Raw genomic sequence first — 144,179 nt, 5'->3', positions numbered from 1 at the left:
CTTGAAGATTCTTTGTTTACAAATATGAAACCCCACAATACTGTTTTCAAAGGGCGTGAACTTTTGTTACAAGGCACTACTATCACTAGAAGGGGACCTTTGGTGGCACAAACCGTTTGTGCTCTACAGATAAACGAAGGGTTAGTGGTTCCAACTCACACAGGTGCGTCCTGAACGAGAGGCCTTGCTTCTGCTTTCATAATGATTACAGCCAAGAATACTCTATGGAGTGCAGCTTTACTCTGTAACACGTGGTATAGCCATGAGTCAGAATCCACTGCTTGGAAATGGCTATTATCATTGGTACCATTTTGCAGAGATTTTATTGCTCACAGCAATGCCCCCAAAATATGGTAGCTTCTGTGGAAAGAGAGAAGGGACGAGGTCTGCAGAGGTGGAGGGTGCTGGTGATGGAGAGGCCTCCAGGGATTCCTGAGACCAGAGCCTTGGGCTCCTATATGAAGATCAGGGCCATGAGAGCTCATATAAATTAACTATTCTCAGAGGTCTCTATCCAAAAGGAAAATGCCCAAGAATCCACAACATCTCAAGCAAAAAACCCAAGCTCTAGGGCCGGGAAGACTCCACTACCATCAGAGAGGCCTTTTCCCTCAGCTTCCGCTGAGCAGACATCTCATTCATCCAGCTAAGGGGCTACCCCAGAGAAGCGATGGGTAAGGTGTGCATATTTCACCCAGGTGCGCACGGTCAAGTGGGTGGCTGTGGCCTGGCAGACCAAAACCTCCTTTGCCCCCGTGGGACAGATGCCCCAAGTCTTTGAGGCCGAGCTCTCTGAGTAGAGCACCGTCGCCGTGCCCCCAGTCTGGCCAACACTGAGTCCCTGGTGAGCACCCTGGGGCCTTGGAAGGAGGGGCCCCAGGCCCGCACCACCGAGCCCAGCGTCTGAGGAGAGGATCATGGGGAAAGCCCCCACGCAGCCACCCCGGAGTGGCTAGTGACCCATGAGCGCAGCTTCCACTGCTTGGCCTGCTGCCTTGTGTTCAAGTCCCAGGAGGCCCTGGTGGCTCACATGGAGCATGGAATGAGCCAGGGCTTCAGCAACCAGGTCCTCTGTGAAGAGCTGCTGGAAAAGGAACTGCCACCCTCACCCCCATGCAAGCCCAGAGGCTGCCACCAGCTGGCCAAGGCCACTTGATGGCCTCCAAGAAGAGGGAGGTGTGGGAGAGGAGTGCCGTCTGCAGGAGCTGGAGGGGCAGCTGGAGAAGCAGAGAGAGCAGCTGAGGAGGTTGAGGCACCAGCTGGTGAGGTTGCAGAGGCAGGAGGCCAGGCTACAGAGGGTGGGGGCACAGCACTGAAGCCAGAGGAGGAAGAGCCTGAAGACCTGCTAGCAACTTGGGACTGGGAGGAGCAGGGCATTTGTGCTGGGAAATGTGGGTCATCTCATCAGCTGCTACCCAAAAGATATGTGGCCCACGGAAGAAAGGCCTGGCAATCTACTTCTGTACTATCACAGTCATTGAAAACTCTGTGCAGTGCAGTTCTACTCTGAAACACCTGGGTTCACCATGCATTGAAATCAACAAGACAGTAGGTTTTTGTTCTGTTAAGGCCTCTGTTCAGGCTCCTTTAACCCACCTGCCTGTAAGAACCTCTCCTCCCAGCCTGTGCCCCAATCCAACTACTCCAAGTGCATGGAGAGCTGCAATCCTAGGGGGACCTGGAAAGAAGGAGCCCCAGAACACCTGACTGCAGACACCAGGTCTGCTCAGAGGTTCCCCTAGCCTAGGAGAGGAGAGGACAGGCCTGATCTGGATGGTGAGGTCTCAGAACTCTGAGAATGAGCACAGCATAAGGAGGGGGGGAGAAATGGGATTTCAGTGGGACTTGGGAGGCTGAGGGGGACTCTGCAAAGACAGCTCCAACGGAAGTGTGCTGGTGAACGAGGTGTCACTGAGTTCTTTGCATAGAAGGAACCAGAGAGAGAGTAGGCTGTGGGGAGACCTGCCTGTAGGTGAGCAGTGGGCATAAGGCCCTACCCAAGGACTCTGGGTCACTTCTCATCATCCTCCAAGCATAGAAAGGAGGAGGTCCTGGTTGGGCAAAGAGGAGGAGGTGGTGAAATAAAGAGCTCACCGCATTCAAGTCTACTGCCCTCACTGGGGGAATTTGGGTTTATTGCTGTGATTTAGTGTTGCCTCTTTGGAGGAAACCCTCATGGCGTATTGGTTAAGTGCCACGGCTGCTAACCAAAGCGTCGGCAGTTCGAATCCACCAGGTGCTCATTGGAAACTCTATGGGGCAGTTCTACTCTGTCCTGTAGGGTCACTATGAGTCGGAATTGACTTGGCCGCAGTGGGTACTGGGCCTCTTTGGACTGGAGTGGGAGATGGTTTAGAAAAACTCTCCTGGGTGTCCCTTTTCTGCATAACAGTAGATCTAGTAGTGTCTGCGTAACTCATGCAAAGGATGAGTTCCTAGGATGTAAGGAAACTTTTTTTTTTCTTTTAAAAAAGCTTTTTCTGTTTGATTTTGCACATATCAATGACACTAGCTTGTTCTTTCTTTTTTTCTGTGGTATAATTTGGCCAATCCTGGGGTCAGAGAACGGGAAGAAAAAGACTGGACTGGAAGTATAGGAACAAAGGCAGATGAGGCCTCTTAACCCTGGGAGAACACAGATGGTTAGAGGTGAGGCCAGCAAGGGACAGATTCAGGCCCAGACTGTATAATGAGCAGAAAAGCCCAAGTCTTAGACACATCATCATGTCCCACGCCCTGGAAGATGCCAGGGGCATGTTGACCCTCCTGGGAGATAAGACCCCAAATGGCACAGGGAAGCCTTCAGGAGCAAGGAAGGGAGGGCAGGGCCTCCAGGATGGGCATCTCCATCCACAGGCTGCCCTGTGTATATTTCTCAGTGACAGTAATGGCTCCTGCGAGGGACGGGGTCAGAGGCAGACAGAAGCGAGAGCTTTGAAAAATTTGAGACAGGGTTAATTCTGCCAGTACCAGAGGATGAAAAACGAAAGCCTGTGGTTCTCAGGGGTACAGACCTGCCAGGGGCCTGATGTATACAGGGTGGGCAGAGGTGTCTGGAGAGGTCCACCTGTCTAAAGACTTATGGTCATAGTCTTCATTATCCTAAAAGCAGCAATTTCCCAGTTAATTTCCTCTACGTTTAAACCAAAGCCAAACCCATTGCCATTGAGTCCTGATAAAAGGCCTGGAGTGCGCAAGGTTAGGTTTTCCAGTAGAGCGATGAGGGGAGGAAGATGGTAGTACCATACCAGACAAGGAGACTCTTCTTTGTGCCTTGTGTTACCTACTCAATTGCACATGATGTTCAGCCCTCATCTTTGCGTATACACGTGTACATGCATTAAGAGTTACTATATTGACCTCGCAGAATTCTTTTTGGTCCTTTCTAGGGATAGAGATCAGAAGAGGTCACTGGCTTCATATACCAAACATGAAATCTGCAGTCTGACTTTTGTACAGTCTGTGTTTGTGTTCTCTATCCAGGGATTAAAATCTCTGATCTGACATTAAAGATTGTTTTTTTTTTCCTACAAGAAAAAGAGGAAGACCCTCAACAAGATGGATTAACACAATGGCTGCAACAATGGGATCAAACGGCAACAATTGTGAGGATGGCGCAGGATGGGGTAGTATTTCCTACTGTTGTACATAAGGTCATTATGAGTCGGAACCAACTTGATGGCACCTAACAGCAACAACAACATAAAAAAATAGTTTTAAAAACATACATGTCATATTTTACAACTTGCAAATATCTTATAATCTTATTATGACATACGTAACAGTACAAATTTGCAAAGAAGTTATAATACAAGCCATCCCTACATGTGTGTGATGCTCCTGCTCCCCCAAGGTGTCCATTGTTCAAAGACACATGTGTGTTCTTCCTTACATTTCTCTTTTCTGGGACACATGTTACAGTCGTACGTATCCATGTAGATCTATTTGCATGTTTGCTGTTACAGAACCTTCAACACAGTCTACCCACATTGCTCCTTGCCCCTTTTTTCACTTGACATTTGATCATGGCTCCCCTGTAAGTCAGTAGATATGGAACTAATGCTGCTTAGTTCTTCTAATTTTTTAACTCATATTTATACATAAAGAATGTAAATAAATGGTAACAATGACAATGTGCAACCTATACACTTTCATATAACTCTACAGAAATGAAAACACATAGCAGCTATGATCTTTAAAAAAAACCCACTGCCAATGAGTCAATTAAGCATAGTGTTTTCAGTATGTTCTAGCTCCCCACCCCTTGTCCCTTCCCATAACTGAATCTAAGATAGTTCATATCAACAATCAGGTAAGTGTTCTATCTTATTATTCTTGCTTAAACTATCATACTCACACATGCAAATAACCACATCTACTCATTTATGGACATATATATATATATACACATATATATATGCTTGTATTCAAATACATTTGGTTATTTGTTATTGTTTTACCCATATGGGCTCACTTTATATATATACTTCTCTCTGTCTTGCTTTTTTTTCTTCAATGATACTTCACAGTGATTTCACTTACTAATCTTCTATAGCTCTGTTTCATTCTAATGACTACCATATATTATTATATGATATGGTTATTATATTATTATTCTAATATTACTGGAATATTTGAATATTATGCATTAAAATTTTATTATAATATCACATCCTTAATGGGCAATAATTTTATTTTTCCTTTTTTGTCTTTAACAATAACCATCCTTTGCATATACTACATGGAGCCCTGGTGGCACAGTGGTTAAGAGCCCAGCTGCTAACCAAAAGGTTGGCAGTTCGAATCCACCAGCTGCTCCCTGAAAACTGTATGAGGCAGTTCTACTGTGTCCTGCAGGGTTACTATGTACTACAAGATTTGTATCTGTGGGGTAGATTCTAATGAGTGAGATTTCCAGTTCAAAGAATGTTTTAAAAAGTATAGAGCCATGTCTATGTCTTTCGCCTAAAAGTCTGTAGTAACGCACCTGTCTTTGTCATCTAGTGCTGCTATAACAAAAGTACCACAAGTGGATAGGTTTAACAAAGAGAATTTATTCTCTCACTGTCTAGTAGGCTACAAGCCCAAATTCAGGGTGGCTATCTGTCTCTGTTAGCTCTGGAGAAAGGTCCTTGTCATCACTCTTTCCTTGGTCTGGGAGCTTCTCAGTGCGGGAATCTCAGGTCAATTGCTTCCCTTTCCTTTTATCTCTTGTAAGGTAAAAGGTGGTGCAGGCCACACGCCGGGGAAACTCCGTTTACACTGGATCATAGTAAGGGTGTTAAAATCCCACCCTAATCCTCTTTAATGTAAAATTACAATCAAAAGTGGAGGACAATTACACAATACTGGGAATCATGGCCCAGACAAATTGATATATACCTTTTGGAGGGGACATAATTCCATCCATGACAGCACCTTTCCAGCCATGTCTGAGGGCATCCTTCTCCCCACAGCCCAGCCAGCCATAAGTGGTGTTGATTTTTAAATTGTGCCAGTTTCACTGGGATTTTGATTGACATTTTCTTAACTATCAGTGTTTTTGAAACTTTGATTATTTTTATTGGGGATTTGGATATTTTCTGAATGGTCGGTAATTGCTCATTACCAACAGTTCTGATGAGGGCCACAATACATAGATGCTGAAAAAGTGGGAGAAAAATGAAGAACAGAGCTCAGATTATTAAAAAGTCCAGACCTACCGGACCAGCTGAGACTATATATATACTTATAATACAAGCCATCCCTGAGATACTCTTTAAACCTTGTACTGAAACTATTCCCTGAGTTCATCTTTTATCGAAATAGCAGACTGGCACACAAAATAAAGGGTATTATCCATCAGTATGGCACTCCATTAAAAAACCATTATGTGCAGCCAAAATGTCAACCATTACTCTAAAGCAAAGATGAGATGATAAGGGGGCAGGGAAACTAGAGTACTGGAAATGGAACAACCGGAACACAATTAAAGACACTGTTGACACGCTGTGAAAGATCTGAATGATTTTTGTAGAAATTGTCAGATGGGAACCTAATTTGCTGCGTAAAGTTTCACCAAAAACATAATAAAATATTATTAAAAAAAATCATTGCTCATTTTCCAAGTGCCAAATTTTTGTGTCTCCTTCATCTAAAGTAGGAATAGTTATTAGTCCTTTGTCATCTATGTTTCAAATTTTTAAATCTTTTGCTTGTTTATCTCTTCTTTTTTTTTTTTTTGCAGGCTATTTTCCTCTCTTCAATAATTGAAATGTTTTATGCTCAATTACATCTACCTTTTCTCTTATAATTTCTGGATTTCCTATATAAGTTAAGAAAATCTTACATGTAACTTCCTAATTTTCTGTTAAGATTGTTGTTGATTTATACATTAAATTTGTAATTCAATGCGGTATTTTCGCACACTTTTCTATAAGGACAATCAGTTGAGTCAGCACCATTTATTATGAATTTTCTATTTTGTTCCACTGGTGTATTTCTCAGTTTCTAGTATAAACCCTGGTGGCGCAGTGGTTAAGAGCTATGGCTGCTAACCAAAAGGTTGGCAGTTCAAGTCCACCAGGCGCTCCTTGGAAACTATGGGGCAGTTCTACCCTGTCCTATAGGGTCACTATGAGTCAGAATCGACTCGACAGCATGGGTTTGGTTTTTTGGTTTAGTATAATGTATTAATTTGTTCTATTATTCAATGAAAGAAGGCTGCACTTACTATCCTTTTTCATATTTCAATTGTCTGTTCTTTGGTATAAGGAGCCCTGGCGGTGCAATGGTTAAGCACTTGGCTGCTAACCGAGAGGTTGGCGGGTCGAACGCACCCAGCAGCTCTACAGGAGAAAGACCTGGGAATCTGCTTCTGGAAAAATTACAGCCCCCTTCCTTCCCCCTCAGAAAAAACCCTAAGTGGCAGTTCTACTCTGTGTTCAGTTCAACAGACAACTATTTTGATATTCCAATGGGAATCACATTATATATATATCTTAGTTTTGAAACACTTGACTTGTTTTACAAGTCTTCACGTTTGGGAGAACAGGCATTTTTTTGCATTCAATCGGGTTTTGTTTTATTTACTTCAGTAGATTATTTTCTTCATATAGGTTCCTTACCGTTTCTATCAAAACATTTCCCTAAGTATCTTATTGTTTTTGACACTATTTGGTACAATCAAATAGCAGAGAAAAAAGAATGGTCTATCCTTCCCATTTTCATTTTTTCGCGTGCTTATTTCTGGACAGAAATATAGAACTGATTTTGGTATATTTGTCCTATATCCTGCCACTTTATCAGCAATTTTATATTCGTCCTCTAGGTTTGCAATTATATCAGCATTAAAAAAGTTTTAAAATCTTTTAATAGTTACCCTCGTTATTTAAAATTTCTGGCTTATTCTTTCACCGTCAAAACTATATTCTGGGATAGAAGTAATTATAGCTATCTTTGTTTAGTTGCAAATTTTATCAAAACGAATGGACTGTTTTGTAGTCTATCCCACATCTGTTAAGTTTTGGGATAATTCGTTGTGCACCAGTAGGTAACAAACACGTTGACCTTGCCGACCATGATTGCATTTAGCTTCGTGGGCAAGTTGGGGAGAGTTTCGTCTTCATCTATTCTTTGATGGATCCTGTCTAAGGCCAAAATTAACTGTTCTTTGCATGTTTCATGAAATCTGCTGAGAGCCAACCAGGCCTGTAATTTTCTTTGCAGGAAGATTTTTAACTCTAATCCCTTTTCGACTCAACGGCAAGTAGCGACAACAACAATCCATTTTGCTTCATGGAATCTTCTGGCAATAATTTATTAGAGAAGTTTCCAATGTGTGCTCTAGGCTGCTGGAAAGCCATCTTTAAAGATTATGTGGATATTCACTCTTTTCAGCCTTATCCAAACCCATTAATCAATCCCAGATTTTCCCCATTTCCACAAAGGTCCTTTCCTGCATCCACTCCTGGTACCAGTTCCCTCCTCTCAGACTTTGTATTTTCTGAAAAGAAATGAACAGTGTGCCACCCAAGCAGTTTCGTGCCCACAGACTCCTGAGTCCAAAATAGGGAGGATACTGTCTTCAAATATTCTTTTATTTTCTATTTTTGTCTGTACTTAATTTCTTTTTCATACCGTATCGTAATTGTTTTAAAGTTGTGTTTTTATGTCTGGGTCTGAAACCCAGCTGGGATTCCCTTTGTGTGTGGTATGTTGTGGTGTCCAGTTGCATGTGGGCATCAAAAGGACACATTTTTCAGGAGGGTGGGGATGGGGAGGGTGCTGACACATTGCGGGGATTGCAACCAATGTCGGGGAAAATTTTTGTATGAATTGCTGAATGGCAAACTAATTTACTATGTAAATTTTCACCTAAAGCACAAAAATGTTATACACACACACACACACACGCACGCACGCACATTGTGAAACTAAAAGGCAGGGAGAGGCAGTTGGGGCGGTTGGGCCAACCACAGTGGGTGCTGCGCGCGGGGAGAGGAGCACTCCAGGGCGTCACGGAGTCCTGCGCCCAGCAGGGCTGGCAGAGGACCTGAGCCTGGGTCCGGTGCCTCTGGCAAAGGGCCAGCTCCCCTCATACCTGCCTGCCAGCCAGGCTCCAGCCCCTGCCCTCATCCCTCTGGGTCTCCCCCACCAGTCTCCTCATTGCTACCACTAAAATTTAGGGGGAGGCCAACGCCACCCAGAGGGTGGCGCAGAACCTGGACTTCAGGAGCTCCACGTGCACCGCCGGGCCCGCAGCACTTCCGCTGCGAATCCGTCAGCTGTCGGGTATCCCTAGGACGCTGGGCACGGGTGAGTGAGTTGCGATCACACATGGGCTTCTAAATCCGTCCATGGGAAACCCCGGGGGGTGCACTTCCAGGAGGAAAAGGCCAGGCCAAAGAGGCCACCCTGTCAGGTGGACCCTCTCTCCAGTCAGGACTCACCGCCTGCACCGCACTGGGAAGAGTCCTCCCAAGGGCTCACCCCTAGATTGAAGGCCACGATCAGACTTTGGGGATCCCCAGGCTCCCAGAGCTGCAGCACCGCACGGGGAGGGTGAAGTGGTGCTTACCGGCCAAGCCCTGGCAGCAGTTCCTCTTGCATGTGACCCCTTTGTCAGCCTGAATTTCTTGCACTGTTTTTCCACCAGCCTGGCATTCTGCAACAGAAGCTACAGGGAGAGTTGCTTCATGAAGCTGCTTTGCACTGAGGTCCTGAGCCTGTGCACTCCCAGGACGAGGTCCCATGATTTTAGTTGGATGGTTTCTTTCCAATGACATGTTTTCCTAGATTTTCTTCTCAGCCCCATCTAGTTCTTTCTTCTTTTCCTCCCACCTCCATTTTGTTGGCTCCTATGACATCTATCAGTTCTTTTGCCCCCACCCTCCCATGACTCTGCCACTGTAGACCCCACCCTGGAAGACCCCCATGGAAGGTGCTAGAGAGTGGTTCATGGGCCCCTAGCTGCTCAGCAATTTGGGGAGGGGGTATCTAGGGATCTACACTTCTAAGAAGCTCTTCAGGTAATTCTGGTCCTGTTGCAATGGAAGGCTTTATTTTAGAGGTCAGCTGTGAGCAGGCCCCTACTGAGAATGGCTGTGGCAGGTTTCCCACACACCCCTCTGCTTTGCTCAGTCTAGGGGGAGACAGAAGAAGATTGCAGAGCTGAGCTGCAAGGATTTCCTGCAGCAAAGCCTGCCCTGGTGTGGGCTGGGGAATTTGTTTCCCCAATTCTCATCACTAGTGGTGAGCAGACCGTTCTCTGCTCAGACTAAAGAAGAGTTAACAAAATGAGCTTGAAACAATAAATGCCTGCTTGGAGCCCTAGTTGCTAAAAAAAAAGGGGGGGGGGAGTGAAACAAGAATCCAAAGGACGTGAAATGAGCCTCCTCTTTTGACACCCTGCCTGGTCCCTAACTTTCTCATCTTCCACCTCCCAAGACTGTACAAACTGAGTTCAGATCCTGGAATAAAGATCCCCAGGAATATTGCTGCTTTCGTCACCCCGTGAGGGTTTCCCGAGTGCTGGCTGGAATAAGGTCTGAGAATCCTCCAGGGGCTGCCCAGGCCTGTGTACTAGACATTCAACACACCGAGATTCAGAACCACTTCAGTTTTCCAACACTCGGGCTTGACCCCAGGGACCTGACCCTGAGGAAGCTGAGATTTTCTGAAGTCAATACTCCTACCCACTCCTCAGGTTCTCCCCATCTGAGCCTCGGGATCAGTCAGGCCTCATGTCCTCTCAGCAGTGTTTCTGCTAAAGGACAACAGAGGGTACTGTAAGGAGCACTGGTGGCACAGTGGTTAAAGTGCTCAGCGGCTAGCCAAAAGTTTGGTGGTTCAAACCTGCCAGCCACTCCACGGTAGAAGAGGTGGCAGTCTGCTTCTGTGAAGATTTACAGCCTTGGAAACCCTGTGGGGCAGTTCTACTGTGTCATATAGGGTCTCTATGAGTTGGAATCGACTTAATTGCAGTAGGTTTGGGTTTTTAAGGGCACTGTGGGTTTGTGCTCTATAACTTGAGCTCCTGCCCCCTCTGAAAGGTGCAAGGAGCTACTGAAAGGACACCATCATAACTGGCAGAAGCCACAGCCCATGGTGCTGAGGGAAAGCTGGGAGGGAGAGAGAGGTGGGTGAGTTAGAAAGGCCCGGTCTGTAGGCAGCCAGGGGCCAGGGTGACCTGAAGCCAGAAAGCTGACTGAAGACAAAAAGCTTCAAACCTGCCCCTCCTGAGTCTGTTTCTTCTTTCAAAACCTTTTCAAAGTCTTTCGCTGCTCTTATTGGCTAGGCCTGAAAGGCCTTTGCTTTAACATGAAGGAGCCTCCAAAGCCTCTTGGGGCAAAGGATGGCCCAGGAGGCCCTGCCCACCACACTCCGTCCTTCCTGCAAGTCCGAGGGCCAGTAGTTTCAGCCTTCCAGCTCCTCCACCGATCTAATGACTTGAAACAGGATTTCACTGAAGCTCAAACATAACATAGACTGGAAATACTCCTGGGTTCTCTTCTCACAGCAGCTCATCGCCTGGTTCCTAGTTTTATTAGAAAAGTTAGATAAGGGACGAGAAGAGGAGATTGTGGAATGCCTGACATCTTAGCGCCAGTTTTTTTTTTTCTTGAGGAGAAAAGAAGGCGGCATTTACTGTGTCCTTTTTTTTTCCTTGAGTCTCACAAAATTCTCACAAAGACCCTCTCAGTTAAGGACTGTTGGGAAGTGCCTTGCTTTTCTTTTAAACTTTGTCCTGAGGTGCTTTGATTATGGAGCACATATGAAGAATTTTCCCCTCAGGGAAGCATTCTAATTCTTACCTAGACTGTAAGCAGAATGAGGACATATTAAGTGCTAAGCTTGGTACATAAGGGAGTGGGGACCCCTCAAAGCAGGCCTGTGGAGAGGTTCATTCACGATTCCCTGGGAGGCACACCCGTTGCTCCAGACATCTTTGAAATGCCTCCCTGGGGAAGGCCTTCGGGGCTGGTTCCTGGCCACGTGGGAATTCAGTCCCGTTTTTCTGTTAACACTGCTCATTTGGGGTCCAGAATGATATTGCCCAATGTCTCATTTCCAAGGCCTCTGCTGTGAGTGTGACTAAGAGACAATATGGGAATTCTTAGAAGAAAATCCTGCAAGAAAGGCACTTCTTAAATTCAGTATTTTTCAAACCAATGAAGTCTTCATTCTTACTGAAAAAGGAGGGAAAAAAATGCCACAAACTCGGGGGGGGGGGCGGGCGGGGATATTTGCAATGAACATAACTACGTAAGGATAGGCATTCAGAATATGTTAAGATCTCTCTCAGTGAATAGAGAAAAAGCAAAAACCCAATGGAGAAGAGTCACTAGAAGGCAGATTATAGCAGAGGCACCTAAAATGGCCTATAAACCTGAGCTCCTCAGAAGTAATCAGGGATCATCACAGAGACCACACAGAATAGTCCTTCCCACACAGGGAGCAGTCCAGGGCCAGGCCCCTGAAGGAATGTGTTATGAAGCTATCACTGAGAAAAGAGGATCAGTCTATACCACCACTGGGGCCCACTCGGCATCCTGCATGCCTTTGACCAGAATACCTAGGTTCTGCTTCTGGTTAAATAAAAAAAACAGGTGACCTTATAGGGTGGGGTTTATTTCCCTTAGCCCAGCTTCTCAAAACGGGTGTCTGCTGCCCAAGAGGAGAAAATCAGAGGGAAAACCCATGCAGTGCGCAGATGGGCAGATGACCTATTTCCCTGGGGCCAGCCCTGAAATCCTATAGCCTATTTCAAGGTGGCACAGCATGGCCATATTGAGAGGGAAATCTCCATGGTTCCCTGAGATGAGCTCACAGCTCTGCCCATGCCCTGGCCCATTCCAGCACCACCTCTGGCCCCCAGAATCTAGGATTTAGATGTGACTAATTAGCTCACCATTTAAAATTCATTGCTCAAAATCCATTTCCTTATTAAGGGTTACCCTGACCACCCTTTTAAAATTGCAACCAGAAAATCTCTTCCCTCCCATTCACACTCACATGCTCCCTAGCCCTGCCCTATTTTATTACTAGCACTTATCACCTTTAACTGTCTTAGTCATCTAGTGCTGCTGTAACAGAAATACCACAAGCTGATGGCTTTAACAAAGGGAAATTTATTTTCTCATACCCTAGTAGGCTAAAAGTCCAAAATCAGAGCACCAGCTCCAGTGGAAGTCTTTCTCTCTCTGTCATCTCTGGAGGAAGGTCCTTGTTACCAATCTATCCCTGGACTAGGAGCTTCTCTGTGCAGGAACCCCAGCACTGCTTTCTTAGTGTTATGAGATCTCCAACTCTCTGCTTACTTCTCTTTCATTTTATCTCTTGAAAATAAAAGGTGGTGTAGGCCATACCCCGGAGAAACTCCCTTTACATTGCATCAGGGATGTGACCTTAGTAAGGGGGTTACAATCCCACCCTAATCCTCTTTAACATAAAATTACAATCACAAAATGAAGGGCAAGCACACAATACTAGGAATTATGGCCTAACCAAGTTGAGACATATTTTGGGAAGACACAGTTTGATCCATGACATTCCACCCTTTGCCCCCCAACCAAATGCATGTCCTTGCTACATGTAAGACGCATTTACTCCATCATATCACAGCAAAAGTCTTAAATCAACTCCTAGTCTAAAATCCAAAAATTCCTCTTCATCTGTGAAATCTAGAATATAAGTTTTCTGTTTTCAAATGCAGTGGCAGGACAAGTGCAAGCTGTATATTTCCATTACAAATGGAGAAACTGGAAGAATAGAAGGGATAACAAGCACCAAGCAAGTTAACAGAGCCCATTACATTAGCCCTAAAGGCTTTGCAAATAATCCTCTGTTTTTGAGACCATTTACACAATGGCCCAGCTCTCTGAACTCTAGGTATTGGCCACACTCTCCGGATTCTGAGCGGAGGCCCCAGGGCCCTGGGCTTCACCTCTGCCTTCCTGACCCACTGGGATGGCAACTCTGCTCCCTTGACTTTAGTCATAGCATTCTCCTGGTCCATCTTAGTGGCGACTCAACCCTTAGAAACACCAGAAGCCATGGCTCCACTTTGAAATCCCAAAGGTCAAGGCTATACCTTTTGAGACTAAGGCAGCTCAACTTCCGGTGTTCCTTGTCTCTTTAAACTCTGCTTTTTGGCTTCTTGGCCCTCTGGCCTTATGACCACATCTGTCCTATTGGGGCAAGTGTTCCAAAGCTCAGTAGCTCCCCAAATAAGTGCCTGGAGGCACCCCACTCTGCTAGGAAGCCTCCAGCACACAGGCACTCAGCTCTCTCACTCCTTGGGTTGACTTCAGCACTGCCTGGCCCTGGTTTCCTGGGTGTGCTGCTCCTGGCTCCCTGCTGCTGCTGGTCCTCTGCTGCTGTTTCTCACCATCTGTACCTTCTCTGGTGTTACCAGTTCTCCTCACTTCCTTCTGAGTCTGTCCATTCACAGTTTCAAAACCACTTCCACATTTTAAGTGTCTGTTAGAGCAGCACCACATTCTCTCAGTATCAAATTCTTTCTTAGTCATCTAGTGGTGCTACAACAGAAATACCACAAGAGGATGGCTTTAACAAAGAGAAATTTATTTTCTCACAGTCTAGTAGTCTGGTGGTCCAAATTCACAGTGTCAGCTCCAGGAGAAGGCTTTCTCTATCAGTTTTGGAGGAAGTCTTTGTCACCTTCACTAATTGTGCCCTATTTTATTACTAGCACTTATCACCTTTAACATAATAAATATTTCCTAGTTTATTACATTTATTATCTATTGTCTCTCCACTGGACTATAAGCTTAGTGAGGACAGGAATTTTTGTGTGCTTTATGCATTGATATATCCCCCAATCATAGATAGAACACTTTCTAGTGTAGTATGTTTTAGGTAGTTCAATATTTGTGGAATGGGTGCATGAATCCAAAGAAAGACAGCTCGAACAGGGAAACTCTCTCCTGTCTCTTCTCCCAATAATGGAGGCACAACTGTCACATCTCTGGTGTCTCCAGGGCTTTCCATGCCTCTCATTTGCACCCAAAGCTGTAGACTGGGATTTCCTAACTACTCTTTATGCTGGAGACATGCACGTGAAACGCTCCATGTCCCCCTCCCACCACTGAGATTCAGGTTGACACCCCTCACCCAGGCCCAACCAACATCCCCTCTTTTTTGCTCTTTTGGGCACTCGCTGCATCTGATCTTCCGATGTCAGCAAGGGTCAGAGAGCCCCATGGAAAGAAAGAAAGGCCCCCCCATGTCAAATCTGTGCCCCAAGACAGACATCAAACCCATCAGAAAATCCCAAGCCCACAGATCTTCTCATCAAATTTGTCTCAGAGGTGTCTCCTATGGAAGAATTCAGAGCTGATCATAGGTCATGGAGCCTCACCAGGTCTAGAAGGAGGGAGTCACAAGTTGGGCCTGCATGTATTGAGGTCAACACTCACACCCGTGCTTATGATAGAAGTAGACTCGGCCACTTTTGACTTCATCAATCCCTATTACTCTCCTTTGTACCTTGGTGGGCTGAGCACAGTAAGGAGCTTCTGGGAAGCCAGCCATGGCTCTGGCTACTGCTCTGATATCCCGGTTGGGTTTGGGAATGAAGGATGGTTGCTCTAGGTACCTTTGATCCCCACCCCTCTCAGAGGTATGGCCAGTTTAATTGAAGTAGATGTTTCCTCTTTATTCCCTGAATCTTCTCGTATCTGAATTCTTCATTTGGATATTCTAGGACCTCTCTCCTCAGACTGGGATCCAGGGACCAGCAGCACTGGTAGCACCTGGAACCTTGATGGAAATGTAGACTCTTGGGCCTCAACCCAGACCTCCTGACTCAGACTCATCATTTTAACACGATCCTTAGGTGATCTGGGTGCACAATGAAGTTTGGGAAGCACCATGACTGACCTGGATCTCAGAGAAATCAAATATAATGCATGTGAGTTCTTGGGCCCATTACAAAATGGATTGTCATCCCTGAGGTCTGGTTTGGCCCCATCTTTCTGTCAGTAAGTGAGATCTCTTTGGTTCCTTCTCAGGAGATAAGCCTTCCCAGCCTTCTAGTTGAGGTCTTAGAGAGAAGTACTTAGTACCAAAGGACATGAAAAATAAACTTGAAAGAAAAATGTGTTCATTTCCAGGAGAAAAACTCAGTGCAAAGTGTTGCATTTATACTTGGTATATTTTCAAACTCAGAGGAATTCACAGTTTAAATAATTCTCTTAAAACATTTTTTGTTAATTGACTGCTGAATTAATGTCTACCACGGGGACATGGAAACAACGCTGATTTGCTCAACCTTGATAATGTGAATTTATCATTTTATTTCAGGAAGAAAATGCACGTTTCTTCATGAACGTGTAATTTAAATAGGGAATCTGCAGAGTTTTATAACTGTTTAATGGTTTAAGCAAGGATAATGAGATAAACTTAACAGATTCTTAGTGTGAATTCCCTTGGATTCACTTGTCGGAAAAGACAGGCAGAGGAGAGTTAAAACATATAGAAACAGTATGCTTCAAAAGCATTGATGATATGTCTTTTCATTTCTGTAGAGTTGTATGTGACTGTTGATAGTGTGTACTGCCCTGGTGGCACAGTGGCTAAAAGCTCGCTTGCTAACCAAAAGATTGGTGGTTCAAATCCACCAGCTGCTCCTTAGAAATCCCATGGGCAGCTCTACTCTGTTCTATAGGGTTGCTATGAGTCGGAATCAACTTGCTGGCAGTGAGTTTGGGTTTTTTGTTTTTTTGGTATGTTCCCATTTATATATGAGTTAAAAGTTAGAAGAACCAAAAAGATAGTGTTACTGCCATGGCTACTGACTTACGGGAACCAAGATAAATTGTCAAGTGAAGAATGGTGCAGAGAAACATGTGGGTAGAGTGTGACCTAATCTCCAGAAAAGCAAACAAACCATAAAGCTACATGTGTACCTGTGACTATGCATATGTGTTCCAGCAAGCAGGAATGTGTGAAGAGGTACACATGTGTCTTTGAACATGGACACCTTGGAGAAGCAGGTAAAATTTACACATGTGGGGATGACTCTTATTATAATTCTTATAAAAATCTGACTTGTTAAATGTGTTATAATAAGAATACAAGAGTTTTCAAAGTAAAAAAAATCATAGAAATATATATATGTATATATTTAAAACAGTTTTATTGGCTGTTATTTTATATAGGCAAAACACTGTCATCAATACTGGATTCAGAGACTTTCACCACTGGGTGAAGAGCAAACTCAGAGATGGAACAAAGGTCTCAGCAAATTTCTTGCTTGTTCTTGGAGCTAATGACCTCTTCTGGTCTCTATACCTGGAAATGGCCAAAAAGAGTTCTGTCAGGATTAATGCAGTCATTGTTCAAACATCTACTGCATGTACATGTCTTCGGGGTAAGGAAGAATGCTGGACACCATGTGCAATTCATTAAGTAACAAGTGGACCATTAGACAGTTCTTTCTCTGATGTCCCACTACCACGTTCCTCCCCTTGTTGCTCTACTGGAAAACCCACGGTATACATTGTAGGCCTTTTTTCAGGACTCAACATAGAGGAAGTTAACTGGAAAGATACATCTTTTAAAGATAAAGAAGATTTTGTCCACAAGGTCTTTAGACATGTGGACCTCCCAGGCAGCCTCTGCATAGGATGGGAATGCAAGACCCCTCTCACTCAGTATCTCTGAGCATTTCAGTCTTTCTGTTTCTTTATCAGGAGACTGCAGAATTTACCCACTTCAGAACCCTTGCTGCCATCAACCCCAACCAGTCCCATATAGGACCCCTCACTTCCACTCTGAGAAATAAAAGTAGGACAGCCTGCAGGTGGAGGTGCCTGACCTGGAGTCCCTGTCTATCCTTCCTTACCCCTGAGGGCTTCCCTGTGCCAACTGGGGTTTCATTTCCCAGGGTGGACATACCTCTGGCACTTCCAGGGCTTCCCAGGCCCTGGAGCTTGATATTGAGGCTGGGACTTGGGCTTTTCTGGGCCTGCAGAGCCTGGGCCTCAAGCTGCCCCTTCCTACCCTCAACCTTTGGTTATCTGTACTCTGGCTGTCTTTACCAGGTTTAGGAGGCCTTGCCTTCTCTTTTGCTCCTTTCATCTCAGTCAGGCTTTTCTCTTCCAGTTCTCTGATCTCAGGGCAGTTCAGGCTAGACCACAGAAAAGAGAAAGATGAAACAAGTGTCATTGATTATGTGTGGAGGCTGCTGGGAAAGGAATTGACTGTCATTGGCTTAGGGCTTTATGCCCACTGCTCACCTGCAGGCAGGTTTTCCCACAGCCTACTGTCTCATTGGCTCCTTCTGTCACAAAGAACGTAGTGATGCCCCCTTCACCGTCACACTTCCCTTAGAGCTGTCATTACAGAGGCTCCCTCTCAGTCTCCCAAGTCCCACTGAAATCCCATTTCACTTTCCCTACTAATGCTGTGCTCATCCTCAAGGCCTCAAGAGCTCACCATCCAGATGAGGCCTGTCCTTTCCTCTCCAAGAGAGCCTCTGAGCAGACCTGGTGTCTATGGTCAGCTGTCCTGAGGTTTCTTCCATCCAGTTCCCCCTCCGGCTGGAGCTCTCCATGCAGTTAAGGGGGTGGAGTGGGGTGGGGAGGAAGGCACATGTGAGGGTTTTACAGGTGTAGTGGGTGAAAGGAGCCTGAAAGGACGTCTTTCCAGAAGGGCCCACATTTTGAGGCCATGCCTGTACCCTCTGTAGCCAGGTCTCCCACATCTGCAGCAGCACCAGTAGATGCTGTAGTCTCTCCAGCCCCTGTCTCTGCTCCTCTAGATGCTCCTGAAGGTGCCCGGCTCTTCTTGCCAGGACTCCAGGATGCTGACCGAGGCTTAGGTATTGTGTAGACTGGAAGCAGAGCCGATGGGCTGTCTTTGAGAACTTGGCCTCAAGACTGGGGGCATCTTGCCTACGGAGGCAGGGGATGTTTTGGTCTGCCGGACCACGGCTACCCCCTTAACTGTACACACTTGGGTGAAGTACACATACTTGACTCATGGCTTCTCTGGAGTAGCTTGATGAGTGAGATATCTGTTCAGAGGAAGCTGAGAAAGAAGACCTCTCTGATTCTTAAGGAGTCTTCCTGGACCTGAAGCTTACGTTTTTTGCTTCCGATATTCTGGCTTGAGTGGCACTTTCCTCTTGGGTTGAGACTTCTGATAATAAAGAGTTAACTTACATGAACCCTCTGGGCACTGAGTTCTCAACTGTGACCCAAGACCCTGGTTTCAGGTGTCCCTGGGAGCCTCTCCATCATCACTGTCCTCCACCTCTGCAGGACCTGTGGTTTCTTCCTTTTTCCCTGGGGACCTTCCATCTTTGGGGAACATCACTGTGGGAGACCAAGTCTCCTCTGGGAAATCTTTTGTGATATTAGCACTTCATAACAGAAGTCTATAGTCTTTCAAAGGACTATAATACACTGATAATTTCTATTGCAAAGAGAGGGTCTCCACATTAATTTTTTTGGCATTTGTTGAATGCCAAATGAAATTGTTCCTTTGGAACTTGAAAATGACCTCATTTGCCTGATCTTTCATAATCACACATGACTTCTCTGAGAGACATTTTCTATGAAAGTGATTTTCATAACAGATTTAGAGTGTAAACAGTGAAACAGGAGAAATTGTCATCACTTTTTAAACTTTTTTCAGCCTTCTTTTAAGGGAAGGGTATTTATAGGAGGAAGCATACTTAGAAAAATTTGTATTTTATATGCATATAAAGCTTCTCCTTGTATCCTTAACCAACCCAGGGTAGAAGGTTAAAATTGCCCTTTTCTGAACAGAAGGCCCTTACCATGCTGCTATGAGAAGCACTCCTTCAGGGTGATGCAGAAACAGATGTCCATTTCTGAGAGTTTTGATGCCACAAACCTCAGGTGGGCAACATACAAGAACCTCACCTGAGTGTGTCTGGGTGTGCTGTAATGTCAGCCTAACGGTCTGTGCACATTTCTGAATATGAAGGAAGGATTGGTGAGTTAACGAAGAAATGAATGGAAGCAGTTTGGGAGGGGAGTGAAAGCTCCAGGGACAGACAGAAGATGGGATGGGGGACTTGTCAAGAGGGTGTCAGAAAACCAGGAAGGAGCAGGAAGCACGGCCAGGGGAGGGCAGCATAGGCTAGGGGGCAGCAGAGATAATGGTAGTGGGGAGAGCAACAAAACTGGCCTGTGATACAGTGGGAAATTAGTAATCCTAGATGAAGCTCAGGTTAAGTCAAGTAGGAATGTAAAAAATTCTATCCTGTAGCTATCTTTGCTGTGAGGGATTTAGGTCCTTGGGGAGAGGTGGGGAGGAGACATAGGAGGAAAAGGCGCATTCCTGGGTCTAGGGAAGGAGTCTGAAAGACCTTCTTCTGCCCTAACAGGCTGGGGCTGCATGGTTCACAATGATGTGGGCCCTGTGCTTCTTCACACCACCCACTCCTAGAACCTCCTGAAAATTTTCTTAGTTCTTCACATAGTATGTTCATTCCATCTCATTAGAAAATATAATAATGCAATACACTTTTCCCTCACCACCCTTTCCTCAGTCCTACATTCTCTGTCCCAGTTGTACACTGGCTTCCTTCCTTTCCATCAGGTTTAAAGGCCAGAACAATTGAGTATTATTTCTGCACTTATTCCAGAAATTTCTCAGAATCCTAAGTTTGATCATTGATTTATTCCTGCATTTCCCATTGACATTACAAACTTTGGTGAATTATCTACTAAATGACAGGAAATGCTTTCTTAGGTCAATCCTCCTTATGACCCTATCTGTTCACCTCAAATCCTTCATCTTCTCCTGTCATAGCTCTGATTTCTGTGGAAATCAGATCCCCTAGTTCCCTAGCTCTCACCCATCTGGGAGATTTTTCCTCTCACCCTTATTTAGAGTCTTAGAGAAAGGCCTCTTCTTTGTTTATCACTGATTCATCCTGTCTGGGTGAAGACATCCAAAAATAATGGTACTCTGAAGGATCTCTATCCCTCCTCCCAGTTACTGATGATATCTGAATCTTTCATGACTTGGAGACTCTGATGTAGTCCTGAATTTCCTGGATTTGCTATCTAAAAACACTCTCCTGCAGGAGACCTCAGATCGGCACCCTCTCCAAAGAGCAGTTGACATCTGAGCGAGCACCAAGACTTCCATAGCCCTTGTGTGACATCATTGTTGACACTGCTCGGTTCTATGGGCCCAGTTTGAAGCAAAGCTGGGCAGCAAGGAAAATATGGCAACTGTTGAAGTAGGGGCTTGGGGGCTGGGAGGAGGGAGATTATATATTAAAAATAAATTAAAACTTCTCTCTGCACTCAAAGAGGTTACCATCCCTTGGGAGGGAGAGAGAGCATACAGGGAATGAAAATAGTGTGATAGGCAGTTGCTTCCACCAAATCCTCTCATTTAACTCAGTTTGAATCGTCTCTCCAGCCCTGGTCATACAACATCCACTCTGCACCCTTTTCAGGTCTCCTTAGCCTCTGAGGCTTCACACAGGCTCTTCACTCTGACTAGGAGATGTTGTCCCCCTTCCCATCTCCCGGCCTACTCTCCCTGGTGAAGTATGTGGTGAAGAGAACTGACCCTGTTGAAACAGGTTAGGCTTATGGCCTCACCAAAAAGCCCTAAGACTCAGGACTTTTATGCAGCCAGAATAGGAGGTTTAGGAGTTGACTTGGGAAAGCCCATGACCTCTGCTTCTTCCAGACTCTATTTTTGTTTTGGATGCCATTTAGAAAAAGATCCTGGAAATGGGGAGATCTATTACGGAAGAAATTAGGAAAGTTGGGGAGGTGACGAGAGAGGTGCTGACTTCTCGGTAGAAAATAGAAATTACAACACGAAGATGCTAGGGGCTCGTTTTGTGTGACTCCCAACTGTATAGGAGGGAGGACTGGTTGGAAAACAGAACAAAAGACGATCTGTGCCTGTTGACAAATGCACCAGTGGCTTCACTCTGTCTCCTCAGAATGTTCTCATCAAGCCATCCCTCACCTTGTACTGAAGCCTCTGGAGAATTCTTGGGGTTTCCTGGATTCTGGGCCTTTGTCATCCCTTAACTATCCAACCATATTCCCAACTTGGTTCAGGCATCACTTCCTAGTTGAGATCTTCCCTGACCCTTTTCCTGGTAAATTTGTCCACTTCTTGCTCTGTACACCTTTGTATTTAAGATACCCTTTACCACCACATAAAACACAATTCCATTTACTTGCCACAGATGATTTTAGGAAGGTCGACACATTCTCCCTCTCTCTGTGTCCATGCCTTCTGTGAGACTCTGGAGCGCCTTTCCTCAGCAGCAGGAGTCTTTCTGCACCCTCAGTTGAGGCTGACCTTACGGTTGCTTTGGCCATTAGGATAGTAGTGAACCGGATACAAGGTGAGAGTTGAAAGGACTTTGCATTCAGACTTGCCCTTTTGTTGCTCTTAAAGCCTGAGAACCCATGGGAACGGACCCAGGCCAGCCTGCTGGATGATGGGAGACCATTGGAGAGAGGATCCAGCAGTTTCACTGAGTTGATTTTAGATGAAATGGCTCCTAGCTGACCTGGAAGCGAATTGTAGACACATGAGGAAGGCCTGCTGCGAGTCACTGTGCCTGGCCCAGATAGGAAGATCCCCAAATTGACAACCAGAATAACTCTGAGCTTAGTAAGTGGTTGTTCTTTTAAGTGCTACATTTTGGGGTCATTTGTTACACAGCAATACACAACTGATACAACGGTTAACTTGGCTCTTTCTCTGATCAGGCAATGAGGGACCTTCTCTGAGTTATCTTATCATCAAGAGTACATGGCATAGGGTCTGACATGTAGTCAGTATACAGTGAATCTTTGTTGACTTAATGGATAAATGAATAATATGAATCATAAGTGTGAATCTGCATAAAATCCTGTGTGAAAAAAAGCATGATATTTCTTTAAATAAACTGAATTCCAGCTCAGAGCAGCCTGCTTACCAAATTGGGGGGTGGGGGGGGACGGGGTGGTGGATTTTCACCTTACTTATTTTTAGATTTCCTCCTCATCCAGATATGCAATAATTCCTGGGGTCTAATGAAGGACCAAGGTTTGGAGACAGGCTTCAAAACACCCATTGCCCCAGCCTACGTGGGTGATTTCTCTAGAAGTATTGGCTCTGCTCCTTCCATTCCTAGCTGGAGCAGGAGAACCTTGGCAGGGCTGCGAACACCATGATGGGGTTTGTGTACCTATGTGCCTGCATTATCCTTTGAGGTGCTGCCGTCTACCCCAGGGCACTGTCAAGAAGCAGGGCCAACCCCTTTCCTATTTCTAGGACTCTGCTATCCGACTCTCACTCCTCCCCTGGGTTTCAATTCACGCAGTGTGATTACTCCAGTGAGCTGAGGCTTTTACAACAGGCTCTTCAGGGTCTCAAAGTTTCAGAGGTTCAACCCTGTGAGTCCAACTACCTCCTTGAAATAAGATAGAGAAGGAAGAAAAATATAGGAAAATTTTATTTTGAATTTAATGTTTCAATAAATTTTCTTGCCATGTGTTTTGAAAGCGTCCTGCCTAAAAATTCCCCCTGTTCTCTTACAATTTGCAAGACAGTGAAAAGGGAATGTTTGATTGTGTCATAATCTGCAGAAGATGTAAAGCACACATGGGGTCCATTCCTCCCGATGCTCACACTAGAGCACCCCACCCACTTGGAAATTTCTGCAAGTATTTCGGAGTCCCTCACACATCCACAATGAACAGCTTTCAAATTCTCCTAAGCAGGAATTATTACTGTCACAGCCTGTGACCCAATAAGCAAGGTTATGCATGGGTCCAGTTGTGCCTTCCCACTAATCTACAGCGCACCATTTCACCTGTCAACCACCACATCAAAGACGTAGTGAAACCCATGTGAAATTGCTCGCCGTACATTGTTGCTGTTGTGTTGTTGTTGTTAGGTGGGTCTAATCAGTTCCAGCTCATACTGACCTTATGGACCACAGATGGAAACACTGCCCAGTCCTGCGCCATCCTCACAGTTGTCACCATGTTGGAGACCACTGTTGCAGTCACTGTGTTAATCCATCTCATTGAGGAACTTCCTCTTTTTTGCTGAGCTTCTACTTTATCAAGCACGATGTCTTTGTCCAGGGACTGGTTCCTCCTGATAACATGTCCAAAGTACGTGAGACAGAGCCTCATCATCCTCGCTTCTAAGGAGCACTGTGGTCATACTTCTTCCAAAACAGATTTGTTTCTACTTCTGGTAGCCCATGGTATATTCAATATTTTTTTGCCAACACCATAATTCGAAGGTGTCAATACTTCTTCGGCCTTCCTTATTTATTGTCCCAGCTTTTGCATGCATGTAAAAAAAAAATGCATATAAGGTGATGGAAAATACCATGGCTTGGGTCAGGCCCACCTTAGACCTCAGAGTGTCATATTTGCTTTTGAACACTTTAAAGAACTCTTTTGCAGCCAATCTGCCCAATACAATAAGACATTTGATTTTTTTGACAGCTGCTTTCCTGGGTGTTGATTGTGGATCCAAGCAAAACGAAATCCTCTACAACTGCAGTCTTTTCTCTGTTTATCATGATGCTGCTTATTGGTTCACTTTTGATGATTTTTGTTTTCTCTATTTTCACCATACTTATTCAATCTGTACGCTGACCAAGTAACCTGAGAAGCCAGACTGTATAGAAGAATTTGGCATCAGGATTAGAGGAAGACTCATTAACAATCTATGATATGCAGATGACAAGACGATGCTTACTGAAAGTGAAGAGGACTTGAAGCACTTAGTGATAAAGATCAAAAACCACAGCCTTCATTATAGACTACACCTCAACATAAAGAGAACAGAAATGCTCACAACCAGGCCGGTAAGAAATGTCATGATAAAAGGAGAAAATATTGAACTTGTCAAGGATTTCATTTTACTTGGAGTGACAATCAAAGCAGCATTCAAGAAATCAAATGACGTGTTACTTTAGGCAAATCTGCTGCAAAAGCTTTCCTTAAAGTGTTAAAAAGCAAAGATGTCACTTTAAGGACCACGGAGTGCCTGATCCAAGCCATGGTGTTTTCAACAGCCTTATATGTGTGTGAAAGCTGGACAAGGAGTAAGGAAGACCAAAGAAGAGTTGGTGCCTTTGAATAATGGTTTTAGTGAAGAATATTTAATGTACCGTGGACTGCCAAAAGGAGAAAAAAATCTGTCTTGGAAGAAGTACAGCAAGAATGTCCTACTGAGCAGTTACATCTCTCTTATAGGGTTGCTGTAAGTTGGAATCAACTCAATAACACTGGGTTTCATTTGGTTTAAGTGGCGTTCAAGGCAAAAATGTTTTATATAAATATCACAAAATACATTTCCTAAATCTAAATTGATAATTTATATTTAGGAAATGTATAAATTTTGTTGCATTTTTGATTTTATAAGAAAATAAAATTTATAACTCTTCAGGGTTATACTTTATCTATATTAATGGGGTGCCAATTATACTTTCTGAGCATTCTTTTTAGTTTATATGATTTTTCAGTTGAGTCTAATAGTGTTTCAGGTTGATTATATCATACGTAAATACCATTCATTTTTGCTAGCTTTTCAAAGGTAAGATATTTTTAGTTCCAGTGTTGATATCAGATCTACGATTTCCAAGAAAAATGTTGAGTATTGGATCCTTAATGTTTGATTCTAACATTGATGGAAAACATTAACAGTGTTTTATTTTCCATTTAAAATATGTATGCATTTTATCATATTACAGATTTTTTTTCTGCCTCTTCTAGACTATTAAAAAAAATTAGTATGTTTGTATTTAGTGTTCTATGGGAATTTGTATTATTTTTTACTCAAAATGTTTCTCCTCCACTGATGTGATGTCAGGGTTTTTCTCTAATCTGGAGTATTCATGGACTTCTCTCTTTCTCTAACATCTTATATACAACACTTTCTGTTGGTTGTATCTTCAGAATAGATTCCATATCTGCCCACTTCTAAATTACTCCCTTGCCAACACCCTGGGCCTGGCTGCCATTACAGCTTGCTCAGACACTGTAAGGGCCTCCTAACTGCTCTCCCAACCTTCAATTTTTCCCTCTAGAGTCTAATCAGACAACAACCAGGTGGAAGTTCTCAAAACATTACTCAGGGGACATGTCTCTCTGATCAAATCTTTTCAAAGATTTTAAATAAATCCAAGTCCTTTAGGCTGCCATGATAATCTTTTGGACATATCTCTCACCTCACTACAGAGCACCCCTCTCTCCCTTGATTTCTGCTGTGCATCCTCCTTGTTTTGTTTCATTGCCTCCAGGCCTTTGGACTGGGGTTGGTTCTCTCTCCTAGTATTTTTTTTTTTTTTTTGCATATTTTCCTGTTGGTTGTCTCTCCCCTTTCATTCAGATCTCTGCTCAGATATCACTCTTAAGAAAGGACTTTGCTGACCAACTAATTTAACCTATAAATTAACATTCTACTTCAATGCCTTGCTCATTTTGTAAGCATTAGCATTACTTTGAATTTTACTGTATCTCTATTTGTATATGCATTTTTTGTGTATTTCTACATTGGAATGTAAGTTTCTGATGGGCAGAGAATTTGTCTGATGGTTTACTTCCATTTCTATGGGACCTGAAACAGCAGTTGACAAACAATATGCACTTACTTAATATTTTTTAATGAATGGATGATTGTACTGGTCCTATTGTAGGACCATCTTAGGAATTTTGTGATTACAAATATATGTTTAAAATACAGTATCTTTTTATTTACTGATGTCACACATTTTCTGGGATTTTATTTATGATATTAAATAATATGCATAAGTGAGACTTGTCCAACTTTATATTTTTGTTCTCTTTGTTATCAAATGTTTCAGTGATAATGCCATAAATATTCATGATATATTGATAACAATTAAGTAGCAACTACAATATACCAAGCAGTGTTCTACACATTTTGTTTATAATAAGTCACTTAACTTTCACAGGGAGTCCCTAGTTGCACAAATTATTAAGCTCTTTGCTGTTAACCAAAATATTTGTGGTTTCAATCTGCCCAGAGGCACCTCAGAAGAAAGACCTAGTGATCTACCTCCAAAAGGCCACAGCAATTGAAAGCCCTACAGAGTACAGTTCTGCTCTGACAGACATGGGTTTGCCATGAGATGAAATTAGTTGGATGGCAACTCGTTAATCCTCACAACGTCAAGACCTATTACTTCTATTGAATCTGTTACTGTTATTACTGCCATTGTACAGATGACAAAGTTGAGGCTCAGAGAGATTAAGTAACTTGTTCTTGGTCATGCAACTAGAATTTGTACGATTATTATTAATCACAGGGTTTTGTTCTATTTTATATTCTCCATTGTCTAAACAGAAGCATAGCAAAAGGGGGGCAGAGGAGGGCACATGCACCAGGGTCCAAGTCCAAGGGTGCAGCAGACAAGGTACAGAATGCTTTTAGGTGCCACAAATATGAAAGCCAGACAAGAGGGGGAGACATTTCTGCTGACTCATCAACATCTATTCGTCTTGAAATTTGGGATAGGGAAAGGCTGAACTTAGAGATTGGCCCTGGAAACTCCTTACCCTCACTATGCCCTGTGTCTGAAATTTATTACAAAGTATAAGAATTGCAAGTTTCTTGCTATTTTGATAAAAGTAACATAAAAATTATATGACAGTGATTTGCTTTGGATTTTAATGGTTCAGTAGCTTTCTAGTTTAGGTATTTTCTATTCAGTATTTTTTTGGTATTTTATTGAGTATATTTTGTTAATGTATATCTTTGAACAGACTTACACGCGTGTATATGAACACACACATGCATGCACACACTCTTACACTCATGAACACACATATCCACTCAAGGATTTCATGGATAAAATTATAATATTGACATGAAGGTAGACCTCAATAATTCTTGAGATATAGAAAGTTAATGGTTAAGAAGACCAAATTCAACCAATACTGTTTATATATTCTATGCAAATCTAATAAAAATCACAACAAAATTTGTAAAGAAAATGACAACCTAATTCTAAAACTTATGTAGGTATGTAAAGGCCCAATAGTAGCTAGAGTAGTACTAAAAAATAAGTAACAGCCCCTACCAGATACCTGACATTTTGTAATAAATGAACAGTGCTGTGTCCTTACCTAAATAAACAGACTTCTCATTTGACTAAATCTAGTTTATGTCATTGTTTAATTTCTATCTCTATGCTTACAACTACCAAATTTATATCTCCAAATAGAATCTCTTCCCTGAAATCCATGGTTGAATATCAACTTCCAAGTTAATCTCTCCATGAGGTTATATATTAAGTATTCAAAATTGACTTATTTGAAGTTTAAAGGTTGATTAGGCTCTCCAAGATATTTTCCTGCCCAATCTTCATCCTATCAATAAATGATGCCTTTATTCAACCAAAGCTTTAGTAGCATCCCTGACTCCACTGTTCTCTCAAAGAATGCATTATTCAGCATTTGCTCATTGTCTTCAGGATTTTGCTACTTTTGCTATTTTCCATACTTGATGGTTCAAGTCATCATACTTACTCACCTGTACTTTTGTAATATCTATCTAAATGGTCTTACTGTGCCCATCTTTGTACCATGTGCTTTATGGTACATGGAATAATCCATTTAAAGTATGTTAGATTTTATTAAGGTTCTATTCAATTTTACAAAAACCTGAGTTGAATGGAAAGCTCTTAAAAAACTCAAGGCCCAACTCCACCTGGCCTCCATTATTGTATGCTCCTCAATTCCTATTACATCACTGGGCTCTTTCATTGTATTACAGCTATATTTTGCTGAGGTTTCTTCTATTTTAGGGCTTTAGCCAGTTCATTTGCTTTGAGCAGTCTGCTTCTAGAAATGATAGAGAGACTTCATCCCTGAACCAGTTACTATCTTGTCCTTTTACCCTCCTTTTTAAATTTTTCTTCAGATAGCAAGGCACCATCTAACTATATATATGTAATTATGTGTATCTATTTCTGTCTATCTACTACTAGAAAAAGAATTGATGCATGCAAACTCCAGCGTTGATGAAGAATGTTGAATATACCATAGACTCCCAATAGAATGAATGTTTACTCATTCAGTCTTAGAAGAAATACAACCAAAATGTACCTTAGAAATTAGGATGGTGTCTTAGTCATCTAATGCTGCTATATCAGAAATACCACAGGAGGATGGCTTTAACAAAGAAAAATTTATTCTCTCACTGTCTAGTAGGCTACAAGTCCAAATTCAGGTCGTCAGCTCCAGTGGAAGGCTTTCTCTCTCTGTCTGCTCTGGAGGAATGTCCTTGTCATCAATCTTCCCTTGGTCTGGGAGCATCTCAGTGCAGGAATCTCAGACCCAAAGGACATGCTCTGCTCCAGCACTCCTTTCTTGGTGGTATGAGGCTCCCATGTCTCTCTTCTCACTTTGCTCTTTTGTATCTCAAAAGAGATTCACTTAAGACACTACCTGATCTTATACATTTCATCAACATAACTTCTGCTAATCCATCTTATTACATCATAGTGATAGGGTGTACAACACTTACGGAAACCACATCAGATCGTAAAATGATAGGCAATCATAGAATCACACAAGGTAATCATGACCTAGGCAAGTTGACAGATATTTTCGGGGGGGGGGACACAATTCAATCCATGACAGACGGTGAGACTTCAAATTGCTTACTTTGAACATGTCATCAGGAAAAACCAATTGCTAGAAAAAGGTACCATGTTTGGTAAAGTAGAGAGCCAACCAAAATGGGGGAAACCCTCGTGAGACGGATTAACCCAATAGCTGCAACAAGGGACTCAAAATACCAAAGATCATGAAGATGTTACAGGACATGGCAATCTTTCATTTTATTATGCATAAAGTCACCGTAACTCGGAACCAACTTGATGGCAGCTAACAACAACTAGAATGCATATACTTTGAATCCTGCTTTGGTATCTGAAAAAAATATTTGTGTCCAGAAAGTATTTCTTGGATGAGTGAATGCAACTTGTGTAGATTAGATTATTAGTCACCAAATATTGACATTATTCCCCTGCTTGCCCCCACACACATAGATCTACACTGTCTCCGTGGGAGGAGTATATTTCCTGACCCACTGACACTAGTCTTGGCCATGGTACTTGGTTAATGGAATGTGGATATGAGTGTGAGTGTGGTGTTTCCCAGCCTAGTCTGTAAGAGACTTCTCCTCTGAAAGCTTGAAGTTCTACCATGAGATGAACATGCCTCAAGTGTCTGCTGCCCCTTCAACTTGTCCAAGGAAATTAAGAGATGCATGGAAACAACCTGAACTCAAAACCTAGCTGATCTGTAGAGTTGCATGAAATACTTTTTATTACATGTCACTAAGATTTTGTGGTTGTCTTTTATGCATCATTATTGTAGTAAAATTCTGACTAATATCCCAACCCAGTGCCTTCGAGTCGATTCCATGACTAATATAGGAACGTGATATGGAAGCCAAATACAGACCTAATGGTATATGAAATATATGATTAATTCACTATACCTAGAAACAAGGGAAAGGGTTATCCTTGGTGCATCCTGAGTAGCGGGGTATTTCTCATCTCTTTCACGTCAGGATTTGCCATATGACTTGCTGGGCAAATGGAATATGAGTGAAGTGAAAGATTCCACATTCAAACAGAAGAATTAAGTGCCATTTACCTGGTTCCATCCATATTCCTATGCATTTGCCATGATAGTGACTAACATAAGAGCTGCTAACCAGAAATGAAATAGGAAAGATGATAATTCAGAGCAGATTTGCACTTGACTCACACCCAAGAGGTATTATAAATGAGAAATATCCCCACATTTTAAGTCAATGAAATTTGTGGATTGTCAATCAACTAGGATAGAGTTCAAGCCCAGTTCTAAGGATATAACCTAACCATTTCACCAATAACAGTAATCCCATTTGTCGTGATTATTTCTGGAGCATGATTTAAACCAGATGTTGTCTAATTAGGTCAATTGTTTATTTATTCTAGAAGGGGTTCACGCACCTGTAATTATTACACAAGTTTGAACTCAGGTTTTTTTTTTTTTTAACCCAGTTAACACAAATTTTAACTGATTTAGTGATAATGCAAAAAAAGTGCTGCTGCTGATGATAATGGTGATGATATACACCCGTCCCAACCCATATGTATTTTATATAATTAATACTGACAGAAGCTTGGGTGAAACTTTGACTTGCTCTACAAGCATGACTAGAAACCAGTGAGATATCACAGGTGTCTCCTATGAACAATAGGCATATTGGTTTTGACAGACCCTAAACCAAAGATGTCCCTATAATAGCTGACTTGAATATCATATTTTTAATACCATTAGGTGACCATTTATATATATATATATTTATTAACTTTTATTGAGCTTCAAGTGAACGTTTACAAGTCAGTCTGTCACATATAAGTTTACATACATCTTACTCCGTACTCCCACTTGCTCTCCCCCTAATGAGTCAGTCCTTCCAGTCTCTCCTTTCGTGACAATTTTGCCAGCTTCCCACTCTCTCTGTCCTCCCATCTCCCCTCCAGACATGAGATGCCAACACAATCTCAAGTGTCCACCTGATATAATTAGCTCACTCTTCATCAGCATCTCTCCCCCCCGCACTGTCCAGTCCCTTTCATGTCTGATGAGTTGTCTTCGGGGATGGTTCCTGTCCTGTGCCAACAGAAGGTCTGGGGACCATTGCCGCCAGGATTCCTCTAGTCTCAGTCAGACCATTAAGTATGGTCTTTTTATGAGAATTTGGGGTCTGCATCCCACTGATCTCCTGCTCCCTCAGGGGTTCTCTGTTGTGCTCCCTGTCAGGGAAGTCATCGATTGTGGCCAGGCACCAACTAGTTCTTCTGGTCTCAGGATGATGTAGGTCTCTAGTTCATGTGGCCCTTTCTGTCTCTTGGGCTCTTAGTTGTTGTGTGACCTTGGTGTTCTTCATTCTCCTTTGCTCCAGGTGGGTTGAGACCAATTGCTGCATCTTAGAGGGCCGCTTGTTAGCATTTAAGACCCCAGACGCCACATTTCAAAGTGGGATGCAGAATGTTTTCATAATAGAATTATTTTGCCAATTGACTTAGAAGTCCCCTTAAACCATGGTCCCCAAAACCCCGCCCTTGCTCCGCTGACCTTTGAAGCATTCATTTTATCCTGGAAACTTCTCTGCTTTTGGTCCAGTCCAATTGAGCTGACCTTCCATGTATTGAGTGTTGTCATTCCCTTCACCTAAAGCAGTTCTTACCTACTAATTAATCAGTAAAAAACCCTCTCCCTCCCTCCCTCCCTCCCCCCCGTGAAATATTTCATAGCTTGGAGGAATCTGGAGGGCATTACGTTGAGTGAAATTAGTCAGTTGCAAAAGGACAAATATTGTATGAGACCACTATTATAAGAACTCAAGAAATAGTTTAAACAGAGAAGAAAATATTCTTTGATGGTTATGAGGGTGGGGAGAAAGGGAGGGAGAAGGATATTCGCAAATTTAAATAGTAGACAAGAACTATTTTAGGTGAAGGGAAAGACAATATACAATAAAGGAGAGGTCAGCATAACTGGACTAAACCAAAAGCAGTTTCCTGAATAAACCAAATGCTCCAAAGGCCAGAGTAGCAGGGGCAGCAGTGGGGGGACCATGTTTTCAGGGGACATCTAGGTCAATTGGCATAATAAAATCTATTAAGAAAACATTCTGCATCCCACTTTGGTGAGTGGCATCTGCAGTCTTAAAAACACTATCAAGCGGCCATCTAAGATGCATCATTTGGTCTCAACCCACCTGGAGCAAAGGAGAACGAAGAACACCAAGGATACAAGGTAATTATGAGTCCAAAAGACAGAAATGGCCACGTAAATCCAAGACTACATCAGCCTGAGACCGGAAGAACTAGATGGTGCCCGTCTACAACCAAAGACTGCCCCGACAGGGAACGAAACAGAGCATCCCTGATGGAGCATGAGAGCAGTGAGATGCAGACCTCAAACTTCCGTAAAAAAATCAGACTTAATGATCTGACTGACACTAGAGGAACCCTGGAGGTCATGGTCCCCAGACCTTCTGTTGGCCCAAGACTGGAATCATTCCCAAAGCCAACTCTTCAGACAGGGATTGGACTGGATTATAGGATAGAAAAAATAGTGGTGAGGAGTGACCTTCTGGTCTCAAGTGGACACATGAGACTATGTGGGCAGCTCCCGTTTGGAGGGGAGATGAGAAGGCAAGAGGGGGACAGAAAGTGGCTGAATGGACACGGGGAATACAGGGTTGAGAGAAGGAGTGTGCTGTCTCATTGGTGGGAGAGGAACTAGGAGTACATAGCAAGCTGTATACAAGTTTTTGTATGAGAGACTGACTTGATTTGTAAAGTTTCACTTAAAGCACACACACAAAAGATGGAAAGAATACACAGAGTCACAGTACCAAAAGAAATGGTCGACTCTCAGTCGTTTCATGAGGTGGCATATGATCAAGAACTGGTAGTAGTGAAGCAAGAAGTCCAAGCTACACTGAAGGCACTGGCGAAAAACAAGGCTCCAGGAACTGACAGAATACCCACTGAGTTGGTTCAACAAACAGATGCAGCACTGCAGATGCTCACTCCACCATGCAAAGAAATTTGGAAGCTAGCTACCTGGCCAACAGACTGCAAGAGATGCACGTTTGTGTCCATTCCAAAGAAAAGCAATCCAACAGAATGTGGAAGTTATCAAATGTAAATCATAGTATTAGTAAATATGGTAAACAAACAAACAAAGAAACTCTATCTATTCTACAGTGAATATGACATTCTATCCCCAGGAGATCTAGTGAGTTTATGATGTTGTTGTTAGGTGCTGTTGGGTCAGTTCCAACTCATAGCGACCCTGTGTACAACAGAACGGAACAGTGCCCAGCCCTGGGCCTTTCTCATTGCTATGTCTGAGCCCACTGTTGCGGCCACCGTCTCAATCTGTCTCATTGAGGATCTTTGTCTTTTTCACTGACCCTCTACTTTACCAAGCATGATGTCTTTTTCCAGGGACTGATTCCTCCTGATAATATGTCCAGAGTACGTGAGACCAAGTCTTGCCACCCACCTTTCTAAGGAGCATTCTGGCTGTACTTCTTCCAAGACAGGTGTGTTCATTCTTCTAGCAGTCCATGGTATATTCATTATTCTTCACCAACAACATAATTCAAGTTTCAGTTCTTTTGTCTTCCTTATTCATTGCCCAGCTTTAGCTGCATATGAGGCGACTGAAAATATCATGGCTTGGTTCAGGCACACCTTAGTCCTCAAAGTGACATCTTCGATTTTTAACACTTTAAAGAGGTCTTTTGTAGCAGATTTGCCCAATAAAATATGTCGTTTGATTTCTTGACGGCTGCTTCCATGGGTGTTGATTGTGGATCCAAGTAAAATGAAATCCTTGATGACTTCAGTATTTTCTCTGTTTATTGTTCCAGTTGTGAGGATTTTTGTTTTCTTTATGTTGAAGTGTAATCCATACTGAAGGCTGAAGTCTTTGATCCTCATCAGTAAGTGCTTCAAGTCCTTTTCACTTTCAGTAAGCAAGGTTGTGTCATCTGCATGTCTAGGCTGTTAATGAGTCTTCCTCTAATCCTGATGCCCCTTCTTCTTCATATAATACAGCTTCTTGGACTGTATGGATTATACTTTTTTTAAAGACACTCAGTTTTTGGTAATTTACTGTGGCAGCCCTAGAAAATGAATACAGAGCCCTTCACCAAGAACAAGTCAAGTTAGCACCAAAAATGCTCCTGTAAGGGTAGCCGCGTAGCATGAGACATGGCAGTTTTAAAAAGTATGAAGTAAAACTCTCAGCTTTGACAGACAAAGAGCTCCTCTAAGACTAAGTTCATTGCTGTTGAGTCGATTCTATCTCATAGCGACCCTAAAGGACAGAGTAGAATTGACCCATAGGGCTTCCAAGGAGTGGCTGGTAGATTCGAACTGCTTGAATAAGTATTGTGAAAAAATACAACCCTGACACACAACTTTTCTGAGCTTAGTATTAAAACAAAACAAAACAAAACAAAGTCGCTATCGAGTGGATTCTCACTCACAGGAACCGTACAGGACAGAATAGAGCTTCCCCACAGGGTTTCCAAGGAGCGACTGGTAGATTCAAACTGCAGACCTTTTGGTAGCACCCAAATGCATAATCATCGCACCACCAGTGGCTTTCAAATCAGCTATAGGCTGATGATCTCCAAATTCTTAGAACCCAGAAAAGTACTCTACCTCAGAGTGGTATCCACAGCTGGGAACTGTTCTCCACACTTGGATGACCTCAGACATGCAAATCTAACATGTCCAGAAAAAATCTTTTGGTCATTTTCTCAAGTTTGTTCCTCCATGGTTTTCCACATGGTAGAGAATGGCTCTGGTGACCATGCGCTCATGGTAGCCTGAATTCTAGAAGTCACCTTTGATTCTCCATCCCCCTCATCCCATACGTCTGATCCACCAGCAATTCTTGGCAGCTCAAGCTCCAAAGTACACCTCAAGCCTGCCCACTGTTCCCACCTGCACTACCACCATCACTCCTCACCCTGACCACTGCAGAAGCATCCTGACCGGTCCTCTGTATTTGCTGTCTTCAAGTTCTCCTGGGCTACAGTTAATTCCTGGGACACATTCTTTCTCAAGACCATTGAACAATAGAAGGAGAAGGGCATTTAGTTGTATGCTACCTCCTCCGCTTGAGCTGCATACCCCTCAGAAATCACTTTTCACTGTCCACTCTATAATGTCTCTATTCCAATTTCCTGTCTTTGGCCGCACTGCTTTGATAGCGTGCATGCATGTGTGCTTCAGGGGTCATGTAGACAGCTGCTTGGAGGAATTTTTCTTAGTACAATCATGGTTGTGTGCCATCAAGAGATTCTGACTCATATCAACCCTGTACGACAACTTAGAACTGCCTCACAAGGTTTCCTAGGTTGCAGTCTTTATGGCACAGCCCTGGTGGCCCCGTGGTTAAGAGCTCGGCTGCTAACCAAAGGGTGGACAGTTCGAATCTACCAGTTGGTTCTTTGCAGAAAGACATGGCAGTCTGCTTCTGTAAAGACTTATAGTCTTAGAAACCCTGTGGGGCAGTTCTGCTCTGCCCTATAGGGTCACTATGAGTCAGAATTGATTCAACAGCAACTGGTTTGGATTTTGTTTGGTTAGAATCTTTATGGGAGCCCATCTCCAGATCTTTTCAACCCCTGAGCTGGTGGGTTCCAACGGCCCACCTTTCAGTTAGCCAAGCACTTAACCGTTGCACCTCCAATACTTAACTCTGCACGCGAGAGGGCCCTCTCCTGACGTCTCCCGTCTCCTCACCCCGCACACTTTGGCGTTGTCCTTGCTTCTAGACCCCGCCCTCCTCTCTGGAGGCCCAACCCCCCCACGCCCGCCCCACACCCAGGCCGCTGGGGGGGGCCGGCAGCCATGTTCCTCGCCGTCCAGCCAGTTACTCCCGGAAGCGCTGGGACGGGTGGTGAGGGGTCCGGGCCGGATGGCGCGCCTTAGAGAGGATGCTGTTCGTGCTGCTTTCCGTGCCGTGTTTTCTGAAAGGTATGAAACTCCGGCAGCTGGACGGAGGGGCCCGCTCCCAGACTGAACAAGCCTGGCCCCTCGAAGGTGTGGAGGGAAGGCGCCAGGAGGGCGGGTCCCAGTCCCAGCATCCCGTGGCCTCCAGAGGTTGGAGAGTCCGGACGTTGGTTTAGCAGCTTGCATCGCCCCCTCCAGCGTACCCCGTCCCAAGTGATCCCCAGGAGCGGACGCGGCGTGGGGCCGGGTGGACGCAGCCACTCTAGGGGCTGCGAGAGGGAGCCTCTGGCCCGGGAGACGCAGCTGGTCTGCGAAATTTGCATCCCCATGGATTTGCGGGGGGGGGGGTTCCAGCCGCGGGATCCAGCTGCGGAGTGCCCTCGGGCCTGGGGGCTTGAAGGGCTTGGGGAGAAAGTCCGTGTCCAGGGCTGCACCAAGGTCCCTACTCTGCCCGGGGCAGGTTTGCGGGCCAAGCTGGGGGATGGGCGCCTGCCCCCCCCGCCCCCCACCTGCTCCCTGTGCCAGGGGGGAAACCAAGGCCCAGAGTTCGCCCGGGCGGGTGAGACTCCAGACTGAGGGCGGGGCACTCGCCCCCATTCCTCCTCCCACCCCCACCAGACTCCGTAGGGTGCCAGGGACGGGGAGAGAGGGATCCCCCGCCCAAGGCCATGCTGCCCCTTACTGTTTTGGGCGCTGTGCCTGGGAGGCTGAGGCACCCCGCGCCCTCGCCCGCGCCCAGCTGGTCTACTCTCGGGGCTGGGGCGTCGGCGCGGCCCCACCGGGAAAGGAAGGGGTCCTGGGAATCTGTGGAGCAGCGCGGGGATCCTACTCCTTGTGGATGCAGCGATTCAGTGTGTGTTAACAGTGTGGATGCCGGGTCCCGCTCCCCCTCTGGGTGGCGGGGTGGGGGTAGCAGGAAGGGGTCCTGAGCAACCAGGTCATTTGTTAACTTAAACATTTGTGCAGCGCTGTGTACCGGTCGCTGTGGACGCGGTCTCTGGTGCTGAGGGGATTTGAGGGTTCCTCACACTGGCGGGATTTGGAGCCTCTACCCTAGTGGCAGTGGGTTCGTGGGTTACCCTGGTGGTGTAGTGGTTAAGTGCTAAGGCTGCTAGCCAAAAGGTTGGCAGTTTGAATCCACCAGGCGCTCCTTGGAAACTCTGTGGGGCAGTTCTACTCTGTCCTATAGGGTCGCTATGAGTCAGAATTGACTCGAGGGCAACGGGTGTGTTTTTTTTTTTTTTAGGTTGGAGGAGATTAGGTGTCTCTCGGGCTGACACTTGAAGGTCTGGAGCTGGCCTTTTATGAGGGTTTATAAGGGTTTTAAGCGCTCCGGCCATGGGCGCCAACCCGATCTTCCAGCCCCTGCGGACGGGCGACCTCCCCCGCCCCGGGGGGATTGGCTGCTCTGGGACCCTGAGCCCAGAGGGCGGTGAGAAGCTGACAAACGTGAGTGATGTCGTGCAGGCTCCAGTCGGCGGGGCAGCCCTGCTCACATGATCTCAATATGGGCAGTGGGCTTCGTGCCTGGGGTGTGGTTTCCGATTGTTCACTCGTGTCCCCCCACCCCGTGCAGGGCGACAACTCTCCTCTGGGCGGGGACCTAGTAGAGGCCTGCAGGGCATCAGGGTATGGAGGGGCAGAGCTTGGGCGGGGAGGGCGCGGCCCTGCAGGTTCCTCTACGTGACCACGGCAGGGGGGTGCGGGTCGTGAAGGCTGGGCCTGGTAGAGGACCCACTAGGTCGCGCAGAAGGAGTGGGTTAGGATAGTAACAGCATTAATGGGAGTATTGAGAGAGCGCCCTGGGGCGTTGGGTCCCTTGGGAAGAAAAGCTTCTGCTATCGCCACTGGAGCAGTACCCAGGTCAGTCCCGGCTTAGGTCCAGGAGGTTCCCATGCTCAGAGGGTCTGGTGGGCAGAACGGAACCGGCGGTGCGCGCGCCCTCTCGCGGCCTTGCACCGAATCGCTGAAGTTCAGTGTCAGGCGATTCTAAGCCATGGTTTTGGAACTGAATAGTGAAGCAGAGCAAATGATGCAGTGCCTTGATGGGACCGGTGGAGACAACAAGAAGCAAAGCACAGCTGAAACTTCAAAATTCCACTGAGTGTTAGTAGGATTTGGAGGAAGAAAATAGACGGAGAGTCGAGAGGCCCAGAGATGCAGAAGGGTTAGAGGATTAGGGTTAGGGGTTAGGGTTTGGTGTTAGGGGTTCAGGTTGGGGGGTTAGAGGTTTGGGAGTTAGGTTTAGGGGTATAGGTTTTAGGTGGTTGGGGGTTGGGGTTACTAGGCTAGGGCACAAGAGGTTTAGGGTTATGGTTAGGGTTAGGGTGAGGCTGAGGTTGATTTCCCAGTCTTGTGTACTGTCTCTTCCTTCACCAGAGTTACCACATATCTGTCGTTTGGTTGGAAACCCTGATGGCGTAGTGGTTAAGAGCCACCGGTGCTAACCAAAGGCCTGCAGTTCAAATCCACCAGGCGCTCCTTGGAAACTCTATAGGGCAGTTCTAATCTGTCCTGTATGGTCGCTATGAGCTGGAATCGACTCGACGGCAGTGGGTTTGGTTTTTTTGGTTATTGTTTAGTTAGCTTTTCTCTACCCGCTCTTCGTCTCCCTGGTGAACATCAAGGATTGTTCCTGTGCGTAAATGTTTTCATGAGTTTTTATGATAGTGGTCTCTTACTGTATATGTCGTTTTGTGACTGACTTAGTATGATGCGCTCCAGATTCATCCATGGCGTGAGATGTTTCGGAGATTCATCATTGGTCTTTATTGTCGTGTAGTGTTCCACTGTGTGTATGTACCATAGTTTGTTTATCCGTTCCTCTGTGGATGAGCACTTAGGTTGTTTCCATCTTTTTGCTACTGTGAATAATGTTGCAGTGAACACGGGTGTGCATATGTCTATTCCTGTGACTGCTCATGGAAACCCTGGTGGCTAGTGGTTAAGTGCTACTGCTGCTAACAAAAAGGGTTAGGGTTTGGGGTTAGGGATGTTAGGGTTAGGGTTGTTAGAGTTAGGGTCGTTAGGGTTTGGGGTTAGGGGTTGGGGTTTGGGGGTTAGAGTTTAGGGCTGGGTTTTTTGGTTAGGGTTTTTGGGATGGGGTAGGTGTTAGGTTTAGGGTTTGAGGTTAGAGTTCGGAGTTACAGGTTAGGTGTTAGGGGTTGCAGTTTGGGGTTTAGGGTTTTGGGGGTTTAGGGTTTTGGGGTTTAGTCATTAGGGTTTGGGTTAGGTTTTAGGGGTTTAGGTTTAGGCTTGGGGTTGGGTTTGTTTGGGATTTGTGGTTTGGGGTTAGAGGGTTGGGGTTAGAGGGTGGGTGTTAGAGGGTTGGGGTTTAGAGTTTGGGGGTTAGAGATTGAGGGAGTCAGGGTGAGGGGTTAGAGGGTGAGGGGGTTAGAGGTTGAGAAGATTATAGAGTGAGGGAGTGAGAAGGTGAGGATGTGAGGGGGTGAAGGTTAGGGTTTAGGGTTAGAGGGTTTAGGCTTAGGGTTCAGAGGCTTAGGGTTGGGGGTTAGGGTTTCGGGGTTCAGAGGTTGGGGTTGGTGTTGTGGTTAGGGTTAGAGGTATAGTTTAGAGGTTTAGGGTTACGGGTTAGGGCTAGGGTTTAGGGGTTCAGGTTTAGGGGTTTGGGATGGGTTTGGGGTAAGGTTTTGGGGTTTAGGGTTAGAGGGTTAGGTTTAGGGCTTAGGGCTTAGAGTTTAGGGTTTTAGGACTTAGGGTTTAGGGTTTAAGGCTTAGAGTGAGGGTTAGGGCTGGGGGCTGGGGTTAGGGTTTAGGTTTTAGGGTTTAGAGTTAGGGTATTAGGGTTAGAGGGTTAGATGACTTAGGCTTTAAGTTAGGGTTTAGGGGTTAGTGGTTGGGGTTAAGGGTGTTAGTGTTTAGGGTTTTGGCATTTAGGATGTTAGGGTTAAATGTGTTAGGGCTAAGGGTGTTAGGGTTTTAAGTGTTATGGTTTAGGGTTTAGGGTTGTGTTAGGGTTAGGCTTAGGCTCATTCTTAGGTTTAGGGCTAGGGATTTGAGGTTTAGTGTTTGGGGTTGGGTTTGAGGGTTGGAGGTTGAGTTAGAGGGTTAGGGTTTCAGGTTAGCCTTAGAGGGTTAGGGTTTGAGGGTTAGGGCTAGAGTAGTTAGGGTTAGGGTCGTTAAGGTTAGGGTGGTTAGGGTTTAGGGTTAGGTGTTAGGGTTTAGGGCTTACGGTTAGGTTTTGGGTTTGGGCTTTGGGGCTTGAGGTTTGGGTTTAGGGTTTGGGGCTTCGAGTATAGGGTTTAGTGTGTATGGTTTTTGTGTGTAGTGTTTTGGGGTGTAGGTGTTTAGATTGTAGGGTTTAGGGTATATGGTTACAGTTTGGGTTAGGGTTAGAGTTTAGGGCCTTGGTGGTTAGGACCTAAGGGCTTAGGGTCTTAGGGGCTTTGGGGCTCAGGGCTTAGGGGCTAGAGTTAGAGGGCTAAGGCCATAGGGCCAGAGGGCCAGAGGGCCAGGGTTATGGTTTGATTCCTGGATGGCAATTTTTTTCCTTCAATATTTTGTATAAGTCATCCCATTGCCTTCTTGCCAGCATGATTTCTGCTGAGTAGTCCAAGTTTATTATTATTTACTTTCCTTTGTTGGTGACTTCTTTTATCCCTAGCCTCTCTTAAAATTCTCTTTATATTTGATTTTGGCAAGTTTGATTATTATATGTCTTGGTCACTTTCTTTTGAGATCTACCGTATGTGGAATTCGATGAGCATCTTTCATGATATCAGGGAAGTTTTTTGCCAACAAATCTTCAACAGTTCCCTCTGTATTTTCTGTTAGCCCTCCCTGTTCTGGTACTCCAATCACTCATACTTATTTCTCTTGATAAAGTCCCACATGATTCTTTGGATTTCTTCATTTTTTAAATTCTTTTATCTGGTTTCTTTTCAAATATATTGGTCCCAAGTGTTTTATCTTCAATCTCAGTAATTCTGCCTTCCAGTTCTTCAATTGTGCTCTTCTTACTTTCAGTTGAGTTTTCTAACTCTGTAATTTTATTGTTTATCTTCTGAATTTCTGATTGCAGTCTCTCTATGGTTTCTTGCTGCCTATTAAATTTTTATTATGTTCTTGAGTAACCTTTTTAATTTCTTCAGCTGCTTTATCTGTGTGTTCCATGGCTTGTTCTGCATTTTGCCTCATTTCCTTCCTGATGTCTTTGAGAGTTCTGTATATTAATCTTTTGTATTCTGCATCTGGTAATTCCAGGATTGCACCTTCATCCAGAAGATTCCTTGAGTCTTTGTTCTGAGAGCTTGTTGAAGCAATCATGGGTCAGCTTCTTTTTTTTTTATTTTAATAATTTTTGTTGTGTTTTACGTGAGAGTTTACAAATCAAGCCAGTCTCTCACATGAAAACTTATACACAACTTCTTACATATTCCCAATTACTTTCCCCCCAATGGGAGAGCCCACTCCCTCCTTCCACTCTTTCTTTTCGTGACCATTTTGCCAGTTTCTAAGCCCCTCTACCCACCCATCTCGCTTCCAGGCAGGAGATGCCAAGATTGTCTCAAGTGTCCACCCAAACCAAGTAGCTCACGCCTCACCAGCATCCCTCTCCAACCCATTGTCTAGTCCAATCCATGTCTGATGAACTGGCTTTGGGGATGGTTCCCATAGTGGGTAAACGGAAGGTGTGGGGGCCATGATCACTAGAGTCCTTCCAGTCTCAGTCAGACCATTAAGTCTGGTCTTTTTATGAGAATTTGGGGTCTGCATCCCACTGTTCTCCTGCTCCCTCAAGGGATCTCTGTTATGTTCCCTGTCAGGGCAGTCATTGGTTGTGGCCCAGCACTATCTAGCTCTTCTGGTCTCAGGATGATGTAGTCTGTAGTTCATGTAGTCCTTTCTGTCTCTTGGGCTCGTTATTATCTTATGTTCTTGGTGTTCTGCATTCTCCCTTGATCCGGGTGGGTTGAGAATCATCGATGCATCTGAGATGGCCGCTTGTTAGCATTTAAGACCCCAGACGCCACATTTCAAAGTGGGATGCAGAATGTTTTCTTAATAGATTTTATTATGCCAGTTGACTTAGATGTCCCCTGAAAACATGGTTCCCAAACATCTGCCCCTGCTTTGCTGACCTTTGAAGCGTTCAGTTCATTCAGGAAACTGCTTTGGTTTAGTCCAGTTGTGCTGACCTCCACTGTGTTGAGTGTTGTCCTTCCATTCACCCATAGTAGCTCTTGTCTATCTCTTGTTGTCCTTCCATTCACCCATAGTAGCTCTTGTCTATCTCTTTAGTAAATACCCCTCTCCTACCCTCCCTCACGCCCCCCCTCATAACAACAAAGGAATATGTTCTTCTCAGTTTAAACTATTTCTCAAGATCTTATAATAGTGGTCTTATACACTATTTGACCTTTTGCAACTAATTTCACTCAGCATAATGCCTTCCAGGTTTCTCCATGTTATGAAGTATTTCACAGATTCGTCACTGTTCTTTATCGAAGTGTAGTATTCCATTGTGTGAATATACTATAATTTATCCATTCATCCATTGATGGGCACCTTGGTTGCTTCCATCTTTTTGCTATTGTAAACAGTGCTGCAATAAACATAGATGTGCATATATCTATTTGTGTAAAGGCTCTTATTTCTCTAGGATATATTCTGAGGAGTGGGATTGCTGGGTTGTATGGTAGTTCTATTTCTAGCTTTTTAAGGAAGCGCCAAATTGATTTCCAAAGTGGTTGTATACCATTTTACATTCCCACCAGCAGTGTATAAGTGTTCCAGTCTCTCCACAGCCTCTCCAACATTTATTATTTTGTGTGTTTTGGATTAATGCCAGCCTCGTTGGAGTGAGATGGAATCTCATTGTAGTTTTGATTTGCGTTTCTCTAATGGCTAATGATCGAGAGCATTTCCTCATATATCTGTTAGCCGCCTGAATGTCTTCTTTAGTGAAGTGCCTGTTCATATCCTTTGCCCATTTTTTAATTGGGTTGTTTGTCTTTTTGTGGTTGAGTTTTAGCAGAGTCGTGTAGATTTTAGAGATCAGGTGCCAGGGGGAGATGTCTTAGCTGAAAACTTATTCCCAGTCTGTAGGTGGTCTTTATACTCTTTTGGTGAAGTCTTTAGATGAGCATAGGTGTTTGATTTTTAGGAGCTCCCAGTTATCTGGTTTCTCTTCGTCATTTTTAGTAATGTTTTGTATTCTGTTTATGCCATGTATTAGGTCTCCTAATGTTGTCCCTATTTTTTCTTCCATGATCTTTATCGTTTTAGATTTTATGTTTAGGTCTTTGATCCATCTGGAGTTAGTTTTTGTGCATGGTGTGTGGTATGGGTCCTGGTATGGGTCCTGTTCCATTTTTTGCAGATGGATATACAGTTACGCCAGCACCTTTTGTTAAAAAGACTGTCTTTTCCCCAATTAACTGACACTGGGCCTTTGTCAAATATCAGCTGCTCATATGTGGATGGATTTATATCTGGATTCTCAATATTGTTCCATTGGTCTACGTGTCTGTTGTTGTACCAGTATCAGGCTGTTTTGACTACTGTGGCGGTATAATTGGTTCTAATATCAGGCAGAGTGAGTCCTCCCACTTTGTTCTTTTTTAGTAATGCTTTACTTATCCGCGACTTCTTTCCCTTCCATATGAAGTTGGTGATTTGTTTCTCCATCTGTTTAAAAAATGTCATTGGAATTTGGATCGGAAGTGCATTGTATCTATAGATGGCTTTTGATAGAATGGACAATTTTACAATGTTGTCTTCCTATCCACGAGCAAGATATGTTTTTCCAATTACGTAGGTCCCTTTTGGTTTTTTTGCAGTAGTACCTTGTAGTTTTCTTGGTATAGCTCTTTTACATTTTTGGTAAGGTTTATTCCTAAGTATTTTATCTTCTTGGGGGCTGCTGTGAATGGTATTCATTTGATGATTTCCTCTTCAATGTTCTCTTTGTTGATATAGAGGAATCCAACTGATTTTGTGTGTTTGTATTGTAATCTGAAACTTTGCTGAACCCTTCTATTAGTTTTCTTGAGGATTCCTCAGGGTTTTCTGTGTATAAGATAATGTCTTTGGAAATAGAGATAATTTTATTTCTTCCTTACCAATCTGGATGCCCTTTATTTCTTTGTCTAGCCCAGTTGCTCTGGCTAGGACCTCTAGCACAATGCTGAATAAGAGCAGTGATAAAGGGGATCCTTGTCTGTTTCCCGTTCTCAAGGGAAATGCTTTCAGGCTCTCTCCATTTAGGATGATGCTGGGTATTGGCTTTGTATCAATACCCTTTATTATGTTGAGGAATTTTCCTTCTATTCCTATTTTGCTGAGAGTTTTTATCATGAGTGGGTGTTGGACTTTGTCCAATGCCTTTTCTGCATCAATTGATAAAATTACGTGGTTCTTGTCTTTTTTTTATGTGGTGGATTACATCAATTGTTTTTCTAATATTGAACCAACCTTGCATACCTGGTATAAATCCTACTTGGTTATGGTGGATTATTTTTTTGATATGTTGTTGAATTCTACTGGCTCGAATTTTGTTGAGGATTTTTGCATCTATGTTCATGAGGGATATAGGTCTGTAATTTTCTTTTTTTGTGTTGTCTTTAGCTGGTTTTGGTATCAGGGTTATGCTGGCTTCATAGAAGGAGTTAGGTAGTATTCTGTCCTTTTCTATGCTTTGAAATACCTTCAGTAGTAGTGGTAAGTCTTCCCTGAAAGTTTGGTAGAACTTTGCAGTGAAGCCGTCAGGTCCAGAGCTTTTTTTTGTTGGGAGTGTTTTGATTACCTTTTCAATCTCTTTTTTTGTTATCGGTCTATTTAGTTGTTCTACTTCAGTGTGTGTTAGTTTAGGTAGGCAGTGTGTTTCTAGGAATTCATCCATTTTTTCTAGGTTTTCAAATTTGCTAGAGTACAATTTTTTGTAGTAATTTGATATGATTGTTTTAATTTCAGTTGGATCTGTTGTGATATGGCCCGTCCCATTTCTTATTCGGGTTATTGGTTTCTTTTCCTGTATTTCTTTAGTCAGTCTGGCCAGTGGTTTATCAAATTTGTTAATTTTTTCCAAGAAGCAGTTTTTGGCCTTGTTAACTCTTTCAATTGTTTTTCTATTCTCTAATTCATTTAATTTTGCTGTAGTTTTTATTTTTTGCTTTCTTCTGGTGCCTGACAGTTTCTTTTGTTGCTCTCTTTGTGTTTGTTCAAGTTGTAGGGACGGTTCTTTCATTTTGGCTCTTCTTTAATATGTGTGCCTTTATTGATATAAATTGACCTCTGAGCACTGCTTTCACCATGTCCCAAAGGTTTTCATAGGAAGTGTTTTCAGTCTTGTTGAATTCTGTGAATTTCTTTATTCCCTCCTTAAGGTCTTCCATAACCCAGTCTTTTTTGAGCAGGGTATTGTGCAGTTCCAAGCATTTGATTTCTTTTCCCTGGTTTTTCTGTTATTGATTTTTACTTTTATGGTCTTTCATTCAGAGAAGATGTTTTGTAATATTTCAATGTTTTGGGTTCTGCAAAGGCTTGTTTTATGACCTAATATGTGATCTATCCTAGAGAATGTTTCATGTGCACTAGAAAAGAAATTATAGTTTGCAGCTGTTGGGTGGAGTGTTGTGTATAAGTCTATGAAGTGAAGTTGTTTAATTGTAGCAATTAGATCTTCCGTGTCTCTATTGAGCTTCTAACTGCATTTCCTACCCTTCACCGAGAGTGTTGTGTTGAAGTCTCCTACTATAATTGTGGAGGTGTCTATCTCACTTTTTAATTCTGTTAACGTTTGTTTTATTAATGTTGTGGCCCTGTCATTGGGTGCATAAATATTTAATATGGTTGTATCTTCCTGGTAAATTGTCCCTTTAATCATTATGTAGTGTCCTTCTTTATCCTTTGTGGTGGATTTAACTTTAAAGTCTATTTTGTAGGAAATTAATATTGCCTCTCCTGCTCTTTCTTGATTGTTGTTTGCTTGATATATTTTTATCCATCCTTTCAGTTGTAGTTTATTTGTGTCTCTAAGTCTAAGGTGTGTCTCTTTTATGCAGCATACAGACTGATCGTGTTTTTTTATCCAGTCTGCAACTTTCTGTCTCTTTATTGGTGAATTTAGTCCATTTACATTAAGTGTAATTTTAGATAAGTATGAGTTTTTTTTTTTTATGAGTTTAGTGCTGTCATTTTGATGCCTGTTTTTGACAATTTCATTTTTCCATTTACTTTTTTGCGCTGAGTTTTTCTTTGTAGAATGTGTGTTCCTCCTTTTTATAGTAGTTGAATTTATTTTGCTGAGTCGTTATGTTTATCTTGGTTTTTATTTTGAAGTATGGAATTGTTAGACCTCATTGTGGTTACCTTAATATTTACCCCAGTTTGACTAAGTAAAAACCTAACTTGTTTCACCCTATATCACCTTGGTTTCCTCTACATATGTAAGATCTATGTCTCCTGTATTTAGTCCCTCTTTTTTGTCTGTTGTAATCTTTTACATAATGACATCAATGATTCCCTGTTTTGAGTAATTTTTTTTTAATTAATCTTATTTTGTTTTTGTGATTTCCCTATCTGAGTTGATATCAGGATGTTTTGTTCTGTGACCTTGTGTTGGTATCTGATATTATTGATTTTCTGACCAAAGAATTTCCTTTAGTAATTCTTGCAGTTTTGGTTCGTTTTTTGCAAATTCTCTAAGCTTGTGTTTATCTGTAAATATCTTAATTTCACCTTCATGTTTTAGAGTTTTGCCGGATGTATGATTCTTGGCTGAGAGTTTTTCCTCTTTGAGTGCTCTATATACGTCATCCCATTGCCTTCTTGGCTGCATGGTTTCTGCCGAGTAGTGCAAACTTATTGATTCTCCTTTGTAGGTAACTTTTCGTTTATGCCTGGGTGCTTTTAAAATTTTCTCTTTATCTTTGGTTTTGGCAGGTTTGAGGATATGTCTTGGTGATTTTCTTTTGGGATCTATCTTGTATGAGGTTCGATGAACATCTTGGGTAGATACCTTTTCATCTTTCACGATGCCAGGGAATTTTTCTGCCATCAGATCTTCCACTATTCTCTGTGTATTTTCGGTTATCCCTCCCTCTTCCGGAACTCCAATCACACGCAAGTTATTCTTGATAGAGTCCCCCATGATTCTTAGGGTTTCTTCATAGTTTTAAATTCTATTTGATTTTTCTTCAACTATATTTGTGTCAATTGCCTTATCCTCCAGCTCCCCCACTCTGCATTCCAGTTCCTCGAGTCTGCTCCTCTGACTTCCTATTGAGTTGTCTGATTCTGTGACTTTATTGTTAATATTTTGGATTTCTGAATGCTATCTCTCTATGGATTCTTACAGCTTATTAATTTTTTTCACTATGTTCTTGAATAATCTTTTGGATTTCTTCAACTGCTTTATCCGTGTATACCTTGGCTTTTTCTGTAGATTGCCTTATTTCATTTGTGAGGTCATTCCTGATGTCTTGAGGCATTCTGTATACAATTTTTTTATATTCTACATTTGGCAATTCTAGGAATGTATCTACATCCGGGAATGATTTTGATTCTTTGATTTGGGGGTTTGTAGAAGCAATCATGGTCTGCTTCTTCATGTGATTTGATGTTGACTGCTGTCTCTGAGCCATCTATAAGCTATTGTAATATTTTCTTTTATATTTGCTCACTGAGTCTTATCTTCTTGTTTTGTTTTGTTACAATACACCCAGATGGGCTACTAGATTGTGGTATCGTGATTGCTGTAGCTTTTGAATCACTTACGTCCTGTTACCAGCTTGCCTGAGCTGTTCCCAGGTATGTAAGTGTATGAGTCCATTCACTATTCTTGAATAGAATCAGCTCAGGTGTCCTGATAGCTGGTCACCTAGTGTGTGGTGTAGGCTCTCACCTATTATCTTAGAGGAGTAGTGGTGATGGTTGTATGCACCAGTTTCTATTAGTGGCAGGGGGTCACATTTCGAGGAGGGCAGGATGCTGACAGCCTTCCTTCAAGTGTCAGTGAGGTAGGTGTGGCTCTATTCTCTAGAGTGCTCTGGTGGGTGAGCTCTGCAGCTGTATCTTAGGCACCCAATGCTAGGGTAGACATCACTATTCTCAGATCCCTCTAGCAGGTGGCTAGGTGGTGTGGGTGGAGTCTCAGCCCTCTTTTCACTGGTGTGGACCAGTGAGGTCTCTGTTTAATAGGTAGAGAGGTATCTGACCTCCAAAACTTGCCTTTCCACTGCTGAGCTAAAACAATTATGGTCAGATGTCTATCAGAATTGCCTTTGCATTATAATAGCCACCTAGTTACCTGTAGGGTGAAAGCCAAAGACTATGGGTCTCTTAATGCCTGGATGGAGCTGATTCTGTATTGTTAATTGCAGTTTAGGGAAGTCAGGGAAGGATTTTTTCTTTGATTGCTAAATGGTGCTTTTCTCAGGCCAGGAGAACGGGTTAGAAAAGAAAGAAGAAAAAAAATCGAGCAGTGCACTTCACTCTCTGGCACAGGGAATTCCAGTCTTAATGAAGCTGGCTGGGGCAATGAGGGGTGGAATCAGATATATAGAAGAGAGTAGCCTGGCAAAATATACAAAGTTACTTATGTTGTTTGGTGAGGACTGTTTTTTCTGAGATTCCAGAGCATTGTGTAGCTTGCGTGTGCTGGCTGTATCCCTGCTGAGACTGTCCCAGAGGGTTAGGGTTGCGTCCATGCTCACACCATCTCAGGAAGCTGCAATCAGCTCCCCCACACTTAGTCCAACGCCCAGCACCAAGGTTTCCTTTCTGGGGTGCTGCACTCCAGGCTCCAAAACCAGTCGCTGCTTCCCCGTGGTTTTTCATTTCCCTGCCAGCCACGTCTGTGTGGAGCCTGCGTGTGCTGCCTGGGTCCCCTCCGAGGTTGGTCCTGAGGGTTAGGCCTACATCCGTGCTTCCCTGTCTCAGTAAGCCACAATCAGCCCCACCACTCTGGCACCAGGAAACTGCGAGGGCTCAAGGCTGTGGCGTGGGACACTGGCTCCGGAAGCGGTCGCTGCTGCAGTGTGGCTTTTCACTCCCCTGTCACTCAGGTCAACTCCTTAGTTCTGTGTTTGATGGTCAGGGTTTGTAGATTGTCCTTTATGTAATCAGTTCACTTGTTTTTTCGAGTCTTTGTTTCAAGAGGGATAAGCGGAAGCTTCTACCTAGTCAGCCATCTTGGTCCTGCCCCCGTGTCTGCCTCTTTATGTGATTTGATATTGACTGTTGTCTCTGAGCCATCTATAAGTTATTGTATTGGTTTATTTTATGCTTGCTTTTTGTATCCTAGCTTCTTGCTTTGTTTAGTTTTGGTATACCCAGATAAGCTGCTTGAGTGCACTAGGTTGATTATTTTCACCTTTGAAGCTCTAATGTACTATCACCAGATGGCTAGCACTGTTACCAGGTATATGAGCCTAGGAGTTCATTTACTTTTCTTGTATGGATTCAACTCAGGTGCCCAGGTAGTTGGTCATAAAGTGTAAGGTACAGGCTCTGTCCTACAGTCTTAGAGGGGCAGGGGTTATTGGTGTAGGCAGAAGTATCTGGCTGCAGTAGGGGGTCAGGCTCTGATCAAGGCAGGGGTCTGACAGCTGTCCTCTGAGTGTCTGTGAGGAAAGCACATCCCTGTTCTGTAGAGCACACGGGTGGGTTCTGCAGAAGGGCGATGGGTACCCAATGCTTTTGGTTGTAAGTTCTGGGCGGTACTACTTATCCTTGGAGCTCTGTCACAGGTGGCCAGGTATTGTGGGTGGAGCCAGCAGTCCTTAGGCCCCTGATGTGGGTAGGTGAAGACGCCGTTTAATAGGCAAAGCAGTGTCAAACATCAAACACCCATCTTTCCACTGTCCAGCTGAAACCATTGCAGTCTGGCAACAAGGGCCTATTCTCCTGAAATGGGCCCACACAGGTCCATGCTGGGGTGAAAGGTATTCAAAGCCCATGGACCGTTTGTGCCTGAACAAGAGCTACTTCTGTCCTGAGCTCCCCAGCTTAATTGAGCTGGCAGATTACCTTTCCCCCAGTTGTGAACTTATACCTTCTTCAAGGACGGAAGAATGGCTCAGAGTGGTACCGGGGCCTATCTCAGGCCCAGGGAAATTGACAGCCACTGAAGCCAGCTTGGGGGTTGGGGGCGTGGTAAAATAAACACAAGTAATTAGCTTTTGCTGCGAGTGCCATTCTTCTCTTGTTCTGGAGGTGTGAGTAGTCTGTGCAACTTGCTGTCTTTCCCTGAGTGAAGCGCCTCTGGAACGCTACTGCCAGCCCCACTGCACTCGCTCCAGGGAACGGTGCCTGAGGGTTCCTGGCTATTCAGGTCCAGTAACTCCTCTCCACTTCTGAATAGTCTCTCCCTCCCCCTGCCGTTGAGTCCGTTTTCTAACTTTGCCTTTGATGTTCAGGGCTCCTAGCTTGTCATAAATATAATTGCTTCACTTGTTTTTTCGGGTCTTTTTTCTAAGAGGGATCACTGGCAGCGTCTCACTACTCTGCCATCTTGGCCTCGCCTCTCTAATATAATCAACAATTTTTTTAAAAAAGAAAGAAAAGAGTGAAACCTGTAGAAACAACAAATAACAGAATGAGATCCACAGAAAAACTAGATATTGGAGCTATCAGACAAAGACACTGAAATAACTCTATTATGTTCAAAGAAATAAAGGCAAGACTTAGAAATTTGGCAAAAAACTAGAAACTACAAAACAGATCAACTTAGAAAGTCAACTGAAAACTATAGCTGAAGTTAAAATCTTAATGTATGTATATAACAGCAGATTACAAATGCTGAAGAGAGATTTAGTGGAAGACATGTTGGAAGAAAATAGAGGCATAGACAAAAGGAAAAATATATATAATATAAAAACAAATAAGATACAGAGAATACAATGAAAATATCCAGCATAAGATACTTTAAGAAGGAAGAAAAAGAATGAGGCAGAAAAACTGAGATTATGGCTGAGAAGTTTCCTCAAATGATTAAAGATATCAAGTTACAGATTCTAGAAGACTTACAAAAACCAAACCAAAAAAAAAAAAAAAAAAAGGAACCAAGCCACTGCCGTCGAGTTGATTCCGACTCAAAGCGACCCTATAGGACAGAGTAGAACTGCCCCGTAGAGTTTCCAAGGAGCGCCTGGTGGATTCGAACTGCTGACCTTTTGCTTAGCAGCCATAACGCTTAATCACTACGCCACCAGGGTTTCCTTATAAGACCCATGTAGGGTAAATACAAAGAAATTCATAGTAGGACTGCTGAAGCTAAAGACAAAAAACCCCACAAAAAGCAAATAATTGAACACTACTAAAGAATGGAAGAGATTATCTTTAAAGGACAAACAAAAAAACTGACCGATGACTTCTCTACAGAAATAGTAAAAACCCTAAGACAATGAGATGATATATTTAAATTACAGAGAGAAAATCCATGGCAACCCAGAACTCTATGCTGAGGAAAAACATCCTTCATGAATGAGCAAAGACCTTTGTTTTCAGACAAACAAAACCTAGATAAGTTAACATCAGCATGCCCACATTAAAGAAAATTCCAAAGGTATTCTTCAAGCAGAAAGAAAATAAGGTGAAAGGCTTAAGATGCAAGAAGGAATGAAAGTTAATGAAATGGGTAAAAATAGAGGATTACTGACTGCATAACATAATAAGAATAGACTTTATTGGGTCTAAAATATGTAAGAAATTAAAATGTATGAGAACGACAGCATTTTGACTTTTATGGCTTTATGGTCAGGAAACATGCTGTGTAATATTTTGATGTCTTGGATTCTGTTAATGCTTGCTTTGTGGCCTAATACGTGGTCTATTCTCAAGAATGCTCCATGAGCGTTAGAAAAGAAAGTTTCCTTGACTACCGTTGGGTGAAGTGTTGTGTTTAAGTCTATGAGACCAAGTTGGCTGATTGTGGTATTTAGATCTTCCGTGTCTTTATTGAGCTTGTTTATGGATATCCTGTCTGTCATCAGAAGTGGTATGTTGAAGTCTTCGACTATTATTGTGGAGCTATTTCTCTTTTCAATGCTGTTTGAGTTTGTTTTATGTGTTTTGGAGCACTGTCATTGGGTATGTAAGTATTTATTATGATTTTGTCTTCCTGGTATATTGACCCTTTAATCATTATATAGTGTATTTCCTTTTCCTTTGTGGCGGATTTTACTTTAAAGCCTGTTTTATCAGAGATTAATATTGCCACTCTTATTTTTTATTGTTGTCTGCTTGATATATATATATATATTTTCATTCTTTGAGATTTAGTTTGTTTATGTCTTTGAGTCTATGGTGTGTCTCTTGCAGTCTGCATACAGACGGATCATGGTTTTTAATCCATTCTGCTACTCTCTGTCTCCTTATTGGTGCAATTAAACCATTTACATTTATCGTAATTATTCATAGTTATGAGTTTAGTGCTGTCATTTTCGTCTTTTTTCTGTATGTCTTTTTGACATTTTCCTTATTCCACTTAATTTTCTCTGTTGAGTCGTTGTTCTTTGTGCATTTTCTTTCCATCCTCTTCATTTTTGTTGCCTTTGTATTTACTGCTAATTAATTTTTTCTGTGCTGAATCGTTTTTCTTTTTAGTCTTTCATCTTTTTCCTTGTTGTTGCTTTTGTATTTGCCGAAAATTTATGTTTTCCTTGTTTTTTTTTTTTTATTTTAATGTGTAGGATTGTTAGTTTCCTTTGGGTTACCTTAACATTTACCTCTGTTTTTCTAAATTTAAACCAATCTTTTATTTCTTTATATCGTCTTGACTTCCTCTCCATATGAAAGATCTATGACTACATTATTTAGTCCCTCTTTTTTGTCTTAATGTTGTCATCTTTTACAGATCGATGTCTCTGTTTCTACATTTTCAGTGTTTTAGCTTTGATTTATTTGTGACATCTCTACGTGGGTTGCTATCTGGTTGTTCTGTCCCGTGTTCTAGTCTTGGGTTGTTAGCTGATGTCATTGATTTTCTAACTGGAGAACTCCCTTTATTATTTCTTGTCATATTGGTTAGGTTTTTAAAAATTCCCTAAACTTCTGCTTATCTGGAAGTGTCCTAATTTCACCGTCATATTTGAGACACAGTTTTGCTGGATATATAGTTCTTGGCAGGCAATTTTTTTTTTTTTTTTTCCTTCAGGGCTTTGTATATGTGCTTCTTGCCTGCATGGTTTCTGCTGAGTAGTCCGAGCTTAGTCTTACTGACGCTTCTTTATAGGTGACTTTTTGTTTATCCCTAGCTACTCTTAAAATTCTCTCTTTATATTTGGTTTTGACAAGCAAGATTATAATATGTCCTGGTGACTTTATCTTGGCATCTACCTTGCGTGGGGTTCAGTAAGCATCTTGGGTAGATATCTTCTTATCTTTCACAAGATCAGTGAAGATTTTAGCCAGGAAGTCTTCAACAATTCTCACTGTGTTTTCTGTTATCCTCCACCCCCCACCCCGATTCTGGTGTTCCAATCACTCTTGATAGAGTCCCTCATAATTCTTAGCGTTTCTTCAATTTTAAAAAATTACTTTATCTGATTTTTCCTCAAATAAGTTGGCGTCAAGAGCTTTATCTTCAGTCTCACTAATTCTGACTTCCAGTGCCTCAATTCTGCTCCTCTCATTTTCTATTGGGTTGTCTAATTCTGAAATTTTATTGTTACTCTTTTGGATTTGCTTGCTGTCTTTCTATGGATTTTTGCAGCCTGTTACATTTGTCATTATAGTCTTGTGTAACTTTCTTAAGTTCCTCTATTGTTTTATCTGTGTGTTCCTTGGCTTGTTCTTCGTTTTGCCTGATATCCTCCTGGATCTCTTGAAGGGCTTGGTCTATTAATCTTTTAAATTCTACCTCCAGTAATTCCTGGAATTTTTCTTCATTTGGAAGATTTCTTGATTTGTTGTTTTGGGAGCTTCCTGAATCCATCATGGTCTGCCTCTTTATGTTATTTGATATCTACACTTGTCTCTGAGCCATCAATAAGTTATTATATTCATTTATTTCATGTTTGCTTACTGAGTCGGAACCTACTTGATGGCACTGGGTTTGGTTTTTTTTTTGTTGTTGTTGTTGTATTGTGTCCTAGCTTCTTGTTTTATTTTAATATGCCCAAATAGGCTGCTTGGTTGAGCTAGTTTGATTATTGGCACTCTTGAAGCTCTTACATCCTGTCACCAGGTGATCAGAGCTGTTAATAGGTATGTGAGCCTAGGAGCCCTTTTACTTTTCTTGTATGGATTCAGCTCAGTTGTCCATGTAGTCGGTCACCAAGTGTGTGGTTTAGGCTCTCACCTACAGTCCTGCATAGACAGGGTTGATTGGTGTAGGTACAGGTGTCTGGCTACTGTGGGGGGAATGACTGCCCCTGAGTGTCTGGGAGGAAAGCATGTCCCTGTTCCCTAGAGCACATAGGTGGGTGGGTTTTGCAGCCAGACCATGGGCACCCAATGCTGTTGGTTGTAAGTACTGGGATTCACCACTTATTCTTGGACTCCTGAATTGGGTGGCTAGGTGACGTGGGTGGAGCCACCAACCCTCAGGTCACTGATGAGGGTAGGTGAGGACCCTGTTTAATTGGCAGAACGTTGTAAAATATCACGAACCTGCCACTCCACTTTATAGCTGATACAGTTGAAAATAAAATTGTAGTGTGCTAATGAGGGCCTACGCTGTTGAAATGGGCCCACACAGGTCTATGCAAGGGTGAAAGGCATTCAGAGTCCTTGGACCCCTTATGTCTGTGCCTTCCCTGAGTTCCTAGCTTAGGGAAGCTGGCAGATTATTTTTTGTTGTTTGTTCCTGCTCCAGGGCATGTGATAGTTCCTACTTCTGGCCCAGAGGACCCAGAAATAGCCGAAGCTGGTCTAAGACTAAAAACAGAGAGGGAGGAAGCAGGTAAATGGGAGAGATGTTCTTCCCAAAGGGGATGATTTTTGATTTGTGTGGCATTTTAAATGCATGTACTTATCTTTTGCCAACTTGGCACTGCTTTTCACTGGTTCTGGAGGCTTGTGTAGACTTTCTACCACTCGGTCTCTTCTGATGTGAAAAACATGTCCCGAGCGTCACTGCTTGCGTCACCGCACATGCCATCCGATCCAGCCTGCAGGGTGCTGGTTTCTGCCGGGTCAGATCTGTCAACCTCTCACTGCTTCTGAACCACATCCCCCTCCCCCTGCCACTAAGTCCAATTCTGTGACTTCACCTTTGATGTTCAGGGCTCCTAGATTGTCATATATAATCGATTTACTTCTCTGGGTCTTTGTTATAAGAGGGGCTACACAAAGCATCTGACTATTCTGCCATCTTGGCCCCACCCCTACAAGAGACATTTTTCATCACATTCCTGAATCTGACACTATCACAGAAACTTATCTCTGAGAAAATGAAATAGGGATGAGGCAGTAGGCAGAACAAACCTGCTGGGTTGGAGTCCATTCTGATGCATAATGACCCTATAGGTCAGAGTAGAACTGCCTCATAGGGTTTTCAAGGAGCGGGTGTTGCATTTGAACTACTGGGCCAGAGTATATTTGGAGCACTGGTGGTGCAGTGGTTAAGAACTCAGCTGCTAACCAAAAGCTTGGCAGTTCGAATACATTAGCTTCTCCATGGAAACCCTATGGGGGCAATTCTACTCTGTCCTATAGCGTTGCTATGTGCTGAAATCAATTCACCAGCAATGGGTTTGGTTTTTTGGTTTACACGCCTACATAAGTAAAATTTGTCTTGAATCTCTAAACTTAATTCTAATGTGAGAATGAAATTGTAGCACTTCTCCATGAAGGTTTATCTTAAGTCATCAGGATAAAAACGAAACCCACTGCTGTCGAGTCGATTCTGACTCATCCTGCCCCTATAGGACAGAGTAGAACTGCCCGATAGAGTTTCCAAGGGGCACCTGGTGGATTTGAACTGCCGTCCTCTTGGTTAGCAGTCGTAGCACTTACCCACTGTGCCACCAGGGTTTCCTCGTCAGGATAAGCCTGTGCTGGTTTATTGGGTACCTTCAGGAATTCTTCATCAGTTATATTCACATTAAGAAGGAAAAAAATATCAGAAGGAACTTCATACATCTTCACCCTTCATTTCATGCAAGATTCAAGTGTGTCAGTGAGGATGGTTGTGTGAAATTGATCCCTGGCACTCAATACTTCTGGAGCATTTCTGTCATTTACTTGTTTCTTTTAATGCTTCTGCAACAAGGAACTGCTTGATAATCAGTATTTGGCAGTATTTGTTTTATTGTGTTTTCAAAATATTCTCTTATGTAAATATCTTGTTAATAGCTGGTAGAGATCTATGCATGTCTATAAATTTATTTCTGAATCTTGGAGAATTGACTCATCAAATGAAAATGATGCTATATATTATTATACATAACAAACATAAATATATGGGCTGTGTTTACATTTTGTTGGTGACGTTTTAAGCTTCTGTTCTGGTATCTCCTTTTTGTGACTGGTCTTCAGCAATATTCTCTATGGAACCTAGAATCTGAGCGTGTGATTCCAGGATTGCATTCGTTGCTATAGCATGTGCTTCCCAGTGGGTATTAGAAAGACATTTTAATGCTGATCATGGCCTATGAACAGCTCATCGGTGAATAGAGATGGCAAAAAATTTGTAAAATATCTGAATAGAAGAAAAAAATCATTTTTTGGACAAAAATCCATTGTGATACATCCTACAAAATTAAGTGAATATGCAGCACCTTGGTATGAAAATGGCATATTCATTACATTCCAGAATTTTCTGTTGCATGCCTTTATAATGCAGTGACATTTCTCAGCATTGTCATAGGATTGGTCTCTGCACTTAGAAAAATCAATTTTGCAAGCTTCATCTAATTAGTGAAACACTTGGTTTGCAATGTCTTTGAGGGCTAATGCGATGTGTTCTCCTGACTCGCTTGGTGCATGTTATGCCTTCTTTCCCTCAAGCTTCTTCAGTTTGTAATGGAAATGTCTAGCTTGTTCCTTTTATGCCATTGTACCTTTGGAAGCAGATAACTTGTGTCCTAGATTTCACAGATGAAGAGGGGTTTTTGAATTTTGGACTTGGACTTGATTTAAGACTTTTTCAATGCTATGATGGGATGAGGAAACCCTGGTGGCGTAGTGGTTAAGTGCTACAGCTGCTAACTGAAAGGTTGGCAGTTCGAATCTGCCAGGCGCTCCTTGGAAACTCTATGGGGAAGTTCTACTCTGTCCTATAGGGTCGCTATGAGTCAGAATCGACTGGACGGCAGTGGGTTTGGTTTTGGTTTGTGATGGGATGAATATGTTTTCCATTTGCAAGAATGTGATTTTGGTGGGGCCAAAGGGTAGAATGTCATGGATTGAATTATGTCCCCCCAAAATGTGTGTATCAACTTGGATAGGCCATGTGAGGTTGTCCTCCATTTTGTGATGGTAATTTTATGTTGAGAGGATTAGGGTGGGATTTTAACACCTCCCTGATTTGAGATACAGGGAGTTTCCCTAGGGCGTGGCCTGCACCACCTTTTATCTCCCAGGAGATGAAAGGATAGAGAGTTGGGGACCTCATACTACCAAGAGTAGAGCATGTCCTTTGGACCCGGGGTCCCTGCGCCTGAGAAGCTCCTTGACCATGGGAAGATGGAGGACAAGGACCTTCTTCCAGAATCAACAGAGAGAGAAAACCTTCCCCTGGAGCTGATGTCTTGAATTTGGACTTGTAACCTACTAGACTGTGAGAAAATAAATTTCTCTTTGTTAAAGCCATCCACTTATGGTATCTGTTGTGGCAGCACTAGGTGACTAAGGCAGCGATGATTTTAGCTTCTGTTTTGGAGTTTCCTTTCTGTATCTGGTCTTCAGCAATATTCTGTGTGGCGCCTAGAATTGTACTTGTTGCTATAGCATGTGCTTCCCAATGTGTATTAGACATTTTAATGCTAAATCATTGCCTGAATGTGTTTTAAGAACAGCTCATCAGTGAGTAGAGGTGGCAAAAAATTTGTAATGTAACTGAATATTAGAAAAAACATCAATTGCTTTTGGACAAAAAAAATCTATTGTGATACATCCTACAAAATTAAGTGAATGTGCAGCACCTTGGTATGAAAAGGGCATATTAATTTCATTCCAGAATTTTCTGTTGTATGCCTTTGTAATGCAGTGACGTAATGGCAGCATTGTCATAGGATTGGTCTCTGCACTTAGAAAAATCAATTTTGCAAACTTCACATAATTAGTGAAACACTTGCTTTGCAATGTCTTTACCAGTATGATTTTTTAGATTTTTTAAGCTAGCAAATGTGATAAATCACCACACAGGTTTTCTATCTGTTGGAGATACGGATCTTTAAACAATCCTTAGCTGGCCTGTATGAGAAGGCTCAGAAGTGGAATCCACAGACAAAATCAAATATCGAGCTATACTTATTTCACTGACAGTAGTTGATTGAACTTCATCACTTATCAAGATTATAAATTTTTTACACATTATTTTAGAATTATGGGATGGATTGCCCTTTCCTGTGTTACCGTGTTTTGAGATGTGACTTGCTAAAAATAGATCAAATGAGCAGCAAGTTGAAGCCAACTTTAAAATTTTCCATTTCGTGGGGACCCAAAGACTTCATTTCTTTTTCACAAAGATAGTCCACTTTCAGTGATTGTTATGACAACAACGACACATTACAAAATGGCTTTTCAATACTGATGTTCATTAATTTGTGATTCCAGTTCATAAATTAAGCCAGAACAATGTGTTTGGTTTAAATATGATAACATAATCTCTGTGAATTGAACTATTTTCATGTTTACCGATCCTATTCAATTTGCACCAATTGCTAAATTCATCTGTAACAATTCGAGAATTAAATGAGGATGACGGGTTTGTTTGTTTGGTTAGTAGGTTTGCAAACAAAGCAGTACACAGAGCTGACTGATGGAGATTGCAGTAGCCACTCCCTCTTATAATTTTCATCATTAACTTTGCACTCTAGAAAAAATTCTGGCTGCAGAACTTTGTTTACCGTCCAGGAATTTTCAACACGAATTTACAAGTGGACAACTGTGATGTTGACAATCACTTGGGCCTCTTTTGATCCAGTAATTTACTTCATTAGAAGAAAATTATTCCACAAGGCAGGATCTGCATTTCTGTTATTTATGGGGTCTGCAGATGTGACAATTTAATATTCTTAGTTTCACTTTCTAGATCATTACTAATTTCTTTTTTTTTTTTACTACAGCAAGAAATTGATGCAGAATTTGGAACAAATTCTGTTATATTTGTATTGCCATCGTTAATTTCAGCACTAGTGGTACTAGTAGGATGATTCCCACCCATTAAGCACGTACCTTTAATGGAAGAAGTCTCTGCTGATTTATTACATTCTAAAAACGAATTTTGGAATAGTCTTTAGGGATTCACAGATCATTTTCTTTTTATCTTCTGCAGGCTTCCATTTTTGCACTGCACTTAGTTATTGCCGTTTCATTTTGCCTGGATTGAAAATTATGTCACTTTTTAAATTTGATTCTGCCATAACAATAAATTTGAATAATAGAAAATAAATTTATAAAACCAGAAGTTTATAAAATGAAATTTACTTTAGAATTTAGACATTAACACAAAAAAATTTATATTTGAAAATTAAATAACTCATTGCTGTGGATTAAATTTTAACTAACAGTGACCCTATTGGACAGAATAGAACTGCACAGTAGGGTTTCTAAGGAGAGGCTGGTTGAAACCTTTTAGTTTCAGCCAGGCTTTTAACCACTCTTCCACCAGGGCTACATTTGAAAATTAGTAAGTAAAAACGTTAATTTGGACCATGAGATTTTGTTCTTCAGGTCTTAGATAGTCCAAAGAAATAGTACATGATATCCTTCTCCATGGACTAATTCCTTCTGAAAACAGGTCCAAAGTATGTAGGATGTAGTCTAGCCATTTTGCTTCTAGGCTAGGGTACATTCTGGTTATACTTCTTTCAGGATAGATTTTTTCGTTCTTTTGGCAGTTCATGGTATATTCAGAATTCTTCACCAACACAATTAAAAGGCATCAATTCTTCTAGAGTCTTCCTTATTCATCGGCCAGCTTTCCCACACATACGAGGCCACTGAAAACACCTTGGCTTGGATCAGTTGCATCTTAGTTTTCAAGGTGATGTCTTTGCTTTTCAACACTTTGGAGGTCTTTTGCACCGATTTGCCTGATGGCAGTGCATCTTTTGATTTCTTAACTGCTGTTTCCATGGGTGTCGATTGTGGATCCAAATAAAATGAAATCCTTGACAACTTCTATCTTTTCTCCGTTAATCATGATGCTGCTCATTGATCCAGTTGTGAGGATTTTTGTTTTCTTTATGTTGAAGTGCAATCTCTACTGAAGGCCGCGGTCTTTGATCTTCATCAGTAAGTGCTTCAAGTCCTCTTATCTTTTAGCAAGCAGGGTTGTGTCATCTGCAAAATGCAGGTTGTTAATGAGTCTTCCTCCAATCCTGATGTCGTGTTCTTTGTATAGTCCAGCTTCTCAGATTATTTGCAGATTAAATAAGTATTGTGAAAGGATACAACCCTGACACACACCTTTCCTGACTTTAAACCACGCAGTATCACCTTTTTCTGTTTGAACGTCTACCTCTTGATCAGATTCCTCATCAGCATAATGAAGTGTTCTGGGATTCCCACTCTTCGCAATGTTATCCATAATTTGTTATGATCCAAGCAGTCAAAGGCCTTTGCATAGTCAATAAAACACAGGTTTAAACATCTTTCTGGTATTCTCTGCTTTCAGCCAGAATCGATATGACATCAGCTGTGATATCCCTTCTTCCATGTCCTCTTCTGAATCCTGCTTAAATTTCTGGCAGTTCCCTGTCAATGTACTGCTGCAGCTGCTTTTGAATGATTTTTAGCAGAATATTACTTGCATGTGATATTAATGATATTGTTTGACAATTTCCACATTTGGTTGGATCACCTTTCTTAGCAATAGGTGTAAATATGGATCCTTTCCAGTTCATAGGCCAGGTAGCTGTATTCCAAATTTCTTGGGATTAGACAAGTGAGTGATTCCAGTGGTGCATCCATTTGGTGAAACATCTCAGTTGGTATTCCGTCAATTCTTGGAGGCTTTTTTTTCTCACCAATTCCTTCAGTGCAGCATGGACTTCTTCCTTCAGTACCATCGGTTTCTGATCATATGCTACTTCCTGAAATGGTTGAAGGTCGACCAATCCTTTTTGGCATAGTGACTGTGGGTATTACTTTCATCTTCTTTTGATGCTTCCTGCGTCGTTTAATATTATACTCGTAGAAACCTTCAGTATTGCAACTCAAGGGTTGAATTTTTTCTTCAGTTCTTTCAGCTTGAGAAATGCTGAGTGTTCTTCCGTTTTGGTTATCCATCTCCAGATCTTTACACATGTCATTATAATACTTTTTCTTCTCAAGCCACCCTTTGAAATCTTCTGTTCAGCTCTATTACTTCGTCATTTCTTCCTTTCACTTTAGCTACCCGACATTCAAGAGCAAGGTTCAGAGTCTCTTCCGACATCCGTTTGGTCTTTTCTTTCTTTCCTGTCTTTTAAAGGACCTCTTGCTTTCTTCATGTGTGATGTCCTTGATGTCATTCCCCAACTCACGTGGTCGTCAGTCGTTAGTGTGTAACATGTAAAATGTATTCTTGAGGTGGTCTCTAAATACAGGTGAGATATACTGAAGGTTGTACTTTGGCCCTTTTTGACTTATTCTAATTTTCTTCAGTTTCAACTTGAACTCCCATATGAGCAATTGACAGTCTGTTTCACAATCGATCCCTGGCCTTGTTCTGACTGATGATATGAGTTTTCCCATCTTCTCTTTCCACAGATGTAGTCAGTTTGATTCCTGTGTATTCCATCTGGTAAAGTCCACGTGTATAGCTGCCGTTTATGTTGGTGAAAAAAAAATAGTTGGATGAGTCACTGGTCTTGCAAAATTCTTTCATGAGATTTCTGGCATCATTTCTATCAGCAATGCTGTATTTTCCAACTACTTTTCCTTCTTTGTTTCCAACTTTAACATTCTAATGACCAGTAATTATCAATGCATCTTGATTGCATGTTTGATCAATCTCAGGCTGCAGAAGTTGTTTAAAATCTTCAATTTCTTTGTCTTTGGCATTGGTGGTTGGTGCATAAATTTGAATAGTCATATAAACTGGTCTTCCTTGTAAGTGTATGGATATTAGCCTATCAGTGACAACATTGTACTTCAGGCTAGATCTTGAAATGTTCTCTTTGATGATTAATGTAACGTCATTCTTTTGACTCTGGTGGAATATCCGTGTTTGTAAGACTGCTCAGAGACTGTTTCACCAGAGAGTTTTCTGGTACTGCGATATCTACCACTAATCTCTGTGATCCCTGTGAATTGGCAAAATAAGAATAGTGCTATAGATTTCTTCCAAATACAGAAAACATAATTATGAAAATGTTCTTGCTATTGATTATGTTCTTTATCAATCCGTTCTGATGGGATTTTTGATACTTCACTCGAAAAATGAGTCCAAGGTACTGTGATGTGATTGTTTACTTCGTGTGGCCTTTCTAGCCATGGTCTTATAACATCTACCCTGGTACTTGGGCAGGACTGTGTGATAGGGTAATTGTGGCTCACCAAGGGGATTGTTTAGTTTTCCCTTCAAAGAGAACCAGTTCCAGAGCAAAGAGGAGGATTCAACTCCCATCAAGGAAGAACAGCCAGGAGCTGAGCATATATTATGGACTTGAGATCCCTGCACTGAGAAGCTCCTAGAAGCAGAGACTGAGATAGAGAGAGGAAGCTGTAACCCTGAAGACGGTAAGATGCCATGGCAGGAGAGACCAAGCAACAGGGACCCGGCTATAGGAGATGATGGCCCAGGGAGAAGGAAAGCTGAGTGCCTTTGGAGAGAGGCCCAAGGCCAGGCAGAGGCACACCTATGAGCACAGGAGGGGAGAGGCTGTCCCAATAGAAGAACTGTATTCTGAGTGTCTTTGAGCCTGAGTTATAACTGTTACTTCCCTAATAAACCCCATAATCATGAATATGGACTGTGAGCTCTGTGTGGCCGTTGCAATGAATTATTGAACCCAGCAGAGAAGTAGGGAGTGCTGTGTGAGGGACAGTTGGTGTCAGAGTTAGTGAAGATGGTGGAGAGAGGATAGTTTTTTCACCAATGCCTTCAATGCAGCTTTGATTTCTTCCTTTTATACCATCAGTTCTTGATCTTATGCTACCTCTTGAAATGGTTGAAAATTATCCAGTTCTACTGCAGTACTATATTAATATCAGACAAATTATACTTCAGAAAAAGGAGTATTATTGGGAATAGGTAGGGACATAACATAATAAAGGTTCACTTCTCCAAAAAGATACAACCATCCTAAATGTGTACATATTTAACAACAGGGCTCCAAAATACAAAAACTAATAAATCTGAAAGGGGACATGGACAAATACGCATTTGTAATTGGTATCAGTACTTTTCTATCAATAATTAATAGAGCCCTGCTAGTCGAAGTCCAAAGCATCTGTATGAACCACTCATGGATGTCTATGTGTCTGTGTATGTATATAGTATAAAGACAAGTAATACAGAAATAAACATAGAGTCCTTGGGAGGTGCAAACGGTTAATGCATTCAGCTGCTAACCAAAATGTTGGAGGTTTGAGTCCACCCAGAGGCACTTCGGAAGAAAGGCTTGGCGGTCTACTTTTGAAAAATTAGCTGTTGAACTGACACACTTGAGTGTCACTACTACTCTGACACACATGGGGGGAGGGGTCACCATGAGTCAGATCAGCTTGATAGCAATTGAATGATTTTTTTATTCATTCTGCCAGTGTTTGTCTTTTAATTGGTATCTTAGGCTGGGTTCTCTAGAGAAGCAAAACCAGTGAGATATATATATGTATGTATTTATATATAAATAGATTTATATCAAGGAAATGGCTCCCAAGGCTATAGAGGCTGGTAAGTCTCAAGTCCATGGGTCAGGCTGGTGGCTTCTCCTGACTCACATAGATGCAGGGACTGCAGAACTCAAGATCTGCAGGTCATACAACAGGTCTGTGGCTCACAGGCTGCAAAGGCTGACAAATCTCAAGATCGGCAGGTAAGCTGGCAGGCCGTGCCTCACAGACTGCGGAGGCTGATGAATCCCAAAATTGGAAGGTAAGCTGAGAGTTCGAGTCCCAAAAATTTGAGATCAGATGACGAGGAGCCAGCTGCAGGATTCAGAGTGAGCAAAAGCTCAAGAGCCTTGCCAGAAAGTCCACCTATATTGGATGCAGTCCACACCCCTGAGGAAACTCCTTTACATCTGATTGGCTACTCACAGCAGATCCCATCATGGAGGTAATCACATTATATCACATCTCATCATGGAAGTGATTGCATCGTTTTACGACTGCTAAACTACATCATAACTGCCAAAGCACTGAGAATCATGGTCCGACAAAGTTGACACACAACTTTAATGATCCCAATTGTGAATTTAATCTATTTATATTTAAAGCGATTAATGATAAGGAAGGACTTATATCTTCTACTTTGTAATAGTAGGTAATATACGTACTTTGTTTCTCATTTTCTTCACTACTGTCCACTTTTGTGTTTGACTGATTTTTTTTTCAAGTGTACAATTTTGATCCTCTCCTTGTTTCCTTTCCTTATATTTTTTAACTTCTTAGTGGTGAGCATGAGGATTACAATTAATATCTTATATTTATAACAATCTTCTTTTAATTAATACAAATTTAGCTTCAACAGTATAGAAAATTCTGCTTTTATTCAGCTCAGTTACCTCCCCTACTTACGTTGCTGGTACAAAAATTGCATCTTTATACATTGTGTGTCCATTAAGAGAGATGTGTAAGTATTTTTATGCATTCGTGCTTTAAATCATATATGAAAAAAAGAGAGGCGTGATATAAAAATATTACTGACTTTGTTTTATCTAAGTAGTTACCTTTACGGAGTCTTTGTTTCTTTTTATGGCTTCCAGTTACTGTCTAGTGTCCTTCCATGCCAGCCAGAATGATTCCCTGTAGCGTTTCTCATAAGGCAGTTCTGCTGCTAACACACTCCCTCAGGTTTTGTGTATCTGGGCATGTCTTAATTTCCCCTTCATTTTTGAAAGATAGTTTTGCTAGATATTGACATCTTGGTTCATAGTTTTGTTTCTGTATTTTTTTTCCAGTATCTTAAATACATCATCCCACTATTTTCTCATCTCAATGGTGTCTGATGAAAAATCAACAGTTAAACTTGTTGAGACTCTCTTCTTGTACATTAGGGTCACTTATCTCTTGCTATTTTCAAGTTTCTGTCTTCGTCTCTTGACATTTTGATTATGTCTCTCTGTGGATATCTATGTATTTATTGTCCTTTGAGTTTATTGAGCTTCTTGGATATCTAGATGACATTTGGGAACCTTCCAGTCATTACGTTTTCAAATATTCTTTCTGTCCTTTCATCTTTCTTTCCTTTCTGGGACTCCTTAATGAGTATATTGGTATGCTTGATGTTGTCCCGCAGGTCCCTTAGGCTCTGTTCATTTTCTTCATTCTTTTTCCTTTATGCTCCTCAGTTAGAACAATTTCAGTTGTGCTTTTTCAAGTTTACATTTTCCTGCTTTCTTGCTCAAATCTGCTGTTGAGCTCCTCTAATGAAAATTTTATTTCAGCTATTCTACTTTTCAGCTCTATAATTTCTATTTGGTTCTTTTGTATAATATTTCTTTATTATTTTCTACTTGTTCATGCATTCTTTTGGTTTCCTTTTTTTTTGTCTATGGTTTCTTTAGCTCTTTGAGGAAATTTAAGACAATTGGTTTAAAATCTTTGTCTAGTAATCCCAATATCTGTGTTTCCTTAGGGATGCTTTCTGTTCATTCTCTTCTTTCTTTCTTCTTAACAAATGAACCATCCTTTTCTTTTTCCTTTTATGACTTAAAATAGTGTGTTGAAAACTGGATATCTTAAATATTATAATGTAACTCTGGAAATCAGAGTCCCTCCAGTCATTAGGGTTTGCTTTTTTTTTTTTTTAATTGTTGAGGACCAGTCATCCATTTGCTTAGTGATGTTTCCAAACTATTTCTGCAAAGATTGTATGTCTTCTCATGTGTGGACACTGAAGTTCTGTTCTGTTATGTCAGCAGTCAGTTCATGACCTGACAGTGATTTCTTTAAATGCTTGTAGCCAAAAAGAAAAAGGAACATTATCCCAGTCTTTGCAGATTGGCTCTGAACTGGGGTGTTCTTTCAGTGCTAAGCAAAAGCGCCTAAAACTCTGCCTTAGCCTTCACTTCCTGCCCCCGTGGAGCCCAAAGATCAGCCAGAGGTGCAAGCCTAAAGCTTTGTCAGGATCTTTATGAGCATGTCTTCATCCTTAGGCAAGAATATTGCACTCCAGATTCCTCAGTATATGTGGTAGCCCTTCAAAGCCCTTAAACCACCAACCATTGTCCTCTCAGCCCCCTTTTTTCCAAGCTTTTGGATGTCTCTGCTGTTTTCTCTGTCCTTCATCCTTTGACCCTGGAGGTAGGACCAATTCTTATACCTTCGTACTGCTCAGTTTCCATTACATCATACATTTTTTCTTATGTGCTGATGAGTCAATTCTGACTCATAGTGACTATAGGATGGAATAGAACTTCTCCAAAGGGTTTCTAAGGCTGTAATCTTTATGGAAGGAAATTGTCATATCTTTCTCCTGTGGAGTAGTTGGTGGATCAAATCAAAAGGTTTAACAGCTGAGTGCTTAACCACTGCACTACTGGGGCTCCTTTTGACATCATGCATCATAATAGATTTTTAACACACCCCTCAGAAACATAGAAGTCCATAAATTGTCAAGGGTACAGAAGATTTAACATGCATAAAAATACCAAATTGATATATGTGTATGTGTGTGTATTATCTAACCACTAAAGAATATACATTCATCTCATGCACATACATAGTGTTTATAAAAATTGACTGTATACTGTGTTATAAAGCAAGTCTCAACAAATTTCAAGAGTCTGCAATAATATAGAGGATACTGTGTAAGTACAGCATAATTAAAAAAAAACATATTAGAAAAAGAAAATACAAAATCTCCATGTGCTTGGATATTTTAAAATACTAGGCATTAAAAAAGACATCATAATGAAAATTAGAATATATTTTGAAGTGAACAATTATGAACATAGTGCATATAAAAATTGGTGCAGTACAGACAATATAATATAGGAAACTTATAGCCTTAAAAATATAATTGGAAAGAACAAATTTTGAAAAATAAGTGAGTTAAACATCCATTCAAAATGTTGGGAAAAAAACAGAAACAAACATTCATAGGAATTTTTGTTTCTATTAATGATTGGATACATGCAACAGACGATCAACAAAGACTAAAGTTGATTCTTAGAAAATGCTGGTAAAATTGACAAACTTTAGGCAAGATTGATCAAGTGAAAAAGAATGAAGGTATAAATAACGAATATCAGGAATTAGAAAGAAAATGACTACAGATCTTGCAGAACTTAAAGATAATGTGAGAATGTTATGAACCATATTAGCTAATAAATTTGCAAATTTAGGTAAAGTAGGCAAACGTATCATACCATGTAAGTTAATAACAACGATTCAAGAAGAAACAGGAAGCAAAAGTAATTCCACAATTGTTAATAGAATTGAATTAGAGCTCAAACTATTCTCAAAAAGAAAACTTCATGTCAGATGGCTTTTCCTGCAAATTCTGCCAAATATTCAAGAAATACTTCACAAATTCTTCAATATGAAATGAAATATATGCCCAAACTCATTTTATAAAGCTTGTAGAATGAATATTGATACCAAAACCTGACAAGAGCAGCACAAGATGGGAAAATTACAGGCCAATGTCACTGATGAACATAGATGCAAAATATAAAAAGAAATAGGCAAAACAAATCCAGCAATACTCTAAAGAAGAATATAGTATGACCAAGTTGGGTCTATCCCAAGAATTCAAGGTTAGTTTAACATTCAAAAATGAATCAGTATAATTTGCCATATGTACAGGAAAAATAAATGTGGTTATATTAATAGGTGTAATAAAATAAGTATTTGATAACCTCCAGCATCCACTCATGTTTTTTAAAAGAACATCTAGCATGCCATGAGACCAGAAGAACCAGAAGGTTCCCGGCTACTGTCACTGAACATTTTGATCAAAGAGTCCACAGCAAAGCCCTGATCAAAAGGGGGAAAATGCAGAACAGAATTTCAAATTCTCATGAACCCTAGACTTTTTGGAGCCATTGAGGGTGAATGAACTCCTGAAACTATTGCCGTGAGATAATCTTTAAACATTACACCAAAAGCATTCCCTTGAATCATCTTAAAACTGAAGTATAAAAAAGAAAACACCATACTGTTGCTGTTGAGTTGATTCTGACTCAGAGACCCTATAGGACAGAATAGCACTGCCCCATAGAGTTTCCAAGGTGCAGGTGGTGGATTCAAACTGCTCTTCTTTTGCCTGGCTACCGTATCACTTAACCACTGTGCCACGAGGGCTCCAGAACATTAGCTACTTAACTAATAAAAATGGTCTACCTTGAGCATATGCTCTTTTAAGAACTGTCTATATGGCATCAGATTGACAACAGCTACTGAAAAGATTAGATAGGAACCTTAAGGAGCAGTGGGTTTATGCTAATGACAGAGGAACTACTCAGAAAAGGAGGGTGAGAATGGTTGCACAACTTGAATGTAACCGATGTCATTAAATTGTACAGGTAGAAACTGTTAAGTTGGTGTATGTTTTGCTGCATATATTCTCAACCACAAAAAACACATTTACAGGTAATAATTAACAAAAAATGTCAAGGACAGCTAAATATTTTGAAAATAAGACAGAGTTGCATGTGAGGGAATGAGTGGGGTGAGCTGTTTTAGATTAATAGTTAGTAAAGGCTTATGGGATCAGGATATTTGAGGAGATAACTGACCTATATCAAAGGAGAGAATAGCTGTATGAAGTTCTGGAGGGAGGATATTGCCAATAAAGGAAAGAGTTGTTTCTGAGGCCCTTAAATAACCAAGTGTTCTGGCATGTTTTGAGGAAGCTCAGGAAATAAGTCATGGCTAGTGTGGAGTGAACCGAGGGAAGACTGTTAGGAAATGAGGTTAGTATGGTGGGCAAGCCCCGCATCATGAAAGACCATGGGAAGGATTTGGGAATTTTTCCTAATTGCCATGAGAAGCCACTGAGGTGATGCTGTTATGTAGACTGTAAGAGGGAAGATCGGTGGCACGGAGTCCAGTTTTAACCAAGAGATGATGGTGGCTGTAAGGTGGAGGTAGTGAGAAGTGGATAGAGTCAGGATTTATGTTAAGGTAGTGCCAAGAGTCCAGAATATGTGTCAATGGATTGGATGCAAGATTTGAATAAAGGAGAGAAATCAAGGATGATTTCTAGGTTTTTGTCCTGAACAACCCAGAGGATAGTGAGAACATTTGCTGAGATAAGGAAGACTGGGAGGTAGATAAGACACTTGGACGAAGAATTTTATTTGAACCACATAAAGTTTGAGATGCCTAGTAGACATTCAAGGGAAGATGTGAGGTCAGCCATTGGTGAAGGAACAACAGGGCAGAGTATGTAAATGAGGGTATCCTAGGGCTCAGGTGGAATTGACTGCCATGAATTGGCTCAGATAACCTAGATAGTTAGAAGTAATGAATGATGTTACTTAAACAGGGCATGGAAATCAATGAAAAAGGTTTGGGAGTGGCAGGGAGGCTAAGGTAGAGAAGTTTCTCTCTTCCTAAACCTGATTGGCTGGATTTGAAGACATCATAAGTTCGTGTATGAGAAATATCCAGCAAATTACCAGTTGATTTAATAAATTGATAACAAAGTCCACCTTTCAGCCAAAGATTGAAAAACAAACAAACCAATTGCCATCCAGTGAATTCTGACTCTTAGCAACCCTCTAGGACGGAGTAGAACTACCCCATACGGTTTCTAAGGAGCAGCTGTTGGATTCAAACAGCAGACCTTTTGGTTAGCAGCTGAGCTCTTAACCACTGCACCACCAGGCTCAAACCAAGAATAACACAGATGAGGAACTTACTCCTTAGTTCAATCAAGTATGTAGATATTCAAATTTGTGATTTTGGAGATTCCCCCTCTTTTTTTTCAAAGTGGGGGGCATTGAGATGGAGGATTTTCCTATGACCACCATCCTAAGGGATTTAATTAACCCATAGTTGAGACATTGTAAACATCTCAAGAAATTATTACCTTTGAGAAACTTGAGGGTGAGTAGGCATATCACCTGGCTCCTCTTAAACTCCTTTTAAAAACCTGACTTGAAGACTCACCTGCCTTTTTGAATAAGTGCCAGCTTGAATAGGCAGGGTTCAGGGAATTGCCAACCAAAGGTATGGTTTCTCCAGAGGCCTCCAAGGGGTGTAAAAGAAGAGTGGAGCCAGACCCCGCGCTTGGGACACACCCTTGGTAGGAAATATTTGAGTGTGTGTGTGGTGAGGGGAGCACTCGGTGTGGGAGAGTGGGGTGGGTGGGTAATAGGGAAATGCCTGTTTTTTTTTTTTTCTGGTTTTAAGAAACAGTTTTTTACTTTTTTTTTTTTTTTAATTACAACGAACAGTTCAGTGGAGACATGTTCCTTATCTGCAGGGACTAGTGGAATTGCTGATAGCTGAGAATGTAGCCTGCTCCCCAAGTGCGAGTTGGCATTTTGGAGAGAAAACTTGATATTTGGAGCACTGACTGGCACTGCGTTTTCTAAATAATTAAGGGTGGTGGGGTGGTGGTGCGAGAAAGAGGATGGTCTATGAACACTGACCCTGGAAAATTAACTCCCGAGTGTGTGGGTTGTGGATAACAGGAAAAGAACATCACCCGCAAATGACAGCAGTGCCTTTATTTATTTATTTATGCTTCTTTTTAGTTCTGAGTTGTTTTTAAGCCACAAATTAATGGGGCCACCATGAGTTTTCAGAGAATGAGTTTTACAAAAATCTAAGTGTTTTAAATATTGCAAGGATTTACTTATATATGCTGTATATGAGAAAAGTCCTTCCAGTTATAGGGAGGAGAAAGAAAGTATATTCAGGAATTAAATTTTCACAGTTCTCTGAATTCTTATATTTCTCTTGTTGTCCATTTTTCTTTTTTTGTCCTTCATCCACCCCTTCCACCTTGACCCACTGTCTTCATCATCTAGTGCTGCCGTAACAGAAATACCATGAGTGGATGGCTTTAACCAAGAGAAATGTAATACCTCACATTAAAGTAGGCTAATAGTCCAAATTCAAGGCATCAGCTCTAGGGGAAAGCTTTCTCTCTCTTTCGGCTCTGGAAGAAGGTCCTTGTCCTTAGCCTTCCCATGGTCAAGGAGCTTCTCAGGTGCAGGGACCCTGGGTCCAGAGGACATGCTCTGCTCCTGGTGCTGCTTTCTTGATAGTCTGAGGCCCCCAACTCTCCGCTTGCTTCCCTTTCCTTTTACCTCTTGCGAGATAAAAGGTGGTGCAGGTCACACCACAGGGAAAGGTGACCTGAGTGAGGGTGGTGTTACAATCCCACCCTAATCCTCTTACAGTAAAATTACAATCACAAAATGAAGGACAACTAGGCAATAGTGGGAATCATGGCCTAACCAAGTTGAAACACACGTTTTTTAGGGTCATAATTTAATCCAAACCAAATCAAACTTGTCACCATCAAGTTGATTCCAACCCATAGAGACCCTAGTTGATATTAACTCATAGAGACCCTATAGCATAGAGTAGAACTACCTCATAGAGTTTCCAAGGTCTAGTTGGTGGATTCGAACTGCTGACCTTTTGGTTAGCAGCTGAGCTCTTAACCACTATGCCACCAGGCCTCCTCTTGATCCACAGTCCACCCTAATTCACCACTGTGTTAGAAAAAGGTTTTGCTATTCTGAAATAAGAACTTTTTACTATACTTTTGTGTTCGTGGTTGCTTTTGGTATGTCTTTAAGCACTGAACAGTTACCTCATACCCATTAAAAACCCATTGCCACTGAGTCTATTCCAACTCATAGCGGCCCAATAGGGCAGAGCAGAACTGTGCCATAGACTTTCCAAGGAGTGCCTGGTGGATTTGAACTGATGACCTTTTGGTTAGCAGCCATAGCTCTTAAACAGTACACCACCAGTGTGGGAGGGGTTTAATTGATAACATGATGTCTGGGCTCCAAGGGAGATGGAATGGATGTGCAGGAGAAGGGCATGCAGAGTCAGCCTGTATAGTCCCCTGAACTCTGTTCAAGATCATAACACACCTCAGTAATCACTTGAATCTAAACATACAACTTTAACAGTTGATATAAATGACTTTACACATGAATTTTGGAACGCAACTATTTCTCAATGGAAGTTTCTTCAACTAAGCTGTTTGTATTCCCTTAATAATTGTGAAAGCTAACATTTATTGTGTTCATTCTGTGTGTAAGGCCTTTTTCTAAGTGCCTTGTGTGTTTTATTTAACCTGCGTAACAACCTTTTGAATAAGACCCATTTTAGAAATGGGAAACTGAGGCAGTGAGAGGTAAAGTAACGTGCCCAGATCAACCAGCTGATAGATTGAGTTAGGATTTAAACCCAGGCAGTTTGTTTCAGAATTTGCTTATGTAATCACTGTACATGACAGCAGTGAGCCCTAGTGGCTGTGTGGCTAAAGAACTTGGCTGCTAACTGAAAGGTCAGTGGTTCGAACCCAACCGCCTCTCTGCAGGAGTCAGATGTGGCAGTCTGCTTCAGTGAAGACTTACAGCCTTGGAAACCCTATGTGGCAGTTTTACTCTGTCCTTTGGGGTCACTATGAGTTAGAATCGACTTGATGACAGTGGGTTTTGGCACATAATACTAATGTGCAGTGTATTCTGTATGCCGTGTATATGTTCAGAAACTAATTTTCCGAACATTTATGCCATATATAGATTACCAATCCAGTTGCCGTTGAGGAGATTTTCACTCCTGAGGACCCCGTGAGTTTTCAGAGTAGGACTGCCCTCCATACGGTTTTCAACAGCTGTGACCATTTGGAGGTAGATTGCCAGGCCTTTCTTCCAAGGCAACTCTGAGTGGATTTAAACTGCCAACCTTTCAGTTAGTAGCTGAGCACTTAACTCTTTGTGCTACCTCATACATATATATACTAGGAGGTTTTCCTCCTTATTTGTACTTTAACGTTTTTTAGACTGTTATGAATACATGTTCCTGGCAGTTAACTACATGCTAAAGAACAGAATAGGCACATGTAACCCTCTCTCACCTTCTCCCTCCCCTCTTTCACAGAGATGAAATGAAAAGGAATTAATGAGGACAGATTATTGGATTAGGGCCCATACTCAGGGCTCTAACAGCATGGGGAGTTTCTCCTGTCACTTCAGTTCTTGTTCAGGAATTGGCACCTGCTTTTTGTGAATCACAAAAACCAGTGCTTTATATCAAGCCATTTAGATTTGGGCTATGGAGCAGTGACTTAAAAAAATTAAATTTTATTTTCAGAGATTTTTTCTATTAATTGTTTACATTTATTTTAATTGTATATTCTGAAACCGCTACAAAAAGGCATGAAATAATTGTTTAAATTTTAATTCGTATGGGTCTAAATGTATGTTAAACTACCTATCGTCGCCGTCACAGTCGTTGTTATGTTTGAGCCGATTGTTGTGGCCACTTGTTACCAAGTATGACTTTCTTCTCCAGGGACCGATCTTTCCTGACAACGTGTCCAAAATATGTGAGATGAAGCCTCGTCATTCTTGCTTCTAAGGAATATTCTGGCTGTACTTCTTTCAAGACAGATTTGTTCATTCTTTTGGCGGTCCGTGGTATATTCAATATTCTTTGCAAATACCGTAATTCAGTGCCTTCAATTTTTCTTTAGTCTTCCTTATTCATTGCCCACCTTTCATGTGCGTATGAGGCAACTGAAAGCACCATGGCTTGAGTCAGGTGCACATTAGTTTTCAAGGTGACATCTGTGCGTTTGAACACTTTAAGAGGCCTCTGGCAGCAGATTTGCCCAATGCAATGTGTCGTTTGATTTCTTGACTGCTGCTTCCATGGGTGTTTATTGTGGATCCAAGTAAAATGAAGCCCTTAGTGATGTCAACATTTTCTCCATTGTCATGATGTTGCTTATTGGTCCTGTTGTTAGGCTGTTGGTCTGTAGTCTTTGATTTTCTTCAGTAAATGCTTTAAGGCCTCTTCACTTTCAACAAGCGAGATTGTATCATCTGCATATCTCAGGTTATTAATGAGTCTTCCTCCAATCCTGACGCCTTATTCTTCTTCAGACAGTCCAGCTTCTCGGATTATTTGCTCAGCATACAGGTCGAATAGGTATGGTGAAAGGATACAATGGAGACGCATACCTTTCTTGACTTTAAACCATGCAGTATTCCTTGTTCTATTTAGATGACTGCCTCTTTTTCTATGTACAGGTTTCTCATGAGAACAATTAAGTGTCCTGGAAATCTCATTCTTTCCCATGTTATCCATAATTTGTTATGAGCTGGAGTAGGTCTCAGAAATAATGTGCCATTTCTTCCAGTTGGTTGTGCACGGCTGCCTACTTCCCTAGGTGGTAGCAGGTAAGGCCTGTCTCAGAAACACTCCCCTCCTCACTAAGCATGATTCTTCACACTGCTCCATCTTCTTTCCCGTGTGTGTCTCCTGCCCTCCTCAGTGGCCGGGGAAAATGATAGTAGTCCACTATGAGATTTATTCTTTTATTATACTTTATTTTATCATTTGTTTTTATAACATAGTTCCGTTAAAATCAAGGGTAATAAAAATGTTTGTGTGATGGAAGTGGATAATCCCACCCATTGTGTCCATCTAAAGTTTCATGAGAAAACTGTGCCCACAACAGAGGGCTCCCACTCCTCTGGCTCACTGTATTTTCTCCTTGTTTATTTGCTCTTCCCTCTTTCCTGATGCATGCATGGGACCACTGAGCTTCAGGACTCCACAATTCTCCTTTTCATACCAGTGTTACTGTAATCTTGGGTTCATGGGCTGCCTTGCCACAGATTTACTCATTCTGTTTCTGTTAATTATTTCATTACTTAAAAATCTCTCATGAATTTTTCCAGAAGTACATTCTATTCCTCAAAAACTTGGAAGCAATGGGAAAGTATGCAATAAATAACAAGAAAACATACGTAATGCATAGAATAAATTATTAACGTTCCGATATGTCTGTTATCTTACTTACATTGGCATGTATGTGTATTAGAGTCTCTGGTTGATGCAAATGGTTAATATCTTGAGCTGCTGACAGAAAGTTGGAGTTCAGGTCCACCCAGAATTGCTGTGAAAGAGAGGTCTGGCAGCCTACTTCCGAAAACCCAAACACTGAAACCCCTATGGAGTACAGTTCTACTCTGGCACACTGGTGTCATCATGAATCAGAACTGACTCAGTGGCAACTGGTTTTATGTGTGTATTAGCACACACATTTATGTATATTAACACAGATATTATATCCTGATATTTTCGTTCATCATTAGTCTTTTCTCATGATAAATTTTTTTTGTTTTTTTTTAATGAGGGCATTAAATTACTTTATAATATTCTGTGTGCATGTAGTATATGTTTTTTAACGATTTGACTATAGTTGCAATAATAAATGTGCATGTTTCTAGTAATCTTCAACCTATACTTACATCTTTTTAACATACATCTCTGCCATTAAATCTCTTTGTTTAATTATTGTTTAACACTCTTTACGCCTAAGAGATGGTCTCAGAAGCAGCCCTGATCAGTTTTTCTCCCTCTTACTCATGAAGCCCCTTAATGTATCCCAAGGTATCAACTACGAAGGATTTTACGTACTTATCGTTTGTTTATTTTTCTTTCAGTCAGTATATTCCATGGGCCAGAAATAGTCTATGTTATGCAGATACAGTGGTGAAAGGTACACACTGTCCCTGTCCTCATGAAGGGGACAACCCAGTGCAGGTGGGAGGAGCACTGGGGAAATGCAGCTGAGAGCAAGGACAGACAACCCTCCAGGAACCACACTGGACTTCAGAGAGGCTTGTTGGCTGCTGTTCACCTGGCAGGCTTCTAGATACCCGAGTACCCTTGGGCTTGGTGCCTGCTCCTCTCTCTATTGACACCCTCCCTCTAGGATGCCTCAGTGAGTTCACTGCTGTCTATTTGTAGCTAAGGACCTGAGGTTTATACCTCCATCCATTCAAACTCCTCCTGGGTCCAGACTCATATATTGAAATGTCAGCCTAACTCTCTGTATTGACCTCTTTATGCATTATAATGATACATTCCTCATATGGCCATCATGAAAAGCAAACATGAAAGGAAAAGCACAGGAGTGCCTGGCACCAGTGTAGGTACTCAATGAACATTAGCTGTTGGTATTATCCTTGACATCCCCGTGTGGGGTGAAGTTTTATTACCTGACATCTCCATGTGAATATCTAACACCTACACCATGTTATCTAGGCTATGAAACAATTCTTTGTTCCAGCCACTATTCTTTTCTTATCCATGAATTTCTCAAGGCTTCGGTGATGGGATTGTGTGTTTTTCCACACAATGGATGTGATTAGGAATGGTTGGCCAGGTCCTACACAATAAATTGCTCCAGCGTTCCTTTGGGTGACCATTGAGACAAGTTTCAGCCAACGAATGTAGCAAAGAATTGGAACCACTCTGAGCTGTTCATGCGAGTACTCTCAATCCAGAATATCTGGTAAATCGACTGTTAGGGATTGAATTGTGTCCCTCCAAAATGTATGTGGAAATCCTAACCCCTGTACCTGTAAATCTGACCTTGTTAGGAAAGAGGGGGCCTGCTTTTATTATGTGAATGAGGTCATACCAATGTAGGGTGGGTCCTAAGCCTAACTCTTCTTAGTTATAAAAGGAGCAGAATACACACAGACACAAACAGGTGAAAAGGAAGACAGACAAAGAAGACAGATGCTTCTAGAAGGCCAGGAACACAAATGATTGCTGGCATCTACTAGAAGCTGAGGTAGACAAGGAAGGACCTCCCACTACAGCCATGCCCTGAATTCGAACGACTACCTGCTAAACTGTGAGAAAATAAATTTCTGTTCTTTAAAGCCATCCAGTTGTGTTATTTTTTGTTATGGAGGGACTAGGTAACTAACACACATACCCGTTCTTATAAGTTCAGCCCAGTGCAGAATAATTTTCTTCCCTCCTTGGTCTAGACCACCCGAACCTGCTCTTTCCCTATCAGTGTCCTTTGCTTTCACCTAAGAGCTATGACAGAGTCAGCTCGATGGTGATGCATTGAAATTTCAATTTATTTTTTATTTATGATTACTATTAATTCCAGTATTTTCTACAGTTTTCAATGGAGACAGTCCTATAATCTATGAATAGCAGTTATACTTTTTCTCTTTTTGTACTAGCTTACACTTCCAGTGTTCAATGTTTAATAAAAGTAATGATAGAAGCACCCTTATTTTATTGTTTATTAATTTTAAAGAGAATGTCCCACACGTCACCATGAACTATCATGCTAGTTGTAGTTTTCCATGTTCGGGAACTCCTTTTCTGTTCCATATTTGCTCCTAGTCCTTATCTCTCCGTGTGATTGGATTTTATCAACCTGCTTTGCCCCCATCTCTTGAGGTGAGCATATGTCTTCTCTTCTTTCACCTATGCATGTGGTGAATGAAATTACTAAATCTTTAACGTTCACTCAAATTTGTATGCCTACAATAAAACGCCTTGATCATGGCATGTTACGTGGTTTATCCTTTGTTGGATTTCCTTTGCTGGCATCTTACATAGGGTTTTGCATCTCAGTTACTGAGTGTGCTTGTCCTCTAACTCTTCTTCTACCATCCTTCTCTAATTTGTTATCATTTTTAAACTAGCCTTAAGGATCAAGTTAGGGGAGTATCTCATGGTTTTCTAATCTCTGTTGACTATGTACAAGATTAAAATGACTGTTTCTTGCATGTTTGCTGGAACCTGACTGGAAACGATCTAGGTCTGCCGTTTTCTTTGTAGGGAGATCTTGAACTACTGACCCATTTTATTTAGTGGTTAAAGGCATCTTCTGGTGCTAATTTACTCAGAAAAAATTCTGATGCATGTTCTAGGTTGCTCGAATCTCATCTTCAAATATTGATTATCAGGGCTTGTAGCCTCATGGAAGGCAATTCATCAATCCCAGATTTCCCCAAAGTCAGGCTCTGCAACTCTTCCCGGTACCAAATTCCCTCATTTAAGACTTATTTGCAAAGAGACAACAGTATGCTATCTGCGCAGTTGTTTATCCACAACCTTCTTGAGTCCATAATGTGAGGATATAGTCTTCTAATACTTTTTTTGTAATTGTTCTCTTTCTTATTTTTTTTTTTCCTTTTTTCACTGCCAATACCCCTGCCCCCCGCCAGTCTAGTAGTTTTAAAGTTGTGCGTTTCAGGTTCAAGTCTGTAATCCAACTGAGCTTCTGTGTGTGCTGCATGTGTGCATCAAAAGAACACGCTTCTAGAAGCAGAAAGCAGGCAGTGCGACTGTTGGGTGGTTGGCGGGGGAGGGGGAGGGGAGCTGCTGCTCAGAGAGGGCGCCCGAGGGAGGCAGGAGATGCCGGGCTGCCGGCCGCAAGCCTGCAGGCTCCAAGGAGGCGGAACCCGCGTGCGCCATGAGCCTTTTGAGACAGGCCCAAGCCCACCCAGCCGGGTGCTAACCTCGCATCCGCCAGGCTTGCAGGTTCCACCAGGACTAGGGGAAGCCTAAGGCCAAGGAGGGCAAGGTCTAGGGTCTGGACCTGAGAACTGGTTCTGCCACTTGTGATCGCAGCGCTTATGCTGGAAAGGAGGGCAGGAAGCATATCGCAACGTGTGTCCGGACGATGACCCAGAAGGGGGGAGTTGTGGTCACCCACGGACTCTGGGTCTGCATATGGAGGCCCCCAGGGTGCAATTCCAGGAGCAGAAGGCAAAGCCACAGAGGCCAAAGTGCACCTCGCCGATGCTTCCCAGGGGCATTTCCCCAAATATGGGGAGCAGTCCCTCCTCTGGGCTAGGGACTTTGTTTCCTCCATTGTCATCACTGACTGTGAGCAGACTCTAGTCTATGCAGACTAATGAGGAGTTATCAAAATGAGCTCCAAACTCCGGATTTGAGTTAAGGATCATAAATTAACACAGAGAAATACGACTTTAGCAATAAGTGACTGTTTGAAGCCCAAGTTGCCTTAAAACACGGAATTTCAGTCTTTCAGCTCCTCTGCTAATCTAGTGACTAAGAACAGGATCTCACTGGAGCTCAAAGATGTGGGGCACTGGGAATACTCTGGGTCTGTCTGCTCACGGCTGATTGCCTGATCCCAGTTTTATTATACAGCTTAAATACAGACCAGAAGAGGAGTTTGGGGCTTGACACCTGACATCTTAACACCAGTTCCTGTTTCTTGAGGAAGGAAGAGGTAAAATAAATCAGCATTTACTGTGTCCTTCTCCATCCCCGGAAGTCTTCATGAAGACCCTCTCAGGTAAGGATTGACAGGGAGTGGCTTGGTTTACTATTCGACTTTGTCCTTCAGTCACTTTGTTTATGTCCTGCATGTAAACTATTATGCATTGACAGAAGCATTCTAATTCTTATGCAGAATGACTAGACCTGCTGCAGAATGACTATATTGTGCCTCCCTTGGGCACCCCTGTCTGCGCAGCACCCCCCACCCCCAACTGCCCAACCGCCTCTCTCCTGGCATTCTGCTTCTAGAAGCATGTTCTTTTGATGCAGAGATGCAGCACACACAGAATCCCAGCTGGATTACAGACTTGAACCTGAAGACCTTATGCAGAATGACTATTTATGAACCCCTAAGCTTAGTACTAAAGCAGGTACTTACTCCTCAGAGAAGGCCCTGGGGGAGGTTGACACCTGCATTCCCCAGCGCTCCTGCTGCTCTAGAAGTGCCTGAAATGCCTCTCTGGGAAAGGCCTTCAGATTAGGCTCATGGCCCACGTGGGAATTCAGGCCTATTTTTCTGTTAGAACATCTCATTTCGCTCTGAAAATTTTATTATCCAGTTTATTCACCAGACATGAGTACAGACATCTCATATTTTCAAAATAATCCCATTCTCTAATACTAATTTGCCACCAAGAGTATATTCCAAAGTGTTTCCAATAGGCTAGCAAGTCTTTCCAAAGAGGGGAGTCCTGCACCATGTTGTGCAGTGACAGCAGGGTTGGCATAATATGTTTACCCAGATACCTACCACTTTTTAAAAATTTTTTATTGTGCTTTATTTGAAACTTTACAGAGCAAATTACTTTCTTGTTCAGCCATTTATACACAATTGTTTTGTGACATTGGTGGCAATATTCATGATGTGTCAATATTCTCTTCTATGCTCCGGTTCCCCGTTTCCATCCGCCATGATTCCTGTTCCGTCCTGCCCTCTTTTCTGTGCTTTTGGGCAGGTTTTGTACTTTTGGTCTCATACACACAATTGAACTAAGAAACACTTTCTTCACGTGTGTTATTGTTTGTTTTATAGACCTGTCTAATCTTTGGCTGATCGGCAAACTTCAGAAGGTACTTTCGACTTTGTTGCTTTCCATAACTCCTGAAATTCCAAGTCTACCACCTGAAGAACTTCCTTAGTGTTTCATTTAGAACAAGTCTGGTGGCGATGAATTCTCTTAAGCGTCCTTCACCTGAGAATGTCAATATTTTTCCTTTACTCATGAAAGAAGTAACAGCCTATAGAACACTGGGTTAATGTTTCTTTTCTTTCAGTGTTGAAAAAATGTTGTTTTCACAGCCTTTTGGCCTCCATGGCTACAGATGATGAATACAGAGTCATTCCAATTGTTTCTCCTGTGTGAGATGAGTTGTTTTCTCTCTAGCTTCTTTGAAGATATTTTCTTGGTCCTTGTTATTCCACAATTGACAGTGAGGCATTTGGGCGTAAAATTATGTGAGTTTAACTTGCTGGAGTTTGCATAGCTTCTTGAATCTGTAAGTTTATGTCTTTCAACAAATTGGGAAAGTGTTCAGCCAGTATTTCTTCAGATACTTTTTTCTACACCACATATTTTCTCTACACCTTATGGAATTCCAATAAATAAATGTTAGATATTTTTGGATTTTTTTGAGGCTCTGTTCATTTTCTTTTCAATATTTGTCCTCTGTTTTCAGATTGGATATTTTCAACTGAACTATTTTCATCTCATTGATCCTTTTGTCTGTCAACAGCATTCCGCTGATCAAGTGAATTTTTTATCTCTATTTTTCCTGTCTAAAATTTTCATTTGTGAATGGTTTCTATGTATTTTTCTATTTTTCTAAGGTGTGCCTGTTACTTCTTTGAGCGTGGTTAAAGTAGCTTTTTAAAGTTTTTGTCTATGATTCCAAGACTATGTCTTACTTCAATCTTACAGAAAATGTTGATGTTGTTTGTTTTAGCAATCACTTGACCCAGTTATGTTCAGGCTGCAGGTTCTTTCCCAACTTCTGGATGCTGTGGCTCAGATGTCAGTTCAGATTTTGAAGACTTTGCAATGATATTTGGATGTAATCTATGGGAGTGTCACTCAGTCTGGGACCTTGTTGGTGTTCTAACCCATAATGCAGTTCTCAAAGGATTGATCTACTTCTTGGGGTCAGAGCAAAGCATATGCAACTATGGGAGTGGAGGGGGGTATGAAAAACAACTTTATGGTATCCCTCTCTTGAGCCGCCTGGTCTCTGTCTCTCTGAGGCTCTCTGATGTCTGAGCAGCTACCTTCCTGGTCCACTGGCAAGAATGTTGGGGCTTTAATCTCTTCATTCTGCCGTGCAATTAAGTGACTGGGTCTGCCTATGAGGCCAAATAACGGTAAGATGGAGAAAATGTAACAGAGATTCCTCTATATTATTTGGTCCTTATATACTTAGGTCAGAGAGAAGGCACACTGTTTCTGGTGATACTTCCAAACAGGTATGGAGAAAAAGGCATTAACAGGTCGATAGCTGCATACTAGGTGTTACGGATTAAACTCTGTCTTCCCAAAATGTATATATCAGCTTGAATAGGCCATGCTTCCCAGTATTGTGCGATTATCCACCATTTTGTCAGCTGGTGTGATTTTCCAATGTATTGTAAATCCTACCTCTATGATGTTAATGAGCAAAGATTTGAAGCAGTTATGTTAAGGAGGCAGGGCTCAATCTACAAGATTAAGTTGTGTTTTAAGTCAGTCTCTTTTGAGATATAAAAGAGAAAAGAGCAGAGAGACAGGGGGACCTCAGTACCACCAAGAAAGAAGTGTCAGGAGCAGTGCATACTTTGGACCTAGGGTCCCTGTGCTGAGAACCTTCTTGTCCAGGGGAAGATTGGTGACAACGACCTTCCCCTAGGAGTGACAGAGAGAAAAAGTCTTCCCCTGGAATTGGCACCCTGAATTTGGACTTATAGAGCCTCCTGGACTGTGAGGGAATAATTTTCTTTGTTAAAGTCATCCATTTGTGGTATTTCTGTTACAGGAGCACTAGATATCTAAGACACTAGGTACCAGGAGATGTCCATTTCCCAGCTCTTTCACTCCCAGGGCCACTATGACTAAGTAGCCATTGCCATAAATCCATGTGAGCAGACTATTCTGATTACTGCTTTGACTCTACTGTCTGTTATGGTAACCACACACACCTTGTCTTTGTTGATTGAGTGCCACCACTTGGCTGCTACCACCACGGGGTCCAGTCAACTGCATTGTAGTTAGGTGTCTTAATTCAGTTAGGGCAGTTCTCACTGTGGACTCTTACTTACATAAAATAGCAACCACAGAAGTCTTCAATAATGCTGGGGCTTGCTTCCCAAATTTGTACCTCACCGCTATGGTACAAAGAGAGCCCTCTGGGCACTCCGTGTGTGGATCTGTGGGTCCAGCCTAATAAATCCATTCTAACCTGCCAGTTTCCCTCAGCCTTTGGTTACCTTCTCCTACAGTATACAATGGCAGATCTGCCATTTCCACTTGATTTATTGTAGGCCACCACTTAATCCATGCTTCAGTAAACCAACCAAATAAACTATGAGATCCTTTTCTAACCTCTGAAGCTGAAACACTGAATGAAGAATCTATGCTTCCTGGGTCTATATCAATAAACTCAGACTAATCCACCTTTATGTCGCTTGCACCATTATCCCACACCCATAATAGCCATTCCCACACATATTCACCAGGTTTCTGTATGTATGTATGTATGTATTAGAAAAATCAAGCAGTTCTTTTGGAGTTTAGCATACTTTCTCCTGGGTCACACTTCATAGTTGACCTTTTGGGGCTTGTTGGGACTGAAGTCTAGGTATAGGTCTAGAAGCAAAAATGGGCAGTGGCAGTGGGATGTTCAGCCGTGTCTTATAAGACATCTGCCTAAGGTGATGCCCCAGGCAATGCCCCAGATACCACCCCAGGAGATAATTCAAACAAGACACTTCAGGCACAGCTGAGGGTAATCTCATTAGATGGAGGTGGAAGGGATAATTGTTTTACTGGGAAGGGTGCCTTAGCAGGCAAAGTTAGAGAATCTCTTCAGATGGGAGTAAGAGGTCTGGTTCTGTTAGGAAGAGTGATTCAACAGAAATTGGAGGTTCATTGTCCCCCACTTCCTGACTGTCTGCCCATATGTCCTCATCCCGAGTTTCAGGATCCCATTTCTTCCCAATCAGTACCCTCACTCTAACTTCAGACACCATTTGAGGCTGGATATTCAATTGGCGCTTTAATTCAGTCACTCTTATGATAAGAATCTGAGTTTATTTTTGGCAGCATTAGCCTTGTTACTATAAGAAATATGGTTTTCTTTCTGGGCACAAGTGGCAGCTTTCAGATCTTGTATGTGGTGCTTCAGCTTTGAGCCCATTTCTTTCATTCACCAGTGTGACTAGCAAAAGCAGGACTAACCAAGCAGCTTCCTTATTATTCTTATTCTGACAAAATTATAGAAAAGTATCAAATATGTAATCAGGCAGAGCCTTGTCTCTCACAAATATTTGATCCAGTGGTAGTAGTATTTTGCGTATTTCTATTGTCACCTCCCACCATGGATTAGCAATAGCCTGTTTACTACTGGAGACAGTCATCAGTGCCTTTAAGACTAGCCAGACTTGAGAATCAATTCAGAAAACTCATCCTTAAGATTTGGTTCCTCTAGAACCACAGTAGGTACCAAATGTCTTAGCCTGGGATCTCTAGAGATGCAAAACTAGTGAAGAGAATATATATATATATATATGGAAACCCTAGTCGCATAATGGTTAATAGCTATAGCTGCTAACCAAAAGGTTAGCAGTTCGAATCCACCAGGCGCTCCTTGGGAACTCTGTGGGGCAGTTCTACTTTGTCCTGTAGGGTCACTATGAGTTGGAAACGACTCGATGGCAATGGGTATATATATATACACACACACACATACACACATACATATATATATGCATACATATGTTAGTTGTGGATGTTAGATGCCATCGATCCTGTGTAAAACAGAATGAAACACCGCCTGATCCTGAACCATCCTCACAATCATTGCTATGTTTGAGCCCATTCTTGCAGCCAGTGTGTCAGTTCATGTTGTTGAGCGCCTTCCTCTTTTTTTCTGACCCTCAGCTTTTCCAAGCATGATGAGCCTCTCCTGGGACAGGTCCCTCCTGAAAATATGTCCAAGGCACGTGAAACGAAGTCTCGCCATCCTTGCTTCTAAGGTGCATTCTTGGTGTACTTCTTCCAAGATGGTTTTGTTTATTCTTCTGGCAGTCCATGGTACATTCAGTATTCTTTGCCAACACCATATTTTAAATGAATCAGTTCTTCGGTTTTCCGTATTCATTGTCTAACTTGCTCAAGCATGTGAGGTGATAGAAAATATCATGGCTTTGCTCAGGCACACCGTAGTCCTCAAAGTGACATCTTTCTTTCTCAACACTTTAAGGAGGTCTTTTGCAACAGATTTGCCCAATGCAATACATTGTTTGAATTCTTGACTGCTGCTTCTGTGGGCATTGATTATGGATTCAAGTTAAATGAAATGCTTGATGACTTCAGTATTTTCTCTGTTTATCATGGTGTTGCTTACTGGTCCAGTTGTGAGAATTTTTGTTTTCTTTATGTTGAGGTGTAATCCATACTGAAGGCTGTAGTGGTTGCTCTTCATCAGTAACTGCTTCAAGTCCTCTTTACTTTCAGCAAGCAAGGTCGTATCAGCTGCATATCATAGGTTGTTAGTGAATCTTTCTCCAAAACTGATGCCATGTTCTTGTTCTTCGAAACCAGCTTCTCAGAATGTTTGCTCAGCATACAGATTGAGTAAGTATGGTGAAAGGATACCACCATGACACATAACTTTCTGATTTTAAACCACACAGTATCCCCTTGCCCTACTCAAATGACTGCCTCTTGGTCTACGTAGATATTCCGCATGAATACAGTTAAGTGTTCTGGAATTCCCATTCTTTGCTAAGCTATCCATAATTTGTCATGAGCCACACAGTTGAGTGTCCTTGTATAGGAAACAAAAACAGGTAAACATCTTACTGATATACTCTACTTTCAGCCAAGATCCATCAGACATCAGAAATGATATCCCACATTCCATGTCTTCCTCTGAATCCAGCTTGAATTTTTGGTAGTTGCCTGTCTGTGTACTGCTGCAACTGTTTTTAAATTATATTCAGCAAAATTTTTCTTGCGTGGGATGTTAATGACATTACATTGCTCGATAATTTCCACATTGCGTTGGACCACCTCTCTTTGAAATGGGTACACATATAGATCTCTTTCAGTCATTTGGTCAGGTAGCTGTCTTCCAAATATATTGGAATAGTCAAGTGAGTGCCTCCAGCACTGCGTCCCTGTGTTGAAACATCTCATTTGGTACTCCATCAGTTCCTGGAGCCGTGTTTTTTGCCAATGCCTTCAGTGCAGCTTGGAGTTCTTCCTTCAGTACCATCAGCTCTTGATCCAATGCTACCTCCTGAAATGGTTGAATGTCGACCAATTCTTTTTGGTGTATTGAGTCTGTGTATTCCTTCCGTCTTCTTTTGATGTTTCCTGTGTTGTTCGATATTTTGCCCATAGAATCCTTCCTTCAGTATTGCACCTAGAGGCTTGAATATTTCCTTCAGTTCTTTCAGCTTGAGAAATGCCAGGTGTTTTCTTCCCTTTTGGTTTTCTAACTCCAGATCTGTTCACATTATTATTATCATACTTTGTCTTCTCCAGCTTCCCTTTCAGGTATTCTGTTGAGCTCTTTTACTTTATTTTTCCTTCCATTCTCTTTAGGTACTGTACATTCAAGAGCAAGATTCAGAGTCTCTTGTGACATCCTCTTTGGTCTTTGCTTTCTTTCCTGTCTTTCTAATGACTTTTTGTTTTTTTCATATATGATGTCCTTGTTATCATCCCACAACTAATCTGGTCTTCGATCATTAGTGTGCAGTGCATCAAATCTATTCTTGAGATGGTCTCTAAATTCAGGTTTGATATACTCAAGGGCATACTTTGACTCATGGACTTGTTTTAATTTTCTTCAGCTTCTACTTGAACGTGAATATGAGCAACTGATCATCTGTTCTGCAGTCAGCCCCTGGCCTGATTCTGACTCATGGTATTGACCTTCTCCATCATCACCTTCCACAAATTTGATTCCTATCTATTCTGCCTGGAATGGTTCACGAGTATAGTCACCATTTATGTTCCTGACGAAAGGTATGTGCAATGAATAAGTCATTGGTCTTGCCAAATTCTATCAGGTAAGCTTCATTGTCATTTCTATCATCAATACCTTATTTTCCAACTGCTGATTTGTCTGCTTTGTTTTCAACTTCGCATTCTAATTACGTAATTATCAGTACATCTTGATTGATGAATGCATCACGTTTGATCAGTTTCAAACTGCGGAACTTGGTAAAAACCTTCAACTTCTTCATCTTTCACATTCATAATGTGTGTGTAAATTTGAATAATAGTCTTATTAACTGGTCTTCCTGGTAGGCCTGTGAATATTATCCTATTGTTCGTAGTGTTCTACTTCAGAAAAGATCTTGAAATGTTCTTTTTATCGATGAATATGATGCCGTTCTCTTCAGTATCTCAATCCTGGCATAGTAGAACATATCATTGTCTAGTTTAAAAGGTCCAAAACCAAGTTATTTCAGCTCACTAATGCCTTGGATTACTGACCTTTATGCATTCCATTTCATTTTTGATGACTTCCAATTTCCCTAGATTCATACTTCCTTCATTCCACGTTCTGATTATTAAAGGATATTTGCATCAGTTTCTTCTCATTATGAGTTGTGCCCCATCAGGAAACGTCATTAAAGTGGGATCTACTTTGAGGAGGTAGCTCTTCCCCACTTGTATTTTGAGTGCCTTCCAACCTAAGGGGTTATCCTCTGTCATTCCATCAGACAGTGTTCCAGTACTATTTGTAAGATTTCACTGGCCAGTTGTTTTTAGAAATAGGTCACTAGGTCCTTTTTCCTAGTCTGTCTAAATCCAGAGCTCCACTCAAACCAGTCTACCATCAGTGAACCTGGTGGTATTTGAAATACCGGTGGCATAGCTTCTAACATCACAGCAACATGCAAGCCACCACACTACAACAAACTGACAGAAGAGTGGTGGGAGTTAAAAATGAGAAGAACCAAAAAGAGTGCTTCTTCCATGTCTGCTGATTTAGAGGATCCATGAAAAATTGTCAAGTGAAGAGTGATTCAGAGAAAAACATGGGTAGAATGTGACCTAATTTCCATAAAAACAAACAAATGAATGTACTTACACGTGTCCCGGCAAAAAGAAGTGTGTAAAAGGGTACATATGTATCTTTGGACACTGGACACTTTGGGGGAGCAGGTACAATATACTTATGTGGGGATGGCTCTTATTATCACTTCTGTATACAAATCTCTGTTGTTAAATGTGTTATAAGAATGTAAAACCTTTTAAAGTTTAATAACATCATACGTGTGTGTGTGTATTTGAAACATTTTTTTTTTACTATTTTATATATGTGTTTTTTAGTTATCTAGTGTGGCTATAGCAGAGATAGCACAAGTGGACGGCTTTAACAAACAGAAACTTATTCTCTCACAGTTTAAGAAGCAAGAAGTTTGAAGTCAGGGCGCCAGCTCTAAGAGAAAGCTTTCTCTCTTTGTGGCTCTGGGGGAAAGTCCTTGTCATCCATCTTCCCCTGGCCTAGGAAATTCTCAGCGCCTGGACGCTGGGTCAAAAGGACATGCTCCACTCCAGGCACTTCTTCCTTGGTGGTATGAGGTCCCTCTCATTTCTGCTCACTTTTCTCTTTGTATCTCAAAAGAGACTGACTCAAGACTCACCCTAATCCTGCAGATTGTGTCCTCCCTCATTAACCTAACTGCCTCTAATCCTGCCTCATTAACATCACAGAGGTTAGAATTTACAACACATAAGTAATCACATCAGATCACAAAATGCAGGACAACCACACAATACTGGGAATCATGGCCTGGCCAGGTTGACACACATTTTGGGGGACACTATTCAATCCATAACAATAGAGAAAACACTGTCTTCAATGCCAGATTCAGAGACTTTTATCCATCTATGAAGGGCAAACACAGAAATTGAACAAAATTCAGACCAGCGAATTATTGCTTGCTCTTGTAACTAATGACTTCTTCTGGTCTCTATGCCTCGAAATGGCCAAAAAGAATTCTGAGGATTAATTCAGTTATTGCTAAAACATCTACTGAATTTGCATGTCTACAGGTAAGGAAGAATGCTTGACACCGTGTGTGATTCATTAAGTAACACAGGGACCCTTAGACTATTGTTCTCCTTCTCTGATATGCCACTATCACCTTCTCCCCTTGTTGCTCTCCTGAAAAACCCACACTTGTATATTCTAGGCTTTTTTTCAGGATTCAATTTGCAGGAAGTTAAAGATATATCTTTGAAAGATAAAGAAGACTTTGGCCACGTTGTCTTTAGACAGTCGAACTTCCCAGCCAACCTCTGTGCAGGATGGGAATTCACAATCCCTCCTACTCAGTACCTCTGAGCAGGACGGGATTTCTGTTTCATTATCAGGCGACTGTGGAATTCACCCCTCTTCAGAAAACTTACTTTCCTTTGCCTCAAACTGTCCCTCTCAGGATCTGTCACGGTCACTGTGAGAAATTCACATGGGCAGCCTGTATGGAAGTGCCCATCCTAGAGGCCCTGCCCTCCCTTCCTTGCTCCACAGGGCTTCCTCTGACACTTGGGGTCGCATCTCCCAGGGAGTACACACCTCTGGCACTTCCAGGGATTCCCAGGCCCTGGGATACTGTGGATGGGACTTGGAACTCAATCTGTTTCTTCCCATCCTCACCTTTGGTTATCTGTGTTCTGTCTTCACCAGATTTAGGAGGCCTTGTCTTCTCTTTGCTCGTTTCATCTCAGTCAGGCTTTTCTATTCCAACTCTCTGATCTCAGAACAGATCAGGTTAGACCACAGAAAAGAGAAAGACCAAGCAAACATCACTGATCTGTGCAGAAGCTGCTGAGAAGGGATTCGATTCTCATTGGTTTAGGGTTTTATGCCCACTGCTCACCGGCAGGCAGGTTCCCCCCAGAGTCTGGCTTCTGTCTGGTACCTTGTACTACAAAGAACTCAGTGACCAGACCACCTTCACAATCACACCTCCCTTAGAGCTATCTTTGCAGAGGCTCTTTGTCAGACTTCCATATCCCACTGAAATCCTATTTCTCTTTCCTTACAAACATTATGCTCATTCTCAGGGCCCTGAGACCTCATCTGCAGATGAGTCTTGTCCTCTTCTCTCCTTGGCGGGGGAAGCTTTTGAGTGGACCTCATGTCTTCGGACAGCTATCCTGGGGCTTCTTCCACCCTGGTGCCGTAGGGCTGCATCTCTCTTTGTACTAGAAGGGGTGTGGAAGGGGCACAAGGCTAAAAGAGGATGGATTTTCCAGGTGAGGTGGGTTTAAGAAGCTTGAATGAACTTCTTCCCTGAAGAGTGCATATTTTGCAGTCCAGACATCCTGCTTCTCTCAGTCTAAGGGTCCTAGCACGTCTTCAGGTGCTTTCTCCTTTGACCCTGAGGCCATGCCTGCACCCTCTGCAGCCAGGTCTCCCACATGTGTAGCAGCACCAGTAGGTGTGGTAGCCTGTTCAGCCCCTGTCTCCTCCTCCAGATGCTCCTGGAGGTGCCTGGCTCTTCTTGCCAGGACTCCAGGATGCTGACCAGGGACTCAGTGTTGGTTAAAGGATGTCGGCCAGTGACCACGTGTCCTCATTTCCTTTGAAGGCTTAGGCTAGTTGCCTGGGCAGAAGACAGCCAAGGTCAGTCTGAGCCTAGACACCTAGTGACCGACCTGTGACACTGCAGCGAGTGATAGATGTTAATTTCCATACTCAGGTATCCGCAGGTGGTGGATTCAGAGTGGTCGGAGGAGAAGTGTAACTAGAGATAACACACTCATGAGGGCACGGGCCAAAGGTCAGGGAAAATAGCTGAGGTCGTGGAGCTCTAGCGGAGCCAGTCTAGGGCACAGGCCTCCCTCCTGTATGTGGCAAAGAGGCGATCCATGTGCCGCCTTCTGCAGACTCTGGACTGCTGGGGCCCTGGTTGTCCAGAATTCGGCCTTGTCTTTGGAGAAGTGACGCGCATGCAGTGTGCCACCGGGGGCTGTGGCCCAGCAGAAGCAAAATCTTGACAATGGGGGCTTCAGTTGACTTTGCCTGTGCTCTCCTTTGGCTGAGTGACATCGTGTGTTTCCTAGCAGGTGAAGGCATTCGTGGAGAGAGGCGATTTCCATGCGTGCAGCAAAGTGTGTGCTGAGATGATGAGTCGCTGGAGACCGGGGTGGACTCTTCAGACCCAGGATAGGCCTCTGGCAGGTATGTGTCAATGTTTTCTGCCCATGGCACTCACCCGGGTATTTGCATAGAATGTCGTCAGCGGAATTAGTAGTCTCCGGAGAGGCTGCCACATGTCAACAAGCTTCACCTGGCCAGAGTACACCCGTGATGTAGCTCCCCAATCAGTCACCTTCCCCCTTTGCTCTTTCGTCTCTAGGCACTCTATCAGGCACTCCAAGCTGTGAAGTGACTCAGGGAGAGAAGGAAGAGATTTCAGAGAATGAACACATACAGAGAGAGAGGCAAGAGATGCTGAGTGAGGATGTCTTGCGTACTGATATCCTGAGGAAAGTGGGAAAATTGGACCCTGGCCTGCTCTGCCAATGCCGTGAAGCAGTCCGCACCAGGGGCTCCCTTGTGCCTGCGTAGCCTTTCCCAGGGTGTGCTCAAATCCTGTGGCCACTAGGTGTCCTAGGTCACAATGGAGGACCCTGTGTCATCTGCCTGGTGGACTGGATCTCTGCCATTGGCTGAGTCTTGTCACCAGGCCCATCATAAGCTCTGCCCACTCTTCCGGTGGGGAGACTCTCTCCATGGTGATGGCAAAGAAACCTTAGTCCCGCCCACCTGGCCTTGACTTCACCTACCTGGCCTGCTGACCCTCACTCAGACCTCTGTGTCGATCAAAATGAATGTTCACCAGTTGCCCGGTGTCAGCATCTGGTATAAAGGATTCGGGACCTTGCCTGAGGCAGAAGGCAGCCTAGGTCTGCGGGTACCTGGAAGTCTAGTGACTTGTGACGCTGCTACCAGTGAGAAATGGTGACTCCCATACTCACATATCCCCTGGTGGCAGAATGATAGTGATGGGTGGAGAAACATGGTTCCGGAGCACACGTTCAGTCGGGCACCGGCCAAATGCCACGGCCAGGAGTGGACGTTGTGGAGCTGCATGGCGAGCCAGTGAAGGGCCCAAGGATTTCTCCAATGAGGCAAAATGCAGATCAAGCCAAGGAACATAAAGATAAAGCAGCTGAAGAAATTAAAAAGGTTACTCAAGAACATAGTTAAAAATTTAATAAGCTGCAAGAAACCATAGAGAGACTGCAATCAGAGATTCAGAAGATTAACAATAAAATTACAGAGTTAGAAAACTCAATAGAAAGTAAGAAGAGCACAACTGAGGAATTGGAAGGCAGAATTACTGAGATTGAAGGTGAAACTCTTGGGACTAATATATTTGAAGAGAAAGCAGATAAAAGAAATTTAAATGAAGAAATCCAAAGAATCATATGGGACTTTATCAAGAGAAATAACTATGAGTGATTTCAGTACCAGAACAGGGAGGGCTAACAGAAAATACAAAGGGAACTGTTGAAGATTTGTTGGCAGAAAACTTCCATGATATCATGAAAGATGCTCATCGAATTCCACATAAGGTAGATCTCAAAAGAAAGTGACCGAGACACATAATAATCAAACTTGCCAAAATCAAATATAAAGAGAATTTTAAGAGAGGCTAGGGATAAAGGAAGTCACCAACAAAGGAGAGTAAATAATAAAAAACTTGGACTACTCAGCAGAAATCATGCAGGCAAGAAGGCAAAGGGATGACTTACACAAAATATTGAAGGAAAAAAATTGCCAGCCAGGAATCAAACCATAACCCTGGCCCTCTGGCCTTCGGGCCCTCTGGCCTTAGCCCTCTAACTCTAGCCCCTAAGCCCTGAGCCCCAAAGCCCCTAAGACCCTAAGCCCTTAGGTCCTAACCCCCAAGGCCCTAAACCCTAACCCTAACCCAAACCCTAACCCCTATAGCCTAAACTCTACAACCTAAACACCTACACCCCAAAACACTACACATCAAAACCCTACACACTAAACCCTATACTCTAAGCCTCAAACCCTAAACCCAAACCTCAAATTCCAAACCCTAAACCTAACCGTAAACCCTAAACCCTAACACCTAACCCTAACCCCTAACCACCCTAACCCTAATGACCCTAACCCTAACCCTCGAACCCTAACCCTCTAACGCTAACATGAAACCCTAATCCGAAACCCTAACCCTCTAACTCTAACCTCTAACCCTCTAACCCTAGCCCTAATCCTAACCCCAACCTCCAAACCTAACCCCAAACCCTAAACCTCAAATCCCTAGCCCTAAACCTAAGAATGAGCCTAAGCCTAACCCTATCACTTAACTCTAAACCCTAAACCATAACACTTAAAACCCTAACACGCAAAACCCTAACACCCTTAGCCCTAACACATTTAACCCTAACACCCTAAACGCCACAACCCTAAACACTAACACCCTTAACCCCAACCCCTAACCCCTAAACCCTAAACTTAAACACTAAACCGTCTAACCCTCTAACCCTAATACCCTAAACCCTAACCCCAGCCCCCAGCCTTAACGCTCACTCTAAGCCTTAAACCTTAAGCCCTAAACCCTAGGCTCTAAGCCCTAAGCCCTAAACTCTAAATCCTAAAACCCTAAACTCTAAGCCCTAAGCCTAACCCTCTAATCCTAAACCCTAAAACCTTACCCCAAACCCATCCCAAACCCCTAAACCTGAACCCCTAAGCCCTAGCCCTAACCCCTAACCCTAATCCTCTAACCCTAACTCTCTAACCCTAACCACAACACCAACCCCAACCTCTGAACCCTGAAACCCTAACCCCCTAACCCCAAGCTTCTGAACCCTAAGCCTAAACCCTCTAACCCTAAACCCTAACCTTCACCCCCTCACACCCTCACCTTCTCACTCCCTCACTCTATAATCTTCTCAACTTCTAACCCCCTCACCTTCTAACCCCTCACCCTCTAACTCCCTCAATCTCTAACCCCCAACCCTCTAGACCCCAACCCTCTAACACCGACCCTCTAACCCCAAACCACATATCCCAAACAAACCCAACACCAACCCCAATCCTAAACCTAAACCCTAACCCCTAAAACCTAACCCAAACCCTAACGACTAAACCCCAAAACCCTAAACCCCAAACTGCAACCCCTAACACCTAACCTGTAACTCCAAACTCTAACCTCAAACCCTAAACCTAACCCTAACACCTAACCCCAACCAAAAAACCCTAACCCTAAACTCTAACCCCAAACCCTAACGACCCTAACTCTAACAAACCTAACCCTAACATCCCTAACCCCAAGCCCTAACCCTTTTTGTTAGCAGCTGTAGCACTTAACCACTAGCCACCAGGGTTTCCATGAGCAGTCACAGGAATAGACATATGCACACCCGTGTTCACTGCAACATTATTCACAGTAGCAAAAAGATGGAAACAACCTAAGTGCTCGTCCACAGAGGAATGGATAAACAAACTACGGTACGTACACACAGTGGAACACTACACGACAATAAAGACCAATGATGAATCTCCGAAACATCTCACACCATGGATGAATCTGGGGCGCATCACACTAAGCCAATCACAAAACGACATATACAGTAAGAGACCACTATCATAAAAACTCCTGAAAACATTTATGCACAGAAACAATCCTTGATGTTCACCAGGGAGACGAAGAGCGGGTAGAGAAAAGCCAACTAAACAATAACCAAAAAAACCAAACCCACTGCTGTCGAGTCAATTCCAGCTCATAGTGACCCTACAGGACAGATTAGAACTGCCCCATAGAGTTTCCAAGGAGTGCCTGGTGGATTCGAACTGCAGACCTTTGGTTAGCACCGGTGGCTCTTAACCACTACGCCATCAGGGTTTCCAACCAAACAACAGATCGGTGGTAACTCTGGCAAAGGAAAGACGGTACACAAGACTGGGGAATCAACCTCAGCCTCACTCTAACCCTAACCCTAAACCAATTGTGCCCGAGCCTAGTAACCCCAGCCCTAACCCCAACCCCCAACCACCTAAAACCTATACCCCTAAACCTAACTCCCAAACCTCTAACCCCCCAACCTGAACCCCTAACACCAAACCCTAACCCCTAACCCTAATCCTCTAACCCTTCTGCATCTCTGGGCCTCTCGACTCTCCGTCTATTTTCTTCCTCCAAATCCTACTAACACTCAGTGGAATTTTGAAGTTTCAGCTGTGCTTTGCTTCTTGTTGTCTCCACCGGTCCCATCAAGGCACTGCATCATTTGCTCTGCTTCACTATTCAGTTCCAAAACCATGGCTTAGAATCGCCTGACACTGAACTTCAGCGATTCGGTGCAAGGCCGCGAGAGGGCGCGCGCACCGCCGGTTCTGTTCTGCCCACCAGACCCTCTGAGCATGGGAACCTCCTGGACCTAAGCCGGGACTGACCTGGGTACTGCTCCAGTGGCGATAGCAGAAGCTTTTCTTCCCGAGGGACCCAAGGCCCCAGGGCGCTCTCTCAATACTCCCATTAATGCTATGATTATCCTAACCCACTCCTTCTGCGCGCCCTAGTGGGTCCTCTACCAGGCCCAGCCTTCATGACCCGCACCCCCCCGCCGTGGTCACGTAGAGGAACCTGCAGGGCTGCATCCTCCCCGCCCAAGCTCTGCCCCTCCATACCCTGATGCCCTGCAGGCCTCTACTAGGTCCCCGCCCAGGGGAGAGTTGTCGCCCCGCACGGGTGGGGGGACACGAGGGAACATTCGGAAACCACCCCCAGGCACGAAGCCGATTGCCCGATTGCCGGTATTGAGACCATGTGAGCAGGGCTGCCCCGCCAACTGGAGCCTGCAGGACATCACTCACGTTTGTCAGCTTCTCACCGCCCTCTGGGCTTGGGGTCCCAGAGCAGCCAATCCCCCGGGGGGGGGGCGGTCCGTCCGCAGGTGCTGGAAGATCGGGTTGGTGCCCATGGCCGGAGCACTTAAAACCCTTAGAAACCCTCATAAACCGTCAGCTCCAGACCTTCAAATGTCAGCCTGAGAGACACCTAATCTCCAACCTAAAAAAAAAAACAAAACACACCCGTTGCCATCCAGTCAATTCTGACTCATAGTGACCCTATAGGACAGAGTAGAACTGCCCCACAGTTTCCAAGGAGCACCTGGTGGATTCAAACTGCCAACCTTTTGACTAGCAGCCTTAGCACGTAACCACTATGCCACCAGGGTAACCCACTAAACCTACTGCCACCAGGGTAGAGGCTCCAAATCCCGCCAGTGTGAGGAACCCTCAAATCCCCTCAGCACCAGAGACCGCGTCCACAGCGACCGGTACACAGCGCTGCACAAACGTTTAAGTTAACAAATGACCTGGTTGCTCAGGACCCCTTCCTGCTACCCCCACCCCCGCCACCCAGAGGGGGAGCGGGACCCGGCATCCACACTGTTAACACACACTGAATCACTGCTTCCACAAGGAGTAGGGTCCCCGCGCTGCTCCACAGATTCCCAGGACCCCTTCCTTTCCCGGTGGGGCCGCGCCGACGCCCCAGCCCCGAGAGTAGACCGGCCGGGCGCGGGCGCGGGGTGCCTCAGCCTCCCAGGCACAGCGCCCAAGACAGTAAGGGGCAGCAGGGCCTTGGGCGGGGGATCCCTCTGTCCCCTGTCCGTGGCACCCTACGGAGTCTGGTGGGGGTGGGAGGAGGAATGGGGGCGAGTGCCCCGCCCTCAGTCTGGAATCTCACCCGCCCGGGCGAACTCTGGGCCTTGGTTCCCCCCCTGGCACAGGGAGCAGGTGGGGGGCGGGGTGGGCAGGCCCCCATCCTCCAGCTTGACCCGCAAACCCGCCCCGGGCAGAGTAGGGACCTGGGTGCAGCCCTGGACACGGCCTTTCTCCCCAAGCCCTTCAAGCCCCCAGGCCCGAGGGCACTCCGCAGCTGGATCCCGCGGCTGGACCCCCCCCCCGCAAATCCACAGGGATGCAAATTCGCAGACCAGCTGAGTCTCCCGGGCCAGAGGCTCCCTCTCGCAGCCCCTAGAGTGGCTGCATCTGCCCGGCCCCCGCGCAGCGTCCGCCCCTGGGGATCACTCGGGACGGAGTACGCTGGAGGGGGCAACGCAAGCTGCTAACCCAACGTCCGGACTCTCCAACCTCTGGAGGCCACGGGATGCTGGGACTGGGACCCGCACTCCTGGCGCCTTCCCTCCACACCTTCGAGGGGCCAGGCTTGTTCAGTCTGGGAGCAGGTCCCTCCAGCCAGGTGTCGGAGTTTCATACCTTTCAGAGAACACGGCAGGGAAAGCAGCACGAACAGCATCCTCTCTAAGGCGCGCCATCCGGCCCGGGCCCCTCACCACTCGTCCCAGGGCTTCCGGGAGTAACTGGCTGGACGGCGAGGAACATGGCTGCCGGCCCCGCCCAGCGGCCCGGGTGGGGGGCGGGCGTGGGGGGGTTGGGCCTCCAGAGGGGAGGGCGGGGTCTAGAAGCAAGGACAACGCCAAAGTGTGCGGGGTGAGGAGACGGGAGACGTCAGGAGAGGGCCCTCTCGCGTGCAGAGTTAAGTATTGGAGGTGCAACGGTTAAGTGCTTGGCTAACTGAAAGGTGGGCCGTTGGAACCCACCAGCTCAGGGATTGAAAAGATCTGGAGATGGGCTCCCATAAAGATTCTAACCAAACAAAATCCAAACCAGTTGCTGTTGAATCAATTCTGACTCATAGTGACCCTATAGGGCAGAGCAGAACTGCCCCACAGGGTTTCTAAGACTATAAGTCTTTACAGAAGCAGACTGCCATGTCTTTCTGCAAAGAACCAACTGGTAAATTCGAACTGTCCACCCTTTGGTTAGCGGCCAAGCTCTTAACCACGGGGCCACCAGGGCTGTGCCATAAAGACTGCAACCTAGGAAACCTTGTGAGGCAGTTCTAAGTTGTCATACAGGGTTGATATGAGTCAGAATCTCTTGATGGCACACAACCATGATTGTACTAAGAAAAATTCCTCCAAGCAGCTGTCTACATGACCCCTGAAGCACGCATGCATGCACGCTATCAAAGCAGTGCGGCCAAAGACAGGAAATTGGAATAGAGACATTATAGAGTGGACAGTGAAAAGTGATTTCTGAGGGGTATGCAGCTCAAGCGGAGGAGGTAGCATACAACTAAATGCCCTTCTCCTTCTATTGTTCAATGGTCTTGAGAAAGAATGTGTCCCAGGAATTAACTGTAGCCCAGGAGAACTTGAAGACAGCAAACACAGAGGACCGGTCAGGATGCTTCTGCAGTGGTCAGGGTGAGGAGTGATGGTGGAAGTGCAGGTGGGAACAGTGGGCAGGCTTGAGGTGTACTTTGGAGCTTGAGCTGCCAAGAATTGCTGGTGGATCAGATGTATGGGATGAGGGGAACGGAGAATCAAAGGTGACTTCTAGAATTCAGGCTACCATGAGCACATGGTCACCAGAGCCATTCTCTACCATGTGGAAAATCATGGAGGAACAAACTTGAGAAAATGACCAAAAGATTTTTTCTGGACATGTTAGATTTGCATGTCTGAGGTCATCCAAGTGTGGAGAACAGTTTCCAGCTGTGGATACCACTCAGAGGTAGAGTACTTTTCTGGGTTCTAAGGATTTGGAGATCAGCCTATAGCTGATTTGAAAGCCACTGGTGGTGCGATGATAATGCATTTGGGTGCTACCAAAAGGTCTGCAGTTTGAATCTACCAGTCGCTCCTTGGAAACCCTGTGGGGAAGCTCTACTCTGTCCTATAGGGTCCCTATGAGTCAGAATCCACTTGATAGCGACTTTGTTTTGTTTTGTTTTAATACTAAGCTCAGAAAAGTTGTGTGTCAGGGTTGTATTTTTTCACAATACTTATTCAAGCAGTTCGAATCTACCAGCCACTCCTTGGAAACCCTATGGGTCAATTCTACTCTGTCCTTTAGGGTCACTATGAGATAGAATCGACTCAACAGCAATGAACTTAGTCTTAGAGGAGCTCTTTGTCTGTCAAAGCTGAGAGTTTTACTTCATACTTTTTAAAACTGCCATGTCTCATGTTACGTGGCAACCCTTACAGGAGCATTTTTGGTGCTAACTTGACTTGTTCTTGGTGAAGGGCTCTGTATTCATTTTCTAGGGCTGCCATAGTAAATTACCAAAAACTCAGTGTCTTTAAAAAAACATATAATCCAAACAGTCCAAGAAGCTGTATTATATGAAGAAGAAGGGGCATCAGGATAGGACGAAGACTCATTAACAGCCTAGACATGCAGATGACACAACCTTGCTTACTGAAAGTGAAGACGACTTGAAGCACTTACTGATGAGGATCAAAGACTTCAGCCTTCAGTATGGATTACACTTCAACATAAAGAAAACAAAAATCCTCACAACTGGAACAATAAAAAAATCACAGTAAACAGACAAAATACTGAAGTCATCAAGGATTTCATTTTACTTGGATCCACAATCAACACCCATGGAAGCAGCCGTCAAGAAATCAAACGACATATTTTATTGGGCAAATCTGCTACAAAAGACCTCTTTAAAGTGTTAAAAATCGAAGATGTCACTTTGAGGACTAAGGTGTGCCTGAACCAAGCCATGATATTTTCAGTCGCCTCATGTGCAGCTAAAGCTGGGCAATGAATAAGGAAGGCAAAAGAACTGAAACTTGAATTATGTTGTTGGTGAAGAATAATGAATATACCATGGACTGCCAGAAGAATGAACACACCTGTCTTGGAAGAAGTACAGCCAGAATGCTCCTTAGAAAGGTGGGTGGCAAGACTTGGTCTCACGTACTCTGGACATATTATCAGGAGGAATCAGTCCCTGGAAAAAGACATCATGCTTGGTAAAGTAGAGGGTCAGTGAAAAAGACAAAGATCCTCAATGAGACAGATTGAGACGGTGGCCGCAACAGTGGGCTCAAACATTGCAATGAGAAAGGCCCAGGGCTGGGCACTGTTTCGTTCTGTTGTACACAGGGTCGCTATGAGTTGGAACTGACCCAACAGCACCTAACAACAACATCATAAACTCACTAGATCTCCTGGGGATAGAATGTCATATTCACTGTAGAAAAATAGAGTTTCTTTGTTTGTTTGTTTACCATATTTACTAATACTATCACTTATATTTGTTAACTTCCACAGTCTGTTGGATCGCTTTTCTTTGGAATGGATACAAACGTGCATCTCTTGCAGTCTGTTGGCCAGGTAGCTAGCTTCCAAATTTCTTTGCATGGTGGAGTGGGCATGAACAGTGCTGCATCTGTTTGTTGAAACAACTCAGTGGGTATTCTCTCAGCTCCTGGAGCCTTGTTTTTCGCCAGTGCCTTCAGTGTAGCTTGGACTTCTTGCTTCACTACTACCAGTTCTTCATCATGTGCCACCTCATGAAACGACTGAAAGTTAACCATTTCTTTTGGTACTGTGACTCTGTGTATTCTTTCCATCTTTTGTGTGTGTGCTTTAAGTGAAACTTTACAAATCAAGTCAGTCTCTCATACAAAAATTTGTATACAGCTTGCTATGTACTCCTAGTTCCTCTCCCACCAATGAGACAGCACACTCCTTCTCTCAACCCTGTATTCCCCGTGTCCATTCAGCCACTTTCTGTCCCACTCTGCCTTCTCATCTCCCCTCCAAACGGGAGCTGCCCACATAGTCTCATGTGTCCACTTGAGACCAGAAGGTCACTCCTCACCGCTACCATTTTCTATCGTATAATCCAGTCCAATCCCTGTCTGAAGAGTTGGCTTTGGGAATGGTTCCAGTCTTGGGCCAACAGAAGGTCTGGGGACCGTGACCTCCAGGGTTCCTCTAGTCTCAGTCAGATCATTAAGTCTGATTTTTTTATGGGACTTTGAGGTCTGCATCTCACTGCTCTCGTGCTCCGTCAGGGATGCTCTGTTTCGTTCCCTGTCGGGGCAGTCTTCAGTTGTAGACAGACACCATCTAGTTCTTCCGGTCTCAGGCTGATGTAGTCTTGGATTTACGTGGCCATTTCTGTCTTTTGGACTCATAATTACCTTGTATCTTTGGTGTTCTTCATTCTCCTTTTCTCCAGGTGGGTTGAGACCAATTGATGCATCTTAGATGGCCGCTTGATAGTGTTTTTAAGACTGCAGATGCCATTCACCAAAGTGGGATGCAGAATGTTTTCTTAATAGATTTTATTATGTCGATTGACCTAGATGTCCCCTGAAAACATGGTCCCCCAACTGCTGCCCCTGCTACTCTGGCCTTTGGAGCTTTTGGTTTATTCAGGAAACTGCTTTTGGTTTAGTCCAGTTATGCTGACCTCTCCTTTATTGTATGTTGTCTTTCCCTTCACCTAAAATAGTTCTTGTCTACTATCTAATTTGCGAATATCCTTCTGCCTCCCTTTCTCCCCACCCTCATAACCATCAAAGAATATTTTCTTCTCTGTTTAAACTATTTCTTGAGTTCTTATAATAGAGGTCTCATACAATATTTGTCCTTTTGCAACTGACTAATTTCACTCAGCATAATGCCCTCCAGATTCCTCCAAGCTATGAAATATTTCACGGATTCATCATTGTTCTTGATCTATGTGAAGTATTCCATCGTGTGAATGTACCAAAATTTATTTATCCATTCATCTGTTGATGGGCACCTTGGTTACTTCCATCTTTCTGCTATTGTAAACAGTGCTGCAATGAACATGGTTGTGCATATATCTGTTCATATAAAGGCTCTTATTTCTCTAAGATATATTCCAAGGAGTGGGATTGCCATATTCTATGGTAGTTCTATTGCTAGCTTTTTAAGGAAGTGCCAGATTGATTTCCAAAGTGGCTGCACCATTTTAAATTCCCACCAGCAGTGAATAAGTGTTCCAGTCTCTCTACAACCTCTCCAACATTTATTATTTTGTGATTTGGGATTAATGGCAGCCTTGTTGGAGTGAGATGGTATCTCATTGTAGTTTTGATTTACATTTCTCTAACGGCTACTGATTATGAGCATTTCCTCATGTATCTGTTACCTGCCTGAATGTCTTCTTCGTTGAAGCACCTGTTCCTATCCTTTGCCCATTTTTAAAATGGATTATTTGTCTTTTTGCTATTGAGTTTTTGCAATATCATGTAGATTTTAGAGATCAGATGCTGATCGGAAATGTTATAGCTCAAAACTGTTTCCCAGTCTGTCGGTAATCAGTTTACTCTTCTGGTGAAGACTTTGGATGAGCATAAGTGTTTGATTTTTAGGAGTTATCCAATTTCTCTTTGGGTACTTGTACATTGTTAGTAATGTTTTTGTCACAATCCCACCCTAATCCTCTTTAACATAAAATTACAATCACAAAATGGAGGACAACTACAGAGCACTGGGAATCATGGCCTAACCAACTTGATACACACATTTTGGGGGGGACATAATACAATCCATGACATGCACCTTTTAGTATATTTTGGGGACTGGCCCTTTTAGTCAGAAATAGGTTGAATAAAAGTGCTTACTTACCAGCAGTTTCCCAACAGTGTTGGTGACGGATCCCCAGTTGGATACACACAATCACACTGACTGCATTTGCGGTGCCTCAGCAAGTCCCACTTGCCTTCATAACACTGATCTCTAGAACAAAACACAGCTCTGTAAGCAAGTCAATTGAAAATAAAGGCATTGGCTATTGAACATCACTAAAGACATAAGTGCATATTGGTTCTGTGCTGGTTGCCAGAATCTAATTCTCTTGATTAATTCATATTTTTTGTAGATATTTTTCTTGCTTCATATACCCAGAGTTCTGTGTACATATAATGAACATTCTACACGTAGTTTTCTCACAAATATTACCCAATATCATTCATTTTTTTGACCATTCACTCAATGTTCAAGAATAAATTGAAGTATAGGAAATATTCTTACGGTTATTTAACTCTAAGGATGAAGAAATTGCATAGTGGGTCTTGGCTCCCTTTAGAAATTCTCTACCTGATGCAGTTCCACACAGCAACACGGACCTTCATCTCAGCACAGGAAGAAAGACAGCTTTGTCTCAATATTTGCCACTGCTCTTCACCTTCTACTAAGGTAAAAACTCTTCAGCCTGCCAAGAGCATTGTTCAAGAATTGGCTCCAAATCTCTCCTTGAAAATTACAGTGAAAAATCTTATAAAAATGTTAAGTTTTATTATTAGGCAAACCACTATTTCATCAAATCATCGTCTCTATATAAATTTTTCACCACTATGTTTTTTTTTTATGTGGCTTAAGACAACAATCAGGTGTGTAATAATGTGTATAACACTACATTTCAAATTATAAAGTGATGTTCCAATGGTTTAAAGAGTTGGAGGGACTATTGTGGCTAGGGAATACTGAATCAAAAAATATTTTGACATGAAAGTTTCAACAACAAATATGTTCCATAACTATAGGTGTACTTGTAGGTAAATGTTTAATGTAATAATTCGGACGGTTAAAAAAGACAAAAACAAATAAAAACACATTAAACAGCAGAATAAGTCAATAGATATCTATTGTCATGACAGATACAAACAGAAAACAAAGAATAAAAAATAAGTGCAGCAGAGGTTACCAGCGTTATGTAAAAGAGAGGAGCATCTTGACACCGAAATAAAATAGCTAGATGCTTCAAAATGTGCATCCAGCAGCTTTTCCCTTTAGCAGGTGTTGCAATTTCTGATTTATTGGAATTAAACTAGCTGTCCATGTCATTCAAGTATTATTTTAATGCAATAAATCATTTTACAAGTCCCATGCTGTAGAAAAAATGCTTAAATCATTACATAAACATAGCTTTGCTCACAACTCTTCCCATTCTGAATGCATTACTTTCCCTTTACCACTTCCTAAATAGCTTTGAAAATCTTCACAGTGCTGTAAACCCAAGTTCTAGTCCCACCACCATTTTATGTGATACTGATCACTGTGTGTCCCTGTGAAGTCTTTTTTTTTTTTTTTAACATCCTATATATATTTTTTTTTTATAGCACTATGGTCACTATTGTCGACTCAACATGTTTACTGCCTTATTGCGCTCTTTACCTGTTGTTGAAGCCTTGTTATTTACTTTTAAATGTCTTTCTTATTTCTCTACCTTAACAGTTAAAAGAGTGTTTCATTTTATTTGCTGTTGTTGTTTTCTTTTATTATATTCTTGTCCACTCAGAGTTCAGGCATGATTAAAAAGTAATTACATTTTTGTGGAGACAGAATGGGATTTAGAATCAAGTTTTAATTACCTGGGTTTTACTTCCTTCGTTGACTAGCTGTATATCGGCAATACTTACTGACTATAAAACTTAATTTCAACATTTGTAAAACACGTTACAATCTATCTATGCTTTTTTTAGATATATACATTTCTTTTTAATTTCAAAATATAAATTCACCAAAAATGATGTTAACATTTAGATTTTTCTTGTGTTAAAAAAAACTAAACCAAACCTGTTGTCATCAAGTTGATTCCAACTCATACCGACTCTGTAGGACAGAGGAGAGCTGCCCCATAAGGGCTTCCAAGGAGTGGCTGGTGGATTTGAGCTGTCGGCCTTTTGGTTAGCAGCCAGGTTGGAATCCGCTACATCACCAGGATTCCTTTCTTGTAATAAGTCAGATAAATTGATAAGCTTATATTCCAGCTATGTATTTAGTGCATGAAATATGTCAAAGAGAATTATGTAATGTTTAAAATTTTAAATGTAAATTGATCAAAAATTATAATAAATTCCAAATAAGTAAGATAAAGTGATTAGCTCCAGTTCTCAGTAGGGGTTTAAATGCCTTTGAGACCAGTTGGTGCTCCTGTTTTCACCCATTCTCAATGGCACAAACTCAGCATCAGTCTCTGAATAGTGATTATGATACTAACATAGTAGACAGTCAGGAGTGGTTGGGCTACTATTTTCACATGTTTTGCTGGCTAATAGATTTAAATTATCTTTACTGTCTAATATTTCTTATCTTTTACTTTTGGAGAACGAAGTCAATTGTTCATGTTGTATTACGTATGGTACAGCCCAGAGTGTTTGTAGTGTTCAATACTTTAAATTTCTCACCACTTTCATCATTACTTTTTTGTATAGGAAACTCAGGAATCAAATAGGTATTTTATACTGTCCAGCAATGCTTACCTTGTAAGTATAAAGTGGGAGCCATTATAATGTTAAGGGAAATATCATTGATACAATGTTGGCTTTTTAATTACGCAGATTTGTATTTGTAATCCCACTCTGCCCTTAATTGGCTGATGACTTTAAGTATGCTTCTTTACTTTCCGTAGCCTTGATTTCCTCACCCACAAAATGGGATGATGACCCTCATCTGGAAAGAATATACATATATATATATACATACGTATGAAACTTACTTCTGACAATGGATGAAACAAAGCCAATACTAACAAATATTGCTATTTCTTCTACCTACCTTCTTTACTCACTCCAAGCTTCTAGACAGTTTGCTCAGATACGTTTCCTTCCTTCCCTTCTTCTTTCTTTCTATGCTACCTCTTTTTGTTTCCCTTTCAGTTTCATTGTGAATTCACAAACACTAGGTTGAATTTCAGTGTTTATATGCTGTTGGGGGTATGCATCTAAGTAAGCAATTTACCTTCCTGAAATTAAAATATAGATAATTCCTGCACTGCCTGCCTCACATGGCATGCGAAAGTTATTTAAAATAGTAAGAAAATATAAATATGTTACTTATTATCTATTGAATCCATACATCAGGCTAGATAATTTAACTGTCATGTTGAAGTGATAAATTTATAAATATAGATATTAATATTTTGTTATTAATGTAAGAAGAGTAAGTTAGAAACCTAATATGAAGAGCAGGTGAGGATTTCAAAAGGATTGGTTCTCAGAAGGGTAGGACTAGAACAGTAATAATCAAACAAAATGTAAAATATGTTCATAGCAGGAACATACAGAAGATTGCTTCTACAATGGTGTTTAAAATAGAATAATGTATATTTGATTAGACAATCATTTATGGGAATAAAAAGATTAAGAAAATTTATCCTTACCTGCAAAATCTTAGAACCAAAAAACCAAACCAAACCCAGTGCCGTCGAGGTGATTCCTACTCATGGCGACCCTATAGGACAGAGTAGAACTGCCCCATAGAGTTTCCGAGGAGCGCCTGGCAGATTCAAACTGCTGACCCTTTGGTTAGCAGCTGTAGCACTTAACCACTATGTCACCAGAGTTTCCACAAAATCTTAGAAGCAACAACATATTCATCATATTTCATCCAGAACATTCCTGATGTCCTGCAGTCAAGCATTTGAACTCATTTGTGCAGAAACATTCGTTTTTATAGCTACTTACCTTCCTGGTGGTTACATCATTGGCTCCTAAAGACCAGAAAAAGAACCAAATGCAATTTGGCTGTCTTGACTGGGTCCCAAAGAAGACTCTTAAAGTTAAACAAATGAACAGAAATATCTTAAACAAGCAATATCTTCTAGGTGCAACTGCTTGTGTGTGGCACGAGGAAAATAAACACTAATCAAGGTAACTTAATTCTCAGTGAAATGAAACCTTATATGGAAACATGGGAATTTTACTCTTCCTTGATAATTACATCATCTAGAATCATCTCATGTGAGATTTTTATCATAAAGGAAGGGTTCATGGAAAGGAGATGCCTGACTGGAGCCAGCTGTGGATTATTCTTAATTGCCTCTCCACTCTCACATTCCCAAAAGGAAGGAGGATATCAGGGCTTAATATGACTCAAGTAAAGCATGAGAAAACGGAATATGTTTACAAATGTCAACACAACTATTTGTAAAATAATTCGATATTTATTAAATCTTTTTGTGAGAAATGAAGTGGCTCTAATCAGACTTAAATAAATGGGTTGACTAATTTTTTTTGTGTTAATATTTGAATGTACCATGCAACTAGGTTGATGGAAGTTGTATATAAAAGTTATCCAAATCACTCAGTAGGATGATTTCGAAGAATCTGAAAAAAGTTAGGAAAATAAATTTGAAATACTGTGGCACTATGAGTCAACCAGAATTACAGAGCGTTCAGTAAATTGGAGTAAAAAAGAACTGAAGGTATCATTTTCAAATTGATTGTTGTTGTTAGGTGCCATCAAGTCTGTTCTGACTCATAGCCAACCTATGTATCACAGAACAAAACACTGCCTGGTCCTGTGCCATTCTTAAAATCGTTACTATCCTGGAGCCCATTGTAGCACCCACTGTGTCAATCTCTCTCTTTGAGGGTCTTCCTTTTTTTCCGCTGATCCTGTACTTTACCAAGCATGATGTCCTTCTCCAGGAGCTGATCTTTCCTGACAACATGTACAAAGTATGTAAGACACAGTCTCGCCATCCTTGCTTCTAAGGAGCATTCTGGTTGTACTTCTTCCAAGACAGATTTGTTCCTTCTCTTGGCAGTGCATTCAATATTCTTTGCCAACGCCACAATTCAAAGGCGTCAATTCTTGTTTGGTCTTCCTTATTCATTGTCCAGTTTTCACATGCATATTAGGCGATTGAAAACACAATGCCTTGGGTCAGGCACACCTTAGTCTTCAAGGTGACATATTTGCTTTTCAACACTTTAAAGAAGTCCTTTGCAGCAGATTTGCCCAATGCAATGCGTCTTTTGATTTCTTTCTTTTTTTTTTTTAATTTTTGTTGTGCTTTAAGCGAAAGTTTACAAATCAAGTCAGTCTCTCACACAAAAACTTATATACACCTTGTTACATACTCCCAATTGCTCTTCCCCTAATGAGACAACCTACTCCCTCCCTCCACTCTCTCTTTTCATGTCCATTCCTCCAGCTTCTAACCCTCTCTACCCTCTCCTCTTCCCTCCAGACAGGAGATGCCAACACAGTCTCAAGTGTCCACCTGATCCAAGAAGCTCACTCCTCACCAGCATCCCTCTCCAACCTATTGTCCAGTCCAATCCCTGTCTGAAGAGTTGGTTCCTGTCCTGGGCCAAGAGAAGGTCTGGGGGCCATGACCACCAGGGTCCTTCTAGTCTCAGTCAGACCATTAAGTCTGGTCTTTTTACGAGAATTTGGAGTCTGCATCCCACTGCTCTCCTGCTCCCTCAGGGGTTCTCTGTGTTCCCTGTCAGAGCAGTCATCAGTTGTAGCTGGGCACCATCTAGTTCTTCTGGTCTCAGGCTGATGTAGTCTCTGGTTTATGTGGCCCTTTCTGTCTCTTGGGCTCTTAATGACCTTGTGTCCTTGGTGTTCTACATTCTCCTTTGATCCAGGTGGACTGAGACCAGTTGATGCATCTTAGATGGCCGCTTGCTAGGGCCGAAGACTCCAGATGCCAATCTCCAAAGTGGGATGCAGAATGTTTTCTTAATAGATTTTATTATGCCAATTGACTTAGATGTCCCTTGAAACCATGGTCCCCAAACCCCTGCCCCAGCTACTCTGGCTTTCGAAGCGTTCAGTTTATTCAGGAAACTTCTTTGCTTTTGGTTTAGTCCAGTTGTGCTGACCTCCCCTGTATTGTGTGTTGTCTTTCCCATCACCTAAAGTAGTTCTTATCTACTACCTAAAGTAGTTCTTATCTACTACCTAATTAGTGAATATCGCTCTCCTTCCCTCCCTCCCTCCCTCCTTCCCTCCCTCCCATCTCTCTTAACCATCAAAGAATATTTTCTTCTCTGTTTAAACTATTTCTCAGTTCTTATAGTAGTGGTCTTATACAATACTTATTCTGTTGTAACTAATTTCACTCAACATAATGCCTTCCAGGTTCCTCCATGTTATGAAATGTTTCACAGATTCATCACTGTTCTTTATCAATGCGCAGTATTCTGTCATGTGAATATACCATAGTTTATTTATTCACTCATTCATTGATGGGCACCTTGGTTGCTTCCATCTTTTTGCTATTCTAAACAGTGCTGCAATGAACATAAGGGTGCGTATATCTGTTCCTGTAAAAGTTCTTATTTCTCTAGGATATATTCCAAGGAGTGGGATTGCTGGATCTTATGGTAGTTCTATTTGTAGCTTTTTAAGGAAGCGCCAAATTGATTTCAAAAGTGGTTGTACCACTTTACATTCCCACCAACCGTGTGTAAGTGTTCCAATCTCTCCACAACTTCCCCAGCATTTCTTGTTTTGTGTTTTTTGGATTAATGCCAGCCTTGTTGGAGTGAGATGAAATGTCATTGTAGTTTTGATCTGCATTTCTCTAATGGCTAACGACCATGAATATTTCCTCATGTATCTGTTAGCTACCTGAATGTCTTCTTTAGTGAGGTGTCTGTTCATATCTTTTGACAATTTTTTAATTGTGTTATTTGTCTTTTTGTAGTTGAATTTTTGCAGTATCATGTAGATTCTAGGGATCAGGCACTGATTGGAAATGTCATACCTAAAAACTTTTCCTCAGTCTAGGTAATCTTTTAACTCTTTTGGTGAAGTCTTTGGATGAGCATAGGTGTTTGATTTTTAGGAGCGCCCAGTTACCTGGTTTTTCTTCTGCATTATTAATAATGTTTCATATACTCTTTATGCCATGTATTAGGGCTCCGAACAGTGTCCCTATTTTTTCTTCCATGATCTTTATCATTTTAGATTTTATATTTAGGTCTTTGATCCATTTTGAGTTTGTTTTTGTGCATGGGGTGAGGTATGGGTCTTGTTTGATTTTTTTGCAGATGGATATCCAGTTATGCCAGCATCATTTGTTTAAAAAACTGTCTTTTCCCTATTTAACTGTTTTGGTGCCTTAGTCATATATCAACTGCTCATATGTGGATGGATTTATGTCTGGATTCTCAAATCTGTTCCAGTGGTCTATGAATCTGTTGTTGTAGGAGTACCAGGCTGTTTTGACTACTGTGGCAGTATAATATGTTCTAAAATCAGGTAGAGTGAGGCCTCCCACTTTATTCTTCTTTTCCAGTAATGCTTTACTTATCATTAAAAAATGTCATTGGACTCATTAGACATGGATTGGACTGGACAATGGATTGGAGCGAGAGATGATGAGGAGTGAGCTACTTATATCAGGTGGACACCTGAGACTATGTTGGCATCTCCTGTTTGGAGGGAAGATGGGACGGTTAGAAGCTTACAAAATGGTCACCAAAAAAGAGACTGGAAGGAGGGAGCGGGCTGTCTCATTGTGTAGTAAGGCGTATATTATAAGTTTATATGTGAGAGACTGACTTGATTTGTAAGCTTTCACTTAAAGCACAATACAAATTATTTTTAAAAAGTTGGAATTTGGCTCGGAATTGCATTAAATCTATAGATTGCCTTTGGTAGAATAGACATTTTTATAATGTTAAGTCTTCCTATCCATGAGCCACGTATGTTTTTCCACATAGGTAGGTCTCTTTTGGTTTCTTGCAGTAGTGTCTTCTAGTTTTCTATGTTTAGGTATTTTACATCTCTGGTAAGATGTATTCCTAAGTATTTTATCTTCTTCGGGGCTATTGTAAATGGTATTGATTTGGTGATTTCCTCTTCGATGTTCTTTTTGTTGGTGTAGAGGAATCCAACTGATTTTTGTATGTTTGTCTTGTATCCTGATACTCTGCTGAACTCTTCTATTAGTTTCAGTAGTTTTCTGGAGGATTCCTTAGGGTTTTCTGTGTATAAGATCATGTCATCTGCAAATAGAGATACTTTTACTTTTTCCTTGCCAATCTGGATGCCCTTTATGTCTTTATCTAGCCTAATTGCTATGGATAGGACCTCCAGCACAGTGTTCAATAAGAGTGGTGATAAAGGGCATCCTTGTCTGGTTCCCTATCTCAAGGGGAATACTTTCAGGCTCTCTCCATTTAGGATGATGTTGGCTATCGGTTTTGTATCAATGCCCTTTATTATGTTGAGGAATTTTCCTTGTATTCCTATTTTGCTGAGAGTTTTTGTCATGAATGGTGTTGAACTTTGTCAAATGCCTTTTCTGCATCAATTGATGAAATCATGTGATTCTTGTCTTTTGTTTTATTTATATGATGGATTACATTAATGGTTTTTCTAATGTTGAAACATTCCTGTATACGTGGTATGAATCCCACTTGGTCATGGTGAATTATTTTTTTTTGATATGTTGTTGAACTCTATTGGCTAGAGTTTTGTTGAGGATTTTGGCATCTAAGTTCATGAGGGATATAGGTCTGTAATTTTGTGTGTGTGTGATGTCTTTATGTGGTTTTGGTATCAGGGATATGGTGGCTTCATAGAATGAGTTTGGGAGTATTCTGTCCTTTTCTGTTCTCTGCTCTCTGAAATACCTGTAGTAGTAGTGGTGTTATCCCTTCTCTGAAAGTTTGGTAGAACTCTTCAGTGAAACTGTCCGGGCCAGAGCTTTTTTGGGGGGGGCAGTTTTTTGATTACCCTTTTCGCTTTGTCTTTTGTTATGGCTCTATTTAGTTGTACTACCTCTGTTTGTGTTAGTTTAAGTAGGTAATGTGTTTCTAGGAATTCATCCATTTCTTCTAGGTTTTCAAATTGTTAGAGTACAATTTTTCAGAGTAATCTGATATGATTCTTTTAATTTCAGTTGGGTGTGTTGTAATATCGCCCATCTCATTTCTTATTCGGGTTATTTGCTTCCTCTCCTGTTTTTCTTTTGTCAGTTTGGCCAGTAGTTTATCAATTTTGTTGATTTTTTTCAAAAAAACTAGCTTTTGGTCTTATTAATTCTTTCAATTGTTTTTCTGTTTTCTATTTCATTTAGTTCTGCTCTAATTTTTATTATTTGTTTTCTTCTAGTGTCTGTGAGTTTTTTTTTGTTGCTCTGTTTCTATTTCTTCAAGTTGTAGAGATAATTCTTTCATTTTGGCCATTTTTTCTTTTTGTATGTGTGCATTTATTGATATAAATTGGCCTCTGAGCACCGCTTTTGCTGTGTCCCAAAGGTTCTGTTAGGAAGTGTTTTCATCTTATTGGATTCTATGAATTTCTTTATTCCATCCTTATTTTTTTTTTTTTAATGTCTTCTATAATCCAATCTTTTTTGAGCAGGGTATTGTTTAGTTAGTGTTTGATTTCTTTTTCCTGCTTTTCCTGTTATTGATTTCCACTTTTATGGCCTTCTGGTCAGAGAAAATGCTTTGTAATATTTCAGTGTTTTGGATTCTGCTAAGGCTTGCTTTATGACCTAATATGTGGTCTATTCTATAGAATGTTCCATGTGCACTAGAAAAGAAAGTTTAGTTGGTTGCTGTTGGGTGGAGTGTTCTGTATATGTCTATGAGGTCATGTTAGTTGATTGTGGCATTTAGATCTTCCGTGTCTTTACTGAGCTTCTTTCTGGATATCCTGTTCTTCAGCGAAAGTGGTGTGTTGAAGTATCCCAGTATTATTGTGGAGCTATCTATCTCACTATTCAATGCTGATAGAGTTTGTTTTATGTATCTTGCAGCCCTGTCATTGGGTGTGTAAATATTTAATATGGTTATAGCTTCTTGGTGTATTGTTCCTTTAATCATTATATAGTGTCCTTCCTTATCTTTTCTGATGGATTTAACTTTAAAGCCTATTTTGTCAGAAATTAATATTGCTACTCCTGCTCTTTTTTGCTTATTGTTTGCTTGATATATTTTTTCCATCCTTTGAGTTTTAGTTTGTGTCTCTAAGTCTAAGGTGTGTCTCTTGTAGGCAGCATATAGACAGATCGTGTTTCTTTATCCAGTCTGAGACTCTCTGACTCTTTATTGGTGCATTTAGTCCATTTACATTCAGAGTAATTATGGATAGGTGTGAATTTAGTGCTATCATTTTGATGTCTTTTTTTGTGTATTGACAGTTTCTTTTTTCCACTTGATTTTATGTGCTGAGTAGATTTTCTTTATATATTGTCCTTTCCTCATATCTGTTGTTGTTGATTTTGTTTCTGCTGAGTCTCTATTTTTTTTTTTTTAATGAGTAGGGTAGCTTGTCTCCTTTGTGGTTACCTTATTATTTACCCTTAATTTTCTAAATTTAAATGTAACTTTTATTTCTTTGTATTGCCGTATTTTCCACTCCATATGGAAGGTGTATGATAACATTTCTTACTCCCTCTTTATTATTCTAATGTTGTCTTCTTTTCTATGATAACATTGCTGTTACCCTGTTTTGAGGGTTTTTTTTTTTTTTTTAAATAATCTTGCTTTGTTTTTTTGGGTTTCCCTATCTGGGTTGACTTCTGGTTGCTCTGCCCAGTGTTCTAGTCTTGGGTTGATACCTGATATTATCGATTTTCTAGCCAAAGAACTCCCTTTAGTGTTTCTTGTAGTTTTGCGTTGGTTTTTATGAATTCTCTAAACTTCTGTTTACCTGGAAATGTCTTAATTTCACCTTTATATTTGAGAGACATTTTTGCTGGATATATGATTCTTGGCTGGCAATTTTTTCCTTCAACTTTTTATATGTCATCCCATTGCCTTCTTGCCTGTGTGGTTTCTGCCTAGTAGTCCAAGCTTATTCTTATTGGCTCTCCTTTCTAGGTGACTTTTCCTTTATCCCTAGCTGCTCTTAAAATTCTTTCTTTATCTTTGGTTTTGGCAAGTTCAAGTATAATCTGTCTTGGAGACTTTCTTTTGACATCTGCCTCATGTTCAGTTAGACGAGTATCTTGGATAGATATCTTCTCCTCTTTCATGATATCAGGGAAGTTTTCTGCTAAAAAATCTTCAACAATTTTCTCTGTATTTTGTGTTATCCCTCCCTGTTCTGATACTCCAATCATTCGTAGGTTATTTCCCTTGATACAGTCTGCCATGATTCTTAAGCTTTCTTCATTTTTTAAAAATTCTTTTGTCTGATTTTTCTTCAAACATATGACTGCCAAGTGCTTTATCTTCAAGTTCAGAAATTCTGCCTTCCATTTGCTCAAATCTGCTTCTCTGGCTTTCTATTGAGTTGTCTATTTCTTTATTTTTATTGTTAATTTTCTGAATTTCTGATTGCTGTCTGTCTATGGATTTTTCCAGCTTATGAAATTTTTCATTATGTTCCTGAATAATCTTTTTAATTTTTTCAATTGCTTCATCTGTATGTTCCTTGGCTTGTTCTGCACATTGCCTTATTTCCTTCTTGATGTCTTGAAAGGTTCTGCATATTAATGTTTTGTTTTCTGCCTCTGGTAATTCCAGAAATGCACTTTCATCTAGAAGATCCCTTGATTCTTTGTTTTGAGAGTTTGTTGAGGTAATTATGGTCTGTTTCTTTATGTGACTTGAAATTGACTGTTTTTTTTGAGCCATCTATAAGTTATTGCATTAGTTTATTTTATGTTTGCTTACTGTGTCATAGCTTCTTGCTTTGTTTTGTTTTGATATGCCCAGATGGTTGCTTGAGTGAGCTAACTTGATTATTTTCACTTTTGGAGCTCAGATGTCCTCTCACCAGATGGTTAGAGCTGTTATCAGGTAGATCAGTCTAGGAGTGCATTCGGTTTTCTTGTGTGAATTCAGCTCAGGTGTCTAGGTAGCTGATCATCAAGTGTGTGGTACAGGCTGTGTCCCACACCCTTAGAGGGGCAGGGGTGATTGGTGCAGGTACCTGTATCTGGTTGTAGCAGATGGTCATACTCTGAACAAGGCAGGGGGCTGAGAATCATCCCCCAAGTGTCTCTGAGGAAAGTGTGCCCCTATTCCCTAGAGTGTACAGTTGGGTGGGTTCTTCAGACGGACCATGGGCACCCAATATTTTTGGTTGTAAGGACTGAGAAGTACCAGTTATCCTCAGACCCCTTTTGCGGGTGGCTGGGTGACCTGAGTGGAGCCATCTGTCTTTAGGCCCCTGATATGGGTAGGTGAGGACCCTGTTTAATAGGCAAAGCAATGTCAAACATCAAACACCCACCTCTCCACCACACAGCTGAAAGAGTTGGTGTTTGCCAACAGGGGCCTATTCTCCTGAAATAGGCCCAGACAGGTCCATGCAGAGGGGAAAGGTTGTCAAAGTCCACAGACCGTTTATGTCTGATCAGGAGCTGCTTCTGTCCTGAGCTTCCCCAGTTAATGGAGCTGGTAAATTATGTTTTTCCCCAATTGCAAATTTATTCCTTCTCAAAGCCCGTGAGGATAGGTCTAGGCTCTCAACAGGACCTATCTCAGGCCCAGGGAAGTCAGCCACTGAAGCCATCTTGGGAGTAGGGGGGGCGGGGGGGCAGAGTGGGGGGTGCAGTGAAATATATGCAGGTAATTAGCTTTTGCTGAGAGCGCCATTCTTCTCTGGTTCCAGAGGTCTGAGTAGGCTGTATGGCTGGCTGCTTCTCCCTGAGGAAACTGTGGCCGAACACTAGTACCAACCCGCCACTGCAGCTCCTGGGAATGGGGCCTAAGGGCTCCCCATGATTCAGGTCTGGTAACTCCTCTCCACTTCTGAACCATCTCTTCCTCCCCCTGCCCCTCAGTTCTTTTTCTAAGCTTGCCTTTGATACTCAGGGCTCCTAGCTTGTCATAAATATACTTGTTTCACTTGTTTTTTTCAGGTGTTTGTTGTAAAGAGAGTTTGCTGGAAGCGCCTGTCTATTCTGCCACCTTGGCTCTGCCTCTGGAAATAGCATCTTTTGATTTCTTGATTGCTGCTGCTATGGTATTGATTATGGATCCAAGTAAAATGAAATCCTTGACAACTTCAATGTTTTCTCTGTTTATCGTGGTTTGGCTTATTGGTCCAGTTGTGAGGATTTTTGTTTTTTTGTGTTGAAGTGTAATCCATAATGAAGGCTGTAGTCTTTGATTTTCCTCAGTAAATGCTTCAAATCCTCTTCACTTTCAGCAAGCAAGGTTGTGTCATCTGCATAATGCAGGCTGTAATGAGTCTTCCTCCAATTCTGATACCTCATTCTTCTTCATACAGTCCAGTTCCTCAGATTATTTGCTCAGCATAGAGATTGAATAGGTATGGTGAAAGGACACAACCCTGACATTCATCTTTCTTCCCGGTAAACTACTCAGTCTCCCCATGTTCTGTCTGAACAATTGCCTCTTGATCCATGTACAGATTCCTGATAACACAATTATGTGTTCTGGAATTCCCATTCTTCACAATGTTATCCATAATTTGTTATGATCCACACATAGTCGAATGCCTTTGCATAGCCAGTAAAACACAAGTAAACATCCTTCTGGTATTCTCTGCTTTCAGCCAGGATCCATCTGACATCAGCAATGATATCCCTGGTTCCACTCCCTCTTCTGAATCTGGCTTGAATTTTTTGCAGTTCTCTGTTGTTATACTGATATTCAAATCTATTAATGTCCCGTTTATCTTACCATTAATAAGGACCAGTTATAAAAATATATAAATGGTCACCTAATGGTATTAAAAATATGATATTCAAGTCAGCTATTATAGGGACATCTTTGGTTTAGGGTCTGTCAAAACCAATATGCCTATTGTTCATAGGAGACACCTGTGATATCTCACTGGTTTCTAGTCATGCTTGTAGAGCAAGTCAAAATTTCACCCAAGCTTCTGTCAGTATTAATTATATAAAATACATATGGGTTGGGATGGGTGTATATCATCGCCATTATCATCAGCAGCAGCACTTTTTTTGCATTATCACTAAATCAGTTAAAATTTGTGTTAACTGGGTTAAAAAAAAAAAAAACCTGGGTTCAAACTTGTATAATAATTACAGGTGCATGAACCCCTTCTAGAATAAATAAACAGTTGACCTAATTAGACAACATCTGGTTTAATTCATGCTCCAGAAATAATCACGACAAATGGGATTACTGTTATTGGTGAAATGGTTGGGTTATATCCTTGGAACCGGGCTTGAACTCTATCCTAGTTGATTGACAATCCACAAGTTTCATTGACTTAAAATGTGGGGATATTTCTCATTTATAATACCTCTTGGGTGTGAGTCAAGTGCAAATCTGCTCTGTATTATCATCTTTCCTATTTCATTTCTGGTTAGCAGCTCTTATGTTAGTCACTATCATGGCAAATGCATAGGAATATGGATGGAACCAGGTAAATGGCACTTAATTCTTCTGTTTGAAAGTGGAATCTTTCACTTCATTCATATTCCATTTGCCCAGCAAGTCATATGGCAAATCCTGATGTGGAAGAGATGAGAAATACCCCGCTACTCAGGATGCACCAAGGATAATCCTCTCCCTTGTTTCTAGGTATAGTGAATTAATCATATACTTCATATACCATTAGGTCTGTATTTGGCTTCCATATCATGTTCCTATATTAGTCATGGAATCGACTCGAAGGCACTGGGTTGGGATATTAGTCAGAATTTTACTACAATAATGATGCATAAAAGACAACCACAAAATCTTAGTGACATGTAATAAAAAGTATTTCATGCAACTCTACAAATCAGCTAGGTTTTGAGTTCAGGTTGTTTCCATGCATCTCTTAATTTCCTTGGACAAGTTGAAGGGGCGGCAGACACTTGAGGCAAGTTCATCTCATGGTAGAACTTCAAGCTTTCAGAGGAGAAGTCTCTTACAGACTAGGCTGGGAAACACCACACTCACACTCATATCCACATTCCATTAACCAAGTAACATGGCCAAGACTAGTGTCAATGGGTCAGGAAATATACTCCTCCCATGGAGACAGTGTAGGTCTGTGGGGAGGGGGTCAAGCAGGGGAATAATGTCAATATTTGGTGACTAATAATCTAATCTACACAAGTTGCATTCACTCATCCAAGAAATACTTTCTGGACACAAATATTTTTTTCAGATACCAAAGCAGGATTCAAAGTATATGCATTCTAGTTGTTGTTAGCTGCCATCAAGTTGGTTCCGAGTTACGGTGACTTTATGCATAATAAAATGAAAGATTGCCATGTCCTGTAACATCTTCATGATCTTTGGTATTTTGAGTCCATTGTTGCAGCTATTGAGTTATTCCGTCTCACTGAGGGTTTCCCCCATTTTGGTTGGCTCTCTACTTTACCAAACATGGTACCTTTTTCTAGCAATTGGTTTTTCCTGATGACACGTCCAAAGTAAGCAATTTGAAGTCTCACCGTCTGTCATGGATTGAATTGTGTCCCCCCCCAAAATATCTGTCAACTTGCTTAGGTCATGATTCCCTTGTCCGATTCTATGATTGCCTATCATTTTACGATCTGATGTGGTTTCGCTAAGTGTTGTACACCCTATCACTATGATGTAATAAAATGTATTAGCAGAAGTTATGTTGATGAAATCTATAAGATCAGGTAGTGTCTTAAGTGGATCTCTTTTGAGATACAAAAGAGAGAAGTGAGAAGAGAGACATGGAGGCCTCATACCACCAAGAAAGGAGTGCTGGAGCAGAGCATGTCCTTTGGGTCTGAGATTCCTGCACTGAGATGCTCCCAGACCAAGGGAAGATTGATGACAAGGGCATTCCTCCAGGGCAGACAGAGAGAGAAAGCCTTCCCCTGGAGCCGACGACCTGAATTTGGACTTGTAGCCTACTAGACAGTGACAGAATAAATTTTTCGTTGTTAAAGCCATCCTCCTGTGGTATTTTTGATATAGCAGCATTAGATGACTAAAACACCGTCCTAATTTCTAAGGTATATTTTGGTTGTATTTCTTCTAAGACTGCATGAGTAAACATTCATTCTATTGGGAGTCTATGGTATATTCAATATTCTTCATCAACGCTGGAGTTTGCATGCATCAATTCTTTTTCTAGTAGTAGACAGAAATAGATACACATAATTACATATATAGTTAGATGGTGCCTTGCTCTCTGAAGAAAAATTTAAAAAGTAGGGTAAAGGACAAGATAGTAACTGGTTCAGGGATGAAGTCTCTCTATCATTTCTAGAAGCAGACTGCTCAAAGCAAATGAACTGGCTAAAGCCCTGAAATAAGAGATGAGTTAGTATCCAAAGAAGAAACCTCAGCAAAATATAGCTGTAATACAATGAAAGAGCCCAGTGATGTAATAGGAATTGAGGAGCACACAACAATGGAGGCCAGGTGGAGTTGGGCCTTGAGTTTAATTTTAAAAGCTTTCCATTCAACTCAGGTTTTTGTAAAATTGAATAGAACCGTAATAAAATCTAACATACTTTAAATGGATTATTCCATGTGCTTTATGGTACAAAGATGGGCACAGTAAGACAATTTAGATAGATATTACAAAAGTACAGGTGAGTAAGTATGATGACTTGAACCATCAAGTATGGAAAATAGCAAAAGTAGCAAAATCCTGAAGACAATGAGCAAATGCTGAACAATGCATTCTTTGAGAGAACAGTGGAGTCAGGGATGCTACTAAAGCTTTGGTTGAATAAAGGCATCATTTATTGATAGGATGAAGATTGAGCAGAAAAATATCTTGGAGAGCCTAATCAACCTTTAAACTTCAAGTACGTCAACTTTGAATACTTAACATATATCCTCATGGAGAGATTAACTTGGAAGTTGATATTCAACCATAGATTTCAGGGAAGAGATTCTATTTGGAGATATAAATTTGGTAGTTGTAAACATAGAGATAGAAATTAAACAATGACATAAACGATTTAGTCAAATGAGAAGTCTGTTTATTTAAATAAGGACACAGCACTGTTCATTTATTACAAAATGTCAGGTATCTGGTAGGGGCTGTTACTTATTTTTTAGTACTACTCTAGCTACTATTGGGCCTTTACATACCTACGTAAGTTTTAGAATTAGTTTGTCATTTTCTTTACAAATTTTGTTGTGATTTTTATTAGATTTGCATAGAATATATAAACAGTATTGATGGAATTTAGTCTTCTTAACCATTAACTTTCTATATCTCAAGAATTATTGAGATTTACCTTCATGTCAATATTATAATTTTATCCGTGAAATCCTTGAGTGGATATGTGTGTTCATGAGTGTAGGAGTGTGTGCATGCATGTGTGTGTTCATATACACCCGTGTAAGTCTGTTCACAGATATACATCAACAAAATATAATCAATAAAATACCAAAAAAACACTGAATAGAAAATACCTAAACTAGAAAGCTACTGAGCCATTAAAATCCAAAGCAAATCACTGTCATGTAATTTTTATGTTACTTTTATCAAAATAGCAAGAAACTTGCAATTCTCATACTTTGTAATATATTGCAGACACAGGGCATAGTGAGGGTAAGGAGTTTCCAGGGGCAATCTCTATGTTCAGCCTTTCCCTATCCCAAATTTCAAGATGAATAGATGTTGATGAGTCAGCAGAAATGTCTTCCCCCTCTTGTCTGGCTTTCATATTTGTGGTGCCTAAAAGTATTCTGTACCTTGTCTGCTGCACCCTTGGACTTGGACCCTGGTGCATGTGCCCTCCTCTGCCCCCCTTTTGCGATGCTTCTGTTTAGACAATGGAGAATATAAAATAGAACAAAACCGTGTGATTAATAATAATCATATGAATTCTAGTTGCATGACCAAGAACAAGTTACTTAACCTCTCTGAGCCTCAACTTTGTCATCTGTACAATGGCAGTAACAACAGTAACAGATTCAATAGAAGTAATAGCTTTTGATGTTGTGAGGATTAACTAGTTGCCATCCAACTGATTTCATCTCATGGCAAACCCATACTCTGTAGGGCTTTCAATTGCTGTGACCTTTTGGAGGTAGATCACTAGGTCTTTCTTCTGAGGTGCATCTGGGCAGACTGAAGCCACAAATATTTTGGTTAACAGCAAAAAAAAAAAAAAAAAAAAATTTTTTTTTTTTTTTTAGTGCAACTAGGGACTCCCTGTGAAAGTTAAGTGACTTATTATAAACAAAATGTGTAGAACACTGCTTGGTATATTGTAGTTGCTACTTAATTGTTATCAGAAATTGTTATCAATATATCATGAATATTTATGGCATTATCACTGAAACATTTGATAAAAAGAACAAAAATATAAAGTTGGACAAGCCTCACTTATGCATATTATTTAATACCATAAATCAAATCCCAGAAAATGAATGCTGTCAGTAGATAAAAAAGAAACTGCATTTTAAACGTATATTTGTAATTACAAAATTCCTAAGATGGCCCTACAATAGGACCAGTACAATAATCCATTCATTAAAAAATATTAAGTAAGTGCATATTGTTTGTCAACTGCTGTTTCAGGTCCCATAGAAACAGAAGTAAACCATCAGACAAATCTCTGCCCATCAGAAACTTACATTCCAATGTAGAAATACACAAAAAATGCGTATACAAATAGAGATACAGTAAAATTCAAAGTAATGCTAATGCTTACAAAATGAGCAAGGCATTGAAGTAGAATGTTAATTTATAGGTTAAATTAGTTGGTCAGCAAAGTCCTTTCTTAAGAGTGATATCTGAGCAGAGATCTGAAAGAAAGGGGAGAGACAACCAACAGGAAAATATGCAAAAAAAAAAAAAAAACGCCAAAATGCTAGGAGAGAGAACCAACCCCAGTCCAAAGGCCTGGAGGCAATGAAACAAAACAAGGAGGATGCACAGCAGAAATCAAGGGAGAGAGGGGTGCTCTGTAGTGAGGTGAGAGATATGTCCAAAAGACTATCATGGCAGCCTAAAGGACTTGGATTTATTTAAAATCTTTGGAAAGATTTGATCAGAGAGACATGTCACCTAATTAATGTTTTAAGAACTTCCCCCTGGTTGTTGTCTGATTAGACTCTAGAGGGAAAAATTGAAGGTTGGGAGAGCAGTTAGGAGGCCCTTGCAGTGTCTGAGCAAGCTGTAGTGGCAGCCAGGCCCTGGGTGTTGGCAAGGGAGTAATTTAGAAGTGGGCAGATATGGAATCTATTCTGAAGATACAACCAACAGAAAGTGTTGTATATAAGATGTTAGAGAAAGAGAGAAGTCAATGATGACTCCAAATTAGAGAAAAATCCTGACATCACATAAGTGGGGGATAAACATTTTTGGTAAAAAATAATACAAATTCCCATAGAACACTAAATACAAACATACTAATTTTTTTTGATAGTCTAGAAGAGGCAGAAAAAAATCTGTAATATGATAAAATGCATACATATTTTAAATGGAAAATAAAACACTGTTAATGTTTTCCTTCAATGTTAGAATCAAACATTAAGGATCAAATACTCAACATTTTTCTTGGAAATCGTAGACCTGGATATCATGGCAAACAACACTGGAACCAAAAATATCTTACCTTTGAAAAGCTAGCAAAAACGAACGGTAATTACGTATGATATAATCAACCTGAAACACTATTAGACTCAACTGAAAAATCATATGAACTAAAAAGAATGCTCAGAAAGTATAATTGGCACCCCATTAATATAGATAAAGTATAACCCTGAAGAGTTACAAATTTTATTTTCTCATAAATAAAAAATGCAACAAAATTTATACATTTCCTAAATATAAATTATCAATTTAGATTTAGGAAATGTATTTTGTGATATTTATATAAAACATTTTTGCCTTGAACTCCACTTAAACTAAATGAAACCCATTGTTATTGAGTTGATTCCAACTTACAGCAACCCTATAAGAGAGATGTAACTGCTCAGTAGGATATTCTTGCTGTACTTCTTCCAAGACAGATTTTTTTTCTCCTTTTGGCAGTCCACGGTACATTAAATATTCTTCACTAAAACCATTATTCAAAGGCACCAACTCTTCTCTGGTCTTCCTTACTCCTTGTCCAGCTTTCACACAGGTGTAAGGCAGTTGAAAACACCATAGCTTGGATCAGGCACTCTGTAGTCCTTAAAGTGACGTCTTTGCTTTTTAACACTTTAAGGAAAGCTTTTGCAGCAGATTTGCCTAAAGTAACACGTCATTTGATTTCTTGAATGCTGCTTTGATTGTCACTCCAAGTAAAATGAAATCCTTGACAAGTTCAATATTTTCTCCTTTTATCTTGACGTTTCTTACTGGTCTGGTTGTGAGGATTTCTGTTTTCTTTATGTTGAGGTGTAATCTATAATGAAGGCTGTGGTTTTTGATCTTTATCACTAAGTGCTTCAAGTCCTCTTCACTTTCAGTAAGCATGGTCTTGTCATCTGCATATCACAGGTTGTTAATGAGTCTTCCTCTAATCCTGATGTCAAGTTCTTCTATACAGTCTGGCTTCTCAGGTTACTTGGTCAGCGTACAGATTGAATAAGTATGGTGAAAAGATACAAACCTGATGCACATCTTTCTTAACTTTAAACCATGAAGTATCCCCTTGTTCTGTTGGAACGATTGCCTCTTGATCTATGTCCAAGTTTCTCATGAGCAAAATTCAGTGCTCTAAATTCCCATTCTTTGCTATGTTATCCATAATTGGTTACGATCCACACAGTTGAATGTCTTTGCATAGTCAATAAAACACAGGTAAACATCTTTCTGGTATTCTCTGCTTTCAGCCAGGATCCATCTGACATCAGCAATGATATCCCTCATTCCATATCCTCTCCTGAATTCGTCTTGAACTTCTGGCAGTTCCCTGTTAATACACTGCTACAGCCACTTTTGAATGATCTTTAGCAAAATTTTGCTTGTATGTGATATTAATGATATTGTTCAAGAATTTCTGCATTTGATTGGACCTCCTTTCTTGGGTATAGGCGTATATATTGGCTCTCTTCCAGTTGGTTGGCCAGGTAGCTCTCTTCCAAATTTCTTGGCATAGACAAGTGAGCACTTCCAGTGCTGCATTTGTTTGTTCAAACATCTCAATTGGTATTCTGTCAGTTCCTGGACCCTTGTTTTTTGCCATTCCTTTCAGCATAGCATGGACTTCTTCCTGCAGTACCATTGGATCTTGATCATATGCTACATCCTGAAATGTTGAACATTGACCAATTAGTTTTGGTATAATGACTCTGTGTATTCCTTCCATCTTTCTCTCGATGTTTCCTGAGTTGTTCAATATTTTGCCCATAGAATCCTTCAATATTGCGACTTGCAGCTTGAATTTTTCTTCAGTTCTTTTGACTTGAGAAATACTGAGAGTTTTCTTCCCTTTTGATTTTCTACCTCCAGATCTTTGCACAGTTCATTATAATATTTTATTTTGTCTTTCAAGCTGCCCTTTGAATCTTCTGTTCAGCTCTTCTACTTCTTAATTTCTTCTATTCCCATTAGCTACCGGATATTTTAGAGCAAGTTTTGAAGTCTCTTTTGACATCCGTTTTGGTCTTTTCTTTCTTTCCTGTCTTTATGATACATATAAACCAAAACCTATTGTCATTGAGTCTATTTTGACAGAGTAGAACTGCCCCATAGGGTTTCCAAAGAGCACCTGGTGGATTCAAACTGCCGACCTTCTGACTGGCAGTCATAGCTCTTAACCACTATGCCACCAGGGTTTCCTATAGCACTCCTCAAATCAACATAAAAGTATAAAAATGAGCAAAATATATGTCAGGAGAGTCCAGTAGAAGATAAGAAGGCACTAATATATTCATGGAAATTTATCTAATTTCACTAAAAAAAAATTTAAATTAAAATGGCAGTTGGAATTCATCATTTTTCCAAATGGTTTAGCAGATATTGGAAGATTTAAAAATAGTAATGGTCCAAGGGAAAGCAGGTGCCCTCAACCATTGTTGCAAATATGGATTGTGAAACTTTGTGATGATATATTTGCAGTTTTCAATATTTATATTTATGCTAGAAATAATCCAAGTTAGGAATTCATAAAATGCACATAGACAATTTTACATACTTTTCTTCATTACATTTTATAAGAGGATTTTTTGAATCAAAAAAAAAAAAAAAAGGAAAGAATTCCCATGACTGTGAATTTCCATCAGTCAGGCATGAGAACATAATGTCTACTTTGAAAGCATGAGGAAAACTTATATTCTAACCTAGAAAAATATCTATCAAATATAGCTAGACAAGAATGCATCAGATGCAGGCAGGGCCACGACAGTGGAGTAGTCAGATGCTTCTGATAGTCCTTCTTACAACAAAGACCTGAAAAAACAAGTAAACTGATTATATATATGACAAGCTAGGAGCCCTGAACATCAAAGGCAAAGTTAAGAAATTGGACTTAGCAACAGAGGGAGGGAGATATGGTTCAGAAGCAGCAAGAAGTTGCCGGACCTAACTCAGTGTGAACCAGCGCCCCTCATCCCTGATCTGCTGGTGTGACTGCAGAGGGGCTGGCAGTAGCTTTCTGTACACGGTTTCCCCAGCCACAGAGAGCCAGTGGCACAGAGTCTACTCACGCCTCCAGAATCAGAGAAGAACAGCGCTCTCTGCATAAGTGCTAGCATTTAATTCACTGCACAGATCATATACCTCCCCTTTCAAAGGAACTCTCCCCCATTTATCTGATCCCTCACCCCTCTGTCCCAGGCCCCCGAGCTGGCTTCAGTGACATTCGATTTCCCTGGGCCTGAGATAGGTCCTGGCACGCAACCAGAGCCATTGGAGAAGGAACAAATTAACAAAGAGGGAAAAAATAATCTGATGGCTCCTCTAAGCTGGAAACTCAGGGCAGAAGCAGCTCCTGTCCAGGCACTAGTGGTCCATAGACTTTGAATGGCTTTCACCCCTGCATAGAACTGTGTGGCCCATTTCAGGAGCTGGGTTCTTCTTACACTGCATGGGCGTGTGGCCTAAGGTCTGACTTTAACGGTTTCAGCTGTGCAGTGGCGAGGTGGGTTCTTGATGCTTGACACTGCTCTATTAAGCAGGGTCCTCAACTACCCACATCAGGGGCCTGAGGACTGGTGGCTCCACCTATGCCACCTAGCCACCCATATCAGGGATACAAGGATAAGTGGTGTCTCCCAGTCCTTACAGTTAAAAGTATCGGGTGTCAATGGTATGGCTGCAGAGCCCACCCGCTTGTGCACTCTAGAGAACAGGGACGTGTCTTCCTCACAAACGCTCAGGGAAAGGTTGTCAGCCCCCTACCTTGCTCAGAGTGTGACCACCTGATGCAACAAGAGACTTGTGCATACACCAATCGCCACTGCTCCTCAAAGACAGTAGGTGAGAGCCTACACCACACACTTGGTGACCAACTACCTGGAAATATGAGCTGAATCCTTACAAGAAAACTGAATGGACTTCTAGGCTCATATATCTGATAACAGCTCTAGCCATCTGGTGACAGGACATTAGAGCATCAAAGGCTCCATTAATCAAGCCAACTAATTTGAGCAGCCTATTAAGTATTTCAAAACAAAACAGAGCAAGAAGCTAGGACACAGTATGCAAACATACAGAGACAACAGTCAATATCAAATCACATAAAGAAGCAGACGATGATCATGTCAGCAAGCTTCCAAAGCAAAGAATTGAGGAATCTTCCAGATGAAGATATATTCCTAGAATTACCAGAGATAGAATACAAAATATTAATATACAGAACTCTTCAAGATATCAGGAAAGAAAAAAAATAAAAAAGAGATCAGGCAAAATGCAGAACAAGGCAAGGAACACACAGATAAAGCAGTTGAGGGAATTAAGAAGGTTATTCAAGAGAATAACGAAAAATTTAATAGGCTTCAAGAATCCTTAGAGAGACAGCAGTCAGAAACTCAGAAGATCAACAATAAAATTTCAGAATTAGACAACTCAGTAGAAAGTCAAAGGAGCAGAATTCAGGAAGGTGAAGTCAGAATGAGTGAGACTGAAAACAAAATACTTGGCACCAATATATTCAAAGAAAAATCAGATAAAAGAATTTTAAGAAATGAAAAAACCCTAAGAATCATGTGGGACTCTATCAAGAGAAATAGCCTACGAGTAATCAGAGTACCAGAACAGGGAGGAAAAACAGAAAATACACAGAAAATTGTTGAAAATTTGTTGGCAGAAAACCTCCCTGATATCATGAAAGATGAGATATCCATCCAAGATGCTCATCTAACCCCACAGAAGGTAGATCTCAAAAGAAAGATATCAAGACATATTATAGTCAATCTTGCCAAAACCAAAGATAAAAGAGAATTTTAAGAGCAGCTAGGGATAAACAAAAAGTCACCTGCGAAGGACAGTCAGTAAGACTAATCTTGGACTACTCAGCAGAAACCATGCAGGCAAGAAGACAATGGGAGGACATATATAAAGACTTGAAGGGAAAATAATTGCCAGCCAAGAATTATATATCCAGCAAAACTGTCTCAAATATGAAGGTGAATTATGGCATTTCCAGATAAACAGAAGTTGAGGGACATTGCCAAAACCAAACCAAAATTACAAGAAATTCTAAAGGAAATCCTCCAGTTAGAAACTCAATAACATCAGATAACAATCCACGACCAGAACAGAGAACAGGGAAACCAGATATCATCCAAGACAGAGAAATCACAAAACTAAATCAAAGTTAAAATGCTCAGAACAGGGAAACAGACATCAAGAAGTAAAAGATGACAACATTAACTCAAAAAAGAAGGACTAAAAGATATAGTCATAGATCTTTCATATGGAGTATGAAAATAGGGGTAAATATCAAGGTAATCACAAAGGAAAATAACAATCCTGCACATCAAAATAATAATAAAAAAAGAAAAACATGAAGACAGCAAAAACAAAAGCAAAAGCAATGGAAAAGAGGAAAAGACAATATATAAAGAAAAATTACTCAGCACAGAAAATTCAGTGGAAAAAAGAAACTGTCAACAACCCCAAAAAAGGCATCAAAATGACAGCACTAAACTCATACCTAGACATAATTACGCTGAATGTAAATGTACTAAATGCACCAATAAAGAGACAGAGAGTGGCAGAATGGATTAAAAAAAATGATCTGCCTATATGTTGCCTACAAGAGACACACCTTAGACATAAAGATACAAACAAACTAAAACTCAAAGGATGGAAAAGAGATACCAAACAAACAACAACCAAAAAAGAAGAGTGGCAATATTAATTTCTAACAAAATAGACTTTAAAGTAAAATCTACCACAAAGGATAAGGAAGGACCCTTTTGTGCACCCAATGACAGGGCTCCAAAATACATAAAATGAACTCTAAAAGCACTAAAAACAGAGATGGGCAGCTCTACAATAATAGTAGGAGGCTTCAACACACCACTTTTGGTGAAGGACAGAATATCCAGAAAGAAGCTAAATAAAGACAGTGAAAATCTAAATGCCACAATCAACCAACCTGATCTCATAGGCACATACAGAACACCCCACCCAACGGCAGACAAGCATATTTTCTTTTCCAATGCACATGGAACGTTCTCCAGAATAGACCACATATTAGGTCATAAGCAAGTCTTAACAGAATCCAAGACATCAAAATATCTCGAAGCACCTTTTCTGACCGTAAAGGCATAAAAGTAGAAACCAATAACACAAAGCAAGTGAAAAAAAAATCGAACACACAGAAACTGAACAACACCTTGCTGAAATACTACTGGGTTATAGAAGAAATTAAGGATGGAATAAAGAAATTCGTAGAATCAAATGAGAATGAAAACACTTCCTACCAAGACCTGTGGGACACAGCAAAAGCAGTGCTCAGAGGTCAATTTATAGCAATAAATGCACATATCCAAAAGAAGAAAAGGCCAAAATCAAAGAATTATCCCTACAACTCAAAGAAATAGAAAGAAAGCAGCAAAAGAAGTCCTAGGGTACCAGTAGAAACAAAATAATAAAAATTAGAGCAGAATTAAATGAAATAGAAAAAAGAAAAACAATTGAAAGAGTTAACAAGACCAACAGCTGGTTCTATGAAAAGATCAACAAAATCGATAAACCATTGGCCAAATGAACAAAAGAAAAATAGGAGAGAAAGCAAATAACCCAAATAAGAAATGAGATCGGCAATATTACAACAGACCCAACTGAAATTAAAAGAATCATAACAGAATATTATGAAAAATTGTACTCCAACAAATTTGAAAACCTAGAAGAATTGGATAAATTTCTAGAAACACACTACCTACCTAATCTAACACAAACAGATATAGAACAACTAAATAAACCTATAACAAAAGAAGAAAAGATAATTAAAAATTCCCAATAAATAAAAGCCCTGGCCCTGATGACTTCACTGGAGAATTCTACCAAACTTTCAGAGAAGTGTTAACACCACTACTATTAAAGGTATTTCAGAACATACCAAAGGATGGAATACTCCCAATCTCATTCTAAAAAAAAAAGACACCACAAAAAAAAGAAAATTACAGACCAATATTCCTCATGAACTTAGACACAAAAACCCTCAGCAAAATTCTAGCCAACAACATATTGAAAAAGTAATTCACCATGACCAAGTAGGATTCATACTAGGTATGCTGAGATGGTTTAACATTTAAAAAACAATCAGTGTAATCCATCATATAAATAAAAGACAAGAACCACATGATCTTATGGATTAATGCAGAAAAGGCATTTGACAAAGTCCAACACCCATTCATGATAAAGACTCTCAGCAAAATAGGAATAGAAGGAAAATTCCTCCACATAATAAAGGGCATTTATGTAAAGCCAACAGCCAACAGCACCCTAAATAGAGCAAGTCTGAAATCATTCCCCTTGAGAACGGGAACCAGACAAGGATGCCCTTTATCATCACTTTTATTCAACATTGTTCTGGAGGTCCTAGCCGGAGCTATTAGTCTAGGGGGAAAAAAAAAAAAAGCATCCAAATTGGTAAGGAAGAAATAAACTATCTCTATTTGCAGATGATATGATTTTATACACAGAAAACCCTAAAGAATCCACAAGAAAACTACTGGAACTAATAGAAGATTTCAGCAAAGTATCGGGACACAAGATAAACATGCAAAAACCAGTTGGATTCCTCTATATGAGCAAAGAGAAAGTCAAAGAGGAAATCATGAAATGAATACCATTTACAATAGCCCCAAGAAGATTAAATACTTAGGAACAAATCTAACCAGAGACACAAAAGACCTATACAAAGAAAACTATGAGACACTGCTACAAGAAACCGAAAGAGACCTACATAAGTGAAAAAACATACCTTGTTCTTCAATGGGAAGACTCAAGATTGTGAAAATGTTTATTCTACTCCAAGCAATCTGTAGATAAATGCAAGCCTGATCCAAACTCCAATGGCATTTTTTAATGAGATGGAGAAACAAATCACCAAGTTCATATGGAAAGGGAATAGGCCGTAGATAAGTAAAACAGTACTGAAAAATTAGAACAAAGTGGGAGGCCTCACACTACCTGATTTTAGTGCATATCATAACACCAGGGTAGTCAAAACAGCCTGGTACTGGCACAACAGCAGGTACATAGACCAATGGAACAGAATTGAGAATTCAGACATAAATTCATCCATGTATGAGCAGCTTGTATTTAACAAAGGCCCAAAGTCCATTAAATGGAGAAAAGACAGTCTCTTTAACAAATGGTGCTGGAATAACTGGATATCCATCTGCAAAAAAATGAAACAAGACCCATACCTCTCACACCATGCAGAAAAACTAACTCAAAATGGATCAAAGACCTAAATATAAAATCTAAAATGATAAAGATCATGGAAGAAAAAATAAGAAGAACTCTAGTAGCCCTCAAACATAGCATAAACAGTATACAAAACATTGCCAACAATGCACAAACACTGGAAGGTAAAGTCGATAACTGGGAGCTTCTAAAAATGAAACACTTATCCTCATCCAAAGGAAGGCCTCACCAAAAGAGTAAAAAGACTACCTATAGACTGGGAAAAAAAATTTTGGCTACAACAAATCCGATCAGTGTCTAAATCTTTAAAATCTACAAGATACTGCCAAACTTCAACAACAAAAAGACAAATAAACCAACTAAAAAATGGGCAAAGGGTATGAACAGAAACTTCACCAAATAAGACGTTCAGGCGGCTAACAGCTACGTTAGGAAACGCTCATGATCAATAGCCTTTAGAGAAATGCAAATCAAAACTACAATCAGATACCATCTTACCACAACGAAGCTGGCTCTAATCTAAAAAACACAAAATAACAAATGTTGGAGAGGTTGTGGAGAGACTGGAACACTTATACACTGCTGGTGGGAATGTAAAATGGTACAACCACTTAGGAAATCGATTTGGCGTTTCCTTAAAAAGATAGGAGTACCATACGATCCAGCAATCCCACTCCTTGGAATATAGTGTAGAGAAATAAGAGCCCTACAAGAATAGATATATGCACACCCATGTTCACTGCAGCACTGTTACAATAGCAAAGAGATGGAAACAATCAAGGTGCCCACCAATGGATAAATGGATAAACAAATTATGGTATATTCACACAATGGAATAGGATGGAACAATAGAGAAAAACAATGAATCCATGAAACATCTCATAACATGTAGGAATCTGGAAGGCAGTATGCTGATTGAAATTAGTCAGTCGCAGGACAAATATTGCATGAGACCACTATTATAAGAACTCAGGAAAAGGTTTAAACACAGAAGAAAACATTCTATGATGATTATGAGAATGGGGAAGGAGGAAGAGGGATATTCACTAATTACGGAGTAGACAAGAATTATTTTAGGTGAAGGGAAGGACAACACACAATACAGGGGAAATCAGCACAACTGGATTAATCCAAAAGCTAAGCAGTTTCCTGAATACAACGAAACACTTTGAGGGACAGAGTAGCAAGGGTGGGGGTCTGGGGACCGTGGTTCAGGGGACATCTAGGTCAACTGACATAACAAATTGTGTTAAGAAAGTATTCCACATCCCACTTTGATGAGTGGTGTCTGGGGTCTTGAAAGTTAGCAAGCGGCCATATAAGATGTATCAATTGATCTCAATCCGCCTGGAGCAAAGGAGAATGAAGAACACCAAAGACTCAAGGAAATAACTAGATGGTGCCCGGTTACCACCAATGACTGCACTGAAAGGGAACACAACAGAGAATCTCTGATGGAGCAGGAGAAAAGTGGAATGCAGACCTCAAATTCTAGTAAAAGAGACCAGGCTAAACGGTCTGACTGAACACTGGAAGGACTCCAGAGGTCATGGCCCTTGGACTCTCTGTTAGCCCAAAACTAAAACCCTTCCGAAGCCACTTCTGCAGACAAAGATTAGACTGGACTATAAGACATAAAATGAAACTGGTGAGGATTGTGCTTCTTAGCTCAAGTAGACACATTGTGACTGTGTGGGTATGGCCTGTCTGGAGGCGAGATGAGAAGGCAGAGGGGGACAGGAACTGGATGAATGGACACAGGAAATACACAGGGGAGAAAGAAGGAGAGTGCTGTCACATTGTAGGGAGAGCAACTAGGATCACCTTAACCATGTCTGTGTAAGTTTTTTGTATGAGAAACTTACTCGAATTGTAAACTTTCACTTAAAGCACAATAAAAAGAATACTTAATATTAAAAAAAAGAATTGTTATCCATACACATTTGCTAAATATTTACTTCTGAAAACTTCCGTATACCATAACTTCCCCATTACCCTCACTCTGTTTATGATTTTTAAACTAAGCTCAAAAATTTCAAATTAGAACAATTTTATATCTTGCTATTATTATTTCACTTAAAGTAAATTTATTGCCAATCATAGCTTTTATAACAAAATATTAATTCTTTTTCCTTTGCAAATAATTCATTTGATTGGACTATATATATATACATTTTTTCTCAATGAGTCCATTTTTCAATTTCTTGTTTATAATTTCTTTTCTTATCCACTCCAAGCCTGGAAATACAATTTACAGAATGTAGTAGCAAGTTTTGATATAAGACCGTGGATTCACTTTGGGAACCCTGGTAACATAGCGGTTAAGAGCTACAGCTACAAACCAAAAGGTTAGCAGTTCAAATCCACCAGGTACTCCTTGGAAACCCTATGGAGCAGTTCTACTCTGTCGTGTAGGGTTGGTAGGAGTCAGAACCCACTCGATGGCAACGAGTTTTAGGGAACTTACTTTTTGCTACATAAAAAAAGAAAATATAGCCACCAATTTACATATTATTTAGGTCAACAGGTTATCAAACACTTATCATTTATTAGTCACTGTGCAGGTCATGGTGCCACGAATAGTGATGTTTATGGTCTCCAGATACCAAAAGAAAAATGAGTAGTGATGGTGAACATTTAGAAATTTATTTCATCTAATAAAAAGTAAATACTTTTTTTCTGATTTTGGTGCTCTACCCACTATCATCTGATGCCTATAGCCACGTTTTCTTAGCGTTAGAAATATTTGTTTGTTTTTCTGTGAAAGTAATTTACTAGTGAGAGCACCTTTCGTGAGGAAAGGGGTCATGTGCACCCTCTGAGGGAGGCTGAGGAATATACTCAGCATTGCATAATCCAGTATATCAGCTGATGCCTTATTGTTTTCCTTGGCAATTTTATTGCATACTCCCAGAAATAAAACAAATTAAGAGAACAGTTTATTGTGATACACTCAGTGACTATTTTTGAAAGCTGGAAGGATATATTTATTTTTACCTTTCAAATATTTTTGATATGAAAATAAAATGGCAGAAATCTTAATGAAAAGTATAATTTCTGGGATTATATCCTTCTCTTTGGGACTCCTAATTAATTCTATAAAACTTGAGAAGAACAAAAGAATTTATTTTGTATTCTCCTATGTAATTTCCATCTATCCTATATCAGTATTTTTGAAGATTGGGTTACTTCAGAGTTTATGTCTTATTTTGTTAGAAAAAATTTTAAAAACTACCAAATTATTTTAACATTGGTCTTTACCACTTATACACAAATCTAATTCCCCTTCAACACTGAAATTTTACCCTCTGTGTACTTAGCTACATTCCCAAATTTCTCACTGGAATGACAAGATTTTGTTAATTTTAGATGAGTGGAATCACAAACATGAATTCTTGTCTAGAATGTGGGCAATTAGTTATAATATTCTAGTTTATGCTGTAGTATAACACCAGTGATTTAAAAAAATCTCTGTCATAAAACCACAATAGTGGATTTCTGGATCACGCTGCATGTTATCTTGGGATTTGTCCTCCCTCAGGGACACAGGCTGATGATGCTTCCCTCATTGTGAAGCAACAGCAATTTATGGAAGATGTAAAACTCAAAACCCAGTGCCGTCGACTCAATTCTGACTCATAGCGACCCTATAGGACAGAGTAGAACTGCCCCATAGAGTTTCCGAGACATAAAGAACATGGAATTTCACTCACTGGCTCTTAATTCTTGCCATGGGTTACACATGTCACTTGCACTGATGTTTCACAGTCCACACCTAACTTCAAAGAAAAGGGAAGTGCAATCTAAACTTGAGCCAGGAAGGATGAAGATCAGATGACTAACCCACATTCCTAATCAAGTAGTTCACCCTTCTGGGTCCCAACTCCTCTCCAAAGGAGACAATCAAATGTCCCATTCAGTCATGGAATAAGCTCAAAGCCCAGGATCTCTTGGTGATAAGCAGTCACCAATAAGGTCCATCTTTTATCTGATGACCTGTGAATTATCTAAATTTCCCAGTTATCCAAATATCCAGCATGTCTTGGTTGGACAGGGACAGGATAACAGAAATAAACAGTGGTATTAGGAAAGAAAGAATGAGATATCCACAGGAATCGTGGGTCCCCAGAAATTCTGAAATTCCATTAGGCAGACATTTAAAGGCCCACTATATTTCTGATGAGGAATAGTCACTGATAAGGCCACTTTTCTGCCTCCTTGGAGTAGTTTTCACATTTCATTTTTTTGATAGCATTGCCCCTGGATCTTCTCTCTGAGATATGCTTTTTAAAAGATTCATATTGCCTTATCTGCCATGATGCAAAACCCAAAAAAACCCACTGCTGTTGAGTCGATTCTGACTCATAGCGACCCTATAGGACAGAGTACAACTGCCCCATAGAGTTTCCAAGGAGCGCCTGGTGGACTCGAACTGCCAACCTTTTGGTTAACAGCCATAGCACTTAACCACTACGCCACCAGGGTTTCCTATCTGCCTTGATAATTGTGGAATATACTCTTATGGTTGCTAAAGAGTTTTTTCAACTAACTTTCTGCCCATGGTGATTGGAGTCTGTGATAAAGAGACTATCATTTGACAAGTATTTACTGCCTTCTGCTGATCACATGAGGAGCACACTTCTTCACTCCATCACGCGTTAACCTAGTGATGTGATAAACTTTGCTGAATAGCATGTGGCTGAAAGTGTCTGTATACCACTTCCAAGCCTAGAGTTTCAGCGATATTATATTTTCATATTTCTCTATTGTTTCTTCCATCATCATGAGAAGAAAATGTCTCCAGTAGGTTGTCTCTTTCAAAAACTTATTTAAGTTTTCTAAGCCTAATTTCCTCATCTAAAAACCAGTTATCAGGAGAGAGATCACTAGCTATTTCAAAAGAGAGAACAGAATTCAGATAAGTACTTCAATAGGAGATGAAGGAATCAAGGAGCCAAACAAGGGAAGCTGAATCAACCTAGAGACTCCCATCAGTATGTTGCTCCCAACACCCTGGAAACCGTCAAACAGCAGGACAAGATGGCTTCCAGGATGCCATGGGTGGGGCCCTCATGCAGAACCCAGAACCAAGGTGAGGACCAGCAGACAATATTTGAAACCATGAAGAGAGTGGCTATTTATTCGAAGTGAAATCATGGCGAGCCACGGTTACTTCCAGGAACTATAGTTGAAGTGGGGAAAGAGAGAAGGAGAAATTTGCTGACTTATGTTCTATAGCCTTTCTAATCTTCCGACAGTCTTACATTGTGATTTCCTACAAGAAATATGCTGGCAAAGGATCTTGGGAAATGTAGTTCTCCTTGGTATAGAGTCAAATAAAGTCAGTGAAAATATCTGAAAACCAAGGAGCATTACAAAACATGCTGGCTAATATGAAAAAATAAAAACCAGTCATGTTGAGTCAATTACAACTCATAGCAACCGTATAGGGCAAAGCAGAACTGCCTTGTAGGGTTTTCAAGGAGCAGCTGGTGGATTTGAACTGCCAACCTTTTGATAAGTGTCAGCTTTTAACCACTGAACCACCAGGACTCCAAGCTAATAATCCAAAAAAAAATAGAGCCTGTCTTATATGGTGTGTGTGAGCATCTTCATATCTGGAGTTTTTTTTCTTAAAATCTGCTTTGTTTAATATTTTATAGCTAAACCACCTTTCCTTTTAATTAATATTTGTCTTATGTATCTTTTTGACCTTTTAAATTTCATATATTCTTTGTCTTTATATTTAAATATGCCTCCTTAAAATTTCACTCAAGTAAAATTTTGCTGAAGATAATTAAAAAATGGCTGCAGCAGTACATCAACAGGAAACTGCCAGAAATTCAAGCCGATTCAGAAAAGGATGTGGAAACTAATGGGCCGCAACTACCACAGTCTCCACCAGACTGAGTCCAGCATAACTAGATGGTGCCCAGCTACCACCACCGACTGCTCTGACAAGGATCACAATAGAGGGTCCAGGACAGAACTGGAGAAAAATGCAGAACAAAACTATAACTTACAAAAAAAGACCATACTTACTGGTCTGACAGAGACTGGAGAAACCTCGAGAGTATGGACCCTAAGTGTCCTATTAAATCAGTACTGAAGTCACTCCTGAGGTTCACCCTTCAGCCAAAATTTAGACAGACTCGTAAAACAAATCAAGACTAAATGGGCACACCAACCCAGGGGCAAGGATGAGAAGGCTGGAGGGAACAGGAAAGCTGATAATGGGGAACCCAAGGTTGACATGGGTAGAATGTTGACATGGTGTAGGATTGGCAACCAATGTGACAAAACAATATGTGTATTTATTGCCTAATGAGATATTAATTTGCTCTGTAAATCTTCATCTAAAGCATAATTTAAAAAAGAGATAGAAAAATCAAAATATCCACCTGATAACATTTGGGAATTACTATTATTTCCATCATTGCTATCACATAATAACAATTATAACATGTTTATTGTTAATTATAATTACAACATTTATTGTGCACTGTCAGGAACAGTACCAAGTACTTTTCATACATTGCACGTTCCATGCACGTATTTACCCCATGAAGTAGGTGCTATTTTCACATCCAGAGTCCTGTGGATAGTAATGGGTAGGAATGTAAACCTAGGTTGAAATTCTTAACCACTGTTACATTAACTTCAGTTCTACTTCTGGCCACGGTGGTTCTGTTTTTGTATATTAATTGATTAAATGTATTGAGGAAGACTGAGACTATAAACCCAGAGAGATAAATTTGAATATGTAAGTATATAGCCAGTGGAAGGATCTCAAAGATAATGGAATCAGGGTATTATAATGAAGAAAGATCTGGATCATTGGGATGGCAGACCAAAGAGTAAGAAACACTAACTCTTCAGATGAACTATGTGAGCACTACCCAACTGGCACAATGGTAAGTTCCATCACGTGTCTTGTCAAAGAACATATGACATACTGAAGCCATATACAGCTGTATTTCTGTATGACTTGATTCTGATCCATTGGGCAGACAACCATGTATAATGACTCTGATCTACAAGAAACATGTGCTCTGTGTGCTAGGCTTTGGGTACACAGATATACGTTCCCTTCTTCTTCTTCTTTTTTTTAGAATAAGTTGTGGTTAAATAAATATTAAAATAAAAAAATCCTGATTTGAAAGAAAAAAATAAAGAAAATGACACGGAAGGAGGGATATAATTGCTGATGTCTGGTGGATCTTGGCTAAAAGCTGAGAATACCAGAAAGATGTTTATTGTTGTTGTTATTAGGTGCAGTGGAGTTGCTTCCAACTCATAGCAATCCTATGTACCACAGAAAGAAACACTGTCCGGTCCCATGCCATACTTACAATCGTTGTTATACTTGAGCCCATAGTTGCAGACACTGTGTCAATCCATCTCATTGAGGGTCTTCCTCTTTTAAAAGCTGACCCTGTACTTTACCAGGCATGATGTCCTTCTCCAGGGACTGATCTCTTCTGACAACATGGCCAAAGTATGTAAGATGCAGTATCACCATGCTGGCTTCTAAGGAGCATTCTGGCTGTACTACTCCCAAGACAGATTTGTTTGTTCTTTTGGTATATTAAATATTCTTTGCCAACACCACAATTCAAAGGCATCAATTCTTCTTCGGTCTTCCTTATTCATTGTCCAGCTTTCACATGCATGTGAGGCAATTGAAAATATCACTAATGCTTGGAACCTGAAATACACGAAGTATGAATCTAGGAAAATTGGAAATCTTCAAAAACGAAATGGAACACATAAGCATCGATATCCTAGGCATTAGTGAGCTGAAATGGACTGGTATTGGCCATTTTGAATTGGACAACACATAGCCTACTACGCCAGAAATGACAACTTGAAGAGGAATGGTGTTACATTCATCGTCAAAAAGAACAATTCAGAGGCGGGGCCAAGATGGTGGACTAGGTGGACGCTACCGCGGATCCCTCTTGCAACAAAGACTCAGAAAAACAAGTGAATCGATCACATACATAACAACCTACAAACTCTGAACAACAAACACAGACTTAGAGACAGAGAACGAACAAATACGGGCAGACAGCGATCGTTTTCAGAACCAGGAGCCAGCGTACCAGGCAGGTGACCTTCGGAGCCCGATCTGGGGCAGAGCCCAGGGGGGCAGACGGCACAGACAAGGGCCCCAGCCCTACCCCCCGAGCTCATCCCGGGAGGGAGCCTAGCCGGTTGGCACGGGCGGCGTAGTGGCGCAGCCAGTGGGAGAAGCACCCGGGAGGCAGTGACTGATCTTGGAGCGGGGAGAGCAGCGTCCCAGCCAGGGAGCCGTCCCACTGGGATTTTGGCTGGCGCGGGCTGGGCGTGAGCGCGGGGACCAGTTATATTTGTCAGAATTGACCCCGGGGGCGGGCCCAGCCGTTCGTGCGGGCAATGCCCACCCAGTTAGCGAAAGCGGAACGGCGCGCCGGAGGGAGAAGTCCCCGAGAGGAAGTGACTGGTCTTGGAGCGGGGAGAGCAGCGTCCCAACCGGGGAGCTGTCCTGCCGGGATTTTGGCGGGTGTGGGTGGAGCGTGAACACAGGGATCAGCTCTATATTCTAAGGTGCTACACTCCTAGATCTCTGATCCCTCCCCAGGCGGCTCCATTAACATCCAAATACCCTGAGACAGAGGGAGAATTCAGATAGGGATCTGACTGCATTTTTTTTTAGCTGATTACCTGGAAAAACTAGTTTCCCAGTGATGGCTCGGAGACAGCAGTCCATATCAAACCACATAAAGAAACAGACCATGACAGCTTCTCCAACCCCCCCAAACAAAAGAATCAAAATCTTTCCCAAATGAAGATACAATCCTGGAATTATCAGATACAGAATATAAAAAACTAATTTACAGAATGCTTAAAGACATCACAAATGAAATTAAATACTATCTCTCTATGGCCAAGGAACACACTGATAAAACTGTTGAAGAACTCAAAAAGATTATTCAAGAACATAGTGGAAAAATTAATAAGTTGCAAGAATCCATAGAGAGACAGCATGTAGAAATCCAAAAGATTAACAATAAAATTACAGAATTAAACAATGCAATAGGAAGTCAGAGGAGCAGACTCGAGCTATTAGAATGTAGACCGGGACTTCTGGAGGACCAGGGAATCAACACCAACATAGCTGGAAAAAAATCAGAAAGAAGAATTTAGAAAAATGAAGAAACCCTAAGAATCATGTGGGACTCTTATCAAGAAGGATAACTTGCGAGTGATTGGAGTCCCAGAACAGGGAGGGGGGACAGAAAACAGAGAAAATAGTTGAAGAACTCCTGACACAAAACTTCCCTGACATCATGAAAGACGAAAGGATATCTATCCAAGATGCTCACCAAACCCCATTTAAGATTGATCCAAAAAGAAAAACACCAAGACATATTATCATCAAACTTGCCAAAACCGAAGACAAACAGAAAATTTTAAAAGCAGCCAGGGAGAAAAGAAAGGTTTCCTTCAAGGGAGAATCAATAAGAATAAGTTCAGACTACTCAGCAGAAACGATGCAGGCAAGAAGGGAACGGGACGACATATACAGAGCACTGAAGGAGAAAAACTGCCAACCAAGGACCATATATCCAGCAAAACTCTCTCTGAAATATGAAGGCGAAATTAAGATATTTACAGATAAACACAAGTTTAGAGAATTTGCAAAAACTAAACCAAGACTGCAAGAAATGCTAAAGGAGATTGTTTGGCCTGATGACCAATAATATCAGGTACAAGCACAATACAAGGTCACAAAACAGAACGTCCTGATATCAATGCAACTCAAATAGGGAAAGCACAAAAACAAACAAATTAAGATTAATTCTAAAAAATAAATAAATAAACAAAATAATACACATAACAGGGAATCATGGAAATCAATAGATAAACGATCACAATAATCAAAAAGAGGGACTAAATATAGGAGGCATTGAACGGCCAGATGGAGAGTGATACAAGGCGATATAGAACGACACAAGTTAGGTTTTTACTTAGAAAAATAGGGGTAAATAATAAGGTAACCACAAAAAGGAATATCAGTTCCATAACTCAAGAAAAAAGCCAAGAAAAACGTAACGACTCAACTAACATAAAGTTAAACATTATGAAAATGAGGATCTCACAATCTACTAAGAAAAACATCTCAGCACAAAAAAGTATGTGGAAAAATGAAATGGCCAACAACTCACATGAAAAGGCATCAAAATGACAGCACTAAAAACTTATTTATCTATAATTACGCTGAATGTAAATGGACTAAATGCACCAATAAAGAGACAGAGAGTCACGGACTGGATAAAGAAACACGATCCATCTATATGCTGCCTACAAGAGACACACCTTAGACTTAGAGACACAAACAAACTAAAACTCATAGGATGGAAAAAAAATATCAAGCAAATAATAAGCAAAAAAGAAGAGGAGTAGCAATATTAATTTCTGACAAAATAGACTTTAGACTTAAATCCGCCACAAAGGATAAAGAAGGACACTATATAATGATAAAAGGGACAATTGATCAGGAAGACATAACCATATTAAATATTTATGCACCCAATGACAGGGCTGCAAGATACATAAATCAAATTTTGACAGAATTGAAAAGTGAGATAGACACCTCCACATTTATAGTAGAAGACTTCAACACACCACTTTCGGAGAAGGACAACACATCCAGTAAGAAGCTCAATAGAGACACGGAAGACCTACTTACAACAATCAACCAACTTGACCTCATTGACTTATACAGAACTCTCCACCCAACTGCTGCAAAATATACTTTTTTTTCTAGTGCACATGGAACATTCTCTAGAATAGACCACATATTAGGTCATAAAACAAACCTTTGCAGAATCCAAAACATCGAAATATTACAAAGCATCTTCTCAGACCACAAGGCAATGAAGCTAGAAATCAATAACAGAAAAACTGGGGAAAAGAAATCAAATACTTGGAAAATGAACAATACCCTGCTGAAAAAAGACTGGGTTATAGAAGACATCAAGGAGGGAATAAGGAAATTCATAGAAAGCAACGAGAATGAAAATACTTCCTATCAAAAGCTCTGGGACACAGCAAAAGCAGTGCTCAGAGGCCAATTTATATCGATAAATGCACACATACAAAAAGAAGAAAGAGCCAAAATCAGAGAACTGTCCCTACAACTTGAACAAATAGAAAGTGAGCAACAAAAGAACCCATCAGGCACCAGAAGAAAACAAATAATAAAAATTAGAGCCGAACTAAATGAATTAGAGAACAGAAAAACAATTGAAAGAATTAACAAAGCCAAAAGCTGGTTCTTTGAAAAATTAACAAAATTGATAAACCATTGGCTAGACTCACTAAAGAAAAACAGGAAAGGAAACAAATAACCCGAATAAGAAACGAGAAGGACCACATCACAACAGAGCCAAATGAAATTAAAAGAATCATTTCAGATTACTACGAAAAATTGTACTCTAACAAATTTGAAAACCTAGAAGAAATGGATAAATTCTTGGAAAAATACTACCTACGTAAACTAACACATTCAGAAGTAGAACAACTAAATAGACCCATAACAAAAAAAGAGATTGAAACGGTAATCAAAAAACTTCCAGCAAAAAAAAGTCCTGGCCCAGACTGCTTCACTGCAGAGTTCTACCAAACCTTCAGAGAAGACTTTACACCACTACTACTGAAGGTATTTCAAAGCATAGAAAAACACGGAATTCTACCCAACTCATTCTATGTAGCTACTATCTCCCTGATACCAAAACCAGGTAAAGACATTACAAAAAAAGAAAATTATAGACCTATATCCCTCATGAACATAGATGCAAAAATCCTCAACAAAATTCTAGCCAATAGAATCCAACAACACATCAAAAAAATAATTCACCCTGATCAAGTGGGATTTATACCAGGTATGCAAGGCTGGTTTAATATCAGAAAAACCATTAATGTACTCGATCACATAAATAAAACAAAAGATAAAAACCACATGATCTTATCAATAGATGCACAAAACGCATTTGACAAAGTTCAACACCCATTTATGATAAAAACTCTTACCAAAATAGAAATTGAAGGAAAATTCCTCAACATAGTAAAGGGCATCTATGCAAAGCCAACAGCCAATATCACTCTAAATGGAGAGAACCTGAAAGCATTTCCCTTGAGAACGGGAACCAGACAAGGATGCCCTTTATCACCGCTCTTATTCAACATCGTACTTGAAGTCCTAGCCAGGGCAATTAGGCTAGACAAAGAAATAAAGGGTATCCAGATTGGCAAGGAGGAAGTAAAGCTATCACTATTTGCAGATGACATGATCGTATACATGGAAAACCCTAAGGAATCCTCCAGAAAACTACTGAAACTAATAGAAGAGTTTGGAAGAGTCTCAGGTTATAAAATAAACATACAAAAATCACTTGGATTCCTCTACATCAACAAAAAGAACATCGAAGAGGAAATCACCAAATCAATACCATTCACAGTAGCCCCCAAGAAGATAAAATACTTAGGAATAAATCTTACCAAGGATATAAAAGACCTATACAAAGAAAACTATAAAATTCTGCTACAAGAAATTCAAAATGACATACTTAAGTGGAAAAACATACCTTGCTCATGGATAGGAAGACTTAACATAGTAAAAATGTCTATTCTACCAAAAGCCATCTATACATATAAAGCACTTCCAATCCAAATACCAATGTCATATTTTAAGGGGATAGAGAAACAAATCACTAATTTCATATGGAAGGGAAAGAAGCCCCAGATAAGCAAAGCATTACTGAAAAAGAAGAAGAAAGTGGGAGGCCTCACTCTACCTGATTTTAGAACCTATTATACAGCTACAGTAGTCAAAACAGCCTGGTACTGGTACAACAACAGGCACATAGACCAGTGGAACAGAATTGAGAACCCAGATATAAATCCATCCACATATGAGCAGCTGATATTTGACAAAGGACCAGTGTCAGTCAATTGGGGAAATGATAGTCTTTCTAACAAATGGTGCTGGCATAACTGGATATCCATTTGCAAAAGAATGAAACAGGACCCATACCTCACACCATGCACAAAAACTAACTCCAAGTGGATCAAGGACCTAAACATAAAGACTAAAACGATAAAGATCATGGAAGAAAAAATAGGGACAACCCTAGGAGCCCTAATACAGGGCATAAACAGAATACAAAACATTACCAAAAATGACGAAGAGAAACCAGATAATTGGGAGCTCCTAAAAATCAAACACCTATGCTCATCTAAAGACTTCACCAAAAGAGTAAAAAGACCACCTACAGACTGGGAAAGAATATTCAGCTATGACATCTCAGACCAGCGCCTGATCTCTAAAATCTATATGATTCTGTCAAAACTCAACCACAAAAAGACAAACAACCCAATCAAGAAGTGGGCAAAGGATATCAACACACATTTCACTAAAGAAGATATTCGGGCAGCCAATAGACACATGAGAAAATGCTCCCGATCATTAGCCGTTAGAGAAATGCAAATTAAAACTACGATGAGATTCCATCTCACACCAACTAGACTGGTATTAATCCAAAAAACACAAAATAATAAATGTTGGAGAGGCTGTGGAGAGATTGGAACTCTCATACACTGCTGGTGGGATTGTAAAATGGTACAACCACTTTGGAAATCCATCTGGCGTTATCTTAAACAGTTAGAAATAGAACTACCATACAACCCAGAAATCCCACTCCTGGGAATATACCCTAGAGATACAAGAGCCTTCACACAAACAGATATATGCACACCCATGTTTATTGCAGCTCTGTTTACAATAGCAAAAAGCTGGAAGCAACCAAGATGTCCGTCAATGGATGAATGGGTAAATAAATTGTGGTATATTCACACAATGGAATACTATGCATCGATAAAGAACAGTGACGAATCTCTGAAACATTTCATAACATGGAGGAATCTGGAAGGCATTATGCTGAGCGAAATGAGTCAGAGGAAAAAGGTCAAATATTGTATAAGACCTCTATTATAAGATCTTGAGAAATAGAAAAAACGGAGAACACATACTTTTGTGGTTACAAAGGGGGGAGGGAGGGAGAGGGTTTTTTATTGATCAATCAGTAGATAT

The 144,179-nt window shown here is 41.3% G+C and overlaps 1 long non-coding RNA gene across 3 annotated transcripts; it reads left to right on the top strand.

Annotated features, from left to right (window-relative positions):
* The first annotated feature begins 35,890 nt into the window (after positions 1-35,890).
* On the top strand, positions 35,891-91,719 carry LOC135229201 (uncharacterized). 3 transcript variants are annotated; one of them, XR_010319980.1, is made up of 4 exons: positions 35,891-36,073; positions 79,427-79,574; positions 86,607-90,958; positions 91,137-91,719. It is a non-coding gene; the product is annotated as an uncharacterized LOC135229201 (long non-coding RNA). The 3 variants fall into 3 exon arrangements; XR_010319979.1 differs by having other exon boundaries at positions 35,946-36,073; positions 86,607-86,781; positions 90,841-91,719; XR_010319978.1 differs by having other exon boundaries at positions 35,946-36,073; positions 86,607-91,719.
* Positions 91,720-144,179: the final 52,460 nt, after the last annotated feature.

This window comes from Loxodonta africana, unplaced genomic scaffold (assembly GCF_030014295.1).
Source record: "Loxodonta africana isolate mLoxAfr1 unplaced genomic scaffold, mLoxAfr1.hap2 scaffold_142, whole genome shotgun sequence".
In the NCBI taxonomy this organism is placed as follows: Eukaryota; Metazoa; Chordata; class Mammalia; order Proboscidea; family Elephantidae; genus Loxodonta; species Loxodonta africana.
This window is presented reverse-complemented; position numbering and strand designations above follow the sequence as displayed.